This window comes from Malania oleifera, chromosome 6 (assembly GCF_029873635.1).
Source record: "Malania oleifera isolate guangnan ecotype guangnan chromosome 6, ASM2987363v1, whole genome shotgun sequence".
Classification (NCBI taxonomy): domain Eukaryota; kingdom Viridiplantae; phylum Streptophyta; class Magnoliopsida; order Santalales; family Ximeniaceae; genus Malania; species Malania oleifera.
The window spans coordinates 104,033,361-104,177,539 of record NC_080422.1 but is presented as its reverse complement, the minus strand read 5'-3'; the positions used below and the strand labels follow the sequence as shown (position 1 = coordinate 104,177,539).

The 144,179-nt window shown below is 37.4% G+C and overlaps 5 protein-coding genes across 5 annotated transcripts in view; 1 reads left to right on the top strand and 4 right to left on the bottom strand.

Moving 5' to 3' along the window:
• LOC131158743 (uncharacterized) overlaps positions 1–840 on the bottom strand; it is a 1,157-nt gene extending 317 nt beyond the window's left edge. Inside the window, exons 1-2 of the mRNA XM_058113601.1 lie at positions 388–840; positions 91–258 (exon numbers count right to left, since the gene is read on the bottom strand). Of these exons, the coding sequence (XP_057969584.1) occupies positions 91–258; positions 388–840 (621 nt within the window). The remainder of the gene's footprint in view (positions 1–90; positions 259–387) is intronic.
• A 34,245-nt stretch (positions 841–35,085) lies between these two features.
• On the bottom strand, positions 35,086–90,350 carry LOC131157968 (nuclear pore complex protein NUP1). The gene is made up of 8 exons (XM_058112453.1): positions 89,922–90,350; positions 78,314–78,360; positions 61,213–61,379; positions 60,105–60,318; positions 56,123–56,434; positions 55,898–55,969; positions 51,232–51,894; positions 35,086–35,719 (listed from the first exon to the last, which is right to left on the bottom strand). The coding sequence occupies exons 1-8, from the start codon at positions 90,208–90,210 to the stop codon at positions 35,195–35,197; spliced, it is 2,289 nt and encodes a 762-aa protein (XP_057968436.1). The 5' UTR covers positions 90,211–90,350; the 3' UTR covers positions 35,086–35,194.
• Positions 90,351–136,327: 45,977 nt separating this feature from the next.
• LOC131157966 (equilibrative nucleotide transporter 8) lies at positions 136,328–138,659 on the top strand. The gene is made up of 2 exons (XM_058112451.1): positions 136,328–136,838; positions 137,785–138,659. Exons 1-2 carry the CDS (start codon positions 136,328–136,330, stop codon positions 138,477–138,479), a joined length of 1,206 nt encoding a protein of 401 aa, XP_057968434.1. The 3' UTR covers positions 138,480–138,659.
• An 876-nt stretch (positions 138,660–139,535) lies between these two features.
• Positions 139,536–140,827, bottom strand: LOC131157802 (G-type lectin S-receptor-like serine/threonine-protein kinase SD2-5). Its single transcript, XM_058112194.1, has one exon. It carries the CDS (start codon positions 140,612–140,614, stop codon positions 140,219–140,221), a length of 396 nt encoding a protein of 131 aa, XP_057968177.1. The 5' UTR covers positions 140,615–140,827; the 3' UTR covers positions 139,536–140,218.
• Positions 140,750–141,881, bottom strand: LOC131158742 (G-type lectin S-receptor-like serine/threonine-protein kinase SD2-5). Its single transcript, XM_058113600.1, has 3 exons — positions 141,433–141,881; positions 141,163–141,319; positions 140,750–141,046 (listed from the first exon to the last, which is right to left on the bottom strand). The coding sequence occupies exons 1-3, from the start codon at positions 141,879–141,881 to the stop codon at positions 140,750–140,752; spliced, it is 903 nt and encodes a 300-aa protein (XP_057969583.1).
• Positions 141,882–144,179: the final 2,298 nt, after the last annotated feature.

The following is a 144,179-nucleotide window of genomic DNA, read 5'->3' as shown; positions in this document are numbered from 1 at the left end:
TGAGCAATCTCCTAGTACTATTTGAGCAGTTAAGCACATTTCTTCTGTAACCATGAAAAGATCTAATTTTAGTTTAGCACAATTTGCTACCTGTCTAACATTCCACGTAGGCTTCAATGTGCCGTTCTTTTCATCGTGGATACGTTTTCTATAATCCTTGGTTGTATGCCCCTTTTTGTTGCAGTAGTTGCACGTACAAGAAAACTTCTTCTTGTTCTTTCCCTTCTTCTTTTCAACATTATTGTCCTTGCCTTTAATCTACACGGTGAAAGCACTACTTCTTTCATTTTCTCTGGTTCTCAACCTCATCTCCTCTTCTAGCAGTAAAGCACAGAATTCCTCAAAGGTTAGTGCAGGAGTTCTAATTTGCGTGTTAAAAGCAGTTACCAGACTGTCATATTTTGATGGCGACACTCGAATACATCTTCGACCTAACTCCTCATTAGTCTTTGCTATGCCCACTGCTACCATCTGATCACACAGATTTTTTATTCTGGTGATGAATACTTCTGCCAATTCTCCGTTATATAGCTTTTCTGCAGCAAGTTGACTCTCCAAATTTTGAATGCGTGTCTGGTTCCTTGTTTCATATTGATTCTTTAGACCATTCCAAGCATCTACAGCCTTGGATGTATACTGGATCAACATAAGTACAGAATCAGATACACTTGTGACAATAGCACAAAGTGCATCTGCATTCCGCATCTTCCATACTTTGATAAGGGCAACATCTAGAGGGATGATAACCTTAGGATTGGTGGGATCAGGCGTGCCAATCGGTTCTAGATCCATACCTTGAGTTGTGACAAGTAGTTCATATGAATCCAGAATAGCACTCATCTTGAACTTCCACAAAGTGCGAGCTTTCCTTCTCTAAATGCTGGTGGACGTATCCGAAGTGCTGGTGGAGATGCAGTAGCGGAAGATGAAGTTTCTGCCATTGCAACGTCTCACCAATTATAGTTGTTTCTTCTTTGTAGCCTTCAGCTCTGATACCATGTAAAATAACAATGCCAAGATCTGTTTTGAAGAAACTATTGAAGAGACAACACAAAGTTTTATTAGAAAAATCAGACTACAACAATTTTTCCAACCATGCACTCACTAAATAAGCTTCAATGGTGAAAGTACAACAAATTGAAAAAAAAAAAAAGAGGACACAATCTTGCAGTTGATATGTGTGTAGTGCTCCAATGGGGAGGGGTCTTATTTATAGCCTCTGGTTCGTGGAAGAAGCACATGGGTGGCTCACCTACCATGGTAGGTGGTGGTAGCTCACCTACTATGGCTGACTTTGACATTAGTGGCCGACTTTGACATTAATGGTCATCTTTGGCATTAGTGGTCGTATTTGACATTAGCCGTCGTCTTTGACATACCGAACCCACCATTCACAATGGATAGGTCATACCATCTTAGGGGGCATTGCCCCCCATACCCCCCACAAAGGGCACTACCATCAAACCCCCGTGTCTCTGAGGGGAACCTCTTCTATCTTCGTAGTACCATTGTGGTCTACCGCATCGACCTCATCTGAACCATACGTCAGGTAAGTGTGCCAATAAACTCGTGGGAGGTGAGCATTGCACATATATACACCAACAAGCATATGGCAAGGGATTGTCGTGCACCAACAGTTGTCGCGCCTGTTCTTAGACCATATCAGAAAGGTCATTAGGCACCTCGAGGTGGAAAGCAGAGGAATATTTCCCCAGCATGAGTCTATGTGTAAGAACCCGAACTGTGATATATGGTTTAAATAATAAAGTGATGGGTAAAATTGGAATTTGAGCAGGCTTCTTAGACGAAGCCAGATTTCGTCGACGAAGGCTTTGTTCTGCTCATCAACGAAGTTCAGAGGCTCGTCGACGAAGAGAAGCCGAGAGATTTCAGGAAACCGGGAACCTCAGACTCGTCAACGAGGTCACCATCTCATTGACGAGCTGTTTATATGACCTCGTCAATGAGGACACTATTTCATTGACGAGGGTGGCCGGGACAAGGGCTATAAAAATAAATTTCCATTACTTCTCAGCTAAGAAATTAAATATCCTCTCCCTCTCTCTCTAGAACTCATACTACTCTCTCTCGCTCTAGATTTCTTCACCGTTTGTCACTAGAATCGACAATCTAACGTTACCACGAGGATCAAGGAAGGATTATCTACAAAACCTATGGATCGGAATCCCGTTTTAGAAATTTTTGGGTTTTGGCTTAAAATCAAGGTAAGGCTCGGTTTTATTTTTTGATCCGGTAGTTTGGTAGAGGACGGAATCGTGAGTATATTCTATACTGTGTTCGTTGTTTAGGAGTCGTAGAGTTTGGGATTGATCTTTTGGGGGAAAGGTAAAGGAGTAGAGTTTATAATTGTTATTTTTGAAATCGGAGTCGGTAGAACTGTGGTTCAGGGTCCTATTTGTGTTTGGTTACTCATTTAGGGGAATTTGATGGGTAAAATTATGGGTCTTTCATGTTATAGTTTTGGAAAAAAGGGGGTATTGGGTTGCATCTCTGGTTTTGTTGAAAACCGTTGGTATATTGTGATTTATACTGCGTATTAGGGAGGGTCGTGCCTTGACTTTTTTTTAAACTGTATATGATTGGAAAACATTATTTTCAAAATTACCAAATGGGTGTGGTATGTTTGGTTATATGAGCATGCATGAATGTGTTATGTTGAAATGCAATAGGAACAGGTGGTTCCTAATTGTTCCAGGTACTGAAAGAGTGTCCGGCTCTATATCCGAGGGCGTGTGTTTATTGCCTGCCATGTTGGAAAGAGTGTTTGGCTCTATATCCGAGGGCGTGAGTCCATACCAATTGATCACGGAAGGGTGGGGATCCACCAGATAGCACCGGTATGATGCCATGGGAGTCTGGGACTAGCCATGTACTGGTGGCGCCATGTGTCGCGAGTTGGCTAAGGACCAACGCCGGATATTGCGGACCGGCTACGGGCCGAGGGGTATGATGACACCATGTAGATCATGAGCGTGCGTATGCGTGTGTGTGCGTGTATGCATTGTGCTGGAACTGTATTGTGAGAATACTGGAATTGCATTAGCTATGGTATTTGCTGTCATGATAACACTCGAATGCCACACACTAATATAACATGTGTTTCCCTTACTAAGATGTGTCTCACCCCTACTGTACATACATTTTTACAAGTCCTTCGAGTAATTGGAACTAGCGTCCTGGTGTAGGGAGTGTAGTGGTCGGTGTACTACAGGTAGCACTAGGGTAAGTGCTAGGACTTTGTTTCGTAGGTTGTTGTTTTGGGGTATGTTTGGCACCCGGATATACGTTTTGTATGCATGGAGCCTGAACTCCGTTTTTTGTATAGACTCTGGTATGGTACTGTATGTGTATAAAAGGACCTTTTTCTCTGTGTATGTGATTGTGTATAGATGTGTATAGGGTTGCTGGGGACCCCACGGGGTCAGACCTTCATTCATTGTGCTGTGTCATTTGTTCTTTGTATAATGCAGGGACATGTTTGATTACTAAGATCACCCCTGGGTCTATTCTCCATATTCGGGTCGTGACAACTTGGTATCAGAGCTAACCAGGTTGTTAGGTCTTGTAGACTTGGTTAGGCTTAACTATGAGTACATACCAGAGTATAGGATGTTGGGTATGAGTAGAGTTGGTTGATGGTTGTTCCGTTGCTAGATCGGGAATTGTCGGTGGTATTCCGTGTTTTTCCTAGAATGACGATTTCAGTAAAAGCAAGGTAAACCATTGATGACTTCAGTGTCGGTGTGATAGGATAGACCTAGGGCTGTGAGATGGTAGTTAATATGATTGTGTGTCAATTATTGTGTTAACTGTACGTGATCTAGGAGTCCTAATCGATTCCTATTCTATTTCAGAATGGAGCCCAAGGATAATAACTTGGAGAGTGGCTCTGAGGAGAATTCCAGTGATGAGTCTCCGTCTGTGCCTCGGCATTTGACGAGGCAAATTATGCAAGAAATCGAGCGGAGTGTCAGGAGACACGAACGCTCTCCTACTGCTACAGGGTGTACCATCGAGAGGTTCACACGCATGCACCCGTTGACGTTTGTAGGGGGACCCAACCCGATTATAGCGGAGGACTGGGTCAAGAAGACCGAGAGGATTCTGGAAGTCCTCCATTGTACAAATGAGCATAGAGTCCTATACGCTACCTTCCAGCTGTCTAGGGAAGTGGGGCATTGGTGGACTGTCGTGAATCTACTACAGAAGTAGAGAGCCGGTGTTTTAGGGATGTCTTGGAGTCATTTCAAAGAGGTATTCTTTGAGAGATACTTCTCGGCCTCCGTTCACGATGCAAAGGCAAATGAGTTTTCTATTCTATCGTAGGGAGATATGACGGTGCAGGGGTACGCTGCTCGGTATATAGAGTTATCCCACTTCGCGCCGTGTTTGATCTCAAGCAGGTACAAGAAGACTCGGAGGTTCGAGAAGGGTTTGAGGAAGGATATCCGCAAGTTGGTGGGTATGCTTAAGATCCGTGAATTCTCAGTTTTGGTGGATAAGGCCACGGTGATCGAGACTGGCATCCGAAAGGATGAGGTGGATGAGGAATCAAAGAAGAGGATAGTACCTTCTGGTTCTCAGTCGGGATTTCATCAGGGATCGTGGAAGAAGAAAAACAAGGGCTCGGGTTACTGTCAGAATACCGAGCGCCAAAGTACTCAGGCGAGTCAAACGCAGGATCGTTATACTAGGTGCCTCAGGTGGCACGAGGGCGAGTGCCAGTCATTTGGGGGTAACTGCTACAACTGTGGCCAGTCAGGCCACATGGCTCACGATTGTCATGTACTGAAGAGAGATATGCCTGCATCTAGTGTGAACCGAGGGAGCAACCAGATACCTCAGGGAACCATTCAGGTGTATACAGCTCCGGCCAAAGTATACTCTCTTACTCCATCGGATGCTGAACATGCAGGGAACAGAGTGACAAGTACCTTATTATTGCTTTCAAATAAAGCTTCTGATTTGTTTGATTCGGGTGCGACCCATTCTTTTGTATCTGTGAGTTTTTTTAAACTGTGTGGGGTTGAAACCCAAGTCATGAACGAGGTATTATCTGTTGCTACACCATCTAGGAGTATATTATTTTGTAGTAGGATGTTAGCAAACTGCCCAGTGATAATTTAGGGAAGGCTGCTACCCAAAAATTTTATAGTATACGATATGTCGGGCTTCGATGTCATTCTGGGGATGGATTGGTAATTCTCCAGTTATGTTGTGATCGACTTTCATAGGAAGGTAGTAGTTTTCAGACCTCCTAGGAAGCAGGAGTATGAGTTTGTAGGATCGTGTGTGTGTTGTACGCCACGGGTTCCGTCGGCATTACAGGCGAGGAGGTTACTCTTAGACGGGTGTCAGGGGTACCTAGCTTGTATGAAGGAACCGCTGCTGGATGAGTTGAGACTCGAGGATATTCAAGTAGTCAACGAGTTCCCAGTTGTGTTTCCAGATGATTTATCTGGTTTACCTCCAGATTATGAGGTGAAGTTCATGATAGAGTTACTGCCTGGTAAGGCACCGATCTCTAAGACTCTATACCGGATGGCTCCAGCAGAACTTCTGGAATTGAAGGAACAGTTGCAGGAATTATTGGACAAGAGCTTCATCCGATTGAGTGTTTCACCCTAGGGAGCTCCAGTATTGTTTGTGAATAAGAAGGACGGATCGATGCGTATATGCATTGATTAGTGTGAGATCAACAAGGTGACTGTGAAGAACTGTTACCCATTGCCTAGTACTGATGATCTCTTTGACCAGCTACAGGGGACGCAGGTATTTTCGAAGATCGACCTACGGTCAGGATATCATCAGGTGAGGGTTCGATCTAAGGATGTTGCGAAGATTGCTTTTCAAACCAGATATGGCCACTATAAGTTCTTGGTTATGCTGTTTGGTTTGACCAATGCTCCAGCGGTGTTCTTGGATCTAATGAATAGAGTTTTCCATGAGTACCTAGACCAGTTCGTAGTGGTATTTATTGACGACATTCTGGTGTATTCGAGGAGTTTAGAAGAGCATAAGAACCATCTGAGGTTAGTACTACAGATTCTGCGAGGAAGGAGGTTGTATGCCAAGCTAAAGAAGCATGAGTTCTAGTTGAATCAGGTTGCGTTCTTAGGCCATGTGGTGTCTAAGGGCGGCATCTCGGTTGATCCTAGTAAGATTGAAGCTGTGGTTGACTAGACGAGACCGAAGAGTGTGTAGGAGGTTTGGAGTTTTCTGGGACTGGCAAGTTACTATCATCGGTTCATAGAGGGTTTCTCCAAACTTTTTGGACCTCTAACATGATTGACCAAGAAGGGGGTGAAGTTTGACTAGACTAGTGATTACGAGCAGTGCTTCCTTGAGTTGAAGCACCGGTTGGTTACTGCTCCAGTATTGACCATTCCTTCAGGGGATAGCGGTTTTGTGATCTATAGCGACACATCCCTAAAAGGTTTGGGTTGTGTGCTTATATAACAGGATAAGGTAGTAGCTTATGCTTCTCAGCAAATTAAGGAGTATGAGAAGAATTACCCTATGCATGATCTGGAATTGGCAAAGGCAATGGACGAAAAATGAAGAAGTTAAGGGCAAGCAAACTCAAAGTCAAAAGTGAACCTCAAGTGGCTGAAGAAGGCTGAAGGACCTACTGATTTAAGGAGATCATAATTAGAAGGACTGTTGTAAGTACTTCTAAACCAAATGTCATTTAGATATGTGAAGCTCTCATAAATCAAAAGAAACTAAGAAACACCTTGTTAAAAGAGTTTAAAATATATTTTTAAAATCAAAGTAACAAAGGTCTTAAAGGAAGGAAAGTTTTCAAAAATAAAAAGAAGTCAGGCACCTGACAGACAACTGGCAAATTTTGAGTGTTTTAAACTAAAGACAGTGTCCTGGGAGATGACTGCCAATGTTCTAGGTTTAAAATTTAACCATGACAGACGACTGCCTATATTCTGACAGACAACTGCCAGCATTCTGAGTTTCAGATTTAATCATGGCAAACGACTGTCATGTCATGGCAGATGACTGCCACGCGGAGCAGATTTCAGATCTCAAACGGGAAGTTCTCTTTTAAAATTTTGAATTTTAAAATTAAGTCAACAATTCTTTTTCAAATATTACCTAACTTGATGGGGATATTGATCTTTGAAAAAGCATATAAATACCTCCTTGGGTAATGAAAAATTTTGAATTTTAAAATTAAGTCAAAATTTTTTTTCAAAGATTACCTAAATTGATGGGGACATTGATCTTTGAAAAAACATATAAATACCTCCTTGGGTGATGAAAAATTTTGAATTTTGAAATTAAGTCAACAAGTTTTTTTCAAATATTACCTAACTTGTTGGGGATATTAATCTTTGAAAAAAGCATATAAATACCTCCTTGGATAATGAAAAATTTTGAATTTTAAAATTAAGTCAACAATTTTTTTCAAATATTACCTAACTTGATGGGGACATTGATCTTTGAAAAAGCCTATAAATACCACCTTAGGTGTAACGACCCGAAGAATAATGATATTTAAATAATAAAAGAATGGGAAATGAAAACTGAAAACAAAAGGAGGTAGTTGACGATATTGCATTTTGGAAGGCATAAATTCGAGGAATTTTTCAGCTCCTCATCAACGAATACAGGGGACTCATCGACGAGGGTATAACAGGAGCTCGTCGACGAGGGTATAATAGGAGCTTGTCGATGAGGTGACGTGGCTCGTCGACGAGGAAATACCGAGGGGGTGATTTTGGGGTTTCTGAATTTCGTCGATGAAGGGGAGAGTTCGTCGACGAATTTTGTATTGACCTCGTCAATGAGGTGACATGGCACATCGACGAAGGCCACAGTTTAAATAGGCCTAAAATTCTTTTTTGGCAGAAATTTCCAGCGCGGAAGTTTTCTCTCTCTTACCCTTCAATTTCTTCTCCTTTTCTCTTCGATTTCGGGTTGTATTTTCACCAGTTCGACGATCTGAAGCCACCACGACGCTCCTGGGAAAGTTCTCTGCAAGTTTGCTAGAGCAGATCGTTGGTAGGGCTGAAGTGGAAACCATCCCAAATCCAGGGTAAAGCTTTCTGCTCAATATTTGGATTTTCGGCAGTTGTAGAAAGTGTTATACGCTTAGAAATATTGAACTTTAGTTCTGAGGAATGTTGTTTCCAGGGTGTTAAGTTGGGAACTCTGCGGGTGCGGGACAGATTTTCTTAGGGGCTTTTTAGGAATCAGGTAAAGGGATAAACTAAACTAGTTTTTTTTTTTTTAGAAAATGCATGTATATATAGCATTGGATTTCAAGAAAATAAATATGTTTATATATATGATTTATATTTGAGAAAACACTGTTGAAAATGATGGTATGTCGAATATATGAAAAACCTGTTCAGTGTGGCATGAGTAAAAATAGTTATGAAATACTGTTTTCTGGGAATGTGATTATGATATGGATTTTTATAATGGAAAAACTGGCATACGAGCCGAGATTTTTATATGTTTTGCCGGCGTATCGGCCGTGCTATGTGTATGATTTTCCAGCGTACGGGCTGAGCTATGGATATATATTTTGCCGGCGTATGGGCCGTGCTATGGATGTGATTTGCCAGCGTACAGGTTGTGCTATGATATGATTTGCCAGCATACGAGCCGAGTTACGATAAAATGTGAAATACCGGCTTATGGGCCGATGATTTTTCATGATATACATATATATATGCAAAATGATATGATTGATTTGATAGTTAATGATATGAAATATCTATGCATCATAATTTCAGTATATGTTATATGATATCAGAACCTGGTTGGCTTGGTCTAGGCTAGCACTTCCACGGTACCATTGATATGTGTCCATGGTCATCATGATCATGATATCTGTGTTAACGCCGTTGTACGGAGTGGTGTGAGATTGGATGGTCGATGTGGTTTTTAAGAAGTGTGTGAGCGCCCTTGGTGTAGAGACCAGGTCTGGCAAACCCATCAGACTTACAGATTGTACTTTTGACTTGGCAGTGGTCGGCCAACCATTATCAGGTCCCGCCTTCGGGCCACACAACCCAGTCATGTGGGGGTAATACATGACAATAGCCAGCTAACCTATTAGAAATATTTTTGTATTATTATTATATGAACCTCAGCAACGGGAACACATATCATACAACCATTCACATATATACTATACAATACCAGAATCCAGTATATACAGACCATAGTCATACAAAAATACCCCTCCAGCATCATCTATCCAAAAATATACACAACTCTGTCAAAAACTCACCCTATAACCAGGGCAATCAAAATACTCTCTATCCGCGAGCCTAATCTACTCGCCTAATTGGCTCACCTGAAAAATGTTAGAGTAATAGGATGAGTCGACGCTCAGTAAGTGGAATATGCTATTACTAGTGTGTGGCAACTAAGTTAAGAATACTTTTTAAATAGCAACTAAACTGTAATGAAGTAAATAATCTGTAAAGCATATCTTTCTTTTCACAATTTAAAATATAACTGTATCATTTGTATTTTCTACTTTTCATACTGATAATATCATACCATATTCATCATATACTGTAAAACTGTATACATATACATAACTGTGTTTTATCCCTAGGACTCTATACGTCATGATTTGACCCCTCATGACATGGTTATGAGGCCCATAGGCGGGACTTCATCTGGTCGGCCCTCTAGATAAGTCAATATACTCTACATTACCTCAGCCTGGCCAAACTGCATCTACTCTTAAGCTCAGGACTGGCTACTACCTCGTCAAACCAGCCCCCTCCATCCAGTGAACTGGGGAGCTGTAACCTCTCCGAGCATGGGTGACGATACCCACACACTGTGTGAGATATGCGGTTGCACTCTATCTATATATAGCAATGTTACCATACTCTGTAATCTATATCTGTACTGTATTTGTCCGTAATCTTTCCACAGGGATCTGATACTATATATATATATATACATATATACTTTTTTACTGTTTTCATCATGTTTCCAAAATTACCGTAACGCTATCTTTTTGTACTGTAAATATTGTAATCTCTGTATGTTATATCTGTAGCATCTTGATGCTACCTCTGTATATCTATCTGTATACTCTATCTATATACTCTGTTTGTGTACTCTGTATGTTATAGGAATAGGAAACATGGCATGCTATAATACTGTATATACTGTTATGTATAAAGCTGTAATATATATATTGATCTGAGTAAAACTGTATACATGTATATGTATATATATATCTGTTTCATGAAACTATTAGTATAAAAGTTGTATATGCATGTAAATTTCTCTATATAATCTTTGTGAATATACATCTATATCTGTATATTTTATATAACTCCATATATTGGGAAAAACTATATAAACTGTATATATTGTCTATATTTGTGCATTCAGTATAGTATGATATATTATAAAAGTTATATAAGTTCTTCATCACATGAAAATCTACTTAGGCCACACAAACATTTAAACTCATATTCTGTAAAAAATTGTATAATAAATTGGTATAAATATGTGTCTATGAAATCTCTGTTAACATCATTAAAACTCCTAGCATAGCATATTTCTCTTACCTTAACTTTGAAAAGCCTCTACAAAATTCTAACTCTATACCCATAGAGTGCCTAACTCAATATCCTGAAAACAAAATTCCCCAGAACAAAATATTAGTATTTTCTTACCTACAACATTTCTTATAACTGAGGGAAAGGCAAATACTGAATAAAATGTCTTAACCTGAGATTGGGACGAAATCCAGACCAACTTTGCCAACGATCAGCTCCGGCAGACTTGCAAAGAACTTCACCAAAAGCGTCTTAGTACCCTGAGATCTTCGATCCGGCGAGAAATAGGCCCAGAAACGAAGAGAGAAGTGAGAGAGACCATAGAGAGAGAGAGAGAGAGAGGAGCACTGAAAATGGATAAAAATTCGAGTTTTAGCTATTTATAGGGCTGGATTCGTTGACGAGACACGTCACCTCGTCGACAGGTTCTTCAATAATTTCGTCAACGAACTTCCTCCTTCGTCGATGAATTTCAGATTGCCCCAAAACCTCTCTCGGTATTCTCTCGTCGACGAGACGTGGCTTCGTCGACGAAGTCCCTTATGCGCTCGTCAACGAATCCCCTGTATTCATCGATGAAACCTGTGAAGAAAAATTCTGTGTTGTTACATATATGTTTTCCCATATTTGATATAACAGTTACTTAATATGTTCTGTATGGTATATGTATAACACGGAATACTTATGTTGTCATACACTGGTATTAGTTTATTTCCCTTACTGAGAGGTGTCTCACCCCAAAATTTTATAGACTTTTCAAGAGCCCCAGATAGGAGAGCGGGAAAAGCCCCGCTGATCTAATGTTATTTGTCCACCCTCTTTGAAGGGTAAGTTTTAGTAGGGACAGTTGGATTTTGTGGGAAGTGTCCCTAGATTTTTTTTTGGGATGTATAAACTGAAATACAATGAATATAGTGACTCTAGTATTTATGGTATTGTGATGGATGTCTTGGTATTTATGATAACGTGATTGTATGTTTCCTGCTGCTTAGGTTTCCGTTATGTGTGCTGATGTATCCCTAATACCCACGGGTCTAGGTGGATTATGATCTGCTGAGATCAGTGATATTTACTTTATTATATTTTGAAAAAAAAAAACGTGGTAATTTAGCAGGTTGTGGCATTAGGTAATGAAAAATATACACAAGATAGAATATAAAAGAAGAGAGATTAATAAGTCTTTTGTTGAAACTCTTCTTGTGCTAAAATTCACCTTGAGCTCCATCTGCCCACATCATTTTATCGGAGAGAAAGAAATTCTCCTTGAGTTCAATTTGCTCACATTTTTTCTGGAGATAAATTCTATCATTTTGGTATATTGAAAATATCAAAGTTCAGTTCCGGGTTGCAATTCAATTTTTTTTTAAGAACCATCGGTGACTTCTAAAACTTTAGAACTTCATATATTCTATTTTGCTTTGGTTTTTAGAAGTACAATTTAGAACTCAATTTGTACAACCTGTTCTAAATTTTGAGAGTATTTTTTGTACGCAGATTTATTTTCCATCTTCTTGTACTTTGAACGGTTCAAAGGATTGATTGGATCATTGGACCAAGCACAGGCTAGTGCTTGGAGAGGTTTTTCTCTTCCTGAAAAAAAGGGTAAATTGTGTAAGGTTTTTTGTTCCACCCGGAAGGAACAAGATTTAGTTAACTCCTTAGGTGGTTGACCTAAGGCGAGGACGTAGGCTGGGGTAAGCCAAACCTCATAAAAAGTGGTGGTGTTATTCTCTTCTCCTTACTCTCCTTTTAATTTCAGCAACAATATAACTTGCGTGAATGTTTTAATACTTGAAATCATAAAGTAATACTTATTAGAATTTAAGTAAACCCAAAAAGACCTAATTTGTTCTTGGGCTTGCGGAAATCGAAAGGGAGTACATTGGTTAATCGATCTCTTACGAAAACCGAAAGGAAGTACGTTGATTGGTTAACACCCAAAACTTGTTAGCTGAAGGCTTAATTAAGTTCTGATATTGAAAAGGTGTTTGGTTGTCATTGCAATATTCAAATTCATAAATCAACAACAAGAATTGAACATTCATTTGCAGGACCTTTAAATATTCCGAATTAATTTCTTGTCTTGTGGTTGTTGTGTGTGAATGGTAAATTAATTGATTGTGTTTACTGATTGTGAATTGATTAAAAGCAAATAGGAGTTGGTGTGTATTGCCTAATTAACGAAAATACGAGAAAACCTTAAGAGATTGTAAAAAGAGATAAGAGCTCATAAAGATGATCAAAGAAATTTTTAATAAACCCAATTCACCCCCCCCCCCTCTTGGAACTACACCTTAGGTTTCAAAAATTCATGGATACATGGTCCCACTTCCATTCAGAAATGAAAAGTGGCTACAACTAACCAGCCGGCCTCTGGTGCCCAACCTTAACCTGCTAGCATGTCAAACACTGCTACACAAATTCTGCTATTTCCCTCTTCATGCCACTCCACCATAAATACTCCTATAGATCCTTATACATTTTCGCACTACCAGGATGAACAGTGTATAGAGATCTGTGATCCTCCTCTAAAATCGTCCTCTTGATGCTATCATCTGCAGGTACACACAATTTGGTGCAAAATCTCAAAGCCCCATCGTCAAAAATTCTGAATTCTTCTCCCAGACCGTCCTATATTCTGGCTATCACTTCTGTTCATTCTGGATCATTCCCCTAAGCGGCTTTAATCCTTTCATAAAGTGTAGGTTGTACAACCAGAATGGAAATAAGCACTTGAGGATCATCTGCTACTATTCCACGTCCAGCCTTTCCAAGTCCACCTGAATTGGGTGCTGAACTATTGCGGCTAGTTGTGCTGTATTTTCTGATTTACGACTCAAAGCATCAGTCACCACATTTTCTTTACCTGGGTGGTAACTGATGGTGCAGTCGTAATCCTTGATGAGTTCTAACCATCTCATCTAGTGCATATTCAACTCTTTCTATATGAAGACGTACTTTAGGCTCTGGTGATCAGAAAATATTTCACATTTCTCACCATATAAGTAATGTCTCCAGATCTTCAGTGCATGTACAACCGCAGCCAATTCCATATTGTGAGTAAGGTAGTTCTTTTCATATTCTTTCAAATTCCTAGATGCATATGCCACCACCCTACCATGCTACATCAGTACACAATCGAGCCCTTTCAAAGACGCGTCACTGTAAATCACATACCCATCACCTCCTAATGGAATTGTCCGTATTGGTGCAGTGACTAGTCGCTGCTTTAATTCTTGAAAACTCTGCTCGCATTCTTTATCCCAAACAAATTTAGCATTCTTCTTGACAAAGCTTAAAACCCCTCAACAAACCGGCAGTAATAACCTGTCAGTCCCAAGAAACTTCTGACTTCCTGCACGTTCTTTGGCCTGACCCAATTCACTACCGCATCAATCTTGCTGATCCACTGAAATACCGTCTCCTGAGATCACGTGGCCTAAAAATGCAATTTCCTCAAGCCAGAACTCACACTTGCTAAACATGGCATAGAGTTTCTCTTCCCTGAGTGTCTGCAGAACTAGTCTCAAATGCACCTCATGATCCTCAAAAATCCTCGAGTACACCAGTATATCATCAATAAAAACTACTACAAACTGATCTAGATACTAGTGAAAAACTCTATTCATCAAATCCATGAACACAGTTGGGGCATTCATTAGACCAAAAGGCATAATGAGATATTCATAGTGCCCATACCTAGTCCTGAAGACTGTCTTTGCAACATTCTCTACCTTTACTCTCACCTGATGATAACCTAATCTGAGGTTAATCTTCGAATACACTTGTGTACCCTGGAAATGATTAAACAGATCGTCTATACGAGGTAAAGGATATTTATTCTTAATAGTAACCTTGTTGAATTCTCTATAATCAATACACATCCTTATAGACCCGTCTTTCTTCTTTACAAACAACACTGGAGCTCCCCATGGCGATACAATGGGTCGTATAAATCCCCTATTCAACAAGTCTTGCAACTGATTCTTCAATTCTCCTAATTCAGCTAGAGCCATGTGATAAGGAACCTTAGAGATCGGCGTTGTCTTTGGAGGCAAATCTATAGGAAAGTCCACCTCGCGCTCGGGAGGCAACCCTGGTAGCTCCTCTCGAAAAACATCTGAAAATTCTCGTATAACCGGGGTACTGTCAAGCTTTGATTCATTCTCTGACGCTTCCTTTAAAAAAGCCACAAACCCCTAACTTCCATCTCAGAGTAATCTTCTTACCAGTACAGCTGATACTATTTGCAACAGAGCATGTACACGCGAACCAACAAACCTGAATTCTTGCTCACCAGGGGGTTTGAAAACTACTTCTTTCTTATGACAATCAATACTGGCGTGATTAGTTTCCAATCAATCCATACCCAATATTACATCAAACCCACGCATCTCAAACACAATCAGGTCTGCTGGTAGCACTTTCCCCTGAATTTCTATAAGATACCCTCTAACACCTTAACACTGACCCAGATGGTGTAGCTACTGATAGTTCTCCATCTAATAACTGAGTCTCACTTTTGGATAATTTAACATATGATGTAGAGACAAAGTAATGAGTAGCACCTGAATCAAATAAAACAATAATGGAATGTGATAAAATAGTAAAAGTACCTATCACCACATCCGTAGCAGCCTCAGCATCACCCGGCATCAACACGTAAACCCTCGCCGGGGCCACATTCCTCTACTGACCTCCATGAGGCGCCTGATGTCCTCCTCGATAGGGCTTGGGAGTTGGGACCTGGTATGGCCAACCTGGGCATGCACGTGTCATGTGGCCGAGTCTCCCACAATGGTAACATACACCTCTCCCTGCCAAGCACTCCCCTAAATGACATCTCTCGCAAGTCTGGCACACCGGGAAAATCGGCGCACCCTGCTTCTATTGAGGTCCTATTATCTGCCTCTGATCTCCCCTATCACGACCTCCTCTCCATGGACCCCTACTAGAACCAGCCTGAAAGCCCTGAGGTGCAGGTCTCTTCCTCTGGCTTTGAGCTGTTATACCCCTCTGTATACCACTCTCGATGATCACACCTCTGTCTACAACCTCCGTAAATGTTTGAGCCCTGAAACCAATCACCTACTCAAAAAAATTCTGCCTCAGTCCCTCTTCAAACTTCCTTGCCTTTTTCTCTTCATCAAGTGCTAGATGTGGAGCAAAACGTGATAACTCGATAAACTGAACTGTGTACTAGGATACGGTCATCTGCCCCTGTACCAAACGCATGAACTTTGCTACCTTCACGCTCCGAACGATAGCAAGGAAATACCGCTCGAAGAATAGCTCCTTGAATCTGTCCCATGCCACTGGTACTAGAATCGGCCTCTGCTCCTCTATCAATCACGCTAATCCCCACCAACGTTTCTCTTCTCCTGTTAGCTTAAATGCTGCAAATACTACCTTCTGCTCATCCAAACAGGGAAGCACTACCAACGTCTCTTCGATGTGCTGGACCCAATTCTCAGCTACAATCGGATCATCTCCTCCAGCAAAGGATGGGGGCTTCATCCATGTAAACTGCTCGATCGAACAGTCATGCTCCCCAGAGCTCCTGGCCATCTCAGCCATCACCTGCTGAGTGACGCTACGCAGTAAAGCATCTGTATCTCTTCCACCTATGCTGTAAGGTCCTGACCTATCCTCCCCAGCATTCGTACCACTACTTCCCGGATCCATCCTGAAAAACAAGAACACACTTAAGAACCTTATCTCCTATACAGACCTATCCTATACCAATTCAAAATTAACTACCTTCCCTGACCTTAACTCAATATCCAGTTCTGTCACCTAAACACACAATCCAACAATAGCTTACTATGGTTTTCTTGAAATAGTCACCCCAGGAAAAACACAGAAACCACCAAGGTAATCTTGTACCTAGACCATAGAAAATACCTCAAATCATTCCCTATACTCTGGTATTTCTTTCGCTACATTCTAAAGTCTACAGAACCTAACAACCTAGGCTCTAATACCAAAATGTAACGACTTGCTATTTATTTTTCAGTTTTGATTTTTTTTTTTTTTTATACTATAAAATTTATAATGCTCTAATACCTACTAGACTAAACCAAACCATCAACCTAAGCATAAAGAAGCGGAATCCAAATAAACACAATCAAGAAAATATACAATACTCAAGTGCTAAAATGTGTCCCCAAAATATACATATATGACTGTTCCCCAAATTACCCTCAATTGGCTAGGGCTATGCATAAAAACACCCAAAAATACTCACTCTACTGACAAGGCAATACTGAAGCCCCTCTATCTGCGAGCCTGATCTGCTCGCCTACCTGGATCACCTCAAAAATAATAATTTAATGGGATGAGACGATGCTCAGTAAGACGAAATATGTTATTGGTAGTGTGTGGCAAATGAGTTATAATACTAAGAAGATTTATTTCTATATAATCACGTATAACTGAATCTGTAAATATAATACAAATAATATAATACAAATAATATAACAATCACCTTCCCATGTTGCTTAACATATTTGCATTTTAGGTTTCTATACATAATACTTTTAATATAGATAAACATATATTCCCTATTTCTATGAAACTGTACATACATAATAATAACTAAAAACTTCCCTGGATGGCAGTATGTTATGATTTAACCCCTCATGACAGGGTTGTGCAGCCCGAAGGCGGGATCTACCCTGGCTGGCCGACCAGGATAAACCACTATACTCCATCAGTCTGATCAGCCCTCCTCAACCCATATATGATGGGGTGCCTGTCCGCTCTTGGGCATTTGATCGACCTACTTACCACGTATTATCTAAATAGGTGGTTGCACTCTATACTGAATATTTGTATATAGCAACGGTACCGTGCCCTGCTAAATCTGATCCATCAGGGTCTAATACTAAATAATACATTACTATATACAATCTATCTATTTTACCATGATTCTGTAATATCTGTATTAACCATGACGATGTGATAAACTGTATCTGTATCAATTGTATTTCTGAAATAAACAGTAAATTGTATGTCATGGTACTGAAAATTGTATAATCATGGTATTCTAAAAATACTATAAAACATATTCCCTATCTATATAATCTATAAAACATAATCCTGAAAATACTGTAAAAACATGTTTTTGTACTATATCCATATTCTCATGCCACACAGTAATTTAAAACATTTTAAATGTATTTGATAAACTATATAAATTTCTGCTGTGAAATAATAATCTAATAAAAACATATAATTTATACTGAAATCATACTAGTATTACCTAGCATAACATATTTCCCTTACCTGATTTATGCTAAAATCCCCCTACTGTAGCGGGTCCTACACCCGCAGGGTTCTCCACTCAACACCCTGAAAAATCACAAATTCCATAACAAAACATCATTATTTCTACATCTTTCGCACTTCCTACAACAGCCGAAAAGCCTAATTTCGAATAAAAGACCTTACCCTAAATCTGGGATGAAATCTAACTTCATCCCATCGACAATTCGCTCCGGAAGACTTAGGGAGAACTTCCCCAGGAGCGTCGTGGTGGCCTCAGATCTTTGATTCGGCGAACGATGGGGCCGAAATAGAAGAGAGATGGAGGTGGATCTGTAGGAGAGAGAGAGAGAGAGAGAGAGAGAGTGAATTTTGCTGAAAATTTGTGCATTTAACCTGGGTTTAGGCTATTTATACTATAGGATTCATCGACGAGCCGCGTCACCTAGTCGACGAGTCCTGCAGAAAGTTCATCGACGAATCTGCACCCTCATCGACGAATTTTAGACTTCCCAAAAATCCTTTCTTGATATCTTCTCATCGACGATACGGGACCTCGTCGACAAGATCCTGAAGAACCCTCGTCGACGAAACCTATGTGTTCGTCGACGAGGCCTGGAAAAATTTCTTGGGATTATTACATCCAAAGCGCAACATTGTCGACAAAGTTGGCTGCCTCCTTCTGTTACTATTTCCATTTTTATCTTTTTTTTATTATTTAAATACACTTATTCTTCGGGTCGTTACAGTTCAGGACCTTTGTTGTATGCCCATGTAGTATCACGTTCTAATGCTAATGTTGTTAACACATCGTCTTCCTCTTTCAAACTAGCCATGAGATATCCAGTTGATGGAGATATTGGTTTTTTATTCTCGAAGGCTAAGATAAACAAAGTGGCGGAAGATTTTCGGTGGTTTTGAAATTTTTGCAATCTAGACCATCCATTTATGTTATCTATTTGAATATCATAAAATCGTGGGGCCTTTCGGAGATCCCTTCTGTTAGTTTCATAGATAATTTTCATGTACTAGTTCAGATGAAGAATGAACGAGATTTTCTTCATGAATGGTCTCGTGAAGGAAGGATTTTGGCTGGATTTCCGTTTTGTCTTTTTTGATGGACAAAGGATTTCAACCTGAAGCAAGAACCATCCTTGGCCCCTTAATGGTTATTTCTCCTTGGTCTTCATGTGCACATGTACAGACCTGATTGCTTACAAATTCTAGCCATGAGGTTTGGTCGATACCTGGGAACTGACAATGCTACGCTTAATCGAACTAGGGCTACGCGTGCGAGAATGTGCGTGGAGGTGGATTTATTGGCATATCAGGTGGATGCTTTCCCGATTGTTGTTTCTTCAAATCAAAAAATTTGGCAGGAAGTGAGGTATGAAAAGCAAGGATTTTATTGTGAGAAATGTCATAGACAGGGGCATTCAAAGATCGTATGCCGAGGGGGTGAAAGGAAACAGAAAATTGGGGATAGAAGTAAAGATACAAAATATGGTAGACAAGAAAATCAACAAGAAGTTTGCCGTGTGAAGAAATTAGATAAAGTGAAGGAAGTTCAGAGAGAATTGACAGATCCATGCATTGTTGAAGAACCTATAGAGGGGGCTCAGGCTCAAGAGAGTGCAACGACATCACAAATTTTGCCAGTGGTTAAGACAGTTCCGCAACGTGAGATGGACGAGGGGAAGTTTGTTCCTGAAGATCCGAGGCCTAAAGTGGAGACTTTGCAATGGAATACAAATCAGTGTGAGATTGTGCAGAGGGAGGAGAGTGTTGAACCAGTCTTGGGTGCTCCTGAAGCTAATATTTTGATAGTGGAAGATGGCATAGTAGTGCGTGATTAGTTGATGACGTCTAGTAATATGATTACATAAATTTTGGAACAAGAGTGTACCTTCATAGCCAGGTGTGTCCCACATAATTGTGAATTGGATAGGGAGGTGGAGACAAATACTTTAGAGAAACTCCCATTGGGAAAAGGCTTTTGTTCGGATGATGATTTACATGTTCTAATTGTTAAGTTGAAGGGTATTAATGGGCAAAGTGAGAAGAAGTCTCAACGGGTTATTACTCGTCAAAAGAAACTTGATTTATGATTAATACAATTTTAGTGTGGAACGTGTGGGATTTAGGCACGTTGAAAAATCATTTACATAAGTTAATGAGGAATTTTTCACCTTCTATTTTGGTTCTTTTAAAGCCTTTTTCTGATGAAAGTCTAATGTCGCAATGGGCTGACTTTCTAAATTTTCTGAATTTTTGTGTGAATGCTTCAGTGGGGGGTAAAATTTGGATGTTTTGGGAAGAGAAAGTGCACTTTAAGTTGCAACATATGTTTGATCAAGTTATTTCGGGTACTTTTAGCTTTGTGGACTAGATTTTCTTGGCTTCATTTTTTTATGCTAAATGTTGTCAAATAGATCGCCGGGAACTTTGGAATGATTTGGAGTTTGTAAAGAGGGACGATTTCCCTTGGTTGGTGGCGGGAGATTTTAATATCATCTGTTCAAATTCGGAACGTATTGGTGGTCATATGAGGTCGTTATCGACTATGAAGGAATTTAATACTTGCTTGGACAACTATGGTCTTATGGATTTGATTGGTACTAGCAACATCATGTCTTGGTGTAATGGTCACAGTGGTAATTCTCGGAGTTGGACAAAACTGGATAAGGTGCTCTATAATTCGAATCTTCTCCAAGTTTTGCAAAATATTTATTTTGAGTATGGAAAGAGGAGGACTTCATATCATAACCCATTGATTACTCGATTTCATATAAATCTGCATCGGTATGGTCCTACTCCCTTCAGGTATCAGAATATGTGGAGCACGCACCAGTCTTTTAAGTCTTGTGTGGAGGAAGCCTGGAGGGAGGAGTCTCATGGTTCGAGTTTAGTTAGACTTGCTGGTAAATTGAAACATACAAAAGTTGCAATTCGAAGTTGGAACAAACAGGTTTTTGGACATGTACAGCAGAACATTAAAAAATTGGAGGAAAGTATGGAAGCTCTAGAGGCTCAGCTTTAGGAAGGGTATTTTCCAGAATTGGAGGAAGATTTTTTGCTTACTAAACTCGAATTGGAAGCATGGGAAAAGAGGGAGGAGATTCATATTTCTCAGCTAGTCAAAAAGAAATAGTTGGAGGCGGGGGATAACAATACAAAGTTCTTTCATGCATTTGTGAACCAAAGGAGGAAGAAGACTATGATTCATTCATTGAAACTTCCAAATGGAGAAGTTTTGGATTCTATGGAGGCTGTTCAAGAGGGTGCAGTAAGGTATTTTTGAACTTTCTTAACAGGTGAAGGCCCTAGTCGAACAGCTAACCTAGTTAATATAATATCTCCTATGGTTTCTAAAGAGGAGAATATTGATCTTTATCGTGAACCGCCTAAGGTGGAGGTAAGGGATGCTATTCTTTCTATCCCGAGAAATAGCAGCCCAGGTCTAGATGGTCTTGCTTCGGCTTTTTTCCAAGATTGTTGGGAGATTGTAAAAGAAGACGTGATCGATGAAGCTAGAAATTTTTTTATTGGGTCTGCTCTTCCTAGATTTATTCTGCATCTTACATTGTTCTAATCCCAAAAGTTCAGAATCCTTAGAGTTTTGACAAGTTTAGGCCTATTAATCTTTGTAGTATTATCTACAAAAAATTTTCAAAAACTATTGTTGCAAGGACGACAGGTTTATTGTCTGCATTGATTTCTCCGGAACAAGGAGCTTTCATTCCTGGTAGAAGTATATTTGAAAATATTTCTTTGGCACAAGAAATGGTTCATTCTCTGCATAAGAAGTCTAATGGTGGAAATGTAATGATCAAAGTGGACATGGCTAAGGCATATGATAGGGTCGATTGGGATTTTTTAAACTTGGTTATGAAAAACTTTGATTTCTCATGAAGATTCTGTGGTTTAATGGTGGAATGTGTTTCCTCTCTTTGGTTCTCCATTATGATGAATGGCACTTATAAAGGTTTCTTTAAACCTTCTCGAGGCTTCGCCAAGGAGATCCTCTATCTCCTTATCTATTTATTATTTTACAGGAAGTTCTCTCCTGGCTTCTAAAGAAAAATTTTATGGAGAATAAGATAGGGGCTTACTATCATTCTCGTGGGGCGCCTTTGGTATCTCACCTTCTCTATGCAGATGACATTCTTATTTTTGCCAATGGCAAGAGAAGTTCCATTCGAATGCTTATTAAGACTCTAAAGAAGTATGAGGATTGGTCTAGTCAATTGATAAATAAAGAAAAGCCAAGTATTTTTTTGTCAAAGAGAATTGCTTTTGCTTGGAAAAGATCTCTGTTAAGGACGACTGGTTTTGTGAAAAGAGGTTTCCTTACTACATACTTGGGTGTTCCTTTGGTATCGGGACATCTTACGGCCCGTATTTTAAAGCCCCTAGTTGATAAATTGGGGAAAAAGATAGCGGGTTGGAAATTTAAGCTTTTATCTCAAGGGGGCCACCTAATTTTAATTAAGCATGTATTATTCTCAATGGAGGTTCATCAATTGGCGGTATTGGACATTCCTAATACTGTCTTCACAAAGATAAATTCTATGTTATAGAATTTTTTTCGAAGTAAAGTAAATGACAAAAGGAAAAGGAATTGGTGTTCCTGGTCTAATATATGTAAGCCTGTTTGTGAGGGTGGTTTGGGTGTTAGGGATTTGGAGGAGTTAAAAAAATCATTGCATATGAAGTTTGTGTGGAGATTGTTAACTATGGATAATTTGTGGACTCAATTCTTTAAAGTCAAGTATTTGTATAAGAAACACCACTTGTGTAACGACCTACTATTTAACTGGATTTTATATATATACACTATGATATTTAACATGCTCTGATACCATACTGGATTGGACCCAATCATTAACCTAAGCAGTAAGAAGCAGAAATCAAATAAACATATCCATATATAATAATATACAATACCAGAGTGCTAATAGGTTTCCCAAAATACACATATTTGACTATTCCCCCAATATCCTCATTCGGTGAGGCTATACAAAATACTCCCACAAATATACTGACATTCTCTGACAGGGCAGTACTGTAACCTCTCTATCTGCGAGCCTGATCCGATCGCCCAACTGGTTCACCTGAAAAATAATTCAACACTGGGATGAGTCAAAGCTCAATAAGACGAAATATGTTATTACTAGTGTGTGGCAATTGAGCTACAATACTAGGAAAATCTATTACTATATAGTCATGTGTCATTGAATCTGTAAGCACAATACTAGAAATATAGTCTTCATCTTTTACCTGTTGCTTATCATTTCTGTACTTTAGGTTTCTATTCAAAATACTACCAATATATGTATATATTTTCTATTTATGTAAAGCTGTATAAACATAATAATAACTGTAAACTTCCCTGTGGATAACTGTGTGTCACGATTTAACCCCTCATGACAGGATTGTGTGGCCCGTAGGCGGGATTTACCCTGACTGGCCAACCAGGAATAAATCACTATACTCCATAGTCTGATCGGCCCTCCTCAACCCATATCCGATGGGGAGCCTGTCCACTCGTAGGCTCTATGCGATCGACCTTTATATCACGTATTATCTGAATAGGTGGTTACACTTTATAAATTGTATGTAGCTACGATACCGTGCTCTATAACTGTATGGTCCAACAGGGTCTGATACTATATAATACACCTCTATATACAACTATCTGTTTTACCATGATTCTGTAATAATTGTATAAACCATGACGCTGTGGAAAACTGTATCTCTATATCAACTGTGTTTCTGTAATTAACTATGAATATGTATGTCATGGTACTGTAAAACTATATAATCATGGTATTTTTGTAATTGCTGAAAAATACATTCACTATATGTACATTCTGTAAAACACATCTCTGAAAAATACTGTAAAGCATGTTTCTATACTAGGTACATATTCTCAAGCCACATAGTAATTTTAAAACATATTCATATTTGATAAACTGCATAAATCTCTATTGTAGAACAATACTCTGGTGAAACATTTATAATTTTATACTGAAAACATTCTCAAATAACCTAGCATAGCATATTTCCCTTACTTGTTTCCAACTAAAAATCCCCTACTATAACGGGTCCAACACCCGCAGGGTTCTCCACTTAACACCCTGAAAATCATAAATCCCAAAACAAAATATCAATATTTCTTGGCCTACATCATTTCCTACAACTGCCAAGAAGCCAAAAACTGAATAAAAGACTTTATCCTAGATTTGGGGTGAATTCCAACTTCGTTTCACCAACGATCCGCTCGGGCAAACTTGAAGAGAACTCTACCAAGAGTGCCATGGTGGCCTCAAATCGTCGATCCAGCATCTAACGGGGCCGAAATCGAAGGAAGAAGGAGGAGGAGCTGTAGAGGAGAGAGAGAGAGAGAGAGAAAGAGAGGGTTTTGGCTGAAATTCTGCGATTAAAAATGATTTTAGGGCTATTTATACTGCGAGATTCGTCGACGAGCCACATCATCTCGTCAACGAGTCCTTAAGGAAATTCGTCGACGAACCTTACCCTTCGTCGACGAAATTCAGAGTAGCCCATTCTTCTCTCGGTATTTTCTCGTCGACGAAATGGGACCTCGTCGATGAGATCCTGAAGACCTTTGTCGATGAATCCCTGTATTCATCGACGAAGCCTGGTAGTTTCCTGAAATTATATTCTCCAAAATGTAATTTCGTTGACGAAGTCTACTGTCTCCTTCTGTTTTTGATTCAATTTCTCTCTCTCTTTATTATTTAAATACCATTATTTTTCGGGTCATTACAACTTAAGAGAAATGAAACTAGATAAAGGAACCAGATTTTGGAGATTGATTGTTCGTGTGATTCCTGAAGTTTTAGAGCATGACCGTGTTCGAATTAAAGAAGGGTCGGCTTCTTTCTGGTTTGATCGTTGGTTAGCCTCCGGTCCTCTTTGTGCTAAGGTTCAGGAAATCAGTAACCATAAGCTACAAACTCGAGATTGTTGGTCAAATGCCAAGATTGAATCTTTAGACCATGTGTTTTGCACCAGATCTTTTGCTCAAGAGGTATGGAAAAAAGCAGCAGTGGCGTTAGGTGTTAGTTGTATGGCAACGAGTACTTAGAAAGGCAGAGTTAGTGTCTGTTTAGTTGTGCAAGACAAGCCTCACAGTTAGGCATTTTAGTAGGTCTTATACCTAGTCTCATCATTTGGAGACTTTGGACTCGTCGATGTAGAGTCAGAATGGAATCAATTCATGATTCGATGAGAACTGTGCGGCTTGATATTAAATATTGGCTGAGATCCATTTCATACAAGTTAAATAAATGTGCACCTGCTTCTTACATAGATATTGCAGTCCTTCGTGCTTTGGATATTCAAGTAAAAAATGTGGAGGTTCATCTTCCTCGTGTGGTCAAATGGTGTAAACCTAGAACAAGTTAGGTTAAGTTGAATGTGGATGGGAGCTGTAGAGGTAATCCAGGTGATTGTGGTGGTGGAGGCATGATAAGAGATGAAAAAGGTTTATTTAAAGTAGCTTTTCCCTCATTATTGGGTTATGGAACAAATAACATGGCTGAATTGAAGGCGATTATTTTAGGGATTAATCTGTGTAAAGATCTCGGATTTGATCAAGTGGAGATTGCATGTGACTCTGCTGTCTTGGTTCAATGGATAAATTCTGGGAAGTGCTCGGTTTGGAATATATGGGAATTGTGGGAAGAGTTTATGCTAGCATTGAGAGGCATACAGTTCAAAGTGGAACATGTTTATAGGGAGGCAAATAAAAGTGCAAATTTCTTTGCCAAACAGGGTGAATCTAGTATTTCTTGATCATATAGTTGTCAGGATGATCTTCCTCAGCAAGTCAGGGGAATGATTCGATTGGATTTGTTGGGTTTTCCTTCTTTGCGCTCATGATGTTTTGTGTTATCTTCTGGAGTTTTGTTTGTTTTCCACTTATAGTTGTTTAGTTCTTAGTTTTTTTTGTTTGGTTGCTGGTCTTTGGTTTTTTGGTTTAGTTTATGTTGGTTAAGTTAGTTTTAGGGTCTTGGAGTTTGCTTTTGTTATCCCAAAGTCTCAAGATTGGAACCACGGTATTACTCGACCATAAGTGAGGGGTTTTCTAATAAAGCTTGGAGGTGCCGCCCTCTTTTACCAAAAAAAAAAGAATATATACAGTTAAAAGATCATATTGGATTTATCATTTGAATTCATCATATTGACTTAATTTTATAAAGTCCTCGACATAGTAATCAAGCAGTTATTATGCGTAAACTGAGATTTTATACCTTAAGCGCTATTGTGACAAGTGTTTCTAATTTTGCACTATATAAAAACACTTAGTCAACACTTATCCCTTTTTGCCTAGGTATGGTTAAATCTACCTAATTCCTATCAAATCCTAGGTTCAAAGGAAGCAATTATTTTAAAAATTACATAATTCGTTTTGGTACCCATTCTTCCTTGGGTCCCAAGAGCTTTGTTTTCTTGACTACTCATTCTAACTTCCTTTCTTTACCTCTAGCACCTCTAAAGGGGCAAGAGTAATGAATATGACCTTTTCTTTCGCAATACAAATAAGTTTTGTTTGCATGTGAGGAATTTGGATTAGCTACCCTATTTTTATTTGGTGAGGCATTAGTATAACTAAAAGAATTATAAAAGAGACCATAACTCAAACCCTTTTTGTAAAATCTATTTCTTTGGGTTCCTAAGGGCTTATTGAATTTCTCTTTTCCTCTTGTGAAATTGTAAACATCTTCATTTTTCTTTTTCAAAAGAATATTTTCCTTTAAAATATTTTTAATTTGATTTTTCAAATTTTCTACTTTTAATTTAAAATTTTCGTGGTCTTTTTTAGCACATGTACTAAGCTCCTCATTCTTTTTTTTAAAGAAGACGTTTTCTTCCTTCAAAGTGGAACAAAAACAAGGTTCCTTTTGTTTACACTTTGCAAGTTGTTCCTCAAGATTCTAGTTCCTTCTTTTAATTAAAACAAATTCATCAAATAATTTGGTGCAAGTATTCACTAATTCATTATATGATGGATTATACTCATCGTCATCGGAACTTACCTCTTCTTGCTCATTAGCTATGAGACAAGAATGTTCCGCTTCCTCCTCTACTTCATTGTTGGTGGAAAGTCCGTCAAATTTGTCCCAAGTTGTAGCATCAACATCGCTGTTCTTCTTAACTTCATATGTGTCTTTGAGCTTGTCCCAAATTTCTTTTGCGGTTTCACATCCGCAAATGCAATTGTACTCTTCATCGCTCAAAGCACAATAAATACAATGTTTTGTTTTGAAGTTAAGTTATACTAACCTCTTTTGAATGGTTGTCAATTCCATTCTTGACTTTGGAATATATTCATTTTTCTTGTAGAAGGAGAAGTCTCCATTTGAGATTATCTCCCACATATCCAAATCATATGATTGGATGAAGATGATCATTCGATTTTTCTACTAGGGGTAATTGGTGTCATTGAACTTCGATGGTCTGTTCACGGATTGCCCTTGAGAAACTGAAGTGTCCACTGTATACACCCATTTGATCTTTCTGCTCTAGAAGTTACTCCGATAATGTAAGCACCTTACTCTAATACCAATTGTTGGCCCTAGAGTCAAGTCTAGAGGAGAGGTGAGTGGACACTTTTGCAACTTTTAGCTTTACTCTACAAAATATTAAATTTTGGCAAGATGCAAGCAATTATATCACAATATAAATAATATAAACCATGCACAAGATATAAATAAAGTATACGGAAGAGAAGCTTGACAAACGATAGTAACATGGTTCAGCCCCTTGCCTACGTCCACGCCTTGAGACACACTCAAGGATTCCACAATCCACTATCAACCTCATTCACTAGCCAAAAAGCCTTTACACATGGGAACAAATCCCTTTCGCTCACTAAGAGCCTTTCCAAGGGAACCAATCCCTTAACGCTCACCCAGAGCCTTTCAGCAAGGTTCACCAAGAATCCTTGCAATTTGGTTCACCAAGAATCTTCACACGGGAACCAATCCCTATTGCTCACAAAGAGCTCAAACAAGGGAACCAATCCCTTTTACACTTAGTTCACAAAGAACCCTTACAAGATAAAAGTGAATTACAAAAATAATGCTCTTTAAATGAGCTAATATCTAATATGTATAATACAAACCTCACACAAATCTCTCAAGTAATGAATCAACATAAGATTTTGCATTTAGTTCATCATATCAAGTGCTCAAAATCTCTCAAGTAATTAATCAACACAAAATTAGAGAGCAAGAGAGATTTTGAGCACTTGATATGATGAACTAAATGCAAAGTGCTTGTGAATGATATTCAAAATATGTTAATTACTATATCAATGTTTACACAAGCCTTTAGACTTGTATTTATAGGCAAATTGGGCTACTAGCCATTTTATGGTCGTTGGACTTATAAAATAATTAATTACTTTGAAAACTAGTCGTTTGTAGCCATTGGGTTTAGAATCCCGACATAAACCGTCGACGAATTCCTTAAATCGTTGACAGTTTCCCCTCAAACCGTAGATGATTTCATTTAGGCTAAATTTCATTAAATTCTCTACCTAAAACCATTGATGCACCTGGGCCAAACCGTCGTCGGTTTCCCCTGTTTCTTCATTAACTTGATTTCAAGGTGCATGAATGAGGTTTTAACCCAACCCGGACCAAGTCTATAAAAGATTACAATACTAAGATAATTTAAAACTTGTCTCGTATTAAAATATATTTGAGCATAGGGTATTTTTATCAAACTCTTTGTTTTGTCTTTGAAACCCAGGAGTATTAAACTTATAATGACTTAGTGAAATCCTATATACTCTTATGAACTTGTATGCACATGCAATTTGCTCAACTCTTGCTCAATAAACATGCGTGAAACAATATTGCAATAGTTACAATAAACACTACCTCAAACACTCCCCATTATACATATGTTTCTACATGTTCTTCATTGGATGTGCTTGAGTTCTTCCGAATGATTGTCCATTTTGATCTTTCCTACTTGAATGTCCACTCGATCTTTACCTATGAGAATGTTCACTTGATCTTTGCACTAAAACTCGTATTTTTGTGATTTCGCCACTTATACATATCACAGCTTAGTATGCAAAGATTAGTTTAATTTAGAACCACTAATGGGTTGTTATCATCAAAATACGACAATTAGAATTATGTAGCCACTCAGGCTAACAAAACCAATGTTCACCTGAATGAAGATGGACCCTTGAACACTTGTACAAACCATAAAATCATAATCCAAAAAGAATTATCCTTGTGCTTAACAAAATTTTAAAGGTTTTTACGCACACAAAGACACACACACATTCACACTAGCAAGGGACTTGAGGTACAAATCTACTCACAATTTTGTGTCCTTCCTTGATTACAATATTTTCCTGTAATTTTTTTATGCTCTACAACACAATTTGTTCTATATTATACATAATATTGGTTGTATACATTAGGCAAAGTAAATACTCTCTCTCTCTCTCTCTCTCTCTCTCTCTCTCTCTCTCTCTCTCTCTCTCTCTCTCTCTCTCTCTCTCTCTCTACATACACATGTATGTGTGTGCGCGCGCGTGTGTGCACACACTTGTTTATGTTGTGGCCACTCTTTTTTCTTGTCTCAATTTCCCTAAAGGCTTGGTTTTGTGCCCTTCATGCTTTTTGAGTTCAAAGTTCTTAGAATTTTTCCCTTAGGCTTGATAAACCAGCTTAAATGTATGCAGCTTTTCATATGATACCCCATTGGGGCTAAGTGAGACTAATTAAGACCTTTTTTTTTAACTCATTTAAGCTCAATTGAGATTGTTGCCCTTCATTCTTTCTTGGTTAGTAATCACCATTAGAAATTTTCATGGCTTAATGCTCAATCAAACTTCATGCTCTACATCTAATGGATTTTGACTAATTTCCATACTACCTTACCAAGCCTAGAAAATACTAGAACTTCTTTATGCCTCTAAGCGCAATCAAACCTTTTTCCCTTCATCCTTTTTTATTAGTAGGTTGATCAAAGTCTTCATGACATAGAGGCTTCGAGCTAAGGTTTGAAGCCCCAACAATAGAAGGATTTTAAGGTCAAGGCTCCTCATGACATGGAGGCTTTGAGCTAAGGTTTGAAGCCCCAATAACATAAGGATTTTAAGTTTAGGGAGAAGTCATGACAACATAAGGGATCTAAGTTGAAGGTTGAGACACTGATGACCTAAGTGCATGATTGAGATCAAGTCAAATTTTTTACAACCTAAAAGTTGCAAGATGAGGATGAGAATTATAATCACCTAAGAAATCCAAATGAAGGCTCAAGTCCTATTGACCTCAGGCTCTAGGATTAGATTTAATGCCTTCGCAACATGAGAGATATAGGTTGAGAATAGAAGCCTTGATAACTTGGGTGTTTCAAGCTAAGGGCTAGAACCCTAACATGCAACTTGAGAGAAACTAATCAAGGGTTGAAGTCTTGATAACCTAAAGATATTTCTAATTCAAGCTAGTCCTAAAAATTTAAGAGCTTATCATGGGAGACCCCAACCTCAATTTTATTTTAGGCTTTAGATTTTTAATTTTGTTGTTTAAATCATAAGTTTTAGATTACCCCTCTTCGCTTATAGTTGGTTGTGTACCAAAGTAAAATGGTGCTTGTGGGGTTTCATTTATTTGATTAGAGGTAAGGTGGATTCTTGTAATTGTGGAATGTGGATCAAATATTGTCAATATAATTCAAAAATTTGTCCAAGTCAAATTCTAATCCTTGAATCAATAGTTGATTGGCAACCACCTTCTATCGCGTCTTGATCATAAAAGAAAAAAAGGTTGAGAAATCTTGAATTGCCTCAAGGGCAATCTGCGATATTTTATTTAGCTTTCATGATTTACATCGAATAGAACAAGTTCTTGAGAGTGTCAAAACCAAATATCTTACCTTGGAGCCAAGGAGCTAGACATTTAAATTGAGGATGATTGCCCAACATGGAAACAATTAGTGTAGGTAAAAAAAACTATCCTTAGATGATCATGAGAATGTTGCCCTCTTCCTGCTTAGTTCTTAGTAATGAAAATTTTTGGATCCTATCATAGCATGTGCAGGTTATGTTTGCTATACTAGCAAACACATACTTTGAGACATTGAATTGTATTTTTAAGAATTTACTATAACTCATATTAGGAAAAAGAGATGCAGACCAACCTTAATTTATATTAGGACTTTCTATACTAATATACTTTGAGACATAGAATTGGATTTTTTAGAATTTAATATAATTTATATTTAGAAAAAAAAATGCGGACCAATCTTAATTTATTTAAAAATTTTAATATTTCTATGCTTAAATTTGACAAAAAGATATAAACCTCTTCATATTTATAAAAATACAAGCATAGAAACATTATATGTAGACGTCCTAAAACTAAGAGAAGTTTATAAAATTTTTGAAATATAAAAGTACACATTTTTTTGTCAAATTTTAGCAAGGTATGTACAATTTTTAAAATAAAAGGTTCATACCTTTTTAATAAATCTTTAAAAAGTCAACTTGTGGGCTTTTAAAAGTATAGAATTAAAATTTTAAATTCAAATTTATATAGATTTAATAAAATTAATATAAAATTATATTATATTTTATTTACATCTATATTCGTACTATCAAACTACTTCAATGTCTTTTACCCTTTACATTCATTCAAATTCAATTGTCCATTCCACCCTCATCCAGTTCAGCTGGGGCCTGGGATTCAACCCAAGCTCAAGTTCAATTGATCCAAGGTACATGAAACAGTGGACTGGTCAGCTGAATGACATCCCAACTTTTTCTTTAATCTTTGAAATTGTTTTTGAAAGGAAAGAAAAGAAATGAAGAAGAAGATGCATGGAAAGCTAGCTAAGGGAAGAGATAGAACCAGAAAACCAAGAAGAGAAAGCTGTAAACCAGTAATGATTGAGTGCATTGCCTCGGGATCTCCGAAGGGTTGTAGCTAGGAGATTTCATGCTCGCATTATTTAATGTCATTTTTTTATTAATCTTTTAAAAAAGAAAACAGTACGTAGTACAGTTAGGACTGTGTGTGTGTGTGTGGGTGTATATATATATATATATATATATATATGTATGTTTCCCTTCTTTTGATAAATGGGACAGTGAATAGTTGTGGAGGGCAGTGTCCCTAAAACGGCCGGGCTGCTCTGCTCTGCTCACATGGCAGATAGAATCTGAGACGTCTAATTCATGTCTGTTTAAGCATTCATTTTCTTGTCATTTCATCTTCTGACTCTCCCTTCCTTTCACTTCCTTTGGAGTTTGGACTCTTCTCCCCTTCTTTCTCTCTCCATTTGGAGTTTGGACTCACACCCACAAGCCTCTCTCTCTCTCTCTCTCTCTCTCTCTCGTGGGAATGTTGGTCGCCTTATCTAACACAGTCTCTGTAGGTCCATATTATCACATGCAACTTAATGTTTTCTTTTTTTTTTTTTTGAGCTGCGATGGGTGGCTGAAAAGATATGTTCTCTTCTGCTTACTTTGAGAGAGCAAGTGCCATTTAAACAGGGGAATGTATATATCTGCATTCAAATTTATGAAACTTTTTTGGGCTATGGGGGGGACATGTGATTCCCATGGCATCATGTTCCATAAAATGCCTAATTCCCTTATGACTTCTTCAAGGTCTTCACCAAATACTCCCACCAACAAAGAAAAAAAGGAAAAAATCTTCAAGGTGTGATAAGAAATTATGCCACGTAGCTCTTGAAGTTAGGGTAAAGGGTAAACTGGTAATTCTAAACCATAGTGTAAGCCTCTCTTGAAGTTAGGGGAAGGGTAAATTGGTAATTGTGTGATAGAATAAATTTGGGAAAAGTTTTTACAGTAGCTTGTAATGTCTACATGTGAAAGGGGATTTATTTTTTTACATTAGTTTTGTAAAAATATCACTTTTTTTTTTTTTTTAGTTTTTTAAAGTTTGCATAGAAAAGTTAAAAAATAACATTTTTATTATTTTTTTAACTTCTTTATGCAAATGTTGGAAGACTAATATATATATATATATATATATATATATATATATATATCATTTTTTGTAATTTTTTTGAAAGGCTGAAAATAAAAAATATAAAAAAAAAAAAAAGCAGCATCTACAATTGAAGATGCTTTAATTTTTCTCATATAGATGTTTATATTAACTTTTCTTTTAAATAGCTCAATAGTTATTGACAATGAAAATTGTCTCGTACGTTTATGTTAAATATTCTCAATCTTATTGACTGTGGCCTCACTGTCACCAACGAATAAAAATAAGTTGTATAAGTGCATTTGTCCTCTAGTTTTGAACACTTTTCCCATGTGTAAGTCTTCTATAAGCATTAAGATTTATATAATCCCTGTTTCTAATATACCCTATTTTTAAGACTATGATAAGATTGGTTTAACTCATGCATTTCTATCAAAGATATATAAAATTTGCTATAAGATATTACGGGTCTCACAAGTTTACTTAGGTTAACTCTACTCATACATTTCTATCAAAGATACATAAAATTTGTTATGAGATATTATCTACTTTAACTTGCAAGTTTACTCTCAAAAGACGGTCCTGGCACTGTAAATCGTAGGTATACTCTGACCCTAAATCAATACAAATTTTCAGACCCTGGTTCCATGGACAACCCGTAGCTTTTAAAAGTTAAAAATAAACTCATTCCCAACTTTTTTTTTTTTTTTCTTTCCTGGCGGTATAAAATTATTTCCTTCTTTCTTTATCATCTGAAACAAAAGTAAAAGCTTTAAACAAATGGACCCAAAGAAAAACTCACCAGAGTCCAGTGGTCCATGCATTTTCATGCATTATAGGTCAATGGACAGGCCAGCCAGCCAGCCAGCCAGCCTGATCCAACTCTGAAGCCATAGGGCTGCTATGTATGCATGGTCAGAACTTGGTTGACCAAAAAGCAAGCAGGTGGTAGGATACATACAGCACCACCTAACCCAGCTACTTCAAGATTTCAGGTATGTGTTCCAAAAACTGCCCACATGCATTGAGGCCTGAGCCTTCGTATTAATCAATAAGATTTACTTTTGGACAATCCTGGCACGGCACGCTTATACTTCGCAGAATAAAATAAAGTGGAATGGGAGTACGTTTTCACGCGAATAAAATAGAAGAGGAATCTGCAGCTTGTTCTTCTTCCACCCTCCACCCAACGAAGGGGGAAAAGAAAAGAGGAAGAGCTACTGTTTTTAGGATGGAATTAGTAGGCATTTTCTAGTCTGTAGCGAGTAATTTACTACGCTAACAGAATTGAGGAAGAAACCATTGCGGATGGTACGATAAAATAGGCATGCTGTTTGCACGTTAATCTACAATATTTTCAAAAGCGTCAACCCATTTTTATATAGGGCTTGAAAATCTAATATTTTCTGAATAGACATTTCCTATAGGCATCAATTTTTTATAATTAAATTATCCTAACTATTTTTCGGTCGACCATAAACACACTCTACATTATAATATCAGAGATTATTATGTCAGGAGGTATATTATTGTTATTAGTTGATAATAATACAACACTAAATTGTAAATCTTTCCTTAACAATGCCGTGTTCAAATATGCATCTTAAATCTCACAGACGGATAAGCGGTTCATCAATGCATTTAACTTCATGACCTAAAGACAAATCATGCCCACGTCTCACCATCCTACATCAAGTGCGTAATAGCTAAAGAAAGAATTTGGGAATACCATCGAGTCGGGCATGTGGGTAAATCCTGCACAGAGACACAAGTCCCATACATTGGGGACTCTGAAAGACACCAAGAACTAGATGAGAATACTTGTCATGATCCTACATAGGGCATGTACTACGAAAATCTTGAGAGTTATTTGTGGAACAAAACTACAAAATTGAATAGATCAAAGTCGACACTATCTCACTAAAATTATGGGGAGCTAGCTCTTGCACAAGTAGTATACGAGCTAAATAAAATTACCTAGAATTGTATTGTGTTGAAGAAAAGAAGGGGAAATGAGTGAATCTTTTTTATCACTTGCAGCAAGGTGACAAAATGAGGAAAGGAAAGAAAACTTAAGCATGATGGAAAACATTAGGTCAGCCCAGTTCCTACACCCAAAGATAAAAAGGGTTCTTGTCAATTCTATACACAAAAAATCCATAAATCAAAATACTCCATCAATTCTTATTTTATGAGGCAAATAAATGAACAGGGAGTACAGCCAATGCACCAATCTCAAACTACTTTTCTTTCTTATGAAAAATTTTCTTAGATACAATTGATCCAGATTCAGCTGACAAATACATAAATAAAAATAAAATAAAACTGATTTAGTTAATAGCAAACTGCATTTTTCCCTACTGGGCTGAAAGATACCCTAGCCTTCTTATCAGACCCAAAGTTGAACTTGAGGTCAGATGCATCATTGTGGGTAGGCGTATCGCTCGTAGAAGGAAAAGAGAAAACTAGGCGAGGAGTAGACCTCCCCACACCAAAACTGTATGACGGAGTGTCGTTTTTCTCCTCAGGCCGAGGCAAACCACTGGCCGAGAAAGACGGTGTGATGGATGGTGTTGGGGGTTCAGAAAATACATCAGGTGATGCAGAAACTGGGAAGGTAAATCCTAAATTATTATCAGATGAACCTGCGAATCTTTGGCCAGGTTTGTTGATAGAAATAGCCAAATCTGGTCTAGCCCCTGATGAGTTCAATGGAGGTCTGTTCTGTCGATTTAAAATGCCACGCCCACCAACACTGGGAACCACCTTGGAAGCATCATGCCCATTAATTTGATTATGGAGAGGCCACAGCTGACTCTTCTCTTTCCGCCTACTGCCATCAAACCCTAACAAAGTCACCTGGAATACAAGCACAGTTGATGTGAGCTGTATACCAGCAGTTCACAATTGATAATAGAAATGGCACTCTGTTTAAGCATTTGAAAAGAAAGACACTGATAATTCAAGATAAACTCAGAGCACAGGGTAGCAGGAATCCCAAATCTAACTCTTATCACCCAAGAGAGAGAGAGAGAGAGAGAGAGAAGATGATTCAAGTTAAACCCCAGAACAGAAGTTATAAGAATCTAGAATGATTCACGTTCAACTTGGAACCCAGGTTATGGAAACCCCAAATCTAACCCATAAAAAAAGTCTTAATAATAATAGTTGGAGCTGAATAAAAAGCATACTAATGGTTTTATTTACATCCTGGATAAGGAAAATTGGGCACACAACCTGCCTAAACAGGAATTGAAATTTCAGAAATAGAGCATATGCATGTTGCTGAAGGAAGCATGCATCATTATGATAGCCACCTATTATGTTATTCAAGTATTTTCATAAAATAAGACCAAATAGTACATGCCAGGCAGACAAACCACAAAAATAATTTTAAAAAAATCACATTTCTCCATTTCATTAAAAATAAAAAATAAAAAGAACATAGAGCCGCTACTTTATCACTTGCTATATACAAAGATCCCTAAGGGGGCATATACAGTTCAACACGTGCAACAAGATGAGCAAATGCAGGCAATTTTGCATTCAAGTCATTCTTGAAAATTTCTTTTGACAGGGAAGGAAAGAATATTATTTAACAGAAAAGAGAAAGAATCCCAAAGATCATAGAATAAGACATCCCTAAAAATGGGCAAAAATATAATTGCAATAAACCCCACTCCAGTCCCCCTGAAGACTAGACGATAAAACTCCTCAGAAAAACCCCCAAGTGGATTTGTCAAGGAAAGCAACTCTGTCCCCATAATAAATTGGAAGGTTTAGATTTGTCATTAAATATCCTAGCATTCCTTTTAAGCCACAAATATCAAAAGCTCATATTCTTGAAACAGATAAATATCAAAAGCTCATATTTGCCTAGTTAAAAGCTCCCATCCTCCATCCATCATATCAAATGCTAGCAACTCATTCGCTAGAGCAGGACAACAAGAAAGCTATTCTAAAAAGCACAAATGGGAATAGAACACTCTTTAAGAATCTTTGTTTATTCTTAGTCAACATACTTGGAGTTTCATCTTATTTCTAGAACAACACAGAAACAGAAAATTTTTTTCAAGTACAAACCCACACAGAAAACATAGGTAAAACAAATTTTAATAACACGACAATCTAAAAGCAAACAAATTAGTAGTGCATTAATTAAAACTTCATTGGTTTAACACTCTTAGACATATAGCAACTTCCTCAAATATTATTACTATCAGGAGACATCTGTAAAGATATTGAAACTGAATATCAGACGCTGCCTAAGCTGAATTCCATCATTTATCGCGCTGCTAAAGTGATGCTTCATGGCTATGTGATTTGTGTAGCCACAGCAAACAAGATTCTTTGTTATAACAATGCCCAATTAGCGCCAGGAAAACCAAAAATTTTAAAAAATGACTTGAATGTCAAACACCCTTTTGGCCTAGGCCTACTACATTCTCCCAACTAATCACATGATCTCCCTTCCAAATGCCCAATCCCCAGCACATGACAATAAAAACATCCCACAATTAGTCTTCTTGATTGTCTCCTTCTTAGACATGAGAATGGATATAATACGAGGAACACTAGAAAGACAAAGTGTGATATGCCCCTCAAAGAATTATAAGCTCCTTTCCACCCCTCAAGATGTGCAAAAATTCTCTTAAAAGAATCCAGAAATGTACCAACTCCAGATTACCTCCTAAAGCAAGAACTAGTGTGTGCAATTGTGTCCTGGGCTTACACACCAGACTAATTCCATGCCTACACCAACTGTGCCCACAGCCAACACGTAGGAGGTAAATCCGAATGTGCGGTGCAAGCAGCAGGTTTCAAACCCTAGATCCACCGTTGTAAGCAGCTGTGCCCACAGCCGTGCACTTGTTTGATCTAAATTGCCTCTGAATAGAGGTTATATATGAATCGCTTCACTTAAAAAAGTGAGCTGGCCAAACATAAAGAGCTGGCAACTCTTAGGGCCCATTTAGTTGTGGGAAACATTTGCTGTTTTCCATTTTTTAGATGTCCAAAGAACTATAAAAATTTTAACTTATTTTTTATGTTTTCAAGATTCATATTAAAAAGTTAGAAAATAAAGAGTTTGTTGAATCTGGAAAACAATTTCTCAAAAGATAATTACTTAAAAAAAAACAATATGTTTTTCAATTTTCCAAAAATTATATAAAGTAATATTTGGATCATAAATTTTGGAACTTAAACTTAGATTTGTGTGGATTTAGAAGAAACTCTACGCAATAATTATCCACTTTAACAAATAAAAGTATAAAAATATTGACCTTAAACTTTGGATATTTAGACTTGGGGTTACGGAACAAAAATGTATAACACTTCTGAATATATATACCAATTCATGATTCGCTATAGTGCTAGTGTTTTCTGGTAACTAATGTATGAAAAAATCTAATTCATCATTAGACAAACAGCTATGGTACCAAAAACACTAACCACCAAAGAACCCAATCTGATCACATCTACACCACTCTTGAACATGTTAATCTTAATCCTGAAACCACCTCAGAAATCTTCTGCGATGAGAATGCTTTTCATGACTTATTAGTGCTAGCTAGAAAAAAAGGTAGCAAATTATAAACGAGAAACCTCCACCCCCTCTCCAAAATCTAAGATATTGAATAATCTGCAACCCATGAGCATACCATCCTACATAACACCACTATCATGAATAATTAAAGAGAGAGAGAGAGAGAGAGAGAGAGAGAGAGAGAGAGAGCAGATCATGTTGCCTGAGCCACTTGCATGCAATAAACTAAAAGTGTTGGGACTCCTCATTTACAATTAAAGACAAGAAGATGGACCCTTGAGCACTTGTAGGAACAATAAAATCATAATTCAAAAAGAATTATCCTTGTGATTAACAAAATTTTAGAGGTTTTTACACACACACACATACACACTAGCAAGAGAATCGAGGTACAAATCTGCTCAATATTTTGTGTCCTTCCTTGATTACAATATTTGCTTGTAATTTTTTTTACGCTCAACAACACAATTAGTTCTATATTTTTTTTTTTTATCTAAGACTCTAAGTTGCCTCTGAACAGAGGTTATATATGAATCGCTTCAATTAAAAAAGTGAACTGGCCAAACATAAGGAGCCGGAAACTCTTAGGGGCCATTTAGTTGTGGAAAACATTTTCCATTTTTTAGCTGTCCAAAGAATTATAAAAATTTTAACTTATTTTTTATGTTTTCAAGATTCATATTAAAAACGTAGAAAATACAGAGTTCGTTGAATGTGGAAAACAATTTCTCATTTTTCATTTTTTGATTTCAAAAGATAATTACCAAAAACAAAACAAAAAAAAAAAAAGTCTGTTTTTCAATTTTCCAAAAATTATATAAAGGAATATTCAGATCATGAATTTTGGAACTTGAATTTAGATTTGTGTGGATTTAGAAGAAACTCTACGCATAATCAGCACAAATTAAAGTCAAAGATCCAAATTCCATGCTCCCATACACAAAGTAAGAGCTAAAAAATAAGAACACATTAAAAAAAGATGTTCTCCAACTTTTCTAATTAAAATTGGAAACAAGGTGACATTTTTGTAATTATTTGAAAAATTAGAAATGAAAAATAAAACTATTTTCACAAGCAAATAGTGCCAAAGCTGTTTATTATTGTTAATTTATTCCATAAAAATGCTGTTAAAAAAAAAAAAAAAAAAAGCAACTAACCTTTTTATAATTTTTTAGAAAACTAAAATGGAACATGGAAACTGTTTTCCACAACTAAACAGACTCTTAATTTTCTTAAAATTCATCTAAACAAATCACATACTCGTGCCAAGATTTCGTAAGTTGAAATTCAGAGTCTCTTTTCTAATTTTATCACTCATGAAAAATGAAAATGACAAAAAGCCCAACAGCTAGGTCACTGAAAATGATGCAATAATTATCCACTTTAACAAATAAAAGTAAAAAAATATTGACTTAAAACGTTGGATATTTAGACTTGGGGTTGCAGAACAAAAATGTATGACACTTCAGAATATTTATACCAAATTCATGATTTGCTATAGTGCTAGTGTTTTCTGGTAACTAATGTAAGAAAAAATCTAATTCATCACTAGACAAATAGCTATGGTACCAAAAACACTAACCACCAAAGAACCCAATCTGATCACATCTACACCACTCTTGAACATGTTAATCTTAATCCTGAAACCACCTCAGAAATCTTCTGCAATGAGAATGCTTTTTATAATTTATTAGTGTTAGCCAGAAAAAGTAGCAAATTATAAATGAGAAACCTCCACCCCCTCTCCAAAATCTAAGATATTGAATAATCTGCAAACCATGAGCATACCATCATACCTAACATACCAACCACTATCATGAATAATTAGAGAGAGAGAGAGAGAGAGAGAGAGAGCAGATCACATTGCCGGAGCCACTTGCATGCAATAAACTTAAAGAGTTGGACTCCCCATTTACAATTAAAGACACAGAAGCCAACCAAAAATTCACTTTTCCAATAATTCCCAAACCCTACCTATCCAAAATATCAATTTCATCCATGTTTCCGGTCATAAGCCTTTTTTAAAGTCTAACTAAAACACAATGCCTAGCCCCTCCCAACAACTTGAACCACCACATAGAAACTAAAATAACATCAGGAATCAATTTACAGCTGTAAAAGCACTCTTTGACAAGGGTACAATTACACTTAAGATCTCTCAATCTCCAAAAATTAGCATTTTGTTACCCCTATTTGAGAGACAAGGTAGCTATATGCAAAAAATCCCGCTAAGCATCATTTTTATTTTTTTTAATATGTGTGTGTGTGCACGCACTTTCACGTGTAAGTATGCTGCTGAAAATGGTTTCCCTTTTCTTTACTACAAAGTACTAACCAGAGAATTAACACATCCCACCTAAATTTGTAACCATTACATTATACGCAACATTTGGAGCCTATTTCAAAGGTTTTTGGTAGGGGTGGCAAAACGGGTTCATGGGCCGGGTCCAGGCGGGTTGTAAATGGGTCGGGTCATAAGCAGATGGAGTTTAAACGGGCCGTAACCATGTAAACCCTAACCCGCCCGTTTAATAAGCAGGCAAGTCATGGGTTACCTGTTTAAAAAATAATTATATATTTTAATTTTTTTTAATTTAGTTTTAAAGAGTAAATCTTAAAAAAAAAAAAACAAACAAACAAACAAACAAAAAATGTAGGGAAAAAAATTATTTGCACAGTGACACTGACAGATTCACAAACTGAGACTGAGAGCCACGTTGAATCTACAATGTATAAGAGATCATTCCTGGACTTGTTTCAAATGTGAAACCGCATTGCTTCTGCTTGAATGGCATGATTCAATTTCACATAGCTGGAACCATTTTTTAAAAGCAATGTCTGAATCATTTGATAATGTTGGTCTTCATTGAAACCCAAAATTTATCTGTTCTTCGCTTCTTTGAACCAGAGTTATTTCCCTCTTTTCTTTACCCAACCCGTAAAGAGAGATGGACTGAAGATTGAGGGTGAGAGGGAGGGGGAGGCTGAGGGTGGGATCATGGAGTGAGAGGGCGGGGGAGACTGAGGGTGAGATCACTGAGATCGTGAGAGGGAGACTAAGTCTGAGAGAGAGGGAGACTGAGGCTGAGAGTGAGATGAACAGAGGCGATTGGCGAGCGCGAGACGGCGAGAGGATCTGCAGAGGCTGAGGCTCAAGAGGACGGCGTGCGACGACGGCGAGGCTAGACTCTTGAGAGATGGCGACGGCATGCGGGTGTCCCGTGCTAGTGCTGCGATGGCGAGGCTGCCTAGAAGTGGAAGAGGATTAGAGGAAGATCGAAGGGGTGCGGGCGTGCTGGGGGCAGACGGTAGTTTCTGCACTTGGCTAGGTTAAACTTAAATGGGATGGAGTTGCCAATGACTAATGCCCTGATGAGTTATTGGGGGGAAAAAAAAAGAGTAAATGGGTCACTCGCCGACCAGAACCCGGGTTGACTTGTTTATAAACGAGCGGGTCACGGGTTGACCTATTTATAAACGGAGTGATTTTCATGGACCCGAACCCGTCTTAACTGGGCGGGTCACGGGTGACCCGTCAGATCATGACCCGTTTTTCCAGGTCTAGTTTTTGGTAGCTTAGAAAATAAATAAAAACATATTGTCCAATAATTGAAAATAGAACCAAATTTATAATTTATAAATGAACTTATATTTGTATATAACATGGAATATTTTGTTAGATAAGAGTTAAAGTAGGATGTATAAAATGGAGGTGTGTGTCAAACATATTTTGTGATTGAAAAATACCTTTAAAAAAGTTCTATTAGACAGCTAGAAGGCCAGACATGCTTTGTGGATTAGAAAGTTGGGCAACTAAAAAACATGTACAAAATGTAGAATTCCCGAAAGGCAAATGTAAAGGAGGAGCGGCGGCATAACACTAAAACATAAATTAAGGAACGATGTGTATGCAATAACGTTGGCATAGCACCAATCGAAGACAAGATAAGGGAGTGGCGGCTTAGATGGTTTGGGCATTTGAAACTTAGGCCAAGCAGCACACCTGTGAGGAGTAAGTTAGTTAGTGTTTCTAGTATTAAAAGGGATAAAAGTAGACCTAAAATAACTTGCCATGAGGTAGTGAGGAAACACTTGATAGCTCTTACATTAGCGGAGGAAAATGCCCTCAATCAAGTGAATTGGTGGAAAAGAATTCATGAAGCTAACCCACCTAGTGGGACTTAAGGCTTATTGTTATTGTTGTATGGAATAAACAGGGCACAAATTTGCACATTACCCTCCAATTATAATGATGTATTAAGATCATGCTACATGGGTTCTTAAATATAGTGGTAGCACGGCATTGCATGAACAAAACTAATGAGCCCTTTTAATATTATTCCAAAAAAAAACAAAAAGGAGAGAGAGAGAGAGAGAGAGAGAGAGAGAGAAGATATCCCTTGTTCATTCATTGACTCCTAAGTGGAACGTTACCAACACAAGAAGTTTCCCAATCTACGAGACCTGTGAAAAAACCTATGACTAGCTAATCTGAGGGAGCATTGTCAAGTGCCAAATACTTTGATTGGCCCAATCTTCAGGAGAGAATAAAAGATAGAAAACAAGACAAGCCATAGCCAATGGCTAAGCTAGGAAAAGTGGTAGACAAGGCTAATTAGCAGGGTACATAGACGGGGATAGATAATGTATTAGACGAGGATAGATCATATGCTTTTGTAAGATTCATCTCTAGGCTCAATATTGACAATTCATTGTTAGGGTTGTGTACTGCAGTCACCGGCAAGACTAAATGCACTATTAAGTGTCCACTCTTTCCATAAGGAATAAATTAGTGTGTTTAATGCACAGTTCTCTTTTTCTTTGTTTTGTGGTGTTCTACTTCTATATTTATTATTTACTGAAGATGGATTCCTACATTGAGTGTTTTTATTTGATTTATTTGCAGTGTTCATGATTTTAAGGGAAAAAAATTGGTGACTAACCCAGTAGATCCCTGGTGGATCACCACGGGTCGAACAATGGCATCATCCTAACAATTACATAGACAAAGATACAATTATATTACAAAAATGTTGGTCATGATCACTTATTAGCCATTAAATGGGGAAAAAAAAAAGAAGCAGCAATTAACAGCTACAACTAGGACAAATATAAATTAGTAGTAAAAGAAGGGATTTAATTTAATTAAGAATTTATCCAAGAATGAAAGATTTAAGGTAGCATTTGGTTTGTAGCTGGAATCAAATAAGAATGCACTAGAATAAAAAATGGAATGGCAAATTCCCATCTTGTATGTGGTTCAACATAGGATTGGAATCAGAATTGGATTATAGGGTTTGACATGCTGCTACAATAATCATACCACAATAATCGTATTATATTTTATTATTTTTTATTATTGTCACGTTAGTAAGTGTGAGTTCGTAGGATTATTATGGTTATTGTTATGTGCTCGACATATATTATAAATAGAGGGGGAGACCTATTGTCGTGATTAGGTCCTCCAATTTACCCAATAATTCAACATGGTATCATAGCAAGATTTGACCTAAACCTTAAGCGCACATCCAGCAACAAACCAAACCCTAAACCTCTTAATCCTATGCAAACTTGCCACCATAAGAGGATCATCCACACCACTAGCAACCATAAACAAGTTCAACAACTGTTGAAAATACAATATTCGCCAAAACTTCCTCAGAATCTCAAAAAACCTTTCACATTTTTTAGAATCAACCATATATATATAATAGCAAATGAAATTTCATTAATAAGGAGAGAATTTACAAGGAGGGAGAATAATCCTATATATAGCCACAAAACCTGCCGATCTCTAGAGCTATGAAATTTCATCACCAGAGGAGGCCCCATGAACCCCTGGTGCGTGGGAGACTATTCAGCTCTGATTTTGCTCTGATTTCTTCCCAAATATCTTAATATTTCCATACTCTATGATGTCAAGTTGTTGGTCATGCCTTTTGTTCAAAGATATGACCTTTTTCAATGGTTCACTCATGGCACTTTGTTAATGGTTGTTTCGTACCATTAGGGTTGTGTGTCCGTTTCTTGGGGCTGCAGCGGAGTTTGCTTGTCTGTTTTTGACCTGTTCACAGTTGTTTCAGTTGTTCGCATTGTCTGTGGTTGTTTTCAATTGTTCCAACCATGAACCTTGTTTATTGTTGGTCTCAGTTTTTAGTGTTGAGATGGAGTACACAAATCCCAAAAGTATGTCTCCTTCATCATTGCTGCAGAGACCTGAAAAATTATACGGAAAGAATTATGTGCATGGTGCAGTGGTCTAAGGTTGTCAAGATCTATTTGATATGCTTAGATAAATCTGGACAATGGTTTCAATCTGAGCCTAGTGGCAAGGAAAGGAAAGAAGCATGGATTCAAGAAGATGCATTGATTGTTTCCCTATTATTGAACTCAATGGAACCTCAGATTGCCAAACGTGTATGCATCTTTATATATGTAAGGAAATTTAGGGTTATGTGAAGCTCTTACATTCCAATAATATTACACGTATGTATAAAGTATCCCTTGAGTTTTTTGAGCTACAATAGGGAGACAGGAGTGTCACATTGTACTTTGTAGAGATGCGCATCCATGAGGAACTTAACATTGTGCAATCATAACCACTGATGCCCATGAGATGCAAATAGAGGAATCTCATGACAATACTTCGGGTCCTAACAGGATTGAAACCCGAGCTTGAGGTAGTCGTAGCCCGCTACCAAATCCTCGGTAGAGTAGAGTTTCTATCCTTTCTTGATGTTTATTCTCACGTCCTTTGTGCTTTCTTCAGTACACATTCCTCAACCTTACTTCTGGCAATTCAACTGGTTTTATGAAGAGTGCTTTTGTAACACAAGGTAATTCTGGTTTTCCACCAAGTAGTCGCAAAGGTTCTTAGGGTGGTTCAAGAGATCATGGTGGAAGGGATGGGCATAATAAAGGCACCCTTGGCAAGTGCACTCATTGTGGACACGGAGGTTTCAAATTGAGCAGTGTTGGGAACTTCATAGTAAATTGCCACGCATCGCCAATGCAACCATCAAAATTCCCACACACTTGGGATCAAGTGAGGAGCAACATATATCTATGTTATAGGAAGAGTAGTCTAAATTCGAGTAGTATCAAACATCCCATCAAGCTTCTCTTCCCATTGCATCTCTTTCTTAGTCAAGTAACCATACACCTTGCCTGTCATCTAATATTTCTCACACGCGCTCAAGGATTATAGATTCAGCTACCACTAATAATATGACAAGTATAAGCTTACATCATGTTACCCGTGTTGATCGATCCATCACTACCATTAAGGGAACAGAGTCGGTAAATCCCACCTCCTCTGTCTCTCTTTTGCTTTGTATGTTCCCCAAGTTCCCTTTCAATCTTATTTTTGCCAACAAAATTACAAAACCCACAAATTGTTCAATAATGTTCTTCCCTAATTTTTCATTATTTAGCATTTGAAGACGAGTAAACGGATTGGTGGGGGGCATAAATCAGGTCAACTTTGAGTCGTTATCTACTTCTATTGCTTGCAGGCTGATGCTACACCACTTTAAATCCATTATCACCTTGGTCATCCTTCATTAGACAAATTGAAAAAACAAGTTCCAACTTTGAGTTCTATGTCTAGCCTGAGTGTTAGTCTTGTTTGTTGGGAATGCATCATTGTATTCCATTTACATCTTGAGTCAATAAAAGGGCAGCAAACCTTTTCATGTTAGTCCATTTTGATGTTTGCGGTCCTAGTCGAGTTGTGTCAAAGTTGGATTTCCAATATTTTGTAACTTTTGTTCATGATTATTCAAGGATGACTTGGCTTTATTGAATAAAAGATCGTCCCGAATAATTTCATATCTTTTGTACATTTGGGTCTTAAATAAAGACTCAAATTTATTTGTTTTTTCTAATATTTCATAGTGACAATGCTAAGGACTCATATACTCAAAGTGAGTCATATCTTACTCTATCATATGCATGTTCCTAAAGTGTTTAGGATTGATGTCATGCTCACTTATCAACAAAATTCCATCCTCTGTTCTTCGGGGTAAAAGTCCCTACTTTGTTCTCTTTCGGAGTGCTCTTTTATTCTCTTTATCTCCTCACATATTCAAGTATATGTCATTTGCTCATTAGTTAACCTCTGAAGTGGATAAGTTGGATATTAACCTCTGAAGTGGATAAGTTGGATACTCAACCTATAAAATGTATTTTTCCGGACTACTCATGTACTCAAAAGAGATATTGCTATTATAGTTCCACCCTGCATCGCTACTTTGTGTCTCCAAATGTTTTACCTTCTTTGGGTCTACATCATACTACTACAAGTCCTTGAGTGCTTCTAACCAAAACGAGTCCCTTCCTTTGCCTAATCTTCCTAATTCTAGCATATTATCTCTACTCATTCACCCACTTGTGTCTTCATCTAGGTTGAGTCATCATTGTCATCTTGATCATCCTAATTTTCAAACGTATACACGATGGTGGCTCAAGGGAGGACAGTCCCCTTGAGCTTCTATTGCAACACCTTCGATTTCCTTATTTGATGATCCCATTTCTTGAGGTGTTGATCTTCCCATTGTTGTTTGGAAAGGTAGAAATGTATGCACACAACATCCAATCTTTAACTTCATAAGCTATTATTTCTTGTCACCCACGTATTATTGTTTTGTTAGTACACCTTTCTATTGCTTCTTCCTAAAACTAATTATGAACCCTTAACCCATTCTGTATAAAGGACTATAATGGTCGTCGAGATGCGTGCATTATGGGGTAATGGTATTTGGGAATCAATACCTCTTGGTTGGTTGTCGATGGGTATATACCATGAAAGTCAATCATGATGGTTTTGTGACTCATTTGAAGGTCTGCCTTGTAAATAAAATATATATTCAAGTGCAAGATTTGGATTATTTGTACACATTCTACCTGGTTGCCAAACTTGTCTCAGTTCTTCTTGCCTCTACATCAGTTAGGTCTAAAGAATGCCTCCTTACATGGTGATGTTCAAGAGGAGATCTATATGGAGCAACTACTTGGGCTTGTTGCTCTACGGGAGTTAGGCATAGTGTGTCAACTCAAGAAATTTGTATGGTCTAAAGCAATCTCCTATAGCATAGTTTTGTTGATATGGTGTTGTAATAATTGAATTTGGTTGATTTTACTGCCATACTGCATCTGGAAAAATTCTGCTTATTGTATATGGATGATATTATTCTACCATCGATGATGATCAAGGTATCCAACGCCTATAGAATTTGACTAAATTTCAAACCAAAGATTTAGGACCATTGAGGGATGCCTTACGTATAGAAGTATCCAGATCTCGTATGGGAATCATTTTGCCATAGAAGAAGTATGTTCTTGACCTTTTAGATGAGACTGGACTATTAGGATCCAAATGTGTTGATATACTTATGGATCCTAACATTAAGCTAGTGCCAGATATTGGTAATTTGTTGGCTAGCCCTAGACTAGTTGGAAAGTTGAACTCTCAGTCACTCTTTCACAAGAAGTGTTGTAAGTCAATTTCTTGATTTTTTAAGAATAAATCACTAGGAAGCAGTCATTTGCATCTTGGAATACCTCAAAGGTGCACTTGGCATAGGTTCAGGATTTGGGGCATACAAAAGCGGATTGGGCTAGATCACTTTCCCACACAAGATCTACCACTACATACTATGTTTTTGTGGGTGGTAACATGATTTCTTGGAAGAGTAAGAAACAAACTCTTGTAGATAGATCAAGTGATGAGGCAGAGTATAGTTCTATAGGCCCATGGCTCACACCACATTTGAACTTGTTTGGTCAAAGAACATGTCAGAACAGCTTGGTTTTCCACATTCTCAATCTATGGATTGATGTGTGATAATCAAACAACTATCCATATTGCCTCCAACCTAGCCTTCCATGAGCAGGGAAAAGACATTGAATTTGATTGTAACTTTGTTAAAAAGAAACTTGCATAAAAGCTCATTACAACCAATCATGTGAATTCTAATTTCCAACTTCATTCACTAAAGCCTTGGGAGTGCTTATGTTAAACTCATTTGCAACAAGCTAGGAGCATATGATACTTATGCTCTAGCTTAAGGGGGAGTATTATTGGTTAGTTCAGTAAGTTATAATAAGTGTTATTGCTATGTAAGTAAGCATAAGTTTGCAAGGGTATTATGATCATCATTATGTGCTTGACATACAATTATAAATAAAGGGACAAACCCATCGTTGTGATCAAATCTTCCAATTTACCCAATACTTCAACAATTATAAAATAGTATTATGTCATTTTGAACATTAAAATATTATTAAATTTTATTGTATATTTATAGTATTATTATACATTTGTGTTTAATGATACCATAATAGTAATATATTATTTTCTTTACTTTGTGTAATATATTTTGTAATTATATATTATATTATATTTAATATCTATATATATGTACAAGTATATTTATGTAAGTACTTGGGTATGCATGTGTACGTATACATAAATATGAGTATGTGTACATATATAAGTATGCATATGCATGCATGTGATATGCATGTACAGTATATTGTACTTGAAATTTATTATGACACCAATCTTTTGATTCCAAGCTAGGGGCCAACAATCAAAAGTAGGCTAACGAGGGGATTCAACTCCTACATGGAAAGAGAATAGCATTGAGATTCCTGCCAATCAAACTTTAAAAAATGGAATTGACCATTCAAATTCTAATTCCAAGAGTCGATTACCAATTACCAAACGCCTCCTAAGGTTATTAACCGTATTATTAATTGGAGAGTGCGTGTGCACGTGTGCGCATAGTAAAAGTTCATTAATGAGAGAGCGCATCAGCTGAGTAGTGGTAAGCTCTCACCTCAAATTTTTGAGAGGACGTTTTGCTCGGAGCATCTTTCAACATCTCTCAGAATGTGCTTGTTCGCATGTTTGTTAAGGCACCAAAATCTAGTATGGTGGGAATTTTAACAATCGTAGGAATGAAAATTCCCACAAAACACGGGTCCCATTCCCACCCTTTTCCATGGGGCCTTCCCCATGGGTAAGTTTCACGGCAATCCAATTCTCACAAGAATCATTTTTTTAACTAAATTTCTCCCACTATTTTGGCTGATTGGACATTAATATCCTCATCATATGTTATTATTACACATTATAATAATATTCATTAATAATGGATTATCATAATAACATAAAACATAAATAAAAATATAAAAATAATATTATTATTATGTTATAATAATATAACATAGTAGTTGAAACTTTGAAATCATATCACCTTCCATTATTATGTGTTTATTTTTTTTATTTATGATGGTTGAAATTTTCAGGACATGGATTTAATTTAGTAGATATTTTAATAGGTTTTGTACTGAAAATATGTTTATTTTCATCTATTTTTCATAGACAGATTAAAGGTATAATTATAATTTTATTGAAACGCCTACCAAGATACCCACATTTAACCAAACACTAACATGGGCATCTTGTTTACTTCCATGTGAATCTCATAATGTGAACCAAACAAAAATATTCACACGAGGCCAGCAGCCCATTCCCAGGTGAAAGATTCCCAAGAATGCAATTCCTTATTCCATGGAAATATTTTTTATTCCACGAACCAAACGCCCCTCAAGAGGCCCAAGGTTCAACTCCCACAAGTAGAAGCTTAAATATTTTGTGTAAGAGACCACATCAATCCAACTAGTCCAACAACTCCAACCAAGCCCCAAGTATCAACAGCCCCGAGTATCAACTGGGTTAACCTGAACTCGCTTCAAATCCAGTGTTGTCAGTTACCTGGACAGATGAATGAAAGGGGTTGTTCCAACTTTCTCTGAAACTTCAGTGGTGTTTGCATGTATAGGACAAAGCCTTCTCCTTTTGGCATGTATAATTCATTCTTTTTCACTACATTGAAAAAGAAAACAAAGATGCATTGAAAATTCAACATCTGACCATGCTTCTGCCTCCTAAGATCTAATCTTTATACGTATGACAATTAGACATATACCTATGCAATGCACCTAACCTTAATGTTCTTGTTTAAGCGAACCCGCTTCTTCCATTTTTGTTGTTATCATGAAAGGTAACACCCTATCTAAATTATAAATAACAAGGACAGCAGGAATCCAACAAATCATCCCAAGTAAATGCTGGGCTGGGAAACCAATTATCGAAGTAAAAGGTACACAGACAGAAAAGCATTGGTCAGCCAGGTAATCATCATACACTGGCTGCTCAAAAACTTCCTGATTTACAACCATTACATCCTGTTCATTTCAATACAGGCTGTTTTGACTGGAAAAGCATCCTCCCCAGCCCCAACAATTTGTTTCTGTAGATAAATTTTTATAGATGTTTAAAAAAAAAAATACTAGAGATGCATAAGCTGAAGCGGTTCATAACAGGCATTGCAGGATTTGCATATAAAGAATCAAGGTAGATCTGAGAAGCAAGATGAGTCATTACAAGTTGCATTTGAAGACACAAAAAATCAGAGTCCAATGCAACAACAGACAGCAGATTATAAGTTATAACTTAAAAATTAATTTTTAATGCTTGGGCACCTCATAGCCTCGTCTCCTTCTTTAAATAGCAGGGGAAACAAAACCAAAAAAAAAAATGCTTTGATGCTGGACTGTTACATTCCATTGAGAATCAATACACCAATCAAAACAGAACAAACAAGTTTCCTAAGATTTAAAGACAACATGCAAGTCTCACATTTGAAAAATGTTCTGGTTCGTTCACTCCTATGAGTATGAACCACAAACTCAGCAGAAGATTCATGTATATAAGAAACAGTGGCAAATGACAATTTATAGACAGAAAAGATACCTCATTTGAGCTGTTGAATTGAGAATCACCAGTTTCCTTGAAATCTAGTGAAGGCCCTGCATTGCCCCAGCATGCTGTATCAGCATCACGCAGAACTTCACCAGAAGATGCACTTGACCTCTCATGAATTTTACTAAGAGAGTTCCCTCTATCCTTGTTTCCTTTCGCAGAAAACTTTGGGTCAACTTGACCTGTATTTTTATAGGAGTCGGATGCTCCCAATTGCATAGAAGTATTGCATTCCTCAGGGACAAGAGTGGTGATTTCAGAAGATGGAGGTTTCCTCCATCTAGTGGCTAGACTTAGCTCAGCCAGCTTTTCCTTGGGAGTAGGTATGTTTCTGTCAATGTGCTCCAATATTCTCCTGGCCAACTGACTAGACTGTGGATGAACAGTTGCAACACCTCCTTCCAAGCTATCAGGTGCACCATCCACTGACTGAATTTTTGACGTGCTCCTTGTTGCTCCAAAATCCAACTGATTCTTGATGGCAGGCAAAAATTCCTCAGAAGCAGTTGAATATCCCACCTGCGGAGGACCATTTTGGGTTGAATGGAAAGAAACAGATCCTCTATGAGTTTCAGAAACAAACTTATGCCCTATCCTGCGAATAGGTCCTCCGGATCCATAGCTTTCATTCAATGCATCAGTCCTTGACTTTGCCTACAAATTCAAATAAAGGTGTAAAAGGGCTTACTAGAGTCAAATTTTCAGAGAGGTAAAAAAATATGAACAATATAATTTGAAAGTCCATTTTCAAGTAAGGATAACCATCTTTTCTATCATGAGCACAAAAGACACACAACTCAGTAAGCAGCAATGATACTCCTGAAGTGGCGTAAAATAAGACAATTCATGTAAACTTTTTTTTCTAAAACTGCTAAAACCCTGATTAGAATATACACACATGCATAAGTGTTCACACAATATGCTCACACCAAGCCAGTAAAAAATTCAAAAGATGACATCAAAAAATAGTTGCACAGCCCAACAAAGTAAAGCCAATAAAAAATTTGAAATGAGGTTATGACATGCTGCATAAAAACACCAAAAAATGATGTTTTCTTTTTTGGGGGATTTGGGCACATCTGCAGAAGAAATAATCCGGAATTGAAAAAAAAAATGTCAACCATACAGCCAATTCATGTCAAATATTATAAAGGGCAATCTACATGAAACAACCAAAAACTGATAGGGTGTCACAAGCTGATCAGGAATAAAAGAAATCCCATCCACAACTCTACAGATAACTCCAATGTGCCTTCAAAAGCTGATCATTTGGTTATCATCTATAGCTATGGCTTTTATATCCAAAACCACAGTACAACTGCACAAGGGTATTTCAAGCTCAAAGTTTGTGAATTGCCAAATTGGAATCAGAATTGCGTATCAATTCATTGCCTCTAGTTTTTTCTGGATTTTTTTTTTATGGCAAAAGAAGAGATTTCATTGATAAGAGGAGAATTTACAAAAAGGAGAAAAAGATTTCTCCCATTGAAGTTCTGGAAAAATAAAGAAAAAACAAATGAATAAAACAAAAACTGGTAAAAAAAAAACATAAAAATAAGAGCAGAAGATTCCTCCAGTCTTGCTGAATATACGAAAAATTAACTCCCTTGAAGCAACCAAACCCCACACACCATAAAAAAGCCAGGTAATGAATCTTCTTCCAAACCAGCTGCCAATACAATATTCTTCCTGAAAAAATATGTGCATTGTGCTCCAACCATAATCCCCACCGCAATGCAAAAATACCATACTTCCATGGTGTCACCCTCTCCTTCCTTCTACCGATCCCCTCAAAGGAATCGACAACAATTCTTCCATACAAACCTCATGGAGGAAGGGTAGATAAGTTGTGATACTTAGTTCATATCAGATGTCGAAAATTGAAAGTGATAATATCAAACAATGAGCTAAAGGAAGAAAAGTTGTGAATCTCCTGGTAGAGAAAAGATTTCAGAGGTACTGTTAATAGCATCCACAGATTGAGGCTAGGCTATCTTATTTCTTTCTTTTTCCCCCCATTGTTGTAGAAGACACCTCATTCTCATCCTTTTTGCATTTATTTTCTTCTTTTAAATAAAATTTATTTTTCTAACTAAAATTTTAAAAAAAAAAAAGATTTAGTAACAAAAATGAAAGAAATAGATGACAGAAAAATTGTCACTGCTTATGATCACGATATCCTTGTCAAAAAGTGACTTACTCGCACCATGTCAGACAGTTGGAGTCAATAGCAAATGAAATTATATTTTATTGTAGTAAAACTGAAGTCAAAAGCTTCAACACTTCAATCCTCCCTGTCTCATCAGTTTAGAGAATAAGCCAGCACCTCCCTAAAAGGTTATACAGTGACATCCCTGGACTTCGTCAATGAGTCTGTCTTCCCCCTCAGCTAATCAGTAATCCTTCTTTTTTTTTTCCTTATTGGATATACGAAGAAATTTCATCAAAGAAGAATGAAAATGCAAAAAGGAGAATAATAAATCCTCCTTTGAAGTAAAGCTAACAACAAAAGATTAAAAAAATAATAATGATACAATTCAAAATGACGATGCCTGCTAATATCCCATCACCCATGGTAGATAAGAAAAAAAGCACTCCTTAAAAACAATCAGCAGCAAAATCCAACGGACATGTGACGAATCCTGTCCCAAAGAAAGGAACACAATCTTTCTCTTCTAAAGATGCACACATTCTGTTCCAACCAATTTCCCCACAACACTACAAAAACAGCACATTCCCACAAAGCTGAAGCATCTTTACTACTGCCAAATCCTAGAAAGGCAATTGCCAACAAATCCTCCACTGCCCAATTGTCTCCAAAGAAAACAAACAACTTATTCCAAACCCTCCAAGTAAAAAAACAATGTGAGAAAGATCAGAAGCTGATTCTGAACTGTCAAAACATAAAGTGCACACAAACAACCAGATAAAAGCCTTAATCTCATAAAGGACTTTGGCCTTTCATATGCTAGGATGAAGCCGAAAGGACATGATGGGCCTAATCAAATGATCAAAAAAAGATTTAAAAATAAACCCAAAAAGAATCTTAAACCCACAAAACAACACCCATCCCACTAGAAGGATACACAACCCTCCAACAACGACAAAGAAAAGAGCTCCTCCACGGTTCCACCTTCCTATCAATAAGAGATCAAAAGAGATAGAAATCCCAAGAGAAACTAAAAGCATTAGAGATCAAAAGGGAAGAAATGACATCATTATGCATTGAGTAAAGACAATGGAGATTTGGAGAGAAGGAAAAGAGATGAAAAATGCAGAATCCCCCAACCAAATGTCTTCCCAAAACAAATTTGGTATAACAGTTGAGGGTCTATTTGGTATCATTGTTGTTCTCTGTTTTCTGTTTTTGTTTCTCCACAGTGAAGAAATAGATTATAAAAACGCGTTTGTTTATGTTGTCAGTTTTCTGATTCTGCCGCCGGTTTTCAACTATTTGTCAAAAATCTGAAAACTAGATTTTATAGTTTTCAGTTGTTTTGGCAACCTGTTGCCAGAAACTTTAATATCCAAAAATAGTTTTTTTGGATTAAATTATTCATATTATACACTTTTAAATTAAAATCAAAATTAAATGATCAAACGAATTTAAATATAATTAAAAGAAAAATATACATCCATTTCAAAAAATAGTAATAAAGCCAATTAAAAAATACTTTTACTATTTTTCAATTATCATATCCAATAAAAATTTTATTGTAAAGTAAAATTTGACAGTAGAACAATTAAAGTAAAATAATTATAATAAATTTTATTTTTATTATAGTAATTTTTTAATTTGTATTATTTGTAATTGTAACATTTTAATCATATTTTTTATAATAGTATTTGATTTAAAGATGAAAATGAGCATTCTTTAATTAAATTTTTAATTTGTATTAGTTTTACAAATGTTAATCAAACAGGTTGCCAGTTTCTAGGTTTTAGTCTCTGTATTTGGTTTTTGGTTTTTGGTTTTTATTTCTCTAATTTTCGACAGTGATACCAATACTGAATAAATATTCTTCACAAAACAAAAAATTACAAATTAACCAATTCAATCATACCAGCAACAAATAAAACTTCCATTTCAACAGATATTTCAAGGGTCACAAAGTCAAAATTAAATTTTGACAAAAATTTTGATATTCATAGAAATTTCAATTCCAATTTCAAGAACGCGGGAAACTTAAAATCAATCATGGAAATGGAACTTTAAGAAAAATTAGAATAGATGATTTTAATAATTAGAAACAGAATTTTTTAAAAAAATTAAATTTCTCCTTTTATAAAGTTTATATTTTTATTTTTCTGAGATTTTGGACAGTTTATATGAAATATTGAAAAAAAGAAATAGAAGCATGACTTCATATTGAACCCTCCCAAGATTTGAAATTTTGATCGAATGAAATTACCAAATTTTAAGAACATTCGTAAATGTAGATTAGTCCTAACCTATTCTTCATTTAAACAACATCCCTCCTTGCTGGTAGACTTAAAAATTGCCCAATTCTTACACCAAGGTGTTCATGTCAATTACCATTTAAGCCTCAACCATTAACCAACTAAGGAAATAGTAGAGAAGCCAGCTGCACAGGATTATAATAACATCAGTATCAAGGGATACAACTACAAAAACATGTCCAGAATGAATATTTACCAGTCCATATGTTGGGGTTCGCAATTGCTGTGAGGGAGTTGACAGAATGTCAGGGTACCGACTGCTATCACCCTGCAGTTGAGTCAATTGATAACATGGAGAGAAGAAAATGACCATTACATATACAACGCCTCATTCTTGAAATAAAAAAATAAATAAAAATGCAAGATATTTATTTATTTATTTATTTATTTGGTGGGGGTTTTCATAAGATGAAGAAGATACCTTGCCCTTAGACTTTGAATAAATAGTTCTTGAGTAGGGAGTTCGAGGCAAATTATGTAAACCAAATCTGACTCTTGGATTTCGAGGGGTTAAATACCCACTCTGTTCCTGTACCATGGCACCAGGCCAGCATATGGACGACTTAGGTAGAGGAGATGGAACAAATGTCATTGATGCAAATTCATCACCATGTAGTAAAGCTTTATCATCTTTGGATATTGTGCTCTTAGGACCAAGGCCAATGTCCAATACTCGGGTTCCCATATAGGCTCTTGCAATTTCAACTGGTGAAGCACCAACTTCATCTTCATTCTGCAAATTATAACTATCAAATTACACTAACCTTGATTTTGAACATTATAAGCTATCAAATTACACCAAGAGATCACGTGAATCTTGGTTCGTGCATTTCTACTTTGCATGCATGCAACATAAACAAAGACTTCCCCAATTATATCATGCAAACGATTGTTTTTATTAAAGGGCCTGCTAGGTTCATGAAATGCCAGATCCCCTCCCTTAAAGTCAACTTTGAGAAGACAAGTCCACAGATAAAAGAATCATGAAACAAGCTTCAAAGAGGCAAGAGCATAATAGAAAGAAGGAAATAAGCTCCTTAGCACGAGAATACTAGTAATCTTGGAAGAAGCCACAATTTCCCCATTTTCCTTTGCTTTTTCAAATCAGGGGGGAGGGGAATGTTTGGTTGTTGACTCTCAAAGTCTACCCACAATTTGCCAAAAATGTTATCTTTTAGATCCAACTTAGGATTCCTTCTCACAAACCTCATTCCACTTGAAACTCCATAAACATATTTAATCCTTCTGCATTTGTAAGTGCGTTACTCATTCTATTTATTTCCTTAAAATATTTAAAGTTTTGAACTACATCAAGTGTTATTAATAACCATAAACAAACTCTCTTCAGTACCCTTAGTTCTGCAACAGTGTTGTTCCTCTAGGTATAAATTCATTAATATACAATCCAAAATTTTCTAAGATTACCTCTCCTGAGAATATTATAGGAAAGATAAATAGGCCCTCAAGGAATAAAATCAAGTAATACCAAGTGCACATTGGAGCCTGGGGAGCGCAAGACTTACCCCCATATAAGGGTGTACAAGAATTACTTAAAACTGAAAACCAGACCAAAATTGAACCACTATGCATTTAGGTTTGGTTTTTCGATCCCAGTTTTTTATTTTAAAAATTGATTTTCAGTTTCAGTTTCAGTTTTACAAGAAAATGGAACCAAAATATAAATGTTATTTTATACTTTTATGTTCATATATTTATGTAATCATAACTCATTAACATTTCTATTCTTATGAAGATTTTTTCATATTCTAAATTTATTAATTTTATTTTAGCTTAAAACTGTGGTAGAGTTGTCCATAAACTGAAGGATAGCCTACAATGCAACCCACCGCTAGCTACAGCAGCACACCGCAGCCCCTGGCTGCTGTAGCCTACAGCACACTACTGTCTTGTATATATTTGTCTAGCATTGGTCGATTATCTTCCCCTTCGGATAAATACTCACCCCACCCCACCCAACTCAGTCCACATGGTAATAGGCCTCAGGCCAGTTACATCAAGTTGGGCTCAGTAAGTTGCTTGGCACAATGAAAGGTTAAATTGGATGTCAAGGTTCTATTGAAGCGCTATTTTCCAGTTTGGTTTTATAAATTAAATAACCAATAACTTTAGTTTGGTTTACAGTATTGGTTCAAACAAATCGAACTAAACCAATTACACCCCTACCTCCACACTTGGAGAGACTTAAAAGTATTGTCTAATTAAAGAAGAATATGTACATGTGTGCATCATGTCTATAAACTTTATTTCAAGGGTTGATGTTTTGAACACTCCATCTTTGATCTTTGTCTTAACAGATAGCGGCGTAGCGCTCATATCCATTTGACATCATGTCTATAAACTTTATTTCAAGGGTTGATGTTTTGAACACTCCATCTTTGATCTTTGTCTTAACAGATAGCGCTCATATCCATTTAAACAAACCTGAGGATCTGTTTGGTATCATTTCAGCATCCGTTTCTTATCATTTCTATTTTCTGTTTTTCGTTTTCATTTCTATACAGTGAAGAAGCAGATTATGAAAATATGTTTGTCTACGTTGCCAGTTTTCTATTTCTGTTGTCAGTTCTTAGCTATTTTCAAAAAAACTGAAAACTAAATTTTATGGTTTTCAGTTGTTGGCAACATATTGCCAGAATACTTTAACATCCAGATTTACCTTTTGAGGATTAAATCATTCATTTTATACATAATTCTTAAATAAAATTAAAATTAAAAAATTGTATGAATTTAAAACATAATTAAAATAAGAATATCCATGAAATTTCAAAAAAGTAAAAAAAATAATAACCATTTAAAACATATTTTTCCTATTTTTGAATTGTCATGTATTATAAGATTATTCTTATACAGTAATTTTGGAAATATAATAATTAATTAAAATAGTTATAATATTTTTATTTTTATGGTAATTTTTTAATTTGTACTATTTTAAAATTTTACTACTTTAATCATATTTTTTAATTGTTATTTAATTCTAAGACAAGAAAAAGCATTTGTTCATTCAAGTTTCTAATTTGATTTTGTTTTGAAAATATTAACCAAACAGCTTTCTGGTTTTTCGTTTTCAATTTCAGTTTCTGGTTTTTGTTTTGTTTCTAGTTTTTTTTTTTTGTCATAATGGACAGTGATACCAAACAGCCCCCATATTTTTTGTTTTCTTTTTTCATTTCTCTACAATGAAGAAACAAATTATAAAAATCCATTTGTCTACGTTCCCAATTTTCTGTTTATATTATCGGTTTTCAATTGTTTTAGGAAAAACTTAAAACCAAATTTTATGATTTTTAGTTATTTAAGCAACTAAATCAACTTTTGTGGATTAAATCATTCATTTTATACAAAATTTTTAATTACAATTAAAATAAATGGCCATATGAATTAAAATATAACAAGGGGTAAAAGACACTACCTGCCCTGAGGTTTTGCAAAATGACACAAACCTCCCCTAAACTTTCAAAAATTTCACAAACCTCCCTTGATGTTTGCTAAAAACACACAAACTTCCCCTTATATTTCGCAAAGAGACAAACTTTTTGAGGGATGAGTGTCCTAAAAATCAATTGTCAAGAGAGGTTTGCGGGATTTTTGAAATCTCAAGGGAGGTCTGTGTCTTTTTGCCAAAACTGAAGTCTAGGTCTTTTATTCTAACTAAAACAAAATATCCATAAATTTTCAAAAAATAATAATAAATAATAAAATCTATTTAGAAAATATTTTTATTTATTTTCAATTATTGTACAATAAAACTGTTCTTGTAAAGTGAATTCTAAAATATAGTAATTGAGAAAAATAATTACAATAATTTTTATTTTTATAATAATATTTTATTTTTATTTTTTTTGCACTTTATATTTTAATCATATTTTTTATAATTTTAATTTGACTCCAGGACAAAATGAGCATTTTTTCAATCAAGTTTAAAATTTGTTTCAGTTAGAGAAATATTAACCAGACATGTTGCTCATTTTCAATTTTTTGTTTCTCCTTCCAATTTTTAGTTTTTGTTTCTGATTTTCATTTTCATAATTTTTGCAGTGATACCAAACCACCCCTAAACAAGAATTAAAGTTGAAAAAGTTCATAAATGTATGAAAAATGCAGTATTCTTTCTTCATTTTATTTTGACATCAATTTTCAATATTAGATATAACAGAATAAATTTCACTTATTCCATAAATTTCATATATTTACAAATATATTTTACTCATTAAAAAGTGCAATAAAAAAGTATAAATGTATCCTATGCTACTGAGAACGAAAAATCTGAAAAGAGATGTTGAATATGATTTGGTATTAAACAACTTGACATAAGCAAACAGTGTATTCTCCTCACATGTCGTGACTGAAATGGTGGACTGATATTGCATATTTTCTTTACTCACAATTTTCTGGGGAAGAGGAGTTGATGTTCCCCAAATAGCTCTATTCAAATCTTCTTGCTTTTTTTCAGCCGTCCATTTTTGGCTTTCTTGGGCCACTAATATCCCTTCAGCTTGTGCTCCTGCATCCATGGTTGGATTATTTTTTTCCTGCTGAACATTAGAAGGATCAACAACCTTTGAATGCAATATCTCAGTCAATCGATCAATTTCTTCCCTGCACAGCAAAGCAATGCAAAGCATTTAGATGGCAAGTAATAACACATGTCTGCATGCATGTTGGTAGTACAATGCCCTCCAAGTCTATTAAAGACCACAGGTGCAAGGTGAGTACTCAAGTCCATTGACAAGGTATTAAGGGAAGAGCCTAGGTTATAGGTGATATTATTAGGCAACATGATATCATTCAGCATACCAATGCACACCTATTCCTTAAAAAATTATGGTAATGAACTTTCATTGAAAAGCTTAAGCAATAAGAGAAAAAACTAAAATTTTTCATGGCAGTTGCTCAAACAAGTAGAAATCATAAACAAACACTGCTATAAGAAGTCCAAAAAGAGCCTAGATCATTGTTCTTCAACACATATACACAAGGCAAAAAATGTTTTATCGACATTAATAGAAGGGCCCTCTAGAAGTTATCTTCACTTAGACATGTTAAATGAGTGGGTATGGGTCAAAATGTGTGAAAGCACTAGTGGACCATTTACCCATTTATAAAAATATCTTGACCCATTTATGATCCTACCCATTTATATACGGGTCAATCCATTTACCCATTTATATACAGGTCAACCCATTTACCCATTTATATACGGGTGAACCCATTTACCCATTTAATTTTAAAACATGAAAAACCAATTGTCAGATACCAAGTTAAACTTGTAACTTCAAATATTACATGTTCATGCCATCCTTAAGTGTTATTTCATTATCCGGTTGAAAAATATCCAAATTGTATTAGTAATTACTGAACTATGTAATTACGCAGTTTAATTTTAAATGATAGGGGTAGTCAATATTATAACTAATATACCTATATAATTACATGTAACAGAGGCAAACCACTTGTGTACATATATAATTACTTAATTTAATTATAATTTACCTAGAAAATTTTTTCCCCTTCAACATCTGCTCAATTTCACGAAGTCTGCCATCATCAGACAGGCTGCCTGCTTTGTTTTCTCTGTGATCATCAAGGTCTGTGTTGCATTTTGATTTATCAGCTGCTTTACTAGGACCTTCTACTCCAGCAAATGTGGATGTCCTAAGCTGCATGAAGATGATTCCAAATGTTTAAAAATGGCATAGATTATCTTGTTCAGAAGAAAAGGGGCAAATGATCAATGATAAAGACAAAGAAATAGAATAATAGAACTTCTCTTAATAATTCATTGTCCCCCACCAATCAGAAATCTGGAAAAATAAAAAAGTCTGAACATGTTTCCATATAATGCCACCAATTGACCATTAAACAAAAACTATTAGAAGATAAGTAAATTTAAACCTGTAATTTAATCCTCTCAACACTTAAAGAAAAGAAATTCTCATGCAACAAGAAAGACCGCCTTATCATTAGCCAGATATATGAACAAAAAAGAACTATAAAATAGAGTAAAAAATAAGAAAAATGGGTAAATAGTATACCAATCCAACACACATCCTCCTTCAACAATAAATAGTCCAAAATCATTCTCAAGTCACACTCTTTAAGGCCAAATCCTTCAAATGATCAAGTCTCTTTTTTCCTTTAAAATATTTCAATTCCTCATCCGCATGCCAGCAAATATCTCCACATTCAAATTCTTCAAAGCCAACTTATAATATTCCAATCTCTTCATAAACCTAAACCTTCCCACCCTTCATAAGGGCAGTGCCTCCAAAAACTACTCAACAAAAGAAAGAGAATTAGAGTGAGTAAACCACATGTTTACACCTAACTTAAGAAGATTTCAAGATGAGAAGAAATGGTCCGCTACCAACCTAACAAGAACGTCCTGTGGCATATTAGGAAAATATACTCTCACTCACTATGGCACAAAAACTAAAAGAAGCCACCAACCGATCCCTCCAAAGACCAAGTATGGGTGCATTTGGTATCACTGTTGTCACTGATTTTGTGTTTTTTTTTTATCTTGCGACACAAAATTCAAGTACAAATACGTGTTTGGTTGTGTTGTGTCTAGAAATCTCAAATAAAACCGTTTTTCCAGTTTCGTCAAAAAGTAAAAGTTGCTGGTTCGCAAAATGTGATGCATATTTCAATTTTAAAAACCTGCCCAAAGGTCAAGTGTTCAACTCTCCCAAGTCCCAACTGGCCATTTCACATCCTCCTTTTTTTCACTTGAAACTAGGGTCTTGAAGCAAGTCATGGCATCTCCCTCCCCCTCATGCCAGCAACTCCACCCCTTCCCTCCCTCCTCTATCCGTACGCAGAACATTATTCATCTAGTCTTAGCTTGATCAGTTTTTATTCTGAATTTATATATTATCTGCAACCAATTCATCTATTCTCTCAATCATTCATTGCAATGGATATCTCTTGAAGGGTTTGAGAAGCATCTGAAACTTATTCTGAATTAATTTCAACTTACTCTTAATAGATGAACATTATTCATCTCTTTTTATAGGAAAAAAATAAAAATATTAATAGTAAAAACGGAATATATAATGAAGAGGAAAAAAAATCCTCGTAAAGATTAAAAAATAAATAAATACAATCATGTTCATAAATCGTTCCAGTCTCTCTGAAAATCCTCAAAACACACACACCCTTAGACCAACCTGCTCTAAAAGCCCAAAGAGATGTCAAGCACTGAATCTTCTCCCAAAGCAAAGTTGTAGACACCTTCTTTCCAGAAAAAATGCGTGTTCCACCCTGATCAAATCCCCAACATGACAGCAAAGAATGTACACCTTTCCACAATGTTACAGCATCCTTTCTCTTCCAAAACCAAATGAAAGAAATACCCAATAAAACATTCACCATATTTGGGCCAACCAAACCTATCCAAATAATCCAAAAAATCAATACTACATGCTCAAGAAAACGGACTCTGTATTTTGGGACAATGCCTTAGAAGGCCTCCTACTCTGCAACAGGTTGTTGGTGTTAATAGTCTACCAACCAAACAAATGCCTAGATCTTAGAAGGGGAAGGGACTTTTTTATCCAAATACAAAAACGAAGAATGAAAGACATATTTGACCTAATAAGATGATAAAAAATGGACTTGCAAGAAAAATCACCAGCATCAAGAACCTACACCCTAACATCCATCCTATTGGCAAAGAAGAAAGCTCCTCCAATTCTCTCACATATAAGGTGGTGTTTGATCATCAAGAATCCGCTCTAGGAATTGAAGTTCTCTTCCATTAACGACCTTGTTCATAGAGACTTGCCCTTTCTTACCACCCAAAAGATAAAATTCATTAAATAAATTTCTCCCTACCAATTCCTGTAACCCTTACACAAAACTCATCAAACTACCTCCTTTCAATCCTTCAGGAATAAAAATTCGGAACTCCTAACTTAAAAAAAATAATATTTTATATTATCTATATTTGATAAATTACAAAAAGGCAGCCTGGTGCACAAAACTACCACGAATGCATAGTCTAGGGAAGGAGTGAACCACAATGGATCTAGACTATGCAGTCGTACCTTGCATTTTTTGCAATCCACGCCTCGAACCCATACCTCTAGATCACATGGCAACAACTCTATATCTCTGTACAAAGACTGCCCTTCATATTTAATAAATTACATAATAATAAAATATAATAATTTTAAAATCAAAGATAATATGTAATATTAATAATATAGTTATAATAAAATATAATTATATAATTATATAAATAAATATAATATAATAAATTTTTTATTGCAAAAAAAATATATTAAGAAAGTGAAATGATAAAATTAGAATCAAGGAGAGGGCAAGAGATCCTAATGGCAGGGAAAACAAAAATGAATAAATAAAAACAAAACAAAAAAGAACATTAAAAGAAAGCAAAATAGAACTAACAACCCAACAACCCCTAGTTAAGAAAAAAGAAAACCTCTCTTCAAACCATTCCCTTAATAATTGATAGAGCTCAAAAGTCTTGCTAATTCCCACTGACCTTTATTCACATTTTCTTTTAACTCCATCTAATCAGACTTTATTTCCCCCATGATCAGCGAACCACAATCCCACTCCATCCAAAAGATTTGGGCAGCAACATCCTGCTCACTTATCTTCTTCACATGAGCAGGAAGAATCCCATCCTTAGAATTATTACTCACAATCAAATTCTTGCCCAAACCATACTCAAAAATAGATACATTTCCTAAATCTTCAAACAAATAAGGGGGCACATAAAAAATATCCCCCGGTGCATTAGAGAAACCAGAACCATAATCCAAATTTTGCAAATCTCATCCAACATAGACCACTATCACAAGCAAAGTCACCATCAAACTCACTATCCCTTTCAAAGATACCACACCATTTTTCTCCTTCTAATTAGCCCTTTTATTTATTTTTCATAGCTTAGAACTGGAGAAAACAGGTCTGAGTTTCTTGGGGTCTCTCTCTCGCAGGTTCTATTCTTCATCATCATCTTCTTCTTCTTCTTCCTCCTCCTCCTCTCTTCACCTTCTTCCTTCTCTTTTCTCTTCTGACACTGCCTCTAACCTCTGTTCTGTTTTGTTCTGTTCTATTCTTTCCCTTATCTGTTCTTCTTTTTCTGTTCCACCTCCCTACTGCTGCTGCTACTTCTCTTCTTCTTCTCTTCTTCTTCTCTTCTTTTTCTTCTCCTTCTCCTTCTTCTTCTTCTAATTATCTCAATTCTATCCATAAATATAAATTCTAATATCTGTCCTACATCAGGAACTTCCTTTCTTTTCTTTCTTTTCCTTTCTTTTCTCCCAAAGACCCAAACAAATTCAAGGATTCATGTTTCTTCAGCCCTAAAATCATGAAAACACAAAAAGATTTTATAGGTTGAGAAATCTTGTTTCTTCAATATTCTTGGATTTTGAATCTTGAATTTAGATTGAAGAATTCTTGCAATCCCTCATTGCTTAAACATTCTTCGATTGATTTTCGCTAGCAACATCAAATTTCCTGCGGCAGAGACAAGAATATAGCAGCCGAAGCCAGAGAAAATCAAATCCTGGTTCACCCAAAACTTCAGCTTCATTTTCCGACCCAACTCCTATTTGGGTAGATTGAAGAATTCTTGCAATTCCTCGTTGGTTAAATATTCTTCAATTGATTCTCAGTACCAGCATCAATTTTCCTGCATCTAAGGGTATTTTTCTAGCAGCTGTCTTCACCTTTTTAGTTTCAGCCACCAGTGAGATCTTCTCCTCTCTTGTTATTTCTTTTCTTATTACAGTTATTAAATATTTTTTTCCATAGTTGGTTAGCTGTGGTGATTTTGTGTCTAGGAGTAGTACGCTTAATAATTGTTTTTGGTGTTTTTGTGTTTTCATTTGCAATCTTGGAATATAACAAAAAAAAAAATTATTTTTTTATTTTTTTTCAAAAAAGTACTATTGCGTGGATTTTAGTCTAGCCTGGATGCATACTTAAAATTGTATGCTTTAAAAAAGTTTTTAATGCATTGTATTGTGTGAGTAGTTTCTACTAGTTGTAGGGTGTAACTTAGAAAAATGTCTTTGTGAAATAAGTTTGCTAAAAAAAAAAAAAATGCAAACGTGTACTTCGCCTGTGTAACACAAAGTCTTCGTACACACATCCGGTCCCAAGGCCGAATAAAGGATCAGGGTTGTGTTAGGTAGTTGACAACCAACATAAAACTTTATTAGATCTTTTTATCATGAACTATTACCAAAATCACCTATATTAAGGGAATAGACTGGGTCAGTATAAAAGGGAGAGGGTTAATAAGTTAGTACAAGAAACTAAGATAAGATTAACAACTTGGAATATAGGGACAAAGGGAAAAAGTATGGAAATAGTGGAAATAATGTTTAGAAGCAAAATTAATTTAGTCTACCTTCAAGAGACGAAATAGGTAGGAGAGAAAACCAGGGCAATTTAAAAATCAGGATTTAAACTTCGATAAACTGGCAATGAGAATCATAAAAATGGCGTGGGTATCATTGTAGATAGAAACCTAAAAAATAATGTAGAAGATGTTAAAAGAATAGGGGATAGGATCATTACAATCAAGTTAGTCTTAGGCATAGAGATAGTGAATGTCATTAGTGCATATGCTCCCCAAATAGGCCTAGCAGAAAATTTGAAAAGACAATTTTGGGAAGATATGGATAGTATTTTACAAGGGATTCCGATGTCTGAAAAGACATTCATAGGAGTTGATTTGAATGGTCACATTGGGAAGGATATTACAGGGTATGTACGGATACATGGAGGCCATGGATATAGAGCTAAAAATGAGTCCAGTGATACGATCTTAGATTTACCATTTCTTACGATTTGGTAATTGAATACTTGCTTTATAAAAAGAGAAGAACACTTAATAACTTTCAAGAGTGGATACAATAGAAGGCAAATAGATTTCTTTTTAACTAAGAACAAGGACCGTTTATCTTGTAAGAATTGAAAATTTATCCTAGGTGAAAGTTTGGCTACACAACATAGTCTTAATATTAGATATACATATTAAAGAATGGAAGAGAAGAAGTAGCATAAGTCAATACAAGAGGACTAGATGGTGGAACTTGAAGAGAGATTATGTAGTAAAATTCAAAGATAAATTGAACAAAGAGTGTGATTGGATAATAGGGGATATGGTCGATGCAAATACTATTTGGAATAAAATGGCAAATTCTTTCGTAAGGATAGCAAAAGAGGTTTTAGATGAGTCCAAAGAAAAATACTTGGGTAGTAAAGACAGTTGGTGGTGGGATCAAGAAGTCCAAAGGGTCGTTAAGACAAAAAGAGAATAGTATAAGATATGGAAATATTGTAGAAATAAAGAAAATTTTGAAAACTATAAAGAAGCGATAAAAAATACAAAAAATATTATCAATGAAGCCAAACATAGAGCTTATGATACTTTATATACTAAGCTAGATACAAAAGAAGGATAAAAAGACATTTATAGACTTGCTAGAGCTAGAGAAAGAAAATGCAAAGATTTACGTTACGTAAAATGTATAAAGGACGAGAATGATAACATCTTAATTAGAGAAGAAAACATAAAAGAAAGGTGGCAGAGATATTTTAAGAAGTTGTTCAATGAAAACCAAAATGAAAATTAAACTTGGAAGTGACAAATGAAGATAAGATTAAAAATAAGAGATTTATTCGTAAAATTAGAGTCCTTGAAGTTAAGATGGCATTAAAAAAGATGAAAAGTGAGAAATCTATAGGACTAGATAAAATACCAATTGAAGTTTGGAAATGTTTAGGAGATAGAGGAATCATTTGGTTAATTAATTTATTCAATAGTATTATTAAAATCAAGAAAATGACAAAAGAATGGAGGAAAAGTACGTTAGTATCTCTGTATAAAAACAAAGGCGACATTCAAAATTGTAATAACTATCGTGAAATTAAGGTTATGAGTCATACGATGAAATTATGGGAAAGGGTAATTGAACACAAAATAAGATTAGAAACGAAGATTTCATAAAATCAATTTGGTTTTATGCTTGGGAGATCAACAATAGAAGCTATTTATCTTTTAACAAGTTTAATGAAAAAGTTTAGGGAAAAGAAGGGCTTGCATATGGTCTTTATTGATCTAGAGAAAGCTTATGATAGAGTACCTAGAGAAGTGCTTTGGTAGATATTAGAAAAGAAGGGAGTTTGCAATATATATACAGAGGTCATTAAGGATATGCATGATAGAGTAGTGACTAGTGACAATCATATGAGGACAGTCTAGTGAGTTCCCAATCTCAATAGGTGTTCATCAAGGTTCTACCTTGAGCCCTTATCTGTTTACTTTAGTAATTGATGAAATTACTAGGAATATCCAAGATGAGATCCCTTGGTGTATGTTGTTTGCAGATGATATTGTGTTGATTAATGATAGCAAAAGCAGAGTGAAATCTAAGCTAGAACTTTGGAGAGCCACATTAGAATCTTACGAATTTAGGATAAGTAGGAATAAGAGTCAATATATGAAATGTAATTTCAGTAACGTAAGGAGTAGCAACACAAAGAAGATTAAACTAGATAATCAAGAGATTAATTGCATTAATAGATTTAGATACCTTGGATCTATTATGCAAGGTGACGGGGAAATTGAAGAAGATGTAGTACAATGAATTAAGACAGGTTAGGTAAAATGGAGTGTGTTAGGTGTGTTGTGTGATCATAGAATATCCTTAAAATTAAAAAGAAAGTTTTATAAGACGTCCATAAGGCCAGCTATGCTTTATGGTTCAAAATGCTGGGCAACTAAGAAGCAACATATACGAAGAATGAAAGTTGCTGAGATGCATATGATAAGGTGGATGAGTGGTTTAACTCTAAAAGATAAAAGTAAGAAATAAATATGTATGCAAAAATTTAGGCATAGCAATGGTTGAAAACAAGATAAGGGAGGAGCGACTTAGAATGGTTTGGGCATTTAAAACGCAAGCCTAGTAGAGCACTTGTATGGAGTGAGTTAGCTATGGTTTCTAGCATGAAAAGGGGCAAGGGTAGGCCTAAAATTACTTGGAATGACGTAATGAGGAAGGATTTAATAACCCTTAATCTAATAGAGGAAAATGCTCTGGATTGGATGAATTGGCGGAAAAGGATTCATGTGGCCAACCCTACCTAGTGGGACTTAAGGCTTGCTGTTGTTTCTGTTGTAATTACCCCTTTTATTTATGCTGGATTTTGAGCCAAAGGTTAAAAGGCTCAACTAAGGCTCACCTTGAGCCTTTTTTCAAGGCAAAGTATGCTTAAAATGCTTTGAGGCTCAATCTAAAATACCAAATCCCAAAAAGGCTAAAGCATTACACCCTAAGCCTCATGCATTGGTACAAAAGACACATCTTTTGCATCCTTTTAGTTGAAGCTCACACATTTTGGTTGTGTGATCCTAAAGTTAGATTTGGCTACAAAACTCAACTCCATTTTATATAAAAGGAATGGCATAATATGAGTTAATTCTAAAAAAGGCATAAAATGAGTTAATTTCTAAAACTCTTGAACCTCTACCTTTCCAAAATAATTGAGAGTTCTATCTTAAATCTTGAAAATAATTTGAACTTTATAATGTTACAGCTACCTCTTATCATGATTTACGCAATGAATTCAAATTAGCACTTTTTGAATGGCCAACAAATAGTTTAATTTTTTTTTTTCATTATATTTATGATATCCTCAATTGTTTCTTTATTTTAAAATATATGTAATTTATTTGCATATTTTAATCTAAAAATAAAATTCTCAAAAAGCTTAGGCCCCAACACCTTAAGGCTTATACGCCTCTTAAGTGTTAGAACGCCTCACTTTATGCTTTTGCCTCAAGAATTAATTTGCATACTTTTATCTAAAAATAAAATTCTCAAAAAGCTTACGCTTTAATGCCTTACAGCTTACGCGTCACCTCTTAAGGGTTAAAACACCTCGCTTTATGCTTTTGCCTTTTAAAACATTACTTAAGCTATAGTGAGACTCAACCAAGGTCTTAAATTTCAATTTCAACTCAAATTTCGAAGCTCCAAAAGAACGGAAATTTCAACGAAAATTTCAATTTCGATGTCAATTTCGATTTTGATTTGAAAAAATAATGGAAACTAGTAGTAAAACATGGAATTCTTTGTGAAACTTTATGAATGGTTAACAAATATAATAACAAAAGTTTTAAGACTAATATATTACAAATTAAATACATCTATGTTTTGTATAGGGTGGAAAAGTTGTAAAATAGTATGTGTATCAAACAAGTTTGTAAGATAATGTACATTAGACAGATTCAGTTAATGCAAATGAAATTTATAATTCATTTAAATATTATTTATTATAAAAATATTGATAATTTAGACATGAATGGTTAAATAAAATATTAATATAAGTTTATTTTTTCATATAATTTCAAAAGCACTTGTGTTAACCTTTTGATTCAATAAAATAAATTAAACGAGAAATTTTACTTCACTCTTGAATCTCGCGTTTGAATTTTAACAAAATTTCATTGTATAGTTAAAATTTCGACAAATTTCGCTAAAATTTCGAGGTTTCGATAAATTTCGAATGATTCATTGAGATTTCGACGGAAATTATGCAAGACAGAAATCGACTGCCATTACAATTTCAAGGGTGATGGAAATCGAAAATTTTGACGAAAATTTCAACAATTTCGTAGAAATTTAAGACCATGGACTCAACATATAAATTTACAGCATCATCTACTTTTAAGCTTTTGCTTCCCCAAGTGTTCGAACTCGCACAATTGTTTACAAGCATATTTTTTTACTTTTCCCCTTCTTTTCTGATCGATGCTCAATTGTCTTACACTCTCATAACCATAGTTGTCTTACATTTATTTCCATCATGTAAATTCCCAAAACTATTTTCCTCTTGACACAATCCATTGTAAAAAATCTCAACATTCTCTCATCCATATGATTGGATTTTCTGCTCACCTGAAAGATCCCCCCTTTTGCGTCTTTGGCTAAAAAGTCCTTTCTTAAACGATAAACCCCTTTCCGGAAGATTCTGCTCGCACTGTCCTCTTAATTCTTGGTTCTTGCTATAACATTCTTCTAGGGCCTCACTACTGCCTGAGCCCCCACTGAAAGAAACCCCCTGGCCTTTGTTAGAAAGTAAATCAGACCTTTTGGGTTTTGATACCTGGCTTTTGGGCTATAACAACAACACTTGAAGAATGAGCTTGATCCGAAGATTGGCCCATCTCAGAAGGGGCTGAATTGATCTCTCTTCCCTGTGGAGAGGAATTAACCGATTGCTTGTACTCCAGCTGCAAAACAGAGCTGATTTTGCACCCCCAACATATTGCACAATCGATTAAGGAGATTGGGCCTGCTTCAGAGAAGGAGAACTGAGAAAATCCATGGCCTGCCCATTACGAGCTTTAGGCCTGATTGTTAGGAAACTTAATAAGACCATGGGCTGCCCATTGAAAATATGAAATGGGCTTTAGACCTGTCCGCTAGGAAATTTACCTGAATCCATTGGCTGCCCATTGAAATTATTAAGTGATTTCTCTTGCAAATTCCAAGAAGTGTGTTATGCCTGCTCTGGATAAAATAATTTAGTTGAAACCATGGGCTTCCCATTAAATTTAGTTGGATCTACCCAAATAGCACACACCATCTGATCCAAGTGCGAAGTCATGTGGATAATACCTGCCCAACCCAATGAGTGGATCTCCTGGGCAGGCAGAAGACCACAAGCGCAACGGTCTGGAAATACATTAGGAAAGGCTGAAATGACTTTTTCTCCTTTATTAGATTTCAGGTGGGGAATGGAGACAACTTTTATTTTAGGCACAACGTGTGGAGTTATCCAGAGGCTCTCAGTGTCTCAGTTCCAGCCATTTACAGCATGGATTGTGATAAAGATGTTTGCACAAGTCAGCACCTTTAAACATCAATTCAGGGGTTTTCCTGGAATATCCTCTTTCATAGAAATGTGGAAAATTCAGAAGTTCACCAGCTCACCAATTTGTACAGTCATTTTTACAAGATCCAGCTTCAAAACACTCATGACCTTCCTGTCTGGTCCTTGGACAAGAAAAGGGTTTTCACTGTCAGATCCTCTTATAGGAAACTTTTTCTCCAGGAGTCGAACAACATTCACTCTCCATGGTCTCAATTATGGAAGACAGCTGCCCCTACAAAGGTTGCCTTTTTCACCTGCGAAGCAGCTCATGGTCAGATCTTAACCTTGGACAACTTGCAAAGAAAGGGCTTCTCAATTGCCAACAGATGTGCCCTTTGCATGGCTGAGGCAGAATCAGTAGACCATATCCTTCTCCATTACCCCAGGACTAGAAATCTTCAGAATGAAGCTTTGACTCTTATCGGACAACGGTGGGTTACCACTAGATCTGTTGGAGGGGAGCTCTGGGCCTAGAGAGGGATTCAGGCAACAAAGGAAACGAGGAAGGGCTATGTCTCTCATCCCTCTCTCAATTTTCTTGTGTTTGGAAAGAGAGGAATGGAAGAGTTTTCAGAAATTCAATCTCAACACTTCAGTTCGGCAAAGAGCAGTGGTTTACTGTGGTTACTAGTTGGCAAAGTGGGATTGTAGCAAATGAGCAAATGAGTTTACGTAATTTTTTATTTTTGTGACACCATTCAGGATGGTTGATTTCTTGTACTTTGGGTTGGCATCTCCTGGTTGCCCTCTTAATACACTTTCTAAAAATAAAATAAAAAATAAAAAAAAAACCTGCCCAACCCAAGTCCTAGCGCACTCTATTATTACTCTTGGATTCCCAGATTTTAGCCCATTACCTGTCACAAACCCTAGGTGCAACAAGGTCCTCCAGACTAGCAGCCACCTCCATGTCCACCATACCTCCACAGGTGCCACGATGCCCCCCACCCGGCTGGGCGTTTGACAATGAATCTCCAACCAAATAAAATATAGTATCCAAAGCATAATAAAGTGCACGGCAATAATGCTATGAATATTAATACAAATTAATTATATGACAATTAACATAATAATATTATAAAATTTATAAATAATTGTTGATTTATGATATTATTATGTAAATTTTTATATTGTAGTAACATAATTGACAAATTAGAATAATTTGGATTCTTATATCTGCATATACCAAACACCATAATACAATTCCAATTTCAGTTCTATGTTGAACCAAATGCGAGAGGGGAATCTGCTATTTCATCTTCCATTTCAATGCATTCTGAGTCTGATTTTCATTCCAATTCAATTTGCAAACCAAACGCTGCCAAGAACCCTTTTAAAATGGAAATCTCAAGAAAGTCTAGTACCATCATCAATCAAAACAGGAAGATTGCCAATCATCCATAGCGGACCTTAAGATAGAAACAGTCTTCAAAATCAGATCATTCTACAAGAAACTCTCTCCAATGGAATCAAACCGCAGCAACCTCCCAAGGACTCACATATGGAGGACAGCTGCCCCTACAAAGGTTGCTTGTCCTGCCTAGGAGGAAACACATGTAAGGATTTTAACCCTGGACAACTTGCAGGGGGCTGACTGTCACAGGTGTAATCAATTGAGCACATCCTCCTTCATTGCTCCAAAACAAGGAACCTTTGGAATATGGCTGTCCTTGATTGGGCAACGGTCAGCTACTGCCAGCTCTGTGCGAGGGGAGCTATGGGCTTGGAAAGGGATTCAGGCAATCAAGGAGAAGAAAAAGGCATTGGCCCTCATCCCTATTGCAATTTCTTGGTGCACTTGAAAAAAAGGAATAGGAGAGCATTTAAAAATTCAACTACACTGCCTCAAATTAGTAGAGAGCAGTGGGTTATTGCTGGAATCAATCAAAACAAGAAGATATCCTGGTATTATGAACCGAAGAAGATGATAGAGACAAAGAAAAGTATTTAACAATGCAACCACCCCCGCCCAGACATCCTCCCAGAATCATATATGAGAACCATTCCAAGTTTTTACTAAATCAAAGGATAAAAGAGAAAGTAAACTTGTGAGATGAACCCCAAAGATTATGAGATGAGCATCTAACCCCATAAGTTTCCAAATAATGCCCAGATTTACTTTTAATAACTCTGTATTGTACAGCAGGGAGTTAACCTTAAGGGAAAATAACCACTTGCTTAAAAGAGCTTTGTGTTTTTAGACTCCAAATCACCAAGCACCAACTCCCTCTTTAGACCTGCACACAACCTCCCAACTACCCAAATTGGTCCCTCTTCTCTCCTACCCAAGCCAACAATCTCTCTCTTATTGGCTATCCCACCAAGAATCCTTAAAAAAGACAAATACTGCAAAAGGATAGTATAAAGATGACCCTGTCTTAAGAGTGATACAATCACCTAAAGAGAAAACAGCACCCTTCCACCCATCCCAAAAAGCTAAAAAACAAGAATTAGAAATACCACCCCAAAAGGACCCATAGGTAAGTAAATAAGAGGCCAATCTAAAACATGACAACCAGCTAAAGAAGCAAATTCCAACACTAATAGCCCCAATTCCACTCTTCCCCATATCAATCAAAGACCAAAGATCCTTTCAAAAGTCTGTGAAATAATAAGGTTGTTCAAGAACAACTCGCTACAATAGCCATCTCCAGCAGTGATCCCCGTCACAATTACCAGCTTCTGACACGTCAAAATGATGCTTGTGTCGATTGTTTTGAAAACAAAAGCAATGATCGCCTGAATGCAGAGGCTGATAACAAAACCCACCCATGAATGACAGTCTGCCATCTAATGCACTTGAAAATTAGAAGTCCCTGGCCAGTTTTAGAGATTTATATGATGCTTTTGGCTCAAGCAGAGCTAACTATATGGTGATCGACAATCAGGCATTGGGAGTCCATTAAAGAGGAATCAAGCTTCTACAGTGTAACAGAGTTTGACTGGGGAGCGAAGGTGGGAAGGCCTAGGATAAAGGAGGTGATGGGGCAGGCATCAATTTTCTGAAGATAGAACAATTAAACTACTTTGATCAGCAGTTCTTGATCACAAAGAAGAAAGTAATATGTTCTTTTCTAGTACTTTTATTTATTTCCTTAAATAAATTCTTTCTAGTTTTAATTCAGCACCTATGATATTTTTTAATAGTGACACCCATTTCAAACATGGTTTTTTTTTTTTTTGTGTAATGATGTGATTTGGTTTTGTTATGAAGACATCAACAAAATTTCAAGAAATACGAAAAAATAGAACAGCCAACCAAACAGGTTTCTTCAATTTTTATTTTCAGTTTCAATGACAAAATCAAAAATATTATGATTTTCATTTCTGGTTTCTGTTTCTAGTTTTCTGCTTTTGTTTCTGGGTTTCATAATTTTTTATACTGATAACAAATGGAACCTAAACGTAGAATTTGCCAATGGGAAATCCCTTGACCCACATTCTCTAATAAAATTGTCAAAGGCTGCATACTAGAAGTAACCCTAGGGCCTCCAGCTTCTCCACCGAAAATATAATGACGTTAAATCCCAGGTTAAAACCAAACTAGGAGTACAAAAACTAAACACATAATCGAGGTCCTCCCAGAACAAAGATCCAAGACCATGCCTGGAAGTCCCATAAACCAGTGAAATCCACCATTGATCCTTTATTCAAAAATCAAACAAAATAGAAAGAGTGAAAGACTTCGCACACTACTCACTCTAATGGCATGCCTAGTCTCCCACAACAAAATCTAACCTCCAGAGATGAAGAAGACACTCTCAATCCTTACAACACAAGTCCCAAATACACATAGACAAGCTTAGTTTTTTGACTAAGCTTAGTTTTTCCTATGATTAGGAGGGATTCTCAAAATAATCTCTTGACTGTTCAACGCTTATTCACTTCTCATAAACACCCCCCCCCCCCAAAAATTCCAAACAAGGATCCTTATAAGAACAATCTACTACCTCCTTTAACCCTGCCCTTCTTTCCCCATAATTAATAAAAGTAGCCGATTTTTGCATCTCCTTAACTCATTTTTTTCCCTGCTGTATTTTGACCAGACACTCTTACTAATTTCAAATCCAAACCCCAAAAAGAGGGTCTGAGGATCTTGGTTATCCCTCTCACCCCCTTACAAGCCAATGGACACAGCATTCCCCTTTTCAATTAAAGCTCTTTGGCATTATTTAGAGTCAATAATAACATCAACTTGCAACGGAATTGGGAACATACCTTTATTTAAAGCAAGATCATAAAAAAAAAAAACCCTTAAGACAATCTTTTTTTTTTTCTACAGAAAAACCCCTTGGGGCAATCAATAGCAATTAGCAAATAAAACACCCTTACCCGATAACAGAGATGGTAAACACAAAATATCTGAACTAATCTGAATAGGAACAGGGGCAAAATCTAAAAGTTCATCCTCCCTCCTCCCCCCTCCCCCTCCCCCTCCCCCCATTGAGAACGTCATCACTCTTCGCATACAGAGCAGAGATATTACAATCACACAGCTGCACCTCAACATTAGCTTCCATCTCCTTCAAGCTTACCAAGGAGCAAGCCCTCCTCAGCCTCAAATAGACTTTCTACAACCTCCTCAATACCCTTGGTATTAAGATCCAAACTACCATTAACAGACTTTCTACATCTTCCTCAATATCCTCAACATCAAGACCCAAACCACCAATAACCTTATATTTGTCAGTACAACTAAAAGCCTTCTAGAGGGTCATGAAAACAATATTAACAAGAACTTCAAAGCTAGCTCCATTCCCCAAAGAAGGCTTTGAGCTCAAACCTCTGATAGGCTCTCCCAAAAATTAAAGCTTTCACCTGGTTGGTTGTGCTTAATAAAATAAATACTAATAACTTGCTGTGAATCAGGAGGACTTTGAAGACGCTCTCTCCCAATGTATGTGTGTTCTGTTACAAGAACTCTAAGCCAGCTTCTCATCTTCTTTGCAATGTGAATTTGCTTGGAGGATTTGGAATAAGCTTTTGGTATTACAGGAGAGAGCTAGGTATGTCCTTTGGTGGAAGGCCAGTGTAGTGCATGGATAATCTTTGGGATAACATCCCGTATTCAGCATCACTGTGATACACTAGTTTTGGATTTTTCAGAGGGATTACTGTCCAGGAGTTACAAAGAGATTGGAGGAACAAGCTGCTCATTGATCTTCTCCCTTTCTGTCGTTTTTTAGTTGTTGCCCCTTGCAATCAGAGTTCAAATTTCACAAAAGATCTCCACTTTATCTACCATGACAGAAGCTTGGCAAGGGCTGTCTTTTCGCTCTCACTGTGTTGACAATAGTTGCAGGTCATTCAGTTTCACCATTTGTCCTGATTGTCCTGTCATCCTTGAGAATGAACTGTTTTCTGTTTTTAACCAATGATTGCTTAAAGCCCAAGTTGTCTGACTTATGAGAGAACAATACCCTTGTTGTGGCTGACTAAAAGTCTGGACAGCCCAACATAAAGAGCCTATGTCCAGTGAGATCATTGGCCTTAAAATTCAGAAAGGATTTTGGAGATTAGCAGGCTAACAATCACACCTGATCATTCGATTCTATTTAGTGCACATTTGATACATAGGAATGGAATGGATTTGCAGTGGAATGGAATGAAAATTATATGGTAAATATATAAAATTTTAAAGACCAACTCCACTCCATCCTTGCCTACCAAACAAACATTGTCACCATTTTTTTTTTAACAAAATGTTTTCTGCCACAGAATCACCATGACCCCCAGCCCCAGAGCAGAAAATTCTCTATGAGAATATCTGCATAGGATAGTTCATCTAAAACAATATTCACTCAAAAACTGTCTTTTCTTTCCAAAGGCTTTTGCACAAGCACGGTAAGCAAGAAAACAGTCCGGCAAACGACTACTTCACTGCTCACACAAAACAACATCATCTCTCAGCCTCCACCCACTCAAGCACTCTCAGGGAATGTTTTTGAATCTGATTCGAAAACCTTTGCAAGGGAAAAAAAAAAGGAAGAAGAAAAAAAAGAAGAAGAAAAAACCCCTCTGGAATTAACCTTCCAGCTCAGAGTACCACAAGCCCTAAATGATTGTACCAGGGGGATGTTGTTTTAGTGAACCAAAACCCTGCTAGTTGAGATGACATCCATTTGAAACATCATCTTCTGCACCAAAGAACAACAACAACAACAACAGCAACAAATCAGAGCTATGGGATCCTATGATACACCATAACAAATCTTCAATCTTTTTTAAGTCAAAAACCTTCCTCCCAACAGCCACCCTGCATAATTGAGCTCAAATCCTCTAATTAATTAGTTAAAACTGATTGGAAACAATGGGAGTCGCCAATAAAATGAACTGGTAAACCATTGTTCTCTCTCTCTCTTTTGGGGGGTGGGGGATTGTGAAGTCATGATGAATCACACAACACAACTAGAATACAAAATAAAGTCTTCCAGATCACGATAAACAGCTGGGTATGCCATAATGCAAATGAAAGACTTAAAATGCATATATAATAAAGACCAAGTTCGCCATAAAGAAGCCAGATTTTCACCCATGCAATAATTATTCAACTATACTGCACAAGCTTTAGGACAGAATACTAATTTAATAAAAGAGCATTATACTACTATAAAGACAAGAAACAATGCAATATAACAAGAAATGAAAAAAGCCTTACATTGATAGTGCATGTTTTATCATCTGCACTAGCATTGTCATTTAATTCTGCACGCCATCATTTCCAATGGGAAAAAAACAGATCAATTATATTGATGAATAGAGGCTAAACAGAGTTCAATATAAAGTAGATTCATTCATTTAAAAGAACAAAACTACATATGAAAAAGGTATAGCAGAAAATGAGTGGTTAATACACAAGCTTTTAAAAAGCTAAACATAACTCAAAAAGGAAGTCATAAGTATGCTTACATGGGTAGAAGTTAAAGCCAACTTAGTTAAAGGAGTTGAGAAATCTAAATAAGTAAAATGGAACACAAAGAAATCTATAAATAAAATGAAAGAATGGACTCCCATAGTTCATTTATGTGCTGCAGAGCCAGCAGCAACTAGGAAAAGGAAAATGGTACCTACCTTAAATCTTTACAGTACTACATATAAAAGTACATATGAGTTTAATCATGTAAAACAAAGTGTTCAACAAAGATATTGTCACTTCTAAAACATATTCATACAAAAATATCCATATACAAAAATACCCCTATGTGGGCCTACCCAAAGTAACAAAAATATTCACTTGTTAAGTTTGTTTGCACAAATTACCCTTTTCTGGGGCTAGCAAAAAAAGTATCATCAATCTCTAAAAAATATATTTATTTTTTAAGTTTGTTTATGCAAAAATACCCCTCAATGGGCCTATTCTAAGTACAATATTACAATTGACAAAATAAGTTTATCCTTTAAGTTTGTTTACGCAAGAATGCCCGTATATGGTCCTATCCTAAGTATAACATTATATTTGACAAAAAAATCAATACCATTTAGATTTTTTTTATACCAAAATACCTCTATATATACCTACATTATGCAATAATGTTATTGTTGAGTTGTGGTTCATATTCAGAGAGTTCTCTACTTGAAGCTTTTAGAGATGGGAAGGTTTCATGCATGGAAAGCAACCAGCAATTGGTTGAGGGTTGTGCAGAGCTCATGGTACCATATCATATTCTGAATAAGGGCACGGTACCAATGTGTCTATATATTGTTATATGAGGATATTTTGGAGTTTCCACTTGGAATGAGGTAGTAAGGAAGGATTTAACAGCCCTTACTCTAATGGAGGAAAATGCTTTTCATCGAGTGAATTGGCGGAAAAGAATTCATGTAGCCTACCCCACCTAGTGGGACTTAAGGCTTCTTGTTATTGTTGTTTTTGGTGGGCACAATAAAACTAAAATCACATAAATTTGTTGTCTTTTTTTTCTCTTTTTCTATTTTTTGTTTGTTGTTTGTGAGTGCATGTATACAGCACTTGTTTCTGCAACCGTTATTATTATCATCCTTTGATCTGTTCAAATGAATTTGATCTTGCATGAAATGATAACTTCCTAAACCACTCCCCCCGCCAAAAAAAAACAAACAAAAAGAAGATTTTAAAAGCCCATCTTCTTCCAATTTAGTTTTGATAAGACATGAAGGCAAAACGCACAGGAAGCAACAATCCAAATTCTTCAATGCGAAATATTTTACTTTTTCTTTCGGTGTCACGTGTGCTACATATGCACATAATTTTCTCATGCAACATGCATTCATCTTCACCAGAAAACCTCATAGCACAATTAACCATCTCACTTCATCAGGCCACCTCCCCCCCTTTTCTCTCTCCCTCGAAAATTCAGGCATCAGTTTTTCTGAATTTATTTAATAATATTGCAGTTCTTGATTTTTTTTCTTTTCATATTCTTTACTCCAAGCCACATAAATTTGTTGTATGTTTCTCTCTTTTTTTGTGTTTTTTGATTGTTGTGTGTGCGAGCACGTATCCCACCCTTCTTTTCGCATCAATTATCATCCTTTGATCACTTCAACTGAATTTGAACTAGCATGAAATGTCATCTTCTTGACTAACACCCCCTTCCCCAAAGAAAAAAATAAATCTAAAAAGCCCTTCTTCCAATGAAATTTTGATAAGAACATGAGGGCAAAACACACTGAAGGCATCAACCCAAAATTATTAATACAAAATATTTTGTCTTTTCTTTTGGAGCCTGCCTCCACAAGATATGCACTTAATTCCTCACTGGTAAATCAAAGCACAATTAACTATCTCTAGCTTCATCAGCCACTTCCCTTGCCTCTCTCTCTCTCATATTCTTCCCTCATAGTGCTAAAAAAATATGAACAAGGGCCCAAACAATTTGTGCATAAGGAACCAGTGGGGTCCTGTTCGTACATAGCAAAGAAAAGGGATTTATTCATCATCAATATCCCATTTTTTAAATCTGGAAGAGATAAAAGCTTTTGTCTATAAAAGAAATGTAACTACCATCACCAAATCTAATGCTATTAATCATGTTTAATACTACATTTATGCTATTATTAGGATGCTTCTATTGTATAAATGAAATGAAAATAAGCTTGAACTGCTATGACTCATAAGGTGCTTATATGACACATCAACTATGCTTTTTTGTTTTCAGAGAAAATATCAGCCGAGCTAATTACTCCAATCTATGAAAAGCTTAGGGTCTGTCTAATAATGTTGTCATTTCCTGCTTTTCGTTCTTGTTCACAAAATTCTGAAATTGGCAACAAAAAACATGTTTGGTAACCTGTCTCTGTTTCCAAAAATCCTGCAATAGAATGACAATTGTTTGGAAATATGGACAAAAGTAGTCACAAAAAAAGATGCTTCCACTGGCTTTGGAAACAAAAGAAAATATAGAAGGTGGTGATTATACACCCTTCCACCTCTGAAGCACTGCTTCAAGTAGCAGCCCCAATCTTTTTTCTTCTTTTAAGATTTTTTTCTCTACCCAAAGGGCCAGACATATCCTTATCCAACCAAAACAAAACCCTTGATAGTTCCTCTTCCTCTCCAATCTGCAACAGCACCCCATTTTCATCTCACTTCACTCAATAACTTCTATTCTTCTTCTTCATAATGTATTTTTATTTTTATTTTTTTTTACAGAAGAGCCCTAACTGGTATCGTTGTTCTGCAGGCTCACTGGATCCTAATCCATCTCAAATCACTGCTGTCAAGTCTCTCTCTCCCCCCATCAGGTTATGCCTTTTGTATATTATAACAGCATTTTAAGTACGTTAATTTGTTTTCTATTTGCTTTCAATTCCTTGGATTTGTTAGTTTTGTTCCTGCAATTGTCAACAAATAATTCTCTTGCAGTTTTCATTAAATATTTGTAATTTAATTTTCTGCTTGGAAACATAATTTCTTGGAATCTTGTTCAGAATATTGGTAGTGTACTTTTTCTCTGCAATTGCTTGTAAGTTTCTTCTTTGGAATGTTTTGCTCTTTAGATGTTTCTTCTTCTTTAAACTTGTTATAATCTTTTTTGAATGCATATCATTATGGTTAAGTCTTGGATTAGAAATCTACATGGTAATTGAAGTTGGGTCTTTGAACCCAGTAATTATTATCCACTCTTTGTCTTAAGCCCAATTGAGTTTTATCATTTATACTTTTTTTGCATGCTTGTAAATTTGAGTATTATAATCTATAGATTGAATTTTATTTTATTTTTTTTGTTCGCTTGTAAATCTAAACTCTTGGATTGAGATTGTGTTCAATACTTTTTTTTCTTTTTTTCTTTTCAGTCACCAATTCCCATTCAAAGTGCACAATTGTGGCTACTAGCCAGTAATCTTTAGACTGGAATTGTTCTTTCCATGTTTTTAGCTTTTAAGTTGTGCTTACCGATTAGCAGATGCCTCCCACTATCCCAACCATACATGCTAGAAGAAGTCCACATCTACTTATCATGTGTGCAGCTTCCGTCGTTCTTAATGTGTCCTTTTTCTCAAATAGTAAATATTCTCAAGTAATTCTGAAGTACTATGAAAACTTTTTGTATTGCTATTACGTATTGTGGACGGACTATGGCAGTGTGACGTATAGTACAGTTTATATTTATCACGTCTCCAAATATTTTTCCAGGATTACCAAACATATTTTCTATTTATGTTTCATGTTTCCTATTTTCAGAATTTCAGGAACAAAAAAATAAAAATTTAAACATCAGAAAAAATGGATAAAATAAAAATGAGTTTGAACTCATATGCTATGGCCTATGAGTACACCATGCTTACAGAGATACCAAAAGGCTAATTACTCTAATCAATTCAAATTTATCATTTTGCAAATGCGATCCCATATAACAACTTTACCCTTCGTAACAATCAACAAGAACATAATAATAAAATTTTATAAAATCCCAAAAAAAAAAAAAGGAAACGCTTGTTTCAGTAGATTTCATCATTTACAGAGGGGAAAAAAAATTTAAATACTCAATAATAAAGTGCATGAGTTGAGTAGTAGACCTCCAATCATGTAAGCATGTAACTAATGTTTCCTTGCCAATGGAAATTTTTTCTCAACTCATAAATCCAACAAGTTCCTATCTTCATGCAATAAAAATGAAACCCAAAAAACTAACTTGCCATATAAGGGAGCAAATGCTCACAAAAGTGTTCTGCCCAAGCTTAAATGTTGGAGCATTTTCACCAAACAGAAGCTTTCTTGAGAGAGGAAAAAAAGTTCAACAATTTTTTATTATTATGCTTTTGTTATAAAAGGGAGTAAAAATCGAATGAGGAATCCTATTCCACTTACCAAAATTTACCCCTAAATATGGTCTAGTACTTGAAAATCAATAACAAACCCCAAATTCAACAAATTGACAAAAGTCCTCATATTCTTATTAGAAATCTGTGAAAAAGGATCGCATATCTTCATGCCTTCATTAGAGCACCCAAATATAGAAAGTTGAGAAAAGTCCCCATATTCTTATTAGAGAACTGTGAAAAAGGATCGCATATCTTCATGCCTTCATTAGAGCAATGTAGTCCTCTCTCCCTCTCTCTTTCTCCACACACATATCCTCAAAAGGTCACCAAAAAAACAAAACTAAACTCATATTGCCTACAATTGCTTCTACATCAGATCCCTCACATACTAGCTATAAAATGCATATTTTGTACTGTTAGTAAAGAGAAAGAAAGTTCTCCATGTGCATATGTAGGCATAGCCAAGAGCCTTTAAACTATATATGAATTTAAGACTTGAAGAGTTAGAAAAATTTAAGAAGAATGTTCAATTATGTAGTAATTTAAAAAAAAGAAAATGCATTATTCTGATTAGCTATAATTTTCTCAACAACCCACTCACTGTAATTCCCTCCTCACAAATTGTTATGCGTCCTTTACTTGGAAAAAGAAAAGCTCAAAAATGACATGGATGGCTAGTAGAATGTGAAAATGATTTTAAAAATGGGTCAATGGCTAAAATGTGGGATCTACTGTTGAAAATTGCATATCAAATTGGGCCAGAGCTTTTTAAAGCCAGTTTATAAAGGATTTAGTTTTTTCACTTTATTATTGTGCCTAAAAGGAATTATTGGGTGCATCGAGTACCCAACAAAGTACAATTTCTAGAAACTTTTTATCCCTTGTGAGGCTGTGACATTGCACCGTCACGAGCCGAGCTTGTTCAAGGCATTATGCTTGCCTGTGACCGCTTGTCTCGTGCATTTGGGATGGGTTTCCATCATGTAAATACTAGTGTAGGTTTATTTTCTAGAAGTAGTTTCTCCCTATGCCAAATAAGGCAGTATGACTCCTCGGTCACTTTGATGTTTCCCAGTGCCAGAGTGAGAATTGCATAGAAAGCTCTTTAGGGGAGGGTGAGCGTTCATCAACTTGTAAAACTCACTAGATATTGTCAACGTGTTTAGCCTACTTGCCTCCCTCTCTAGACACACAATGTTAACGGATGTGTTGTTAATGAGTTCCGTTGCTTCAATGTTTACTGCTTACTTGCCACTGCTTTCATAATTGCTTCCTGCTTCCGCTTACGTTTAATTGAATGATAATGAAAGAATTTCATTGATGAATTGTGATAAACGATAGGCTAGCTAATTAAACAAGAGGGGTTTCGCTAGCGCCGCACGGCCCTTTCACAAAGGTGTGAAATAGTTGGGCCCGTGACACCTGGTATCAAAGCTCGATTAGTTACTACGCGAATTCAGTTGCCTTCTTTGTGAGATTGGGAAAGCTTTGGTAAATGACCATGGCGCCAACCAATGTTGAGAGAATTAGTGTGCTGGAAGAACAGGCAGAGACAACAGCCAACAATGTGGCCACGAAGATGGCCCAAGTAAGGAAACTTGTTGATGAAGTGATGGGATCACAAAAGCATCAAGCAAGTTTGATAGGTGAAATGTTAGAGGTCTTTCATCACACTATGGAAACCTTGCAAGCTCAAATAGTTGACTTGACTGCAAAGATGAATTTGGTGGTTCTTGCTACAGGAAACTCTAAGACTCCGGAGTTTAGCAAGCCCAAGGTACCAGAACCATGCTCGTGATGCCAAGGAGTTGGAGAACTTCTTGTTTGATATGGAGCAATACTTTCGCGCTTTGAGGACGGACTCAAAACAAGTGAAAGTGGATACTGTGACTATGTACTTAGTTGGTGAGGCCAAACTGTGGTGGCGTACAGAGTACAATGAAATTGAAAATGGACGTTGTGTTGTGGATTGTTGGGCAGACTTAAAGAGAGAGCTCAAGGCCCAATTCTTTCCTAATAATGTTGAGTACAATGTTAGGAAGAAGCTGAGAGACCTCAAGCATATTGGGTCAATCAAGGACTATGTGAAACAGTTTTCTGCTTTGATGTTGGATATTAGGGACATGCCAGAAAAGGACAAGCTATTCTATTTTCTTAAGGGATTGAAACCGTGGGCAAGAACAAAACTTCATAGGCAAAAAGTTCAAGACTTGTCTACCACACAAGCTGCGACGGAGTGCTTGACTAACTACGCTGGTGATACTACCATTTCGTCCAAAGAGTTTGGCGTAGGGGGAAACAGCGGAAAGTCTTTCAAGAAGGGAAAACCCAAAAGTGGGGGAGCCGACTATAAAGCATCAACTTCAAAAGAAGCTTCATCATCTCGAGGGTTCAACACACCTAATGGAAAGAGTAAAATTCCGTGTTACTTGTGTCAAGGCCCTCACAGAGTTTTTGTGTGCCCTCACAAGGCAGCACTTAATGCCTTACAAGCTTCCACTGCGGAGCAGGTAAGGGAAAGTGATGGGGAAAAGGAGGATACCCCGAGGATGGGTGCAATGCGGTTGGTGAACTCATTGGAAAAGCAGGCGAAAGCACCGAAAGTTACACAAGCAAAAGGACTGATGTTTGTAGACTTGAGAATCAATGAGAAGAGTACCCGCGCTATGGTAGATACCGAGGCTACTCATAATCTTGATTCACAAGCAGAAGTAAGGAGACTCAACTTATCCTTGGAGAAGAATTCATAACGCATTAAAGCAGTAAATTCTGTACCCCAGCCTACTCTAGGAGTAGCCAAGCGACTGTGAAGCTTGGGCAATGGGCAAGTCATGCGAATTTCACAGCGGTGTCATTGGATTACTTTCAAATCATTTTGGGAATGGAATTCCTGAGGGGGACGAAAGCAGTGTTGATGCCTTCTACTAGTTCCCTATGTCTGGTGGGAGATCACCCACGCTTGGTGCAAGTTGTTGAAACGAAAGGAGATGAAGAGAAGTTCCTTTTAGCCATACAACTCAAGAAGGAGTTGAGAAAGGGGGAGCAGACATATCTAGCCAGGGTGGTGGTAGATGAAGAAGTAGGCCAAGAGTTGGCGCCTACGACCATCCAAGTTGTGTTGGATGAGTACAAGGAGGTGATACCGGGTAAGCTGCCTCATAACTTGCCTCCACAACGGGGTGTGGAGCATGATATTGAGTTGTTGCAAGGAGTGAAACCACCTGCTAAGGGGCCATATCGGATGGCGCCTCCAGAGCTAGCAGAGTTGAGGAAACAACTTGATGAGTTGTTGGAAGCGGGATATATTAGCCATTCCAAAGCACCATTCGAAGCACCAATGTTGTTTCAGAGAAAACATGATAGGAGCATGCGGATGTGTGTAGACTACCGCGCGCTCACAAGGTGAGAGTGCGCAAAGAGTATCCTATTCCGTTGATTGCCGATCTGTTGGATCAACTACGTCATGCCAAGTAATTCACTCAACTTGACTTGAGGTCAGGCTACTATCAGGTAAGGAATGCTGATGAGGATGAACCAAAGACTACTTGTGTGATGCGGTATGGGGCGTATGAATTCTTGGTGATGCCATTCGGGTTAATGAATGCGTCTGCAACATTCTGTACCTTGGTGAACCAAGTATTTCGTGAGTACTTTGACAAGTTTGTCGTGGTGTACCTGGATGATATAGTTGTCTACAGTTCAACTCTGAAGGAACCTACAGAAGGTGTTCGACGGGCTGAGGGGGAGCAGTCCATATGTGAAGAAAGAGAAGTGTTCTTTCGCTCAGCGGAGCATCGAATTCCTTAGTCATGTGATTGAGGAAGGTCATATCAAGATGGATATAGAAAAGGTAAGGGCAATTCAAGAATGGAAGATCCCAACGACAGTGAAGGAGCTGCGTTCCTTTCTTGGCCTTGCCAACTACAGGAAGTTCGTAGAGGGGCATTTGCAGAGAACTGCTCCTATGACGGAACTACTGAAGAAGGGTCAGGGGTGGAACTAGACAGAGAAGTGTCAGGGAGCCTTTGATGATTTGAAGGATGCCATGATGAGAGATCCAGTACTTGCTCTTCCGGATGTCATGAAACCTTTCGAAGTTCAAACAGATGCATCAAACTTCACCTTTAGAGGAGTCTTGTTACAGGAAGGACATCCTGTTGCGTATGAGAGTCGTAAGCTCAGTGAAGTAGAGTGGAAGTACACAGCTCAAGAGAAGGAGATGCTAGCGGTGATAAATTATCTCTGCATGTGGCGGCATTACTTACTTGGGTCAAGGTTTGTAGTGAAAACAAATAACTCGGGTGTTAGCTACTTCTTCACACAGTCGAAGTTGACACCTAAGCAGGGCCGATGGCAGGAATTCTTGGCAAAATTTGATTTCTTCTTTGAGCACAAGGTAGGGCGCTTGAAACAAGTTGCTGATGCACTGAGTAGGAAGGCCGAGCTGCCGGCCTAGTAGATGATAACACACCTAACTGTGAGTGTTGTTACCACAACGATGTGAAGCGCATCAAAGAGAACTTAGCCAAAGACCCAATTGCGCAAAACCTCATGAAGTTGACTGAAGAGGGAAAAGCACGCCAATTCTGCATGGAAGACGGATTGTTGATGGCTCTTTGTGCCACGAGCTTGTGATCTGAGGAAGACACCGTTAAGAGGAGTGTCATGATACCATGTGGGCTGGACATCCAGGATGGCAGCCCACTTTGGCTTTACTGAATCAGAGGTATTATTGGCCATACATGCGTGATGATTTGGTTGATTATACCCGAACTTGTCTCACTTACCAACAAGACAAGGTGGAGCAGAGGAAGATTGCAAGGTTACTGGAGCCCTTACCAGTCCATCCAAACCGTGGAAAAGTGTCTCACCGGACTTCATCACCAACCAGCCCAGAGTAGGAGATGCAGGGTCTATACTTGTGGTTATAGACAGGTTTTCGAAGTATGGTACGTTTATACCCGCACCAAAGTACTGTTTGGCAGAAGAGACGCCACAATTATTCTTTAAGAATATTGTGAAATATTGGGGTGTTCCCCAAGACATTGTTAGTTACCGAGACTCAAGATTCACCAGCAACTTCTGGATAGAACTTTTCAAAATCCTCAGTTCACAACTAGAAATCTCTTCAAGTTACCATCCATAGACAGACAGACAAACGGAGAAATTCAATAGGCCACTGGAAAAGTACTTGCGCCATTTGGTCAACGTCAACCAGAAGAATTGGGTGCAACTACTTGATGTGGCTCAGTTCTATTTCAATGTACAAAGGAGCTCAACAACCAATAAAAGCCCTTTTGAGCTTGTTACAAGCCAGTAGCCGTTGTTACCTCACATAGTGGACGAGCCGTACAAAGGAAAGAGTCCTAGGGCATACATCTTCGCCAAAGAATGGAGACAAAATGCAGAGATTGCCTGAACCTACCTGGAGAAAGCTTCTAAGCAGATGAAGAAGTGAGCAGATCAGGGGAGAAGACCGCAATACTTTAATGTAGGTGACTTAGTGCTTGTTAAGCTCAATCCTGAATAGATCAGGTCGGTACGAGGACGATATCGGAGACTACTTCGCAAATGTGAAGGACCAGTCCCCATCTTGGCCAAAGTTGGGAAGGCCTCTCATAGAATCAACCCTCCGACTTGGATGAAAGTGCATCCTGTGCTTCACGTCAGCTGCCTCCAACCGTTCAACGCCGACACTAAAGATCCGAGCAGAAACCAACCAACCAGAGCAGAATTGAAGACAGTGCAACCTGACATACGTGAAGTTGAAGATATCCTTACAAATAGAAAGTTCATATCCTCAAGGAAGAAGCGACAAGAGTTCTTAGTGAAGTGGAAAGGAATTGGTGATAAAGAAATCAGTTGGATTTCTGCGAAAGATATGCAACCGTTTGTGGACAAAGTAAAAGTGTACCTACCGTCAAGTCTACAAGGACGTCGACCGCATAAGTGGGGAGCATCACGAGCCGAACTTGTTCAAGACATTATGCTTGCCTGTGACCGTTTGTCTCGTGCGTTTGGGATGCGTTTCCATCATGTAAATACTAGTGTAGGTTTATTTTCTAGTAGTAGTTTCTCCTTATTCCAAATAAGGCAATATGACTCATAGGTCACTTTGATGTTTCCTAGTATTAGAGTAAGCATTGCATAGAAAGCTCTTTAGGGGAGGATCAATGTTCATCAACTTGTAAAACTCACTAGATATTGTCAACGTGTTTAGTCTACCTATCTCCCTCGCTAGACACACAATATTAACGGAGATGTTGTTAATGAATTGCGTTACTTCAATGTTTACTGATTGCTTGCCGTTGCTTTCATAATTGCTTACTGCTTCCGCTTACGTTTGATTGAATGCTAATGAAAGTGTTTCATGGATGAATTGTGGTAAATAATAGGCTAGCTAATTAAACAAGAGGGGTTTAGCTAGCGCCTCACGGATCTTTCACAAAGGTGTGAAATAGTCCGCCCGTGACACATTGCACTGATGAGTACTCTTAAAGGCGGCATTGCTCCAATTAGGATATAAGGTCCTTCCTGCAATTTCCTAATGGACGAGGTATAACTTTCAAATTTCAATATACATCTCATGCCTTTGAAAGCTAAAATCAATGCAATTTTGGGAAGAATAGTATTTGAAAAGCAGATTCCTTGGAAAGTAGAACCAAACGTCACCACTCTGAAACTCACGTCAAATAACTAACAATTGACCACCAAACCGTGTCAACAATGACAAGTCAAGCTTTTACAAGCAGAAAGTCGAGTTCGATCCAAGCGGCCGACCCTAGCAGAATTAAGACCCTGAATCCCACCCAGTTAAGAAAAAACCCTAACTCGCACATTGAATGGCAAAACAAACATGCAACCCAACATCGAGAGTCTAAAACTGAAATTCCGCCTCCCTTGCCCAAAAAAAAATTCGAAGAAAACAGAAGATAATGTACCCCCAAAAAAATCAACATTACGAAACCCTAAACAAAAAAATTCACAAAGCGCAGAAGAGTTAGAAGTATGGGGGGGCTCACCTCGGTCCCCAGCGTTGGAGGCGGGTGCAGCTTCCAAACGAGGAGGATGTCTGGAGAAAAGAGAAGGAACAATCCGGGCAGCGCCGCTGGATATAAGGCGACGAGCGGGATGGACAAGCTTCGAAAGCCAACCACCGTCGCGCCGGTGAGCAGCCTGGGACTGATTCGCCGCAGGCGGCGGACGGTCATAGGGAGTGGAGGGCGGCTTGCGCGCCGGGGGCTTCCTGAATTTGCCGCCGGCGCCTCTCTCTGCGGCAGCGAGGCCCGAGGACGCCGTCGCTCCTTCCATGTCTCTCTCTCTCTCTCTCTCTCTCTGGACTACGAATGGGAAGCGTCCACCTGTAGATTTTGTGGACTTTTTGGGGACTGTCAGCCGTCAGGGCCCGCCTTTATAATATTCTGTTCTCCACCTTCGAATGAATGCGGAACACTTTGAGATGATCCGGTTCAAAAAGGTTAAAAGGCATTGCTCCCCTACACCGCCACCCACCTCCTCTGCGTGGACGGCACCTTGGGGATGCCACGTGGACATTGGAGAAAAAATTTAGTTAATAAAGTTTAAGAAATAGTGCAAAATAGTTGGATACTACTAGCTAGCAGAGTGTTGCAAATGATAGAAAATTGTAGACCCAATTGATATTGAGGTGGGAAAGACAAATATAAAGAAATTGAAAAAAATAATGTGTGAAAAGGAATTTTCAACTTAATAAAATGAAATATTATTCTTATTGAGGTAGGAAAGACAAATATAAAGAAATTGAAAAAAATAATGTGTGAAAAGGAATTTTCAACTTAATAAAATGAATTATTATTCTTAGAAGAGCTGTTATTTTCTTATACATTTTATCATCTAGCGTATAAATAGACATTAATGTTTCTATGAAGTTTAATTACAGATGCTTACCTTATTATAATTAATTAGATTGTACCTAAGCCTCCACAAAAGATGGAAGTAATGTTTCAATTTTTAATAAATAAGTGTCCTTTATGATAACGTTCATGTAATTGGTGTTACTTTTTTGAATCATTTTTTTGACTTTTGTATATGTTATCTTTCTATGAAAATTATGTTATAATGTCATCTTACTAATAGAAATTGTTGTGCCTATATTTTGTAAAAATGAATGTTTGTTTGTTTTTTATATCAAATACATCATTGTGCGAAAATAATTACATATTTCTTTAATTTGGATGTCAAACACATGTTATTATAGTAATGACTATTATAAAATTAAAAATTTCTCACTTATCAATTATATTCAAACAAGTATTCTATTTCTAAAGCGCTTGTACATAAAATTATTTATACATAATCATGAGCAATATTTATCCAATAATTATGTGTAACCAACTACAACATAAACCGAAACGTTCCACTATCAACATATTGTTAGGCAATTATACTGCATTTGCATCTCTAACATTTCTATTATTACTATAAAGGGAATTTCCCCAATTATATTTACTTTTTTCTCATTTTTAATATCTCTAAAATACCCTTATAATGGTCCTATGTTGTAATATGTGGCTCATATTGTAAGAACCCGAACCATGGTATACGAAATAAATTAATAAAGAGAAGGGTAAAATAGTAATTGAGCAGGCTTTGTCGACGAAGCCAGAGTTCGTCGACGAAGGCCCTTCTATTGTTCGGAGACGAAGTGCAAAGGCTCGTCAATGAGGAGAAGTTGAGAGGTTTCGGGAAATCGAAAATTTCAGGCTCGTCGACAAAGCCGTCGTTTCGTCGACGAACTGTCTTCACTGACTCGTTGACGAAGACGTCATCTCGTCGATGAGGTTGGCCGAGTCAAAGGGCTATAAATATCATTTCCATTACTTCTTAGCTAAGAAATCAAAATATCATCTCTCTCTCTCTCTCTCTAAGAACTCGAATGACACTCTCTCTCTATAGATTTCTTCGTCATACGTTGCTGGAATCGTCGATCCGACGTTACCACGAGGATCAAGGAAGGATCATCTTCAAGATTTGTGGAACGGATCTTCATTCCGAGCAATTTTTGGGTTTTGGCGTAAAATTGAGGTAAGGCTCAATTTTCAATTCTGTTCCGATAGTTATGTCAGGAATAGAATTGTGAGTATGTTATGTATTGTGGTTTATAGGTTTTGGAAACTCGGTTCGTGGTTTAGGAGCCGTAGAGTTCGGGATTTGGATTTTGGGGAAAGGTAAGAGGATTCTGTTTATGTCAGTTATTTTTAAAATCGGACTCGGTAGAACTGTGATTCACGATCCTATGTGTGTTTTGGTTACTCATTTGGGGGGATCTAACGCGTAAAATTATGGGTTTTGCAATTATAGTTTTGGTAAAAAGGGGGCATTGGGTTGCATCTATGGTTTTGTTGGAAAATCGTGAATATATTGTGATATATATATTGTGTTATGGAGATGGTCGTGCCTTGACTTGTTTTAAACTGTATTCTGAAAACCATGATTGTTGTGATTACCAAATGAGTGTAGATGGATGTGTTATATGAGCATATAGGAACTGGGTTCTGAATTGTTCTAGGTTGTGAAAGAGTGTCCGGCTCTATATCCGAGGGCGTGAGCTTTACCGGCTGATTACCGAAGGGTGTGTGTAATGACCCGAAGAATAATGCTATTTAAATAATAAAGAGGAAGCGAAATGGAAACAGGAACAGAAGGAGGCAGCAAACGAAGCGTTCATCGACGACGTTGCACTTTGGATGTAATAACCCAAGAAATTAATTCATGGCCTCGTCGACGAACACAGGGGATTCGTCGATAAGGGTACAAGAGGGTCTCATCAACGAGGACGTGTTTCGTCAACGAGAAGATACCGAGAGGTTGTTTTCTAAGCTCTGAATTTCATCGACGTGAAGGTGGTATTCGTCGACGAACATTCTTCGTGACCTCGTTGACGAGATGACGTGGCTCGTCGACGAAGGCCACAGTATAAATAGTGTTAAACTCAGTTTTCTCACAGGAAATTCACCGAACTCACTCTCTCTCCTCCTTACGGCTTTTTCTCTCTTTCTCCTCGATTTTGGCCCCGTCGACCGCCAGATCGATGATTTGAGGCCACCACGACACTCCTGGGGAAGTTATCCTCAAGTCTATTAGAGCGGATCATCGGTGGGACGAAGTTGGATTTCATCCCAGATTCAGGGTAAGCCATTTTTGTTGAAATTTGGCTTTCCAGTAGTTGTAGGAAATGTAGTAGACGTAGAAATAGTAATATTTTGTTCTATGATATATGGTTTTCAGAATGTTGAGTGGGAAGCCCTACAGGTGTAGGACCCGATACAATAGGGGGTTTTAGCCAGAATCAGGTAAGAGAAATATGTTACGCTAGGTAAACTTGTTGTGATTCAGTATAAATTATATGTTTTTCAGCAAATTATTATTCAGATTATTTGTGCAATTTTAAAACCTGATAATATTAATGTTTAATTGTGTGGCATGAGTTTATTACTAATCCAGTACAAGGTTTCCATAATTTTCAGAATACCATGATTTTCAGCACACGTACAAAAACTCGTATTTTACAGTATTTCTCAAAATATTATGATATAGCCATTTCAAAACCATAACATTCAATTTATACAGTTAAACAGAAAATTTAAGTATTCAGTTATGTAGACATATCAGCTATCCAGTTATTACAGTTTACTGAGCTCAATATTTATTGTGTTATGGTTATTTCAACGGTTACAAAATCATGGTAAAAACAGTATTTTAGAAATATGAGTTATGTATATAGTATCAGACCCTAATGGACCATATTCAGCAGCAGAGCACAGTACAATAGCTATATTCAGTTCAGAGTGCAACCCCTATTAAGATAATAGGTGGTGTTTAGAAGTCGGTTGTGCCTATGTTGTGGTCAGGCTCATCAGATATGGGTTGAGGGGGCACGATCTGACTTTCAGAGTTCGGTTGACTTACCCTAGTCGGCCAGCCAGGTTAGGTTCCGCCTTTGGGCTGCACAACCTTGTCATAAGGGGTTAATTCATGACTTCAGTTATCCATCGAGGGAATTTTCTCAATTATTTTATATATATATATATATATATATATATATATATAAGCAGATTTACAGAAAATAGACATACTTATAGTTATTAGCAGTAGTATGAATAAGATATTCAGAAAACTCTGTTTATGTTAAGCAACATAGGTATGATGTATTTTGCAGCAGGTATATAGGTTTCATTCAGTTATGTTATTTATGGTATTTTTCTAAATCAGATTTTGCAAGCATGTAGCTCATCTGCCATACACTAGCAATAACATGTTTTTTCTTACTGAGCATCGCCTCATCCCATATAACTTATATTTTTCAGGTGATCCAGCTCGGCGAACAGATCAGGCTCGCAAATAGAGGGGTTTCAGTGCTGCCTGTCGATAGAGTGAATATTTTTGGGAAAGGTTTTTTTTTTTTATGTATAGTTCTATTCTCAAATGAGAGAATGTGGAGATACAGCTTTATATGTATATTTTGGGAGTATTCTGGCACTCTGGGATTGTACATATTTATATATGGTGGTGGTTATGTGATTTTAGCTTCCTGCTGCTTAGGTGGATGGTTAGTTTTATATTGAAGGTATCAGAGCAGTGGAATTTCACAGTAATTATTATAAAAAAATTCAATTAATTTAGCAGGACGTTACAGCTAGTTGTACCGGTACGATGCCATGAGAGCCTGGGGCTACACCATGTGTCGAGGACGTCGTGTAATGCGGGCCGGCTTCGGGCCGAAAGGTGTGACAACACCGAGTTACTTGATCATGTGTGTGTGCGTGTGATGCACTATACTGGATCTGCCTTACTGAGAAGTGTCTCACCCCTATCGTACGTACATGTTTTTTAGGTCATTCGAGTAACCAGAACTAGCGTCCTTGTGTTGAGAGCATAGTGGTCAGTGTACTGTGGACAACACTTGTGTAAGTGCTAGAACCTTATCGAGTTGTCATTTTTGGGGTATGGTTGGCATCCGGGTTTATGTTTTGTTTTATGGAGCCTAGACTCCTTTTGTATAGACTCTGGTATGGTATGATGTATGTATAGAAAGAATATTTTTCGCGGCCTATTTGTCATATTTAGGGATGTGTATTAGGTGCTTGGGAACGCCATAAGGTCAGACCCTCATTCATTTGGTATTGTATCATTGGTGATTTGTATGATACAAGGACAAGTTAAGTTACTAATTCACCCCTGAGTTCCATTATTGGGTTCGGGGCGTGACAGCTTGGTATCAGAGTTAATCAGGTTGTTAGGTTTTGTAGACTTGGTTAGGTGTAGTTATGTGTACATACGAGAGAATAGGTTATGGGAAATGTGTGATGCCCCAATTTTCGTACAATTTTTTTTCTCAATAATAAATAAATAATCACTCGTCATGAACCACATCCAAAAATCGGCAACGTCAACAATCCTACTACCATACATATGACCCGACTCGCATTGGGTACCGGGTAAAAAGTTATTTTATTTATAAAACCTAATAGTGGAAGATAATACATACTTAACAACCAGAATACAATACCTAGAATATCAACATACACACATATACATCATTAGCACAAACTCAAAAACTACTCAACACTAGGGGAATTACACCTCCCCTAGTCTAGAAACTTACCCTGTGTATCAGGGTCTCAGCTCCCAATGGTCACGGAGCTCTATCGTCTAATCTATCCCTATTCCCTGAAAAATTTAGATAATTTGGGTGAGACACATCTTAGTAAGAAAGAATAAATTATTTACAGTGTGTGGCCATATGAGTTCAATTATAATACACTTTACTTTTCAAATCATCATTTCATCTGAGAAAATACATTGATATACACATTCTCATAATCATATAGATATACAACACAAGCTTATATAAGCTTTAAAATCATTTCTCAAGTTCAATGATTTCCAACACACAATTATCCGCGAAGTTCCTGAGAATAGGGAAGATTACCCGCTTATACAGGTAGCTTCCCTCTGTCCTAACACGTTATGCAGCCAGATATGGTCATATCTGATACCTATCAGGGCACTCACCTTACTCAGTAAGCCCTCAGGCGGAGAGTTTCACTTTGCCTTAATTATTTATGTCATTAACTCACACGGTTCATTTATCATATTTAACATTCTTTATTTCTTAATTTCCATTCTTTCTTTCATTTCTCATTTTATCCAATTTTATCATTCTTTGACTTTCCATTTTCATTTTACTTTTCGACTCATGAGTATCCTTGGTATCAAACACCAACATCGTGTCTGTAACTCATGGCCACCCTGAGGATCTTTCTATCCATGCCATGCTTCCCTCCATGGTCAAGGTTGTGCGACCCGAAGGCTGGATCTAACCGCGGTTAGCTGACCCGGTTAGATCAAATATCATATCACATATCGCGTCTGTAGTACGACTGGCCGGCCTATAACCCTGATCCAGACTCAGGGGGCCCACAACCCTACAAAATGGCACAGTCGACTGTCACACCACACGCTCCAAGAGTCCATGTGGTTGCACTAACACCACTAGCAACAGTACCGTACTCAATATCATAACCATCCAACAGGATTTACTACCACATACCCGCAATCATTATACGGTATTGCCATTTTATCAATCATATTCCAATATATCACAATTCAGTTCAATATAAATATTCTCATCATTTTCTATGCATATTTCATCATCTCGTAATATCATATATCATATTTTACGTATTTTTCATATTTTTCCAAAATACTCATATCAACAATTTGTACAAACTCATTTCTCATGCAAATAATTTTCACTCACAAATAAATACCACATTTCATTATTTTCCAATATCATAAATTCACAAAATCTCATCTTTTAGGCAAAACATTTCTACTCACATATAAATACCATATTTCATTATTTTTCACTAATTACATCAATAATTCTCATTTCAATATTTTCTCAGAAATTACTCATCGTTATATTTCACACTCCAAAATATCACAATTTAAAATTACTCAAATGCCACACAATTTATCTGATATTTATATCATAATAATTTTTAGACAAAATATCATATGCTCATTTTCACATATTAACTCAAATAGTAATTCTAAAAACACTACTATAATTTTATCCCCTTACCTGGCTTACTGAGAAACTCGTTAACACCCAAATTCTACGCCCTTGGCGCCCGAAATTCAACTTATACAATTTGCATTTTTTTCCAAATTAATTAACCCATTTCTCCCAAAAAAATACTCAACTGACATTCCCTAAGCTCCATATACCCCAAATTATCATTTAAACTATTATTTAACACCCCCACTTAATTTTTTGAATTTTTCCTGCGGGTCCCAAAATTACACCCGCGACGCTCTCCCAGACCCTAAATTTTAGAAATCTTACTTTAATCCCAGATGTTCAAAATTTTAGCATTTCTAAATTAATACTAATTAATTAAAAATAAGCTCCTTAATAACCCTCATACCCCAAATTTGGGATTTTGCCCACAACGACCCCACGAGAATTCTGTCCTGCTAGACTTGTAGAGAATCACCCCTAGATTCTCGTGGTGGTGTTCGTTCATCAATCAGGCTTATAATTTGCAAGAAATTAAAGAAAAAGGAGAAATTGGATTACCCCAGGAGATACGTTTACGCCGCTCCTACCACCGATCCGCTCCTATAGAAATGATGGCAGCGGAGAATGGAGTCCAGCGGTATCTTCCGATTTTCGATCAGGCGCAAATCTGACACGAAATCAAGGAGAGAGGGAGAGAGAATAGAGAGAGAGAGAGAGAGAGAGAGAGAGAGAGAGAGAGAGAGAGAGAGAGTTCAGAGGCTGCGCAGAGATGAAGACATCCTCTGGATTTTTTTGTTTTTTTGCCTTTTGAAACCTCCTGAAGCTTCTACTTCAGGAGGTAATAATAATAATAATAATAATAATAATAATAATAATATTTAATTAACATTAATAATAATATATTTATTAATAAAAATAAAAATATATTTTAATTAATTTTTTATTTTTTATTTTAAATTTAATTAATTAATTAATAATAATAATATTATTATTATTATTTTGAGAATCACTGCACTAATCTTCTATATACCTTTTTGGGGTTATTACAAAATGGGTAGAGTAGGTAAAGGATTGTTGTTTTGCTAGACAAGGATTCGTTGGCGGTGTCCTGTGTTTTTCCTAGAATGACGATTTTAGTAAAATCACAGTAAACCATTGATGACTTTCGTGTCGATGTGATAAAACAAACCTAGACCTGTGAGGTAGTAGTTAACATGATTAGCTGTAGATAATTGTGTTAATTGTACTTGACGTAGGAGTACTAATAGGTTCCTATTGTATTTTCAAAATGGAGCCCAAGGATAATAACTTGGAAAGTGGCTCCGAGGAGATGACGAGCGATGAGTCTCCTTCTGTACCTCGAGGATTGACGAGGCAGGTTATGCGGGAGATCGGGCGGAGTGTTAAGAGACGCGAACGTTCTCCTACTGCTACGGGGTGTACCATCGAGAGGTTCACACGCATGCACCCTCCGACATTCCCAAGAGGACATGATCCGATGATAGAAGAGGACTGGGTTGAGAAGACTGAGATAATTCTAGAAGTTCTCCACTGCGCAGATAAGCAGAGAGTCCTTTACGCTGCCTTCCAGTTGTCTAGGGAGGCAGGGCATTGGTGAACTACAGTGAGCCTTCTGGAGAGGCAGAGAGTTGGTTCTACGAAGATGACCTGGAGCCGTTTCAAGGAAGTGTTATTTGAAAGATACTTCCCAGCCTCCACACGTGACGCTAAGGCGGATGAGTTTTTTGCTCTGTCGTAGGTAGATATGACGGTGCAGGGGTATGCTACTCGGTATATAGAGCTTTCGCGCCATGTTTGATCTCGAGCAAGTATGAGAAGACTCGGAGGTTTGAGAAGGGCTTGAGGAAGTGGGTATACTTCAGATCCGCGAATTCTCGGTTTTGGTAGATAAAGCCATTGTGATCAAGACTGCCATCTAGGAGGATGAGGTGGATCAGGAATCGAGGAAGAGGATAGTACCTTCTGGTTCTCAATCAGGATCTTGTCAGGGATCATGGAAGAAGAAGAACAAGGGCTCGGGTTACCGTTAGAATACCGAGCGTCAGGGTTTTCAGGCGAGCCAGTCGAGTGATCATGGTATTAGGTGCCACAAATGGCATAACGCTGAATGCCAGCCGTTTAAGGGTAACTGCTACAACTGTGGCCAGTTAGGTCACATGGCTCAGGATTGTCATGCACCAAAGAGGGGTACGCCCGCTTTGAGTTAGAATCGGGGAAGTAATCAGGTATCCTGGGGAACTTATCAGGCGAACACAGCTCCGGCAAGGGTATACTCACTTACTCCAGCAGATACTGAGCATTCGGGGAATGTGGTGACAGGTACTTTGACATTACTTTTAAATAGAGCTGTGATTTTATTTGATTCAGGTGCGACCCATTCCTTTATATCTACTAACTTTGTAAAACTGTGTGGGGTTGAGACCCAAGTCATGAATGAATAATTATCTGTAGTTATGCAACTAGGAGTGTATCATTTTGTAGGAGGATGTTAGAAGACTGCCCAGTGGTAATTCAGGGAAAGTTGCTACCAGTGAATCTTATGGTCTGCAATATGTCGGGGTTTGATGTCATACTTGGGATGGATTGGTTATTCTCCAGTTATGCTGTGATCGACTGTCGTGGAAAGGAAGTAGTATTCAGACCTCCTGGGGAGCAGGAGTACGAGTTTATGGGATCATATGTGCGTTCGACGCCACAGGTTCTATCGATATTACAGGCGAGAAGGCTACTCTTGGACGAATGTTAGGGGTACCTAGCTTGTGTAAAGGAACCACCGCAGGATGAGTTGAGGCTCGAGGATATTCGAGTGGTTAGCAAATTCTTGGATGTGTTTCCAAAAGACTTACCCGGTTTACCTCCGGATCGTGAGGTGGAGTTTGCGATAGAGTAGCTGCCTAGCAAGGCACTGATCTTTAAAGGTCCATACCGGATGGCTCCAGTAGAACTTCAGGAGTTGAAAGAGCAGTTGCAGGAATTACTGGAGAAGAACTTTATCCGACCTAGTGTTTCACCCTAGGGAGCTCCAGTTTTGTTTGTGAAGAAGAAGGACGAGTCGATGCGTATGTGCATTGATTACTATGAAATCAACAAGGTGACTGTGAATAATCTTTACCCTTTGTCTCGTATTGATAATCTCTTTGACCAGATGCAAGGGACGCAAGTCTTTTCGAAGATCGACCTACGGTCAGGGTATCATCAGGTGAGGGTTCGATCTAAAGATGTTGTGAAGACTGTTTTACGAACTAGATATGGTTACTATGAGTTCTTAGTCATGCCTTTTGAGTTGATGAATGCTCCGACAGTGTTCATGGATCTGATGAACAGGGTTTTCCATGAGTACTTGGACCAGTTCGTAGTGGTATTCATCAATGACATTTTGGTATATTCGAGGAGTTTGGAAGAGCATGAAAACCATCTTAGGTTGGTACTACAGATTATGCGGGAAAGGAAGTTGTATGTCAAGCTGAAGAAGTGTGAGTTCTGGTTGAATCAACTTGCGTTTTTAGGCCATGTGGTGTCTAAAGGCGGTATCTCAGTTGACCCTAGCAAGATTGAAATTATGGTCGGCTGGTTGAGACCGAAGAGTGTTCAGGAGGTTCGGAGTTTTTTGGGACTGGCAAGTTACTATCGTCAGTTCGTGAAGGGATTCGTTAAATTGTTTGTGCCTCTAACACGATTGAGCAGGAAGGGGTTGAAGTTTGATTGGACAGAGGATTGCGAGCAGTGTTTCTAGGAACCGAAACAGCGATTGGTTACTACCCCAGTATTGACTATTCCATCGGGGGATGGCGGTTTTGTGATCTATAGTGACGTGTCTCTGAAGGGTTTGGGATGTGTGCTTGTAACGTCCTCAAAAATCTTAATATGAATGTAATATAATAGATAGAAAATTCGACCCGAACCTGTGGGTAACAGGGACACCTGTCAATCACAGCGGAAACCTTAAGCAGCAGGAAGTATAAAATCTCAATCATCCAACCATAAAACATAATACCAGAGTTTACTACATCATTAAAATACTGTATTTATGTACAACCTTCAAAACATCAAAATAACCCTAGGATCGTACAACAAAATCTCCCGATCCTAGATCAAAATCGTACCCTCTTAGTGGGGTAACTCAATAAGATCAACGGCGGCCACGACCCGCCGATCTCTTAGGGTCCCCTGAAAAATTAATTTAGTTCGGGGGTGAGACATTTCTCAGTAAGACAAAATAAACTAAATACAGTTGTGTGGCAACATGAACATTTAAGGCAATTATACATATACAATACATTTCATATTTCTGTAAACGTTCATCATATCCTACTGAATAATCACATGCTTTTATATTTGCTAATAAGTCATATCGTACCTTAAACATCTGTTATAATTGATAATACTGAAAACATACGGAAGATGAATAGCTAGCTAATGTCATATATTACTCCCCATGACGGGTTGTGCAACCCGAAGGCGGGACCCGACAATGGCTGGCCGACCACTGCCGAGTCAAAAATGTCTGTAAGTACGATGGGCCCGCCACACCCTGGTTCGGACTGCCAGGTGGACGTCCACACTATACTGAAAGCCACATCGACTGTCCATCTCCCACCCCCTCGTGGGGTGGTTAGCACTAATCTAATCATAAACATCTGATCTATAAGCTATGATACCATGCTCCTGAACTAAACTAAACTAACATCCGGATTTTGATAACATATAATACATGATAATATAGCATCCTTCATAATTTCTCAAAACATATTCCATTCGTATCATTATCATATCATGATATTCTTCCATGTAAAATAATATTCATGCCACACATTTGCTGTATAAAACCATACATTGCATTCTAAAAATCATAATTTCTGGCATCTCATACATATATATACATTTCAACATAGTAGCAGTATTTTTCTCAAACGTACATTTTCTTCGTAATCTACAGATATAATACATGTTTTTCAGAAAATAATTTTTCTCATAAATAATAATAATTTGCATGAAAATAATTGTTTTAGTTTATTCCTTTACCTGACTACTGAGACAAGCCCCCCTATAAACTCTGGTCTCACACTCGTAGGATTTCCTAATCAATATCCTGAAAATGAAAACTCCCAGTATTAAACTTCAGTATTTCCACGTGTATATCATTTCCTATAATTGCCGTAAGACCAAATTTGACTTAAAAAGTCTTACCTCAACTCAAGGATGATTTCCAACTTGCTTCCACCAACGATCCGCTTCGGCAGATTTGGAGAGAACTTCCCTAGGAGCATTGTGGTGGCTTCAGATTGTTGAACCGGCATAAATCTGGCCCAAAATCGAAGAGAGAGAGAGAGAGAGAGAGAGCCAAAGGGAGGAGAGAGAGGATGAGAGGTTTCTTAGTTTGGAAGTTAAAATTCTGATTTTTAGTATTTATAGGATTGGGTTCGTCGACGAGCCACGTCATCTCGTCAAAGAGTCCTTCAATAATTTCATCTATGAAACCCACTCCTCATCGATGAAATTCAGTTAGCTCAAAAACTTCTCTCGCTATTTCCTCGTCGACGAATCTGGGCTTTGTCGACGAGGCCTCTGATAATTCTCCTTTCTCTTTATTATTTTAAATATCATTTTTATTTGGGTTGTCATAATGCTTATGCAAGAAGGTAAGGTAATAGTGTGGATGGATGTCCGGGGTACCTAACTTGTGTAAAGGAACCACTGCGGGATGAGTTGAGGCTCGAGGATATTCGAGTGGTTAGCAAATTCCTTGATGTATTTTCAGAAGACTTACTCGATTTACCTCCGGATCGTGAGGTGGAGTTTGCGATAGAGTTGCTGCCTGGCAAGGCACCGATCTCTAAAACTCTATATCGGATGGCTCTAGCAAAATTTCAGAAGTTGAAGGAGCAGTTGCAGGAATTACTGGACAAGGGCTTTATCTAACCTAGTGTTTCACCCTGGGGAGTTCAAGTTCTGTTTGTGAAGAAGAAGGACGGGTCGATGCGTATGTGCATTGATTACCGTGAAATCAACAAGGTGAATATGAAGAATCGTTACCACTTGCCTCGTATTGATGATCTCTTTGACCAGCTGCAAGGGATGCAGGTCTTTTCGAAGATCAACCTACGGTCAGGGTATCATTAGGTGAGGGTTCAATCTGAAGATGATGCGAAGACTGCTTTGCAAACCAGATATGGCCACTATGAGTTCTTAATCATACCTTTTGGGTTGACGAATGCTCTGATAGTGTTCATGGATTTGATGAACAGGGTTTTCCATGAGTACTTAGACCAGTTCGTAGTGGTATTCATTGACGACATTATGGTATATTCGAGGAGTTTAGAAGAGTATGAAAACTAACTGAGGTTGGTACTATAGATTCTGTGAGAAAGGAAGTTGTATGTCAAGCTGAAGAAGTGTGAGTTCTGGTTGAATTAGGTTGCGTTTTTAGGCCATGTGGTGTCTAAAGGCGGTATCTTAGTTGACCCTAACAAGATTGAAACTGTGGTCGGCTGGGTGAGACCGAAGAGTGTTTAGGAGGTTCGGAGTTTTTTGGGACTAGTGGGTTACTATCGTTGATTCGTGGAGGGATTCGCTAAATTGTTTGGGTCTCTGACACGATTGACCAGGAAGGAGGTGAAGTTTGATTGGATAGAGGATTGCGAGCAGTGTTTTCAGGAACTAAAACAGCGATTGGTTACTGCCCCAGTATTGACTATTCCATTGGGGGATGGCGATTTTGTGATCTATAGCGACGTGTCTCTAAAGCGTTTGTGATGTGTGCTAATGCAACGGGGTAAGGTAATAGCGTATGCTTCTCGGTAACTTAAAGATTATGAGAAGAATTATCTTATGCATGATCTGGAGTTGGCTGTTGTAGTTTATGCACTAAAGATCTGGCGACACTACTTGTATGGTGTGCAGTGTGAGATTTTCACTGACCACAAAAGTCTTAGGTACTTTTTCACGTAGAAGGAGTTGAATATGAGGTAGAGACAGTGGCTTGAGCTGATCAAGGACTACTATTGCACCATTAGCTATCACTCGGGGAAAGCCAATGTGGTTGCTGATGCGTTGAGTCGGATGTCAGAGCGTGCGGCAGTATCTGCAATGGTAGCTTAGCATCATATCAGACGGGATATGGAGAGCTCTGGCGCCAGAGATCATCAGGCCTTCATTGCTAGCTTGGTGATCCAGCCGACTTTGTTTGAGTGTACTAAAGCCGTGCAGGCTAGTGATACGGAGTTAGTTGAGACTGTGGAGAAAGTGCAGCAAGGGTTGGCTGTGGATTTTAACATCTTTGAGGGAAGTGTGTTAAGGTTTGGAACCAGGCCGAGTATTCCAAACGATGACTAGATCAGAAGGACGATTCTAGACGAAGCGCATCGTTCTTTTTATATGGTACATCCTGGTAGCACGAAGATGTATCGAGATTTTCGCGAGACCTTCTGGTGGACTGGTATAAAGAAGCAGATTGCTCAGTTCATGGAGTAGTGTCTGATGTGTCAGCAGGTGAAAGCTGAACATCAGAGGCCGAAAGGGACGTTACAACCCCTAGCTATTCCGAAATAGAAATGGGAGCATATTTCCATGGATTTTGTGATCGGATTGCCGTCAGCGCTTCACGAACAGAATGTCATTTTGGTGATCATGGACAGGTTGATGAAATCTACTCATTTTTTACCGATGAAGTTTAGCTACCCTTTGAGTAGGCTAGCAGAACTGTACGTGCATAAGATAGTGAGAATGCATGGGGTACCGGTGTCCATTGTGTCTGATCGAGACCCAGGGTTTACCTCTCGTTTTTGGAAGAGCTTGCAGGAAGCATTGGGGACGAAGCTTACTTTCAATACAACGTTCCACCCCTAGACTAATGGACAGTTGGAGAGAACAATATAGATCTTGGAGGATATGTTACGGGCTTACGTGTTAAACTTCGGTGGTGGCTAGATGCAGTTTATGCCACTGGTAGAGTTCGCCTATAACAATAGCTTCTAGGCTAGTACCGGGGTGCCATCGTTCAAGGCTCTATATGGTCGGAGGTGTCGATCTCCTCTGTAACGAGATGAGGTTGGTGAACGTCAGGTGTTAGGACCTGAACTCGTGTAGCAAGTATCTAAGAAGGTGGGTTTGATCCGAGATAGGATTAAATAGGCTTAAAGTCGGCAGAAGAGTTACGCGGATGTTTGCCGCCGTGAGTTGGAGTTCGAGTTGGGGGGTAAGGTATTTCTTAGGATCGCTTCGATGAAAGGGGTGATGAGATTTGGGAAGAATGGCAAGTTGAGCCTGAGATATATTGGACCATTCGAGGTTCTTGAGCAAGTGGGTCCGGTAGCCTACAGAATTACACTACCCCCAGCACTCTCAAGGATCCATGATGTGTTCCATGTATCCATGTTGAGGAGGTACGTGCCGAATCCATCACATGTTATTAGTTACGAGAACTTGGGAATTAGGGATACTTTGGCATATAAGGAGGTACCCGCTCGAATTATGAACTGTAAAGTTCATAAGTTATGTACCAAGGATATACCGTTAGTGAAGGTATTGTGGCAAAATCATGAGGTTGAGGAAGGTTCTTGGGAATTAGAAGCGGAAATATGCTTGAAGTATCCATAGTTGTTTTAAGTATGTATGTTTTACCCTGTTATGGTATTGGAATAGGTGGTTAGTCTATGGGAGTGTGTATTATTGTGAACTCCTGAGACGGTTTATGTACGTAACTACAATATTCCTCCGCCATAAGTGAGGGTATGTATATATTGTGACGGGGTTGCGTTATTGTAGTTGCCCCTCTCTATGGAGTCGAGTGTGTGTTTGATTGTATCAATAAGTTCGAGAATGAGAGATTACAAATTTCGAGGATGAATTTTTTGTAAGGAGGGGAGGTTGTAAGAACTTGAACCATGGTATACGGAATAAATTAATAAGAGTAGGGTAAAATAGTAATTGAATAGGTTTCGTTGACGAAGCTAGAGTTCGTCAACGAAGGCCCTTCTATTGCTCGGAGATGAAGTGCAGAGGCTCGTCGACGAGAAGAAGCCAGGAGGTTTTGGGAAATCAAAAATCTCAAGCTCGTTAACAAGGCTGCAGTTTCGTCGACAAACTGTCTTCATTGACTCGTCGACGAAGACGCCATCTCATTGATGAGGTTGACTGAGTAAAAGGGCTATAAATACCATTTCCATTACTTCTTAGCTAAGAAATCAAAATATCCTCTCTCTCTCTCTCTCTAAGAACTCGAAGGACACTCTCTCTCTCTCTCGATTTCTTCATAGTACGTTACTGGAATCGTTGATCCGATGTTACCACGAGGATCAGGGAAGGATTCTCTTCAAGATTTGTGGAATGGATCTTCATTCCGAGCATTTTCGGGTTTTGGCATAAAATCGAGGTAAGACTCAGTTTTTAATTTTGTTGCAGTAGTTATGCAAGGAATAGAATTGTGAGTATGTTATGTACTGTGGTTTATAGGTTTAAGAAACTTGGTTCATGGTTTAGGAGCCGTAGAGTTCAAGATTTGGATTTTGGGGAAAGGTAATGGGATTCTGTTTATGTCAGTTATTTTCGAAATCGGACTCGGTAGAACTGTGGTTCACGGTCCTATGTGTGTTTTGGTTACTCATTTGGGAGATCTAATAGGTAAAATTATTGGTTTTTCATATTATAATTTTGAGAAAAATGGTGCATTGGGTTGTGTTGCGACGTCCCGGGAGCGCGGGTGCCTCGGGCTGCGAAATAAAAATCAATTTTAATTTTTAATTAAAAATAAGGAATGTCGGAGTCGCCACTAACCTTTTAGTGTGGTTAGAACACATGATTACAACCCCGTTAGGGGTAGAATGAGCCTACGTTACCAGAACTGGGGTTGAGAGTTCGGTTACGCAAGGGGAAGGTACGAGCACACCCTATGCGCCCGTTCTTACGAACGATACCTAATTAATTTAAAATTATCCCTAAGTTAATTTAAAAAGTCTTTAAGTTACTCCTTTTATGAGTTTATAAATACACATGAAAAATAAATAAAAAAATAAATGTAATATATACATATATATTCTCTTAGAGCTTAAGTACGTAAAGCCCGAAAGCTCATACCCTAGCATTAAAATCATAGGGATTAAAAATCAAGAAAATACTTAGGAAAGTATACTCCCAAATTTTGGAAATTTTATAAGATTTTTTATAGGAAAATACTAATATGGGAGGTTTTAATATATGATAATAGGATAATCAGCAATTACTTAAAATATTACAAATGTCAAAATAGGTAATAAAATATCATATATATTACAATACTAAAGATACTATCAAAAAGGTAATACCTTATATATTGAGAATACTAAAACTACCCTAATAGGTAATACTAAATATCCTAAAGATACCATATTAAGTAATATTCTATATGTTAAAATACTAAAAAAAAAAAAAAAACCCTAATAGGTGATACTAAATATAATAATATTATTACCATATAATTCATAATAATAACAATAAACATATAAACTAATAATAATACTAAAATGCCATAATAATATACTAATAATTATAGACTAAAATATAAATACCACCATAAGAGTAATATAAACATTATGATAAAGATAAACCTAATAAACTACGCCTAAAGATAAAAATGATAATATACGAACATAGTAATACCTATAAATACCACAATATATATAAGATGAACATAGGAATGATATAAACACGATAACGAACAAAATACTCAAAACATCACACAATAATGAAAATCCCACAATAAGTAAAAAGTAATGATAATAACTCCCCAAGTGATACACAGCTCTAATATCCTATAAACACCATTGCACAAATAGGGAAATAATTAATAAAGGAAATAGACCAAGGTTATAATTAAAACATGGGAACTAATGAAAGGGTAAGAAATAATGAATATATTACATTCTAAAATGTGCATAATCACAAAAATTAGCATACGACCCTAAGAAGAATGAACTTAAATCTTGCAAAAAAGACACAAATATCATATTATCACATTAAAAGACAACAATATTCATTACTTAACATGCATTAATATAAACAATAAAAATTTGAACCTAAATGAATACTATGACGAAAACGAACCCTGCAAAAAAAATAAATCGACGTCAACTATATATATGAAACCTAAATTAAAATTACTGCAAAAGGTAGAAAAATCCTGCGAAAAATATATTAATGTTAGATATACACATATATAAAACACCAATTAAATGTACAATAAAAATAAATAAAAATAAATTTTATATGTCAAAACCCCAAACTAATCCAAAAAAGATATGTATATAGGCATGTGTGTGACAGTGTGAGTGCGTGTGTGCTCTGTGTGCAGAGCTATGCAGGGAGCTTTACCATAGACATACTGTGGGCTGACGGAGCTGGGCCGTGGTGCCAGCGAGAGGATAGAATGGTGGCTGGCCTGAGAATCCTGGTACTCGGGAAAACAGCAGCAGCAGCGGAGGTCTCGACAGTGGTTGTTCTGGGCTGCTATTGCTGCTGGACATTGGCGGCATGAAGAAGGTGACGGAGCCACGGGAGAGAGACGTGGCCGGCCGGAATATGGTGGCGATGGCGTGGAGAGCAAGAAAGCAAGCCGCGGAGGGGCCGTCTACGGCTGTGGCTAGTGGCTGGAGTTAATGATGGTTGGAGATAAGAAGGAGCCTCGGGGTGGCGGGAATCTCAGCGGATGTTCTTGGCAGCAGCCTAGATGGAGGACTTTGGCAACAGCAGCGACAGCAGTGGCTGGTCTCGGGTTCCAGCAAAACCGGCGGGTAGCTGCGGCTGGGATGGTCGCAAGCAGGGGCTCGATTGGGAGGTTCTCGGGTCTCCTTGAGTAGCTATAGCAGCAGGAGAGACAGCAGGTCTTCTGGTTCGTCTTCCAGCAGCAACACGGGGCAGTGGGTGCTATGGTCGGCTGGCAGTGAGGGAAGGACAACGACGGCGGCGATCGCTCGCAGAGGAGGGTCCGGGGCTGTGATGGTGGCGGACGGGAGTTGCAGAGAGGGGCGGCTGAGGTGTTGATGCAAAGGCTGGCTGAGGAGACTTAGGAGCTACTAGTGGCAGAGGGGGTAGGGGAAGAGAAACAGAGGATGGGAGGAAGAGAAACAGAGGATCAGAGGAAGAGAGAGGGCCGGAGCTCAGAGAAAGAGGGAAGCAGGGGTGCCGGGGCAATGTTGGTAGCAAGATAGGGGTTTTTTTTTGTGGGCCCCCGGCTGTGTGCTGTGCTGTGCGCCCCCCTTTTGGCTTGTGAGAATGAGCCTATAATAGGCTCTCTCCCCCCAAAACCCTAAAAATCTTTCCTTTTTTTATTTTTTCTTCTTTTTATAATAAGAATAATTATAATAATAATAATAATAATAATAGTAAGATAATAATAAAAGTAAAATAATAATAATAATAATAATAATGTTACTTACAATAATAATAGTAAACAATAATAATAATAATAATAATAATAATAATAATAATAATTATAATTATAATAATAATGTTGCTTACAATAATAATAGTAAACAATAATAATAATAAATAGTAATAATGATAGTTATAAAAATAATAATAATAATAATAGAAAATAATAATAATAATAATAATATCAGGCTTGGGTAAAAATGGGGTGTCTACAGGTTGCATCTCTGGTTTTGTTGGAAAACTGTGAATATATTGTGATATATATTGTGTTATGGAGATGGTCGTGCCTTGACTTGTTTTAAACTGTATTATGAAAACCATGATTGTTGTGATTACCAAATGAGTGTGGATGGATGTGTTATATGAGCATATAGGAACTGGGTTCCGAATTGTTCCAGGTTGTGAAAGAGTGTCCGACTTTATATCCGAGGATATGAAATATCACCTGCCATGTCTGGCAAGAGTGTTCGGCTCTATATCCGAGGGCGTGAGCCTTACCAACTGATCACCAAAGGGTGTGAATCCACCAATTATACCGGCACGATGCCATGGGAGCCTGGGGCTACGCAATGTGCCGGGGACACCGTGTAATGCGGGCCAGCTTCGGACCGAAGGGTGTGACGACACTGGGTTACTTGATCATGTGTGTGTGTGTGTGTGTGTGATGCACTATACTGGATCTGCCTTACTAAGAAGTGTCTCACCCCTATCATATGTACATGTTTTTTAGGTCCTTCGACTAACTGGAACTAGCGTTGTTGTGTTGGGAGCGTAGTGGTCCGTGTACCACGGATAGCACTTATGTAAGTGCTAGGACCTTATCGGGTTGTCATTTTTGGGGTATGGTTGGCACCCGCGTTTATGTTTTGTTTTATGGAGCCTAGACTCTTTTTGTATAGACTCTGGTTTGGTACGATGTATGTATAGAAAGAATATTTTTCGCTACCTATTTGTCGTATTTGTGGATGTGTATAGGGTGCTTAGGAACCCCATAGGGTCGAACCCTCATTTATTTGGTATTATATCATTGGTGATTTGTATGATACAGGGATAGGTTAGGTTACTAATTCACCCCTGGGTCCCATTATCGGGTTTGGGGCATGACACATATATTGAGTGGAACACATGTTCAAAGAAAACATGGTGGAAAAACAGAGAAGTTGGCTTGCAAGAAGAAACCAACGATAGTTTGCCTTAAACAGGCGACTGTTTTGTTTAGGGTAAGAGGAAACATTTGATGGCTCTGCAAAGTTATATCAATAGTTTGGTCTCGACATTAAACTGTTAACTGTTTGTCTAAAACTGTCGATGATTTTTGTTCGGTTACTCACTATTTTTCGAATTTCGAATTAAGGAGTTGAATAGGTTGGGTTTCGGGGAGAAAACCTCCGGAGGTTGAAGAGGATTAGCATATATACATTATTGTATGTTGTAACTCTATGTATTTTGATACAAGATAGTGAAAATTCACAGTCATTTGTTCCCGTGGATGTAGGCATTGTCGAACAACGTAATTCTTCGTGTCATTGTTTTTTTGCTTTCATATAATCTGCATGAATGTGTTTTCTGTATATTTCATTGTTGGTTGCTGAATTGCGTGATTTGATTTTTTTCGTTGCGCATTGATTTGCACAAAAAATTGGTATCAGAGTAATTTGTTACAATGGCTTATGGGATTTCTTCTGCAAAGTTCAATATTGTCAAGTTCGATGGATAGAGACATTTTGGACTATGGCAAAGGTGGGTTAAGGATTTGTTAATGCAGTAAGGTGTGGTGAATGCATTATATGGAAGGCGTGGACTAAACCAGTTTAAAGTAGTTAGAAGCGAAGGTTGTGGCGACTATCAGTCTTTGTGTGGCTGATGACGTGTTGTATCACATCATAGATGAGGAGTATCCGGTGGCTGTTTTGTAGCACCCTGAAAATTTCGTTCAATTTCTCTAATAACACCTATAATATCCTGAATATTTCATATTGTAATAATAACTGATAAAGACAGTAGAACTCCTCAAATGCTAATTACTGGAGTACTAACTATCCCAATATTATAACATGTATCTAAACTTTTCAAATGATGGATATCATAATAAAAATATGAACTTATACAAGCATAATTAAAATAATTCAATTCCCTACAAGACCTTCTATCCTGACATAAACACAAACCTGCTAAACTAATATCTCGTTTACACTTGCAATAACTATGAAATCTAAATCGAATCCCACCCACGCTTCACTGCGCTACTCTGATTCCTGTTATTCTCCACATAGTATCTAAAAAATGTAAAGTAATCAAGGGGTGAGACACCTCTCAGTAAGAGAGAATAGATTATTATCAGTGTGTGGCAAGTGAGTTATCATATAGGTAAGATATAACCATTTATTAATAAACTTTTACTGAAATATCATTAATGTTGTTCTCACATTTACTGAAATATCATTAGTATTACTCACACTTCTATATATCTATGAAAATACATATTTCATTTTCAAAACGTATTTTAGCTTACAAAATACTCTATTCTTATAAATCTACATACATGCCTTTATAACTGTAACTCGGTATAAAATCATATTTCTGTATGTATTCATGACTTAGTATAAAATCACATTTCTGTATATATAATCATAACTTTGTATAACACTGTTGTACCCTATTGCTGCATAAAACTATCATAACATAATTATAATAATCTGTCATAACATAATACTATATAAAATTGTCATATCATGACTCTGCAATAATCTGATGTATCATATTTATTTACTCATGCCACAGAATTTGAGTGATAATTCATTTATAATAATCTACGTGGAATAACTATATTCTTCTGCTGTAAATAATTACATACTTGACTCTTGAGACCTACTTAAATTCAACAACTGATTTTTTCCAAAACATACATATAATAATCAATTCAAACTTTCTATTTCCATAAGCCTGATAATTCAAAAAGTCATATATAAATATTATATAATCACATGCTTTATTTTCAATCAATTAAACTTCTGAAAATACTTGACATAATATTCCCCTTACCTGCTTACTGAAGATACACTTATAAGGATCCTAAAATAATGTCCGCAGCAGTTGGAGCATGAAACCCAGTTTTTTCCTAAATATATATATCCCATGTAAAATCATAAGTCTCCATACCCATAATTGTATATCATGTATTATCCAGAAATTCATATGTGGTAATCCCGAAATCACATGCTATAATTTAACTAGTACAATTTCCTAAAATAACTAACATAACTTGTTTCCTTACCTAAGCTTCAGAGTGGTGCCTAGGATCCCCTAACCATGAATCCACCCTTGATGAAAACGACGAAGATGGAATTTAGAATCCTGATATAGCGTCTGATCGTCAATTTAGTTGAAGATCTAAAAAGAAATTGAGGAGAGAGAGAAAACCTCACAGCCTAGAGAGAGAGTGAGAGAAAGATTCAATTTTTTTTTCCAATAAAATGAATTGGAATTCCATTTATAGGCTACTGCTCCTGCAAGAAACCAATCTTTTATTTTTTTACCTTTACCAGCCTTTAGTAACTCAAACCCTCGACGGGTTTCCCTGACTCCACCAAATTGTCGATGATTTGGTCTTAAACCAAATCTTCTCCCTTCTTTTCTAAAATATACTTTTTGTTCCATCACTAAGGGGTTTAATTAAATATGTCCATATATATATGGCTCTGATACCACACGAGAGTCGGGAGCCCCAAGACCTTCCAAAGGAAAGCAACCAATCTAGGACCACATCTCCAACACAGGCCTTCCACACGCTCAAACGGAGAACTCAGATCCTTTAACCAAATGCTTTACCAGAGGAGGTCTTTGGCAACCGTACAACCTTTCTGATGTGCAGGATCCTCCTTAGAGGCAAGCACAGAGCATACTCGATGCCATGTTATGATCATTCAATGAACCCATTACAGTTTCGTTAAACCAGAAGTTTGCCTTGCGCCAGCGCAGTGACTCGGCAGGTTACGGGTATCTACTGTAAAGATATCCCTCATAATATCATAAAGACATTACAAGTTTATAGAAGTAGAAGATAGAAGTCCTTTGGACAAATAGCCTTTAGGGGAAGAAGGAAATTTAGAAAGCCATGGAGGATAAGAACACAAAGTGGGATTTTATTTCAAACTAGCGCTACTCTCTGTGGAGCTCTACCTTATAAAAGGGAAGGTAGTCCCTATTATAGAGGTCTGAGACCCCGAAGCTTACAAGATAAGCAAACATCGAAAAGGACATAAAGCAATCATGATAAAGACATAAAGACGGACGATGACATAAAGCAAAGTCGATGAAAACTTTTGTGGCATCGACTGACAACTGAAAAAGACAACTTAACTACTGACAACAGACATAATAAAAAGGTGACAGCACATGGGTGGCTGCATTTGTGCTGGAGTGACCCACCACCTTTAATTATGCAACAAACTCTTGACTTTAAGCCAACTAGCTCTGACTTACAAGCAAACTTATCATACAAGTAGACAATAGCGGCCCACCATTGTGGACTTTTGGAGATAATAATACATAAAGTAGACGTGGCCTGCCATTATGGACTTCGGTGAGATGGCGAGAGGTTGAGGTTGACGTAATCCTCATCTGTGATCTGTCCATGGATCGGATGGTAGTAGGTCTTCTGCTTCCATGGATTGTCTTCATTATCTGTATCCATAGGGTCTGGATCAGGAGGGTCCTTGTCAGGTGGCTTGGGAGCAAGAATCTCGTCTGGAATGGCTGTGACGAGCTCGAAATAGAATTTCAGATCATTCATCTCGCAGAGATGATTTAATAGTGAAGACTTGTAGTTTGGCCATGAACTTGGAAAATTGTACAGGGTATCCTATTCGTAGGCTTAATTCTGGGACCATAAGAGGTTCCTGGTAGGGTTGTAGAAATACGGCCTATGCAGGATGAAGATACTGTGTACAACGGCTGCTTCAGTTGGGTCCATCTTCCAGAGGTTCTGATTACCCATGAGGGTAGTCAGCTTCTTTCTCCATGTGGACAGTGGATCGAATAGCTGGAGGAAGGTCCAGAATAGGGACTTCTGGTTGGCTGGATCATGAAGATGGGCATACGTCTCCTGAAGAGGAAGGAATACAGCATGTACCTGCAAAACAGAAAGATACCATAGATACCATAATACATGAGTATTGAAGGATGACGGCTTGATCACGTAGGGATTAAGGAATGGATATGCTAGGAAGGTTTGGTGATGGCCAATAATCTGAGCATAGTGGTAACCGAAGGGTTTTGCACAAAATTTGATTTTGGAGACATCAGTGGTTTCTGGAGGTATTTCTGGTGGGAAATGTATCTGGGTAGAGGCACCAAGGTAGAGGATATTCGGTGGTGATGATGAGGATGAGGCCATGAGAATCACTGGTATGGCTCGGTGTCTGGTTATGAGGAAGGATGTTTTCCGGGGGCGAGATAACATATCAGTGAGGATGTTGTGATCGCCTTTTATATGCTTCACAGAGAAGTCATATCGAGAAAACCAGTCTTTCAGTCTGAGAATCTGTGGATCAAGGAGAATTTTGTTCCGGAATTCAAGCATCTTTGGGAAGGATGAATTGTCCATTTCAACTGTGAAGTGCTTTGATCTAACGTAGAATTCAAATTTCTGAATTCCATTTTTTACTACAATTATTTCTTTGAACACAGTGTAATAGTGCTTTTGAGATTCTTTGAATTCTCCACTTATGTGTCCGCAGTAGGCTCTTTTGTTATCCTTATCTTCAAGCAGTAGGGCACCCCAATAATGGTCACTAGCGTCTGATTGGAGGATAAAATTTCCTGTAGATGGAATAGTCAGAGGCGGTGAATCCTTTGCAGCTTTTTTCAGGTACTTGATAGCCTCTGTCTGGTCAGGGCCCCATGGGGGTGGCTTCTTTTTCAATAGCTGTGACAGGGCGCTGGTAAATTGACTTGCATGTGGGATGAAGTCTCTGATGTAATTGATGATGCCAAGAAATTGTTGTATTTCTTTGACAGAAAGATTATCATCAAAAAATTGTGATAATTGTTCAGCGAGATAAGGACCTGGACAGATAGTTCCATGGGAAATTGTCATTCCCAGAAAATCAATTTCTTTTTGTCCAATCATGCTTTTCTTTTTTGACAGCATTATCCCGTAATGTGATGCCAGCTGGTGGAAATGATCAAGAAGGTGATGATGATCTGCAAGACTTTTTGAGAATAATAATATAACATCAATGTAAATCAGGGTACTGTGCAGGATAGGATTAAAAATCCTGGTCATCGCCTTTTGAAACAGTGATGGCGCAATCTTTAAGCCGAAGGGTAAAACTGTCCATTGGAATTGTTCATTCGAAATTCAGAAAGCTGTCTTGTATTTGTCATCTTGATGAATGCCGAGTTGCCAAAAAGCACCTTTTAGATCGAACTTTGAAAATATTTGTGCTTCTGCAAGATGGATCAATTGTGTTCTGGCTTTTGGAATAGGGAATTTATCATCCCTGATGAACACATTCAACGGCTTGTAATCAATAACCAATCTCTTTTTTCCTCTAATCTTCTCTGATCTTTTTTCAACATAAAATGCTTGACATGCCCAAGAGGAATTGGGTGGTTCAATGAGACCTTGCTTTAATAAAGAATAACATTCTTCTCTGACTAGCTTAAGGTCTGATGGAGTCATTCCCGGATGGGTAGCCTTGGTCGGACTAACATCTTCATTGAGTTTGAAGGGAATGTGGATGAAAAAGTCTGGGTTTTTCTAGAGTGGATGATTATGAATGAACTGATCATGACTTTCTGCACATAACTTGAGAAGTTTGTTTTGAATGGGCTAGAAATCTGGAGGAGAATACAAAAAAGAATAAATCTTGTTTGTCTGGGTAAAAGGCTTGAACTCTCTTTTGTACTTAATTCCAGTGGGAAGAATCCTCAAGGATTTTGAAAGACAATAAACATCCCATCCTAATAAAACATCTTTCTGAGGAAGTGGACTGCTGATAACATGAGTGCAAATGATGCAATTAGGAAGGAGTTTAATTCTAATTTTCCTTTTGGAAATCAAAGTAGTAGTGAAAATTTGATCATTGGCAGCTCTGAAGAATTGAGTATGGGAAGACCAACAATCTGATGGTAGAACTTTTGGATTAACCATGGTCTTATGGGATCCCGTATCAATGAATGCAACAACAGGAATGGGTTTACCATATTTTTCAGGGGAGCTAGATTTGAACATGAGGACTGATATGAGAATCTTGAGAAGAGAGAATAGGCTAAACTGGTTGGACTTGAAGGGTTTCATCTGAATGATAATCAGCTTCTGAATCAGAATCTTCTGAATCAGTGAGGACGAGAATAGTCTCTTCAGTCATTTCTATTTGTTATGAAAGAACAGATTCTGCATCTACATCAAGTTCTTCATTCTGTAACTGCTGGGCAAGCTTTGCAGATTTTGTCCTGTTCATCGGGCATTGTTTTGCATAGTGGCCTTTTTTTTTTTGCAAATGAAACATCGAGGAGATTTGTCATGTCCTTGTCGGTTCTTCTTTTTGAAGAATCTAAACTTTTTCTTCTTTGTGTGGTCTTTCTTGGAAAGCTTGTCAGAACCATAGTCTTTGAAATGCTTCTTCTTTTTAGGACTACAGATGCAATCCTTTTATTTGCATTTGATCTGCAAGTAGGGCTTTTTGCATTTCTTTGTGAACTTATGATTTTGTTTGATCATCTTTGAAAACAACTGATGAGTATCACATAACTTTTCAAGAGCAGTGAGTTCCAGTTGATGAATTTCTCCTAATGAGATTTCTTTGAGTGGTCGTGAAAGAGATGCAATCTTTCTCTGTAAGTCTGGCTGGATATCTTCTGGTAATGAATTAATGTAAACTTGTTTGAGATTGTCATCATGAAATCCATCAGGAAGATAATACCGCTTGGACATCCTTTGATAATGAAAATCAAGATCCTTTCTTTTTAAAGAACAACATCTCATTTCAAAATATTCTTGTCGAACTTCATTGGCATGAATATCTGGATCTCCGACGAATTCTCGAAAAAGTGTACCCAAAGCAAAAGAGGGAATCTGGGATTTAATGAACGTAACTTGTCTATATTCACCAAGACTTTGAAACCAGTCTCTCAAAGTTCTAGTAAATCTGGATGTGAACTCAATGAGAACTGATTCTAAAGTATTCCCGGGCTTTGAAAGTTGGAGGTCTATCCATGCACCGAATTCACCAATTCGATCTCTCCACTTAGTTGGAGGTAATCCATCAAAAGAGAACCATGAACCATTGGTTGAATGATGGGGAACCGAATAAGGAGTAGCCGAAGTAGCCTCAGAAGGTTCTTCCACAATGGGGACTGTGGTGTCAGTCTCTTTATGGAATTCCTGGGTTTTGGATGATCCTGGTTCTGTGGGAGATGTCATCATCATATTGGTGAGATCAGTAATCTCTTGGTCTGAGGAAAAGGACGATGTTTCAGTGGAAACATCACTGTTATCTTCAATGGGTTCCTCAGGAACAGGGTCAGCAAGGAAAGATGGAGATTGATTAGGTGATGCGTATGGGCTTTTTGGTTTATGGTCAACAGGTTCAGGGGGCAAAGGTTTGACCGGATTTGGAGATCTGTGAGTAATGGGAGTTGATGGAATAAGAGAATGTCTCTTAAAGATTTCAGCAGTGGACTTGAAATGCTTAGAATAATCTGGCTATTGGTAGGATGGAGTCGGTGGGGACTGAGGAATGAAAGAATATGATGGAGCTTATGGAAAAGCTTTAGGGATGTAGGTTGGTGAGGGAATTGGATGATGATCTCATTCAATTTGAGATACTTGATCTTTGAGCCTTCTGATTTCTGCTTCTTTATCATTGAACATGGATCCAAAGTATCCTACAGAAATGAATTGCCTGAGCTCAGCATCAAGACTATCAATTCTTCTTTTGAGATCAACATATAAAGCTTCAATGGTCAATGGCAGTCAACGTTGTATTTTGGGTTTTGGCATTCTGAGTTTTCCAGTTCAGAACTTGTTCAGCTTGTGATGGAAGCTTTCTGGAACCGTCTGGTTGAACTTCAGAGGGTTGGATGAAGGGCCTGGTATGAAGGTTGGAGTCTATGTATGATCTTGGTTCCAAGGGTGGAAATTGTTTGTCATACGGAGAAGCCATGAAATAGGGTATTGGCTGAGATTGGGGCAGTTTAGAAACTAAAGTTTGGTAAGGTTCTGGTTTAGGTTCTTTTGGAGGAAGAAGTCCTTCTTCACGAAGAATTTCAAGGGCTCTATCATAGATCCATAAGGGTTTAGGTTTTGGATCTGGATGTCAAATTCCTATCCATGGGCTATTTGGGTTATCAAGTTTTCTGTGAGGAGAAAAAGGTTTACAGGATGGTTTGGTTTCTCTCTGGTGAGATTGTCGGCAAGTGCAATCTGGATCGCACATAGCTAGATCAACATCCCATATGAAATGTCCTTCAATTTTATCAGTATAGATGGGGGATCCATCTGCTTCAACGTGGTTGACTGGAATATCATCTTCAAAAGTTACAGGCTTTATCATCAAAGATTGGAACGCCAGAGGAGTGCTGGATGAAACTGTATCTTTTGGGTTGAACACTGTCTTTACCGTTCCATCTGGAAGTCTCTGGACCTTAGGATCAGAGAGATGGATGGGTGAAGATTGCTGATGAAGTTGTTCATAACTGGAAATCCACTCCAGAGGAATGAGTTGCTTCAGTTCTTCTCTGGGGATCTATCGTGGGATTTGGAGAATGGTAGGAACATCGTCTTCTCTTTCAGCTGTGATGAGGATTGTATCTTCAGACTGTCCCGGAAGGGAAAGATCAACAGCATGATCTTGAAGTCTGTAGATGAGCTGATGGTGAAGGGTAGCCATATAGGCTGATGAGACTTGTGGAGCATCAGTAATTTGCAGTTGGACTTTTATACAGTTCCTCAGGTTCTTGTCTCTTAGAGGAATGTTGAAATTGGGAAAGAACGTGAGACACACACTACCAACTTGGAGAGTGGCAAGCGAAGTGCCAATTGCTGCATGCTCATACTACGTGTAGGTTGTGTTGAGAAGAGTGATCCTGACTGTAACTAGAAGTCCTTTACGACCATGGAGTGTCAGAAGGAGTCTGACAGCACCAAAATGGAGATGAGTGTAACCTTCTCTAATCCACGGTTGATCAGATATTGATCAAGCTCAAGATCGACATATTGTTCCTTGGAAGAGGCTGGAATGAGACACTTGTCAAGAGCTGTAGTCTGAACGAACTCCTTGACTTGAGGTCGGTTGTGAGAGATGAGAAGAGTGTGAACTTGGTTGGCAAGAGATTTTTTTCTTTTGAAAATATTATAGGGATTTACAAGTGGAAGAGAAGTTTCCTAGATCTTAACAGAGTTAGGAATATATGAGTATTCTACTAAGTTGGTAATTTTGGAAGAAGTAGTTTTCTTGATGGAGGGAGGGAAAGAAATGGAAGAAGAAAGCCGAGTAGGTGTAATTTCTTGTGAATGAGAATCCATGGTTTGCAAGTTTCCCCTTTGAACTACTTGTACCTCGTTCTTCTAAAATTTACTTCTGTGACTTTAATTTTGGAAGAAGTAGTTTTCTTGATGGAGGGAGGAAGAGAAATAGAAGAAGAAAGCCGAGCAGGTGTAATTTCTGAACTTTGTGAATGAGAATCCACTTATATGCATATTATTTTCTGGGGTGTTACATTTTTGGTAGAAACTGAAAAGTTGGTATATGTCCAAGTCTTTGATAAACAAGTTGTATCTTAAGCATAAATTATATTGGCTGAAGATGGTTGAGAGTTTGAATTTGAACCAACACATAAATGTATTTAAGTTGATTATAAGTGATTTGATGCAGGTTTATGTGAAGTTTGAGGAGGAAGACAAGGCGTTGATGCTATTGAATTCCCTACCTGTGTTTCATATGTATGAAAATCTTGTTATAACTCTAACGTAAGGAAAAGAAACCCTGAATTTGGAGGAGGTCACAAGCGCGTTGTTAGGCTTTCATCAAAGAAAGAAAGCAGCGATGAGATTTCACAAGGTGAAAGACTTGTGGTGAAGGGTAACCAGGAACATGGGAGAAGCAAGTTCCAGAGCAGATCGAGTAATAATAAGTCTCGGTCGCAGTCCAAGAAGAAGAATGACATAGGATATTTTAAGTGCGAGAAAAAGGGCCAAATAAAATTGGAGTGTCTAGATAGGGAGAAGGGGAATGCAGAAAATCAAGAAGGTTCTTCAAAATCGGCGAATGTAGTGGAAGAAGGAGACTCGGAGAGCAGTGATGGTGATATGCTTTCTGTTTCATCAGGTTCAGATCGCCTTACGGATTGTTAGATTCTAGATTCAGCATGCACTTATCACATGACACTAAATAAAGATTAGTTTAGTACCTACAAGTCAGTATATTCTGGTTCTTTTTTGATGGGAAATGATGCTTCATGCAAAATTATTGGAATAAGAAGCATCAGAATTAAAATGTTTGATGATGTTGTGAGAACATTATGTGATGTTAGGCATATACCGGATTTATGAAAAAATTTGATTTCATTAGGCACTTTAGATTGTAACAGGTTTAGTTACAAGTTTGAAAGTGAGGAAATGAAGGTGTGTAAAGGCGTCTTAACAGTGATGAAGGGGCAAAAGTTAGTAGGGAATATCTATGCACTGCTGGGTACTATAGTTGTAGGTATAGCTGCAGTTGCAAAATATGAGTCAGCTAATACTGTCTTGTGGCATATGCGGTTAGGGAATATGGGTGAGCACGGGATGAAGGAGCTTCATAAGAGAAATCATTTGAAGGGTGTCAAAACATGCAGACATTGTGTTATTAGGAAACAAAATAGGGTGCAATTCAAAATAGCCACACACAAGACAAATGGGATTCTTTACTATATTTATTCAGCTGTTTGGGGGCCAGTGAGGGTAGCATCACGGGGGTGGACATGTAGAGACCCAAAGAATTATAGTAATTAAATAATTAAAGGAAGGAGAGAAAAGGGAATTTCAAAGTGTTCGTAGATGAACATGCTTCTTGGGATCGTCGACGTGGACACGTGTCTCGTTGATAAGAAATTACCGAAAGGGCTGGTTTCAGGGCCTGGAATTTGTCGACGAGGGGTAAGTGTTCGTTAATGAACTCCCTTCTTGGTCTCGTCAATGAGACATGTCACCTCGTCAACGAATATACACTTTATAAATATACTAAACTCGGGGTTTCAGCAAGAATTTTTGCATGCAAGTCTCTCTCTCTCTCTTTCTCTCTCTCTCTAGGTTTCATCTCCCCCTCTTTCTCTCTAGATTTTTAGTTTCGTTCTTCGCCGATTCGACGATCGGAAGCCACCACGCTACTCTTGGGGAGATTCTCTACAAGTCTACTAGAGTAGTTTGTTGGTTAGGCCAACTTGGGCACCATCCCAAAATTTAGGTAAGTTGGTTATTTTAAGTTTTATAAGGTATTTGATATTTTTGGACTGAGGAAATATATTAGATGGAATAATACCGGAGTTCTGTTGGGGAAAAATGTAAATTTTATGGTGTTGAGTTGGGAACATCACGGGGGTAGGTTTGGAGTATTTTGTGGGCTTCTCAGTAAGCCAGGTAAGGAGATAAATTAAGTTAGCATTTTCATGAAATTATTTATTGTCATACAACATTTATTTTCATAAAAATACGTATTTTATAGAACTATGTTTGGGAATACTGTTGTTGAACAGGGAAATGGTTTTAACACATTTCATAAGAAAATATGATTTCAGAACAAATTATGAGTTTAGAATGCTACTTACATTTGTGTGGCATGAGTATAATATTTCCATGAAAATTATGTTATACTAAAATATTATGATGTTTCCAAGATAAGCATGACATAATAGTTTTCAGGAAAATCATAAAAATAGTACGGGATCTATGGTTTTAAGAACATTATGTTTAACAGTGCAAGAATTTCATGTTTAATATGTTATGATATGCTGATGCCGATGCCATGATTTAAATGTTATGATATGATGGCGCAAATGCCGTAATTATGCATGTTATGTCAAGATTCAAGAAAATATTATCATGTCATGTTTTACTCTAAAATATGAAACTGCTATGTTTTAATATCATGAAATGTATTATAGGTTATCAGAACCAGGATGACTTAGTTTAGTTTCATGAAGCATGGTACTGTAGCTATATGTTCACGATTATGTTTATGTTAGTGTTACTACACATCTCAAATAGAGTATGAGATATGACAATCGATGTGACTTTATGGGAGTGTCGTAGTTCTCCTGGTAGTTCGGCATAGGTAGAACATACCCATCGTACTTACATGTTTATGCTTGTCTTAGCATGGTCAGTCAGCCATTGCTAGGTCCCACCTACGGGTCACATAGTCTTGTAAGATGATTTTCCTGTACATAAATTTAGTATGTTAACGTATGTTATGACAAATCATGTTTTATTCAGATATAATACAAACTGTTTTTACCAGATATGAACTGTAACGACCTACCTAGTTTATCCATTTTTTTTCCATAATAACATTCAATATAATAATCTCGTACAGCTGTAAAACTTAATCAACCTGGACCCATGGGTGCCAGGGATATACCCAAAAAATTACTCTGATACCTAACAGTTGGAAACGTAATCACATACATATCATTCAACCAATCACAATACCAGAATTCTACTAAACCTATTATATATACAATCATCCATCAAAAACTAGAAGTATCCTAGGGTCTCAACCCAAAAATAAACCTAACCCTGGTTCAACAACTCACCCTTCAGATAGGGTAGCCCCATCGATCTCTACTGTCGCGGAGCTCTATTCGCTCCTCTACTTGGATTTCCTGAAATGTTTATATAGTTGGGGTGAGACACCTATCAGTAAGGAAAATAAACTAAAATCAGTGTATGACAACATAAGTGTTTTCATGTTATACATAATATCAATACATACATCATATCTGGTAAAAATTGTTGATATCATACTTGAATAAAACATGATTCCTCATACATAATATAACGTACTAAATTACTAACATGAAAATCATCTTATATAACTATACAATACTGAAATACACCCATGATGGATAGCTAGCTGATGTCGTGTTTTACCCCCACATGACTAAGTTGTGCAGCCTGAAGGCAGGACCTAACAATGGCTGGCCTACCATGCTAGATCAAACATAAGTCTGTAAGTACGATGGGTCTGTCCCTACCTGGTCCCGGACTGCCAGGGGGACTACTCCACTCTACACTGAAACCACATCGACTGCCATCTCCCACACTACTGGTCGTGTGGTAGCACTATCATAATTCTGAACATATAGCTATAGTACCATGCTCCTGAAACTATACTAAACCATGTCATCTGAGTTCTGATATCATATAATAAGTTTCATATACTGAACATAGTTGTTTCGTATTTCATAATAATAACCGTCATATAAATATTTCATAAATTCTTTCTGATCATACTTAATTATGACATCTGCGCCAACATGAACCTCGACGTTTGCGCAGGCATAACATAACATGAAACATGACATCTGTGCCAGTATAATATAACATGAACCACGACATCTGTGCTGGCATAACATAATATACTGAATATTATTTTTCTATACTGTTTAATATGTAAAATCATGATTCCTGTATTGTTTTATAATTGCCATGAAAACTATCATATCATGCTTGATCTGGGAAAAAAATTCTATTATGATATACACAATTATATGGAAATTAAACTCAGGCCACACAAAATTAGGGTAACCTCCTGAATGTAAAATCTGTTCCAAAATCATATTTTCTGATTAAACACATTTAAATCATATTCTTGTTCATAACGGTATTTCCCAAACATAATTATATAATATACACACTTTCTTGAAATTTAATGCTGTAAAATAATAAATAATTTCATGGAAGATTCTAACTCAGTTTATCCGCTTACCTAGTTTACTGAGAAGCCTGCAAAACACTCAATCCCACACCTATAGTGTTTCTAGCACAACACCCTAAAATTAACATTTCCCCAACAAAACTTCAGTATTTGTTTCCCTAACATATGCTCTTCAGAACAGAAACTCCAAATACCCAATAAAATTGAAATTAACTAACTTACCCAAATTTTGAGATGGTTCCCAAGTTAGCCTAACTAATGATCTACTCCAATAGATATGAAGAGAATATTCTCAGGAGTAGCGTGGCGGCTTCAGATCATCGAACCAGAAAAAACCCAAGCCAGAAAGTTAGAGAGAAGGTAGAGGGGACAGAAATCTAGAGAGAGAAAGAGCTGCATGCAAGTTTTCTGCGCTAAAATCCAAATTTGGCATACTTATACACTAGCATTTGTTGACGAGACATGTCACTTCGTCGACGAGGTCAAGAAGGGAGTTTGTCAATGAACCCATAACCTTCGTCGACAAATTTTAGGCCCTGAAATAGCCCTCTCGGTAATTCCTCATCGACAAGACACGTGTTCCTGTTGATGATCCCAATAAGCCGTTTCGTCAATGAGATCCCGCTGTGACCCCCTTTACAATTTCCTTTTCCTCTCCTTTATTTTATTATTTAATTGTTATAATTCTTTGAGTCTCTACATGAACTATATACTATTTATATGTGTAACGCGAAAATACTCATGTTGCCACACACTGATATTAGTTTATCTCTCTTACTAAGAGGTGTCTCACCCCAGCATTACAAACATTTCAGGAAATCCAAGTAGGAGGGCGGATAGAGCCCCACAACAGTAGAAGTTGACTGAACTACCCTATCAGTAGGGTAAGTAGTTGAGTTAGGGTCAGACGGGTTTTCGGATTGAGACCCTAAGATTCTTTTTGGTCTTTTTGTGGATGATTGTATATATATGACAGATTTAGTAGAACTTTGGTATTGTGTTTGGTGTTGGATGATATGTATGTAATTTATGTTTTCTGCTGCTTAGGTATCAGAGATGTATGACAGGTATATCCCTGGTACCCATGGGTCCAGGTCGATCATGACTTTGGTAGTTTAGCAGGTTATTAGAATTATTATAAATGTTATTATGTGGTAAAAAAATATATGCAAAGATAGGCAGGGCGTTACAGTTTGATATTAGAACTTAGGTTGTTAGGTTCTGTAAACTCTAGAGTGCAGCGAAAAAAATACCAAAGTATAGGAAAAGGATTTGAGGTTTTGTTCTGAAGTTTGGAGGCAGGACTTCCGTGATGGTTTCTGTGTCTTTCTTAGGGTGACGATTTCAGGAAAGTCATAGTAAACTATTATCGAGTTGTATTTCTAAAGTGTAAAACTGAATCTTAAATTAGGATAAGGATGTCAAGATAGAGGGAAAATATAAGATTTTGGTTAGATACGTAAATTATAGGGATAGGGTCCCTAAGTCATGTTTATTGTCTTTTCAGGATGGACCATGATGGTGGCAATGCTCATGTTAGTGGTAGCGAGGGTGCAGGGCCCTTAGGTGCAGGCAGGGCTGATTTAGATGTGGTACTACGCAGTGCAGCTCAACAGGTTATGGCTAAGATCGCACAGAGCTCTAGAGAGCAAGGAGGCTCGTCTGCAGGCCACAGGTGTATGATAGAGAAATTCACCAAGATGAACCCTCCGACATTTTCAGAAGGAGTTGATCCTGCAGTCATCGAAAATTGGATGTAGGAAATAGAGAAAGTATTGGCGATACTACAGTGCACGGAGAAGCAGAGTGTAATGCCCCGAACCCGATAATAGGGCCTGGTGCATTATACCTGATTAACCATGCCTTGTGGCGCCCCGAACCCGCCTGGTGGGACCCAGGTGCCATGTAATTCATTTTCCTGTACCTGATACTCAATTCAATCACGCAGCGGAAAACATGAATATAATCTTCCAACAATAAAATTCCAGAATTTCTAACTATAACATTCCAAACAATCCATCAATCAACCTGCATCTATATATATATACATATTTCCAACACCTAATATTCACAACCATCCATAACTTAGAAAACTTAAAACATAAAACATAAAACTTAATATAGCTCAGAAATATCATTAAGCTTATACCCTCTCTTTCTAACTCAAAAATACTATAACAACCCCAAGCTCTAAGCTCGATCACGTGGAGATCTTGAAAAAGATGAATTTGTATTCGAGTGAGACACATCTCAGTAAAGGAATATTAAAACAGTGTGTGACCAACATGAGGTTTGTATATAACGTATTATTCATCATTTGCAAATCATTAACATAATTTTTGAAATCATTTTCTGATCCTATTCAAACACATGGAAGGTATTTTACCCATAATATTACCTAAGGATAGGGGTGATTACCCGCTCATACAAGTAGCACCCCTCTACTCCGATATATTAGGCAACCCAAAGGTCATAGTTGAAGCATACCAGGACACTCACTTTACTCAGTAAGCCCTCAAGTGATAGATTAATCTTGTACTCACACAGTTCATGCAAAAGTTTACTAGTGAAGGCCCCGAGAATAGGGAAATCTACCCGTCCATATAAATAGTTTCCCTCTGCTTTAGTACGTTATGTAGCCTACTGCTACATCTGATACTTACCAGGGCACTCGCCTTTCTCAGCAAGCTCTCGGACGAAGAGTCTGCCCTACCCAAACGTAACATGTTCTACTAGCATAATTACTGATAATACCATAATACGTTATTCTATTTCTCATTATTCTGTAATTCACATCTGTTCATGTTCTCAGCTTTGTCATTTCGTAGCGTTTCACTTTACGTGACTCTTTCCCATTTTACATTATTCACATTTCACATTTCATTTCCATTTTCTTTTCGTTTCATAACATACCCATCATCTTTTAGCTGTTTTACCCAACATCTTTTAATTGTTTTACCCAACATCTTTCAACTGTTTTACCCAACATTTTTCAACTGTTTTACCTAGCATCTTTCAGCTGTTTTACCCACCATCTTTCAGTTGTTTTACATGGTTGCATTAACACTCACATGCAGCATATTTCATATAACATTTTCATACTTAGTTCATTTCTTGCATACTTAGTTCATTTATTGTATATCCCGCATCTCATACATATAACATATTTCCACACAGAATTCCTATTTAGTCATGTCACACTATTTAACAGTAAAATTCATATATTTCCTATAAAATAAGCCAACCTACATTTAACATTCATATGCTGAAAATATTCCTTTCATTTCTTACATAATTATCTTGAAAATATCTTTCACTTTCATCAGTTCAATTTCATATATACGTATCTAATAAAACAGCCCTAGACTTAGAAAAAATAATTTAAACGGTTGACATTTTAAACTTATACAAAAACATATACATGTATGTTCATAGCATATTTTCTTTCCCAATTAATTCATAAAAATATGGTTTAATATATCTATTCCCCCTTACCTGGTTTCTTAAACTACACCAACAGGAATCCCAAACTGATGCCTACGGTGCTCAGCCGAATCTTGAATCACAAATCCTAATTCCATTAAATCAACCCTAAATAAAATACTATTTTAACATTTACTAAGCCCATAAATTCCAAATAAATTATTATACTCTCAAATATAACCAATTTACGTAATTCCCCAAATCTCACTCTCGCTTTGGAGTGGTGCCTAGGATACCCAAATTGAAAATTTACTCCGGCCAAAACGTCAACGATCGCGACTAGGACCCCATGGTGGTGCTTGATCGTCGATTTAGCTGCAGATTTAAGGAGAAATTGAGAAAATAGGGAAATATTACCTTACCCCAGGAATGGTGTCTACGCCGCTCCCACGACAAATTCGCTCTAGCAGGAATGTCGATGGCGGAGTTAGGAATCCAACGGTACCTTTGGTTTTTCGATTGATCGAATATCTGCTGAAAAATTGAGGAGAGAAAGAGACGAGATGAGAGAGACGAAGAAAGAAGAGAGCGAGAGGCGTAGAGAAGTAGAGAGAAAAATATGAGGCACAGAGAGGAGAAAATGCTCCTGAAGAAGATAAGTGGCAATTGGATTTCAAATTGAAATCCAAATCATCCTATTGCATTTATTGAATTCTTTATATCATTTTAATATTATACATATATATATATATATATATATATATATATACACATTACTTAATCCATATATATATACATCCATTATATCATTTATTTTATTTACTTTAATTTAATAATGTTTAATTAATTAATTGATTAATAATTTTAATTAATAATGTTATTTTTTTTACTTTATTATATATTATAATAATATTATATTATATACTTATATATATCACCCATCCTTATACATTTATGCATATATATATATATATATATATATAACATTCACATAACTTAATTTAATTAATTCAATTAAATAATAATTAATTAATAATTAATCTTTTTTTTCTCCTAGGTTACACAGAGATTCTTATTTGCCACCTATAAGCTGACAGGAGAGACCAAAAGATGGTGGACTGCCGTAAAACTATTGGAGGAACAGAAGGTGGTGCCTTTCACTATTTCCCAGCCACTACTAGAGAAGTCAAAGTAGAGGAATTCCTGAATTTGAAGTAGGGACAACAAACAGTCCAGTAGTACGCGGTGAGGTTCATAGAATTATCCCACTTTGCCCCGTATATTATTCCCGATAAAGCAAAGAAGGCGAGACAATATGAAAGAGGTATGAGGCAAGAAATTTATAAGCAAGTAGTAGTGTTGAAAGTGCAGGCCTTTACTGAGTTGGTAGATAGAGTAGCTGTGGCTGAAGCTAGTGAGCGGATGGGTGCACAGAAGCAGGGACATAAGAAGAGATCCACGCTTTCAGACTTTCAATAGGGATCTAGGCAGGGCCAATGGAGGAGAGGAAGTTATGGCAGAGGACAGAGGCAGGAGGCTGGGGGGTGTGAGGTTCAGGGAGTGCAGACCTACCCTGTATGTCAAACATGTGGAAAGAGACACTTAAGAGAGTGTCGAGTGGGGAGATGCGTCTGCTATCGCTGCGGTAGACTAGGAAATTTGGTACGAGATTGCCCTACACTACCTGGTACCGCTCCTGCTCCCAGACTTTGCCGAGGAGGTTAACAGGCGCCTCATAGAGGCCAATAGGGTAATATAGCTCCGGCGAGGGTATATGCTTTGATGCCGGAAGACACTGAGGTCGCAGGTGACGTCGTGACAAGTACCTTTACTGCTTTATCATATCAAGTTATTATTTTATTTGATTTAGGTGTCACCCATTCCTTTGTGTCTGCGGGATACGTTAAATCGTCTGGTGTTGAAACACAGTTATTAGATGTTGAATTGTTGATAGCAATACCGACATGGTCAGTGGTGAGGTGTCGTAGGGTGCTCAAGAGATATCTAGTAGAAATTCAGGGGAGAGTATTACCACCTGACTTAATTATGCTAAATGTGCATGGATTCGATGTAATATTGGGTATGGACTAGCTGACTACGAACTATGCTAATATCGACTGTTATCTGAAAGAGGTGATATTTAGACCACTGGAAAAGCAAGAATTCAAATTTGTGGGGTCATGGGTGCATTCCTCGCCTCAGTTAGTGTTAGAACATGGCTAAGTAAATCAATTGCAACCCAATCAACTTAAGAACTTAGGAACGGTCAATTAATTATGCACAACCCCAACCTTCAAAACCTGGACTAATTTGATTCAGAACCCCTGTTTCATAACTGAAATGACATGATAAAAGTTAGGGTGTCTACAACTGCCCCTTTTTATAGGCATTGTTGCTTGAAAATGACAGTGGAGGCTATTCCTCTGTTATTTTGTAGCAACATGACTATAAAGATAAAAGATGTCTATTTTTACCAGGTTGGAGCACACACTTTCAAGTGACTGAGCTATTGATTACCGAGATGAAATACATGGCCTTAGTGAGCCTTCTAAGCCATTAGTAGTTAGTAGCCTTTGATTGAAAGTTAGTGGTTAGTATGGACCCATAACGGGTGATCATAAAAAGACCTATGAATAGTTGCAGATGAATGCTTGGGTGTAGGAACCCGAGTCAAAGTGCATGAGGAATGACTTGCATCGAGCGTGAGAACCCTAGTGCCGAAGCATATAAGGATGACTTGCACGATGTTTTGAGAATCCTAGTGCCAAAATACATAAGGATGACTTACACCTAATTTGAGAACCCGAGCGTTGAAGCACAAGAAGGCCTGGCTGGATCTCCTTTTGATTTGTTTTATTTGCATGGAATCTTGACCATTTGACCCTCATTTTAAAAGCTGAATTTTTTGAGTTTAAATTTTGTTAGTGGGTTGGATAGATTTGTAATTAAGAAATAGCCCACAACCGAAGCCCACATTGGACTTTAATTAAAGATAGGCCCATATTAGGCCTTAAAGAAAGCACAAGCCTACATTTGGGCATTAAATAGAAGCAAATTTAATTGCACAAGCAAATCAAAACATTTGCCCAAATTGAGCCCCAAATTAAGACCCAACTTTCTAATTTTAAAATTGCAGTGTTGTGTATGTAGGTGAAGATGGCAAGAAGATGGAAGCATGAGGGCCTCTTTTTTGTATATTTTTTTTGCCAAATTTTTTTTTTCTTTTTTGTATTTTGCAAATTTGATGCAACGGATTTTTAATTACACATTGTGAAAAAAGCCTTATTTTGGCGAAGAGATGAGAGAAACTTATGATAAGAAAAACCTTAGACGGCAACTAAAAGATAAAAAAAAAAGTATTTTGAACATTTTGAAAATTTAAAATGGATGCCTCTTCTTGCATTTTTGAAAACCAAAAAGGTAAATTAAGTAATTTAAATTTATCTACAAGAAACTCCAGATAAAATGGGATTTCAACAATGATTATTTGCAACCAAGAAGAAGAGAAATCATGGAAGATTCTTGACCTTTGGGGGCCATTGAACCAAGTAACTATGAAGAAAAAATAGATAACAACATAGAGAGTGTTAAATTGTGAGATGTTTTACCTCCCCTCCATAGCACTTTTTTTAAAATATTTTTTTTTATAGTAGTAGAGAACATACTAATTAATATTTATACTAGTAACTAGCTATATATCCTTAACTCAAAGGGAGTTACGGGAGTTATCTTCCTTTCTTTTTCTTAACTTAGGAATTACAAACCCTTTATTTGTTAACATTGGATGAGTCCATGGGTGGACTTAATACACATGGGTGAGCACCAGTTTGACCAAAAAACTTAAGTTTATTAGGTTTTTGGCCGAACCATGTATATAAGCACCCATCATCCATTCAAATTTTTCAATGTGGGACAACCTCACAAGTGGAATTCTCAACAATCTCCCCCTCACTTATAATTCCAACTGCTCCCCCTTGAACAAAAACCATCTTTATTATGAGAGTAAGTCCAATTCCCTAACAGTTGCTCAAGTGGGTCTTATCACTAACGCCTTATGTGTCTCGGATTGCATTTCACGTGCTTTTGAACCAATTCTACCTCCCACGTATTGACTTTATTCGAATCTATCTCAGGCTTAGATGATCCTTATTGGTCTTGATCACACACTTGGTCCTCCAATTGGTAGCACGTCAAAAGAATTAGTTTCACACCTCGACTTTTTTTATGATGTCACTTACCTAGAATTACGAACCGTCAGCTCTAATACCACTTGTTAACACCGAAGGAGTCCATGGGTGGACTTGATACACATGGGTGAACACTAACTTGATCCAAAAGTTTAAGCTTATTAGGTATTGGGCACAATTATGTATATAAGCACTCATCATCCATTCAAATTTTTTAATGTGGGACAAACTCACAAGTGGAATTCTTAACATTATTAGTTTTCCTCTATAATCATCTTGAGCAATACCCAGGAAAACGTTTGGTCCCTTTATTGTAAATATTTATTTTATTCCACATCAGTTGCCCCCAATCTTAAGCTTAGAAATCAATTATCAAGCTTAGGAGTAATCTTGAGATATTCTACCATGTTAAATTTAACAATTATAAGTTAAATAACAAAAGAAAATAAATTAAAAATGTCTAGACTCTTATTAAATTAGTAGTTGAATCAAAATAATTCATGAACTGAGGAAGCTTTGCTACGCAATTATGAGTTGAGGTGTCTTGAGTGGTGGTCAAATAGAATTTACCATCCAAATATAATTGTGTAACCATACAATTTTATAACTAAATCTCATCATTTTGAGACAAGTAAATCTATAATTCTATGAGCGAAGCTTACTATCGTGTATAAGTAGAACTCATCTATTAAAATATGAGTAGAACTCGTTCGTCAATATGAGCTCACCTGTCAAAATATGGGTGAAGTTCATCAGTCAAAAATGGGGAGAGCTCATATGTTAAAATATAAGGAGAGCCCATTTGTCGAAAACTTTTTCCTAAACAAGATCCCCACCTTTTTATGTTCGGTCATCAAGGAAAATGAAAATAAAAAATATACCAAATCAATGAATACAATTTTAATTCTGCACATCATTAATATTTTAATTTTTAAAAAATTTTAATCACATTACAAATATTTTTTTATTTAATAGTATTTAATAAAAATAGAAAATGTAAGAAAAAAATAAATTCCTTTCTTATTTCCTTTACCTAAACAAAATTCTTGAATTCTATTCTCGCCTTTTTTGCAGGATGAGGTGATGAACCTAGGCCTCGAACCCCAATTTTCATCTCCTCACCTTGGAGGGGGAATTCTTTTCCATTAGTGGGGAATTTAAGTAGGAAGGGATGTACATAGGAGTTGTTTGGGAGGGGAGAGTTCGTTTTCCATTAATGGGGAGTTTAAATGGAAAATGAGTACTCCATATTTGGTGCTCTAGACTTGGAATTGAATGCTTTTAGGCTGAAAGTTCCAAACTCAGTTACGTTTTAAAATCTAATCTATTAAGATCAAGGGCATGCTAATTATTTAGGGTGAAAGTTCTATGCTTGGAGTTATTCATACTAATGTTTGTTTGTTTGGCAAGTTAAATTGGGATGGGCTTGACAAATTTTGGTGTGGTCTAGTTGAAGGATTCAGATTATCCAATACGCTACAGGGAAGATGCTTACTCCATGCAGATGGGCGCTAGAGATGATTGGTCTCATCCCACCAGCTAACAAAGATCAAGGCATTTTCTTGCCTTTAAAAAAGAAAAAGGATGAAGAGGTCTTGAATTTGGATTAATATTAAATTTGGATAAGATATAATATATAATTATATTAAAATTTATTCGAGTCCACCCCAATCTAAAATTAAAATCTAAAATATACACTCTGAAACACTATCCAAGTCATTTCCAATTTAATAAGAAATTTCTTGATCTTGAGGTGAAGCAAACCAATGGAGGGTTGTTCTTATGTTGCAATCCACTCTCTACTTTAATGGAAGTAAATGCTGTTGAAATATTTTTTTAACATAATCAATTTTATGGGTTTTTCAAAGTCTTCCATTTATGAATTCTCTAAAGCTTTCATGAGGAGCATTTATTGCTATGAGGGTTTGTCCCACATTGGAAAGAGTGGAAAAGAAAAAAGTCATTAATAAATGATAAAGTGGGATAATTTCTTAAAGTTGGTTAAGAGATATTGATAGTGTGTACCCTAATGCACCCTAGCACCGTCCGTACGCTCGTGCGCATGTGGTGTGGGTTGTAGGGCGTTAGTGGTGCATTTAGTTGACGCATGAGAAGTGCAACCAGGTCTACTGAACACGAAGAAAGATTGAATATATTTCAAACTGTTTCTGTCTATTTAAAGACAAAATTAAATCCAAGAATTATGGAAATATTCAATCATTCTCTCATTTTATTTCTCTCAAAAAGTTTTCACAAATTATATCTTTTTCAATCCTGAGTTTTGTTTTTTACAAAAATAAAACTTCAAAAATTTGTTCAGATTTTTTTGAGGGTGTTTGTGATCAATTTTTCATATGTGTATAATGCAAACTGATATCAGATTATATTTTGAGTTTCATTATATTTTGAAAACATATTTGCTGACTCAATACACACTGATCTAGTGGGAGCAAATCACGTTTTAAGGAAAATAATATTGTAACGTGTCTTAAAGTGTTTTCAGGTCTGCAGCATTTTCTCTATTGTTATTTCTACAAATGCAAGACTTTGTGCCGGCAAAACTTGAGATGTGTGACAGCAACATGCTAATGGTGAATGGACTTATCTACCTTGCAATTACACGATTGGACATATCATTTGGTATTGGAGGGATCAGGTTCATACAGAAACCAAACAAAGGCTCATCTAGATGCAATGCAACGAATTTTGAGGCATGTGAAAGGAGGAATAGGTGTAGTATTAGGGTTTTTGTGATGCCAATTAATGACTATGATACACATGGTTCGATCACTAGGTATGTGCTCTGTCTCAAAAATTTCTAATTTTATGTTTGGAGAAAACCTTAAATTTAAATTTGTATGAATTTAGACCCAATGTAATGCAAAATTATGTTAAATTTTATCCAAATTTAAATCTAAGATCCCAAATACATGCTGCTAAATATAACATAAGGGTTTTCTGCATTAAGACAAGTACATATGCCTAGAATTTCTAGGGAGGCAGAGTTCAGAGAGAGAGAGAGAGAGAGAAACGGTTAACACTTTTTAGGTATAAAAACCAATAAATAAATTCTATTTATGTCCTTATTGTATCCTTTATAAATCGAATTCTAAACACAAGATTACATAACTATCATACCTAGTCCAGTCCAATTCTATTTAAGCCTGTCTAATTCTCTCAAACCAGTCCTACAAAACAAATCCCATCTTGAAAATCTTGTTGAGGACTAAATGCTTCCTTTCTCTTTCTGGATGAATACTTTATTTGGATAGACATTTTTTACAATTAAAAGAGGGGGAAATGGGTGAAAGAAAAAGAAAGGTAAAATAGAAATCCACTTCCTAAGTAGGCTGAAAATTTTAGGAAAGAAAGGACAAGAATTTTGCCTCTGGAAAAAGGACAAGAAATTTCCCTTCGGAAACAATTCGCAGGGGAAAAACAACCACTGAAGAGGAAAAAAACATCCATAAGCTCTCTGGCGCTGAGTAGCATACATGCACATCACTTCTGCCTCCACTAGTAGTACGTCTTCCAGAACTCATTTTAGTCACATAAAGCATTTCAACTCTTTCATAACCATATCATAAAGCATTTCAATCTTTCATAAACATATAATCATAAAGTATTTCAAATGGGAATGAAACATGTAAAGACAAACACAAGTCCATCAAGAAAAATCCCCAGCCATCACACTCAAATAAAGATCCCTAGCTAACTCCCACTTATTGCATTCAATCATTCCATGTGTTATAGGACAAAAAGTATGCTTACTGCACTAAAACAGTGTACTGCATATACACATACATAGTTCAATTGGGTAATTGCCAAAATTGGCTCATAATCATATTGGAAAATAGAAGTGAAGTACTTCATACAGCTGGGTGAAAAGATTGAAAGAACACTGGGAGGGAAAAAAGTGGAAATCATGACTATTCCATGTCTTTTATGGACCTTATGGCCTAACATTATTCCATATAGACTGGTTACTAGCAAACGATACTCTTGGAAGTGCTACATATTCCAACAGTGCCAGAGGAGCTTAGGCATGTGTAGCAGCAGAATAAAGTGTACCTGCAATACCACCCATCCATTGCCGTCCCCACACAGCACAAGCACAATTTTTTCTACATGCATGAGCCCTAGCATGATTCCAAGACCAAACCAATCATCCTAGTCCATGATCCATTTAAGCTACAATGAACACCGATAATTCTTCGTGAGCTTTGTCCCATCTAAAGATAGAAAAAGGCCAAGGCCAAGGCCAAGTTCAGTTTGGCCTATTTACACCCCCCCACCTTTGTTCCCCATATTGAAGAAATCATTTTCGTGGTGTTGAATCGCCATTTAAATGATATATGCTTGAGTTCCACTAAAGTCTCTTCATAGGAACTTGGAAGGGAGCAAGAATGCAGAGAATGGAAGATATGAAAGGTCCTGAAGATCAAAGAGAGCCCTGCAGGGATACCTATAGAATTGCCTATGTGATCCATTTCTTGCTTGGTGCTGGCAATTTGCTCCCATGGAATGCTTTAATCACAGCTATCGATTACTTTGGCCATCTTTATCCGGGCAAGGAGGTCGAAAAGGTTTTCTCCATGGCCTACATGAGCTCTTCGGTATTAGTACTAGTTGTATTGATAAGTTGGGCTGGCTGGAGGGAGAAACTGAGTTTCAGAGTGAGGATGAACTTAGGATTTTCCATTTTTGTTGCGTCTCTGATGGTGCCTCCATTCATGGATTGGGCTGGGTGCAGCACTGAGCGTAGAGGGGGCACAAGTGGAGCGTATATCATGACTGTTGCATCGGTTGTAATATGTGGGTTTGCTGATGGCTTGATTGGAGGGAGTTTGATAGGGTCTGCAGGAAAGCTGCCGAAGCAGTATATGCAAGCAGTTTTTGCTGGCACTGCTTCTTCAGGTACCATGTAAAATCTCAACTTCCATTTATATATATATATATACACTTTTTACTTGTCCTTCCTAACTATTAGCTAACTCAATAAAATGGAAGCTATGAGAATTTCTTGCAGAGAACATGGTGGGTGCTCTGATAAAGCACTCCGAAATTGAAGGTTACATGAAGTTGGCTAAGATGGATAAGGCCAAACACCTTTATTAACCGAGTCACATGAAAAAAGGAGAATTCTGTACAGAGTCTAGAATAAAATATGCTGTAGAATGGATTTAATGGGCACTACAAAGTTACTGGATTTTCTTTTTCCTTTTCTTTTTTTTGGGCATTTGGCGCTATAACTCTGTTCTGTTAAAGCCATTAGAGAGAGAAAAAAAAAAAAAGGCACGCAACATGAGATTAGGAGAGAGAGGTCAAAAAGATCAGACCTGGAATTGCAAGTCAACAATCCCTTGGAATTTATATTTTAATGCACTGCATTTCCCTCCCATGCTTTTCCTAAAAACATCCCACATGACAAAATAGACTTAACACAAAAACGTCTCCCAGATGATGGTTTTGAGATTCGAGATCTTGCCACCCTTGCTTTTTCACAGAAACGTCTCCCAGTTGATGCTTAGTGATCGCGGTGGTACAGTACCAAGTTTAGAAAAGATTCAATTGCACTCTTGATTTTTAGGAATCCATTCGTGTGGAAAGGTGTTCAAATCAATCAATTTTGTTTGCCCTAGAGTAACTTAATCTAGAAAATTTTCTAAATCAAAATCAACATTTTTTTATAGAACTCTTAATTAAGATGGTAATTGTCACAAGGGGCACCTGATGAAAGCCCGAAAAATGGCACAGCAGGAGAGCACTTAAGTAACCGGGAAGGCTCTCCTCAAGCTATGTATGCTACAAGCCTCTTAACTTTATATTTTGCTAGTTCCATGATCACTTCGTTTGGTCACAGGTGTTCTAGTGTCCATCTTGAGGATCATAACAAAGGCATCACTTCAACAGACACCGCAAGGTCTACGCACAAGTGCCCACCTTTATTTTATAGTCAGCACCTTTATTCTGCTAGGCTGCATTGTTTGCTGCAACTTGCTGTTCAAGCTGCAAGTCATGCAGCAGTACTACAGACAGATTCAAGATGATGAGCAGAGCTCTAGGCCGAAATTTTGGGAGGTGGCTAGAAAAATCCGGTGGCCAGCTTTTGGAGTTCTCATGATCTATACTGTAACTCTGTCCATATTTCCTGGATTCATAGCAGATGATTTGGAATCTGAGCTTCTACAAGATTGGTACCCCATTTTGCTGATCGCTATTTATAATGTTTCAGATTTCATTGGCAAGTCCTTAACTGCATTGCATCTTCTCAAGAGTATCAGAAAGGCTACGTGGGCATGCATTGGCAGGCTTCTGTTCTACCCACTCTTTACAGGTTGCCTCCATGGACCGAGGTGGCTGAAATCAGAGGTACCGGTGGTATTGTTAACATCTATGCTAGGATTGACTAATGGATATTTGACAAGCGTTGCAATGATCCTCGCCCCTAAATCCGTACCCGCTACAGAAGCAGAAATATCTGCAATTGTGATGGCTGTCTTCTTAGGAATTGGGTTGGTCAGTGGTTCTGTTCTTGGATGGCTCTGGATTATTTGAGCCCCTTGGAGCTCTCATTCTCCCAAAAAAAATTAATGAAATAAGTTTTCGCTTCTAGGTAATGTTAGGATCACTGACCTTTGTCAAATTTTGCTCAAGAAATGGTTTGGATAACCAATCCAGTTAAAAGAATTCATTTGTACTTTTAATTGAGGAACTATGAGTCAGCAATATTAGTATCTGTGAATTTCTGAGACGTATATATGTGAAAGTCATCCCTTCAGTGCTCAAAACTATTGAAACTACTCTTCAGAATGACAACCTGTTTTGTTCAAGATGACACAACAGCAACCAGCACCAAGCCTTTTCCGCACTCCATTCAGTATAGGCAATATCCTTCAAAAAGTCAAGAGTGATGTTAAATCCTTACTATCCTGGTCCAAGTTATTCTAAGCCTATCCCTCACCCTCCTACAGCCACTAAAGCTCATTCCTCCTCACTGGTGTGCTATTGGCCTATATTGCAAGTACCCAAACCTTTAGTTAGGTTAAAAAAAAAAATTTGGCGTGGGGGGGTGGGGTGTGGGGTGGGGGGAGGTGGTGTTATGTTAGGTGCAGAACCAAAAATGCAAAATGCAACACCCAGTGTACAGGGCTCTCATGCTATATCAATGACTGGGGAGGGTTCAGGTTGAATTAAAGCCATAACCATGCTGTCTTAAAGATTAGCAGTCTGCTCAATGATTGCAACATCTTCAAATATAAATTTACATTTTTACATCAATAATGGATCCATGGAGGGGATGGCTACAGAGAGCTTACAATTTTTTCCCAAGTTAATGTGCGTTGTTTTCAATTAAATTCAAAGTAAGAGTGGCTTCAAATCAAATTTGCGAGCACTTAAGTTTTGCAAGCTGCATGATGCTTTACTTCCATAACTGTCAAGTAATTCCATAGCCAATGTTATTCCTCAAAGGAATAGAAATCACGTACTACCTTATGCAAGATCATAGACAGGACATTTTCGAGGTCGAAGAGAGTCATTTTTTTACTCACACCCTGAATTACTAAACCAATTCTCTTCTCAGCTTTTTACTAAAAAAGAAGATATGAAAAATAGTGATAGAAGCTGTTCTTCACCAAAAAAACCATTATAAGGACTAACTTAGTCTTGACATATATTTAGACACCACAAAGGAATTTGCAAGATAGTTATCTTATTGCAAGAACTATAAAAGAGAGGCTAATGGTGGAACCTTGCGGGATCTGTGATTTGTTCAACCTTACCCACCTGAATAGTTGTTTCCTCATCATTAGCATACATCTATCATTGAATTATCTTGGACCCGATAGTTGCACAGCCGAAAAGTTTGTGTCATCATGTCCATATAAGAGTTCAGGTAAAGCACCCTCTCTGATTGGTCTAACAAAATTTTTAAAGAAGTTGGTCCCCATCTCAGAGAAGCTTGAAGGCGAAGGGGCATCACAGACACCTTCAAGCATTTGAACTACTTTAGCCATGGATGGTCTTGGGGACATGTTCCCTTATAAACACAATACAGCAACTTTAATTGCAATAAAAACCCTCTGATCATCAGTTATGGATCTAATATTTCTTTCAACTTGCCTCTTCCACCATCTTGAGTGCATAAGAAGGGAAATGGGCTTTTTTATGAATTCTCTGCTGGATTAAAGTTCCTTCTTCCCCCGATGATTTCAAGTAGAACCATGCCAAAGCTATATACGTCACTTTTCTCTGATATGGCATGGTTTGTAATCCATTCAGGTGCCAAGTACCCTCTAGTAGTACCCCTCACTGTTGTAACTACACGACTCTGTTACCAAACCAAAGTCCGAGACCTTGGCTTGGTAATTTTCATCCAGAAGCACATTTTCAGGTTTTATATCACAGTGACCAATCTTTATGTTGCAGCCCTCATGAAGACAAGCTAATCCTTTAGCAATACCCAGAGCTACATCGAATCTCATTTCCCAGCCCAAAGTTGAGCCGCCTTCATTTATACTGAAGATCCATCTATCCAAAGATGCCACATAATCATAGGCAAGAAGCCGGTGAGTACCTTTCGCACAGAAGCCTCTGAGCCTGGCCAAGTGGGTGTGGTGGCTGCTGCCAATGATGGCAACTTTAGTTTGAAATTCTTTCTTACCCTGGCCAATTCCTTCCAGCTTCTTCATGGCAATCTGTATCCCATGTGGAAGGATAACTTTGTATACGGAGCCAAATCCACCCTAACCAAGCTTCATAGAGAAGTTGTTAGTAGCAATTTCAAGCTCTTTGAAACTGAAGCGGATTGGCATGTTAGATGAGTTCTACAGGAAATCTTCCTCTTCTAGGGAATTCTGAGAGGAGACATTATCCCTTTCCAAGACATCATGAACAGGTCCCACCGCTCCTTTATTTTTTCGGCTGTACCAGAGTTTAAAACATAGTAAACTAGCAACAACTAATAAAATTGGAGTAACTATGAACATGACAATTAGAAAGTGATTCTGAGTGCTGCCTTCTTCCCTTCCAGGACTTAGCCTGTGGTCCCCGCTAGTAGAGACCTTAATATATGAAAGTAACCTGGAAGAACCCAATTCAGTCTGCCGTTGCAAGCTTCCTAGCTGGTCAAATAGAAAACAATTACTGGAAACATTTTCAAATAACAACATGATACAAGAGCAGTTCCATAGGCAAGCATCTTTGCAACCATTTAGATAAAAATGGGAAGATGAGCAACAAATCCAAGGGCAAAATAATCAAGTTCATCTCCAGCATTCACAAGCTCTACAGAACTCTTCAAGCTATTGCAAGGAGAGAGAATTCCATGATCGCAGTTTGCATATGTGCTAAGAACTGGAAGGCATTGGCAAAATTTAGTGCCTCTTGTCCCTCCACTACAAATATGATATGGATTACAGGTTCTGGTGTGCTACACTCATCCTGCGGTATCCTCGTTGATGCTAAATTGGAGGAGTTTTGCTCCTAAAGATTGTGGAATGAAATAAACCCATCAGTTCCTAAAACAGCAGCCTGGGTAAAAATTGCACTAGAACTGTAAGCAAAGATTATTTTGCAGACAACAGTTTGACTTTGATCAAAGAAAACCCACGAATTGTAAGTAATGGAAAATGAAATGACTTCCCCAGTATTGTGAATGATTTTCTTCACATCATTAGCCAGAGACCAATAAGGTTGTGGATTTTGGAATCCTCGATAAAGAACTGCATCTCCAGATTTCAATTCAAGGTAAAAACTCAAGTAATTGTTGTTGGGATTACTTACAAGCCTCATTTTGTTAGGAAAAAAAAAAACTTGAGTTGGCAAAAGGGTGTTAGTGGGATGGCTAAAACTTTGCCAAATTGCCACAGCATCATTACCAAGTAAAACTAAATTGCCCAAGTCCTGTAACTCCATGGCAGTAACTCCTTCACTTGCAGTATTAGTAGACCAAACCATTCTTCCCTCCTTCTCCAAGTAGACATTACCATTTGTGTCACACAAATTTATCAGAATTTCCAACCTCTGAGCCTTGAGTCGCAGTCCAGACAACTATCCGACTCATCATTTGAACTACACATAAGTGATATGAACTAGAGTCTTGGGTAGCAGAAAAACCAAAGGCAAAATTAAAGCTGTTGGAGATAAAAAACATTCCCAAATTATCTATCAAATTATTATGAGACCCTTGAAACCCTGGATAAATCCTACCAACTGATGGCTCACTGGCAGTGGAGATATCAAATGGTATGAAAAATAAGCACATAGACCCAAAGAAATGGAAGAAACCCAGCACTTTCATGGCACACGCTGTTGTGTATGAAGTAGTATTTGCACAGCGGAATTAAACGCAGCAACTAGTGAAGAACAAATATGAACACACACATGCAGTATATCTGAAAGCAAGAACAACAACAACAAAGATTTACGTGGTTTGGTGTCACGGGCTAAGCTTGTTCAGGGCATTATGCTTGCCTATGACCGCTTATCTCGTGTGTTTGGGATGGGTTTCCATCATGTAAATACTAGTGTAGGGTTATTTTCTAGTATTTATTTCATTGTAAGCCAAATAAGGCAGTATGACTCCTCGGTCACTTTGATGTTTCCTAGTGCTAGAGTGAGAATGGCCTAGAAAGCTCTTTAGGGGAGGGTGAGTGTTCATCAGTCATTGTAAAACTCACTAGCAATTGTCAACGTGCTTAGCCTACTTGCCTCCCTCGCTAAGTACAACATGTCAACGGAGGATTTGTTAATGAATTACGTTTGCTTCAATATTTACTGCTTGGTTGCCACGACTTTCATGAATTGATTATTATTTCCGCTGCTATCTGATTGAATGTTAATGAAAGTGCTTCGTGGATGAATGTTGGTAAACAAAAGGCTGGCTAGTTAAGCAAGAGTGCTTTAGCTAGCGCCGCACGGCCCTTCACAACGATGTGAAAAAGGCGGACCGTGACATTTGGCAATGCCTACATCCACGGTAGCAATTGGATAAGGTTTTCACTATATAAATGTCAAAGAAGACAATACAATACACACAATGATCTTCTTTTCTCAATACACTCAGACAAGCGTATAAACAAAGTTTCCTTCAGAGGTTTTCCTCCAAAACCCAACCAACTTAACGTTCATATTCAAATTTTGAATTCAACCTCGATGCCCAGAACAAAACCGTCGATAGTTTCAGGAAATCCGTCAATGGTTTTAGACAGAACAGAAAATACTGCAACTGCTGAACTGCTGCACTTTGATTTTCATTCATGCTTTTCTTTTGAATGTGAGACATAATTCAAAGCAAACTCCACCTTGGCGAACATATGGCCCTTAGAAGAAACCAAAAATATGAACCCGATGCTCCACCTTGAACTTGGAACGTTAGGTTGGGTCCATCTCCCTTCTGGCACTTGGAGACATGAAGCAAGTCCAAGCAATGCTTGAACTTATTAGTAGTAACCGGTTTTGTCAAAATGTCCGCTGCGTTTTCAGATGTGTGAACCTTCTCCAATACAAGTTCACTTGAAGTAATCAATTCCCGAACCTTACGGAACCTTACATCAATATGCTTGGTTCTAGCATGGTACACTAGATTCTTCGCCAAGTAGATAGCGCTTTGACTGTCACAATGTAGCACAACCCCACTTTGATGTACACCCAGCTCTTTGACCAAACCGGTAAGCCATAAGGCTTCTTTTGCAGTTTCGGCAACTGCCATGTATTCAGATTCAGTTGTAAATAATGTCACTAAGGATTATACCATGGACCTCCAACATATAGGTCCTCCCACAAGGGTAAAGACATAACTCGTTGTAGACCTTTTGTCATCCATATCCCCTGCATAATCAGCATCAACAAACCCCACAACTAATGGACTATCCCGTTACTTGCCGAACATGATGCTATAACTAGAAGTACCCCATAAGTATTTGAAAATCCATTTGACGGCTTCCCAATGTTGTATACTTGGATTAGAGAGAAACTTACTCACCACACTCACTGCATGTGTCAAGTCTGGTCTTGTACACATCACGGCATACATTAAACTCCACACAGTGCTAGTATAGGGGACCTTTGACATGTCCCTGATATCATCATCTATACTTGGGCATTCAACAGTAGATAATTTAAAGTGACTTGCTAGAGGTGTACATACCAGTTTAGCATCAGTCATGCTAAACCTTTCCAACATCTTCTCCACATAACCGCCCTGAGATAGCCATAACCTCCCTGCAATTTTGTCCTGGCGAATCTCCATCCCAA

Excerpts from the sequence above, each read along its gene's own strand:
- LOC131157968 (XM_058112453.1), bottom strand. The coding sequence starts at position 90,210 with ATGGAAGGAGCGACGGCGTCCTCGGGCCTCGCTGCCGCAGAGAGAGGC. Across the intron at positions 61,380-78,313 it reads ATAAAACATGCACTATCAAT|CTTAGGACATCCACATTTGC; the intron begins GTAAGGCTTTTT and ends ATCTTCATGCAG. Across the intron at positions 55,970-56,122 it reads ATTCAAAGTCTAAGGGCAAG|GGTGATAGCAGTCGGTACCC; the intron begins GTATCTTCTTCA and ends ACTCAACTGCAG.
- LOC131157966 (XM_058112451.1), top strand. The coding sequence starts at position 136,328 with ATGCAGAGAATGGAAGATATGAAAGGTCCTGAAGATCAAAGAGAGCCC. Across the intron at positions 136,839-137,784 it reads TGCTGGCACTGCTTCTTCAG|GTGTTCTAGTGTCCATCTTG; the intron begins GTACCATGTAAA and ends GTTTGGTCACAG.
- LOC131157802 (XM_058112194.1), bottom strand. The coding sequence starts at position 140,614 with ATGAAGAAGCTGGAAGGAATTGGCCAGGGTAAGAAAGAATTTCAAACT.
- LOC131158742 (XM_058113600.1), bottom strand. The coding sequence starts at position 141,881 with ATGGTTTGGTCTACTAATACTGCAAGTGAAGGAGTTACTGCCATGGAG. Across the intron at positions 141,320-141,432 it reads GCTGTTTTAGGAACTGATGG|TGGAGGGACAAGAGGCACTA; the intron begins GTTTATTTCATT and ends TCATATTTGTAG. Across the intron at positions 141,047-141,162 it reads ATTATTTTGCCCTTGGATTT|CTAGGAAGCTTGCAACGGCA; the intron begins GTTGCTCATCTT and ends CTATTTGACCAG.